Source organism: Styela clava, chromosome 1, assembly GCF_964204865.1.
Source record: "Styela clava chromosome 1, kaStyClav1.hap1.2, whole genome shotgun sequence".
NCBI lineage: Eukaryota > Metazoa > Chordata > Ascidiacea > Stolidobranchia > Styelidae > Styela > Styela clava.
The window spans coordinates 22,307,648-22,445,458 of NC_135250.1; the positions used below are offsets into that span (position 1 = coordinate 22,307,648).

At 34.3% G+C, this 137,811-nt stretch overlaps 18 protein-coding genes and 1 long non-coding RNA gene across 26 annotated transcripts; 11 read left to right on the top strand and 8 right to left on the bottom strand.

Moving 5' to 3' along the window:
• Positions 1 to 286: 286 nt before the first annotated feature.
• LOC120325525 (chymotrypsin B-like) lies at positions 287 to 4,328 on the top strand. The gene is made up of 10 exons (XM_078117645.1): positions 287 to 461; positions 908 to 1,108; positions 1,560 to 1,697; positions 1,926 to 2,078; positions 2,210 to 2,373; positions 2,456 to 2,553; positions 2,855 to 2,994; positions 3,268 to 3,396; positions 3,783 to 3,928; positions 4,134 to 4,328. The coding sequence occupies exons 3-10, from the start codon at positions 1,610 to 1,612 to the stop codon at positions 4,296 to 4,298; spliced, it is 1,083 nt and encodes a 360-aa protein (XP_077973771.1). The 5' UTR covers positions 287 to 461; positions 908 to 1,108; positions 1,560 to 1,609; the 3' UTR covers positions 4,299 to 4,328.
• A 1,874-nt stretch (positions 4,329 to 6,202) lies between these two features.
• On the top strand, positions 6,203 to 12,313 carry LOC120337992 (retinoschisin-like). Its single transcript, XM_078111911.1, has 5 exons — positions 6,203 to 6,518; positions 6,851 to 6,895; positions 9,482 to 9,640; positions 11,182 to 11,348; positions 11,425 to 12,313. Exons 1-5 carry the CDS (start codon positions 6,266 to 6,268, stop codon positions 11,578 to 11,580), a joined length of 780 nt encoding a protein of 259 aa, XP_077968037.1. The 5' UTR covers positions 6,203 to 6,265; the 3' UTR covers positions 11,581 to 12,313.
• A 37-nt stretch (positions 12,314 to 12,350) lies between these two features.
• On the bottom strand, positions 12,351 to 19,316 carry LOC120337924 (glucose dehydrogenase [FAD, quinone]-like). Its single transcript, XM_078111885.1, has 13 exons — positions 19,193 to 19,316; positions 18,911 to 18,971; positions 17,243 to 17,387; positions 16,645 to 16,918; positions 16,383 to 16,503; positions 15,826 to 16,051; positions 15,321 to 15,425; positions 15,085 to 15,209; positions 14,534 to 14,609; positions 13,962 to 14,109; positions 13,189 to 13,299; positions 12,707 to 12,823; positions 12,351 to 12,510 (listed from the first exon to the last, which is right to left on the bottom strand). Exons 1-12 carry the CDS (start codon positions 19,296 to 19,298, stop codon positions 12,795 to 12,797), a joined length of 1,527 nt encoding a protein of 508 aa, XP_077968011.1. The 5' UTR covers positions 19,299 to 19,316; the 3' UTR covers positions 12,351 to 12,510; positions 12,707 to 12,794.
• A 2,120-nt stretch (positions 19,317 to 21,436) lies between these two features.
• LOC144422110 (uncharacterized) lies at positions 21,437 to 27,442 on the top strand. 3 transcript variants are annotated; one of them, XR_013475152.1, is made up of 7 exons: positions 21,437 to 21,685; positions 22,472 to 22,660; positions 22,858 to 22,918; positions 23,854 to 24,065; positions 24,389 to 24,433; positions 24,882 to 25,040; positions 27,427 to 27,442. XR_013475152.1 is itself a non-coding variant. In XM_078111936.1 (3 exons), exons 1-3 carry the CDS (start codon positions 21,447 to 21,449, stop codon positions 22,859 to 22,861), a joined length of 432 nt encoding a protein of 143 aa, XP_077968062.1. In that variant the 5' UTR covers positions 21,437 to 21,446; the 3' UTR covers positions 22,862 to 23,194. The 3 variants fall into 3 exon arrangements, 1 of the variants encoding a protein (XP_077968062.1); XR_013475151.1 differs by lacking the exon at positions 27,427 to 27,442 and adding an exon at positions 25,398 to 25,519; XM_078111936.1 differs by lacking the exons at positions 23,854 to 24,065; positions 24,389 to 24,433; positions 24,882 to 25,040; positions 27,427 to 27,442 and having other exon boundaries at positions 22,858 to 23,194.
• A 7-nt stretch (positions 27,443 to 27,449) lies between these two features.
• On the bottom strand, positions 27,450 to 32,901 carry LOC144422090 (glucose dehydrogenase [FAD, quinone]-like). 2 transcript variants are annotated; one of them, XM_078111897.1, is made up of 8 exons: positions 32,680 to 32,901; positions 32,085 to 32,189; positions 31,849 to 31,973; positions 31,299 to 31,374; positions 30,727 to 30,874; positions 29,266 to 29,374; positions 28,788 to 28,904; positions 27,450 to 28,592 (listed from the first exon to the last, which is right to left on the bottom strand). In XM_078111897.1, the coding sequence occupies exons 1-8, from the start codon at positions 32,722 to 32,724 to the stop codon at positions 28,451 to 28,453; spliced, it is 867 nt and encodes a 288-aa protein (XP_077968023.1). In that variant the 5' UTR covers positions 32,725 to 32,901; the 3' UTR covers positions 27,450 to 28,450. The 2 variants fall into 2 exon arrangements, with proteins under 2 accessions (XP_077968023.1, XP_077968029.1); XM_078111903.1 differs by having other exon boundaries at positions 32,636 to 32,901.
• Positions 32,902 to 33,103: 202 nt separating this feature from the next.
• On the bottom strand, positions 33,104 to 35,939 carry LOC144422107 (oxygen-dependent choline dehydrogenase-like). The gene is made up of 5 exons (XM_078111918.1): positions 35,797 to 35,939; positions 35,515 to 35,575; positions 34,104 to 34,248; positions 33,506 to 33,779; positions 33,104 to 33,379 (listed from the first exon to the last, which is right to left on the bottom strand). The coding sequence occupies exons 1-5, from the start codon at positions 35,900 to 35,902 to the stop codon at positions 33,303 to 33,305; spliced, it is 663 nt and encodes a 220-aa protein (XP_077968044.1). The 5' UTR covers positions 35,903 to 35,939; the 3' UTR covers positions 33,104 to 33,302.
• Positions 35,940 to 36,972: 1,033 nt separating this feature from the next.
• On the top strand, positions 36,973 to 39,463 carry LOC120338017 (uncharacterized). Its single transcript, XR_005569049.2, has 4 exons — positions 36,973 to 37,111; positions 37,882 to 38,070; positions 38,268 to 38,328; positions 39,264 to 39,463. It is a non-coding gene; the product is annotated as an uncharacterized LOC120338017 (long non-coding RNA).
• Positions 39,464 to 41,937: 2,474 nt separating this feature from the next.
• LOC120337910 (L-sorbose 1-dehydrogenase-like) lies at positions 41,938 to 49,391 on the bottom strand. 2 transcript variants are annotated; one of them, XM_039405820.2, is made up of 13 exons: positions 49,183 to 49,390; positions 48,816 to 48,876; positions 48,402 to 48,546; positions 47,821 to 48,094; positions 47,560 to 47,680; positions 46,902 to 47,127; positions 46,314 to 46,418; positions 46,078 to 46,202; positions 45,548 to 45,623; positions 44,912 to 45,059; positions 43,474 to 43,582; positions 42,329 to 42,445; positions 41,938 to 42,133 (listed from the first exon to the last, which is right to left on the bottom strand). In XM_039405820.2, exons 1-13 carry the CDS (start codon positions 49,286 to 49,288, stop codon positions 41,992 to 41,994), a joined length of 1,755 nt encoding a protein of 584 aa, XP_039261754.2. In that variant the 5' UTR covers positions 49,289 to 49,390; the 3' UTR covers positions 41,938 to 41,991. The 2 variants fall into 2 exon arrangements, with proteins under 2 accessions (XP_039261754.2, XP_039261761.2); XM_039405827.2 differs by lacking the exon at positions 43,474 to 43,582 and having other exon boundaries at positions 41,997 to 42,133; positions 49,183 to 49,391.
• On the top strand, positions 42,015 to 54,590 carry LOC120338024 (uncharacterized). The gene is made up of 10 exons (XM_078111928.1): positions 42,015 to 42,153; positions 44,333 to 44,464; positions 44,949 to 45,045; positions 48,783 to 48,923; positions 50,824 to 51,077; positions 51,863 to 52,051; positions 52,249 to 52,309; positions 52,877 to 53,135; positions 53,468 to 53,512; positions 54,498 to 54,590. The coding sequence occupies exons 5-7, from the start codon at positions 50,839 to 50,841 to the stop codon at positions 52,250 to 52,252; spliced, it is 432 nt and encodes a 143-aa protein (XP_077968054.1). The 5' UTR covers positions 42,015 to 42,153; positions 44,333 to 44,464; positions 44,949 to 45,045; positions 48,783 to 48,923; positions 50,824 to 50,838; the 3' UTR covers positions 52,253 to 52,309; positions 52,877 to 53,135; positions 53,468 to 53,512; positions 54,498 to 54,590.
• Positions 54,591 to 58,366: 3,776 nt separating this feature from the next.
• On the bottom strand, positions 58,367 to 62,911 carry LOC144422098 (glucose dehydrogenase [FAD, quinone]-like). The gene is made up of 8 exons (XM_078111907.1): positions 62,572 to 62,911; positions 61,973 to 62,077; positions 61,737 to 61,861; positions 61,207 to 61,282; positions 60,577 to 60,724; positions 59,226 to 59,334; positions 58,760 to 58,876; positions 58,367 to 58,561 (listed from the first exon to the last, which is right to left on the bottom strand). The coding sequence occupies exons 1-8, from the start codon at positions 62,614 to 62,616 to the stop codon at positions 58,420 to 58,422; spliced, it is 867 nt and encodes a 288-aa protein (XP_077968033.1). The 5' UTR covers positions 62,617 to 62,911; the 3' UTR covers positions 58,367 to 58,419.
• Positions 62,912 to 63,314: 403 nt separating this feature from the next.
• LOC144422109 (oxygen-dependent choline dehydrogenase-like) lies at positions 63,315 to 65,672 on the bottom strand. The gene is made up of 4 exons (XM_078111923.1): positions 64,635 to 65,672; positions 64,268 to 64,328; positions 63,854 to 63,998; positions 63,315 to 63,734 (listed from the first exon to the last, which is right to left on the bottom strand). The coding sequence occupies exons 1-4, from the start codon at positions 64,738 to 64,740 to the stop codon at positions 63,411 to 63,413; spliced, it is 636 nt and encodes a 211-aa protein (XP_077968049.1). The 5' UTR covers positions 64,741 to 65,672; the 3' UTR covers positions 63,315 to 63,410.
• A 112-nt stretch (positions 65,673 to 65,784) lies between these two features.
• LOC120338003 (uncharacterized) lies at positions 65,785 to 69,440 on the top strand. Of its 2 annotated transcripts, none has more exons than XM_078111943.1 (3): positions 65,785 to 66,427; positions 66,515 to 66,772; positions 67,555 to 69,440. In XM_078111943.1, the coding sequence occupies exons 2-3, from the start codon at positions 66,534 to 66,536 to the stop codon at positions 67,742 to 67,744; spliced, it is 429 nt and encodes a 142-aa protein (XP_077968069.1). In that variant the 5' UTR covers positions 65,785 to 66,427; positions 66,515 to 66,533; the 3' UTR covers positions 67,745 to 69,440. The 2 variants fall into 2 exon arrangements, with proteins under 2 accessions (XP_077968069.1, XP_039261857.2); XM_039405923.2 differs by having other exon boundaries at positions 66,519 to 66,772.
• On the top strand, positions 69,412 to 73,734 carry LOC120337985 (amine sulfotransferase-like). Its single transcript, XM_039405899.2, has 7 exons — positions 69,412 to 69,667; positions 69,932 to 70,045; positions 70,650 to 70,759; positions 71,414 to 71,549; positions 72,315 to 72,430; positions 72,948 to 73,104; positions 73,465 to 73,734. Exons 1-7 carry the CDS (start codon positions 69,466 to 69,468, stop codon positions 73,575 to 73,577), a joined length of 948 nt encoding a protein of 315 aa, XP_039261833.2. The 5' UTR covers positions 69,412 to 69,465; the 3' UTR covers positions 73,578 to 73,734.
• Positions 73,735 to 74,803: 1,069 nt separating this feature from the next.
• On the top strand, positions 74,804 to 76,135 carry LOC144422908 (uncharacterized). The gene has a single exon (XM_078112920.1). The coding sequence runs from the start codon at positions 74,804 to 74,806 to the stop codon at positions 76,133 to 76,135; it is 1,332 nt and encodes a 443-aa protein (XP_077969046.1).
• Positions 76,136 to 78,135: 2,000 nt separating this feature from the next.
• LOC120337959 (4-hydroxyphenylpyruvate dioxygenase-like) lies at positions 78,136 to 89,683 on the bottom strand. Its single transcript, XM_039405870.2, has 11 exons — positions 89,513 to 89,683; positions 89,267 to 89,293; positions 84,186 to 84,248; positions 84,011 to 84,105; positions 83,752 to 83,887; positions 82,752 to 82,945; positions 82,399 to 82,476; positions 81,571 to 81,805; positions 80,897 to 81,019; positions 80,303 to 80,419; positions 78,136 to 79,290 (listed from the first exon to the last, which is right to left on the bottom strand). Exons 1-11 carry the CDS (start codon positions 89,513 to 89,515, stop codon positions 79,198 to 79,200), a joined length of 1,164 nt encoding a protein of 387 aa, XP_039261804.2. The 5' UTR covers positions 89,516 to 89,683; the 3' UTR covers positions 78,136 to 79,197.
• Positions 89,684 to 103,770: 14,087 nt separating this feature from the next.
• On the top strand, positions 103,771 to 110,311 carry LOC120348392 (glucose dehydrogenase [FAD, quinone]-like). Its single transcript, XM_039418503.2, has 13 exons — positions 103,771 to 103,893; positions 104,122 to 104,182; positions 104,631 to 104,775; positions 105,086 to 105,359; positions 105,499 to 105,619; positions 106,017 to 106,242; positions 106,727 to 106,831; positions 106,945 to 107,069; positions 107,353 to 107,428; positions 107,833 to 107,980; positions 108,880 to 108,988; positions 109,342 to 109,458; positions 109,654 to 110,311. Exons 1-13 carry the CDS (start codon positions 103,788 to 103,790, stop codon positions 109,793 to 109,795), a joined length of 1,755 nt encoding a protein of 584 aa, XP_039274437.2. The 5' UTR covers positions 103,771 to 103,787; the 3' UTR covers positions 109,796 to 110,311.
• Positions 110,312 to 111,081: 770 nt separating this feature from the next.
• Positions 111,082 to 118,554, bottom strand: LOC120325524 (EGF-like repeat and discoidin I-like domain-containing protein 3). The gene is made up of 11 exons (XM_078112967.1): positions 118,216 to 118,554; positions 117,884 to 117,928; positions 117,290 to 117,448; positions 116,285 to 116,454; positions 116,065 to 116,213; positions 114,380 to 114,489; positions 113,661 to 113,918; positions 113,268 to 113,312; positions 112,741 to 112,899; positions 111,663 to 111,832; positions 111,082 to 111,591 (listed from the first exon to the last, which is right to left on the bottom strand). Exons 1-11 carry the CDS (start codon positions 118,466 to 118,468, stop codon positions 111,436 to 111,438), a joined length of 1,674 nt encoding a protein of 557 aa, XP_077969093.1. The 5' UTR covers positions 118,469 to 118,554; the 3' UTR covers positions 111,082 to 111,435.
• A 3,873-nt stretch (positions 118,555 to 122,427) lies between these two features.
• On the top strand, positions 122,428 to 126,071 carry LOC120347387 (uncharacterized). Its single transcript, XM_039417317.2, has 4 exons — positions 122,428 to 122,683; positions 124,181 to 124,235; positions 124,624 to 124,746; positions 125,442 to 126,071. Exons 1-4 carry the CDS (start codon positions 122,551 to 122,553, stop codon positions 125,692 to 125,694), a joined length of 564 nt encoding a protein of 187 aa, XP_039273251.2. The 5' UTR covers positions 122,428 to 122,550; the 3' UTR covers positions 125,695 to 126,071.
• Positions 126,072 to 129,950: 3,879 nt separating this feature from the next.
• LOC120347377 (type I iodothyronine deiodinase-like) lies at positions 129,951 to 134,323 on the top strand. Of its 3 annotated transcripts, none has more exons than XM_078115020.1 (5): positions 129,951 to 130,645; positions 132,017 to 132,170; positions 132,448 to 132,570; positions 132,931 to 133,122; positions 133,280 to 134,323. In XM_078115020.1, exons 4-5 carry the CDS (start codon positions 133,031 to 133,033, stop codon positions 133,530 to 133,532), a joined length of 345 nt encoding a protein of 114 aa, XP_077971146.1. In that variant the 5' UTR covers positions 129,951 to 130,645; positions 132,017 to 132,170; positions 132,448 to 132,570; positions 132,931 to 133,030; the 3' UTR covers positions 133,533 to 134,323. The 3 variants fall into 3 exon arrangements, with proteins under 3 accessions (XP_077971146.1, XP_077971140.1, XP_077971142.1); XM_078115014.1 differs by having other exon boundaries at positions 132,017 to 132,071; XM_078115016.1 differs by lacking the exon at positions 129,951 to 130,645 and adding an exon at positions 130,686 to 130,869 and having other exon boundaries at positions 132,017 to 132,071.
• Positions 134,324 to 137,811: the final 3,488 nt, after the last annotated feature.

Genomic DNA, 137,811 nt, shown 5'->3' on the forward strand with positions numbered 1-137,811 from the left:
TGTTGGTTATTGCTTTTGCATAATCCTGGCAAAGCGTACTATTATTACAACATTAAATTTTCTGCAGCGTACGCTTCAATGTGTTGTCAAAAGATAAGAATGTATAGAAATAGATGTTTATATGTATTTAGGTTTCAAGCATGTGTGTATTCCCATAGCGTGCAGACTTTCCTAACCAATATACCAAGCATTGTGAATAAATAGCGTTTATCGAATTGTCACACTCTAAAACTTGCATAATTTACTCGAGTTGATTTATTTATGTCACTATATTAAGCTTGAAGAATAGTACGTTTTCTCTGTATATAAGTCGCCGTATTAGAGAATTGTTTCATACTTTCATCAAACGTAGATGTGTTCGGTTGTATCAAGCAATATAGCCATGTTCGCGCCTATCGTTATTCTCCTCATAAGCTAACTGGGCTGTGGACTGGGAGCTGCACCTAGAAGCACAAGAATCGGTAAGTCCTAACATTCATGTCTGTCGATTCTAAAGTAATACACCATGTGATTTATGTACCTACTTTTGAACTGCTGGTGCAGGTTAGTATATATACTCGTTTTCATAGTAAATTTTTAACCAAAATACTTGCCTTTGTGACTCACGCCTTACAACAGTCAGAGGCTGGTATCTCTGAGACACATGATGCTATAAACCCTGGAAATTATTCAATATTCTTAAATATATAAAATCCGGGGCAGTAATTATTTGAATAATAGCAACAAGATGGCTCAACCAAATTGGGATATTTGCTTCTGGTTACTCGTTATAGTCAGGTATGGTATTACACAACCAGTGCAATCGTTCAAACGCATGTAAGTGACATTAATACCCTGCATAAAATAGCTACATCAAAATATTTATATATATATTATCCTGTAGGTTCAAAATTTCTTTTATATTTAGTTACGTTAACTGCAGCCTCTGGAAGAATAACTAGTCCTGGATATCCGAATGGATATGGTGACAATAGCGACGAAAGCTGGCGATTGAGGGTGGAAGGAGCAGAATCGTACACGATCACTTTCGAAGTTGTTGATTTGGACAAGTCTGGTTGCTATGATTACCTGGTTTTGTACGACGACTCAAATTACCTTGCTCCGGGAGGTAATATGAACTAAACATGACCGTAAATGAACATTTTTGTTTGGACTACCAAAATTTTAGTTTTTAAACATAATTTTCAGAATATAATGAACGGCCTTCAAACTAAATACAGGGGGGCTTATTTCAACAACTCGTTTTAGTCTTCGCAATTGAAAACCATACCACGGCTTCGGGAGATTCACATGTTTCCCTTTTTAAACGAAAGCAACTGATAAGGCATTGATATGCTAGGAAACCTTAGATTGGTATTATTCTCAAATTAGTTAACGCAATATTACGTACAATGGGAAACATTGTTTTAATAGCGTAAGCCAGTCTAATCGTGCCGATTCGTTTTCCTGGGTAGAGCCTATAATTATGTACGTGTCTATATTCAAACGAAAATTTGCTTATATTTTTAATAAAATAACAAGAATCTCATGAATTAGACATTTTATAATTTTTCTTCCAGTTACCATATGCGAAAAACCACCTACGCCATACATAACGGATTCTGGCAAAATGACTATTACGTTCAACACAGCCGGTAGTTGGACTGCTGGAGAAAGAGGAAACGGATTTTCACTTGTTTATCAGGCGAATGGCCCAGGTATAACGGAAATATTTGTTGAAAACTTACACACGCGACAGTTAAAATATGCGTTTGTGTAATCGATTTTATTCTCAAATGGATTTTTATATAACCCGCCACTTTATCGCATACAATTTCTTCTTTCTTGAATATATATTTAAGAAATTTAAACAAAGTAGCTTCCTATACAGAATAGGTAGCCTAACATGAAATAGTACTGCAACTTTACATTATCACGCAATGCAGGTATTATTCCCGGGACAACAGCTGCACCAGGACCTTCAACAACAACAGGAAACATTATTGTCGTCACAACCGAAGGCTCGGCCTCAACTACTAAGGGCACAGAGACAACTGCTGGAGTGCAGACAACATATCCACCCAGTGGAAATTTTCCACGTAAAAATTTTATGTGGTTGTTCATATTATTAACTATTATTTTTAAAATAACCAGTTCGTAAAATTTCGACGAAGAATATGCAATCACCTTGTATTAATACAAAATTATTCATACTTTGACATTTTATCAGCTGGAACACAAGATGATAGCCAATGCGGTGTGCCGGCATTTTCACCACAAATCACAGGCTTCGATTACGTGGCACAGGGGGCTGCAGTTTCCGAGTCGAGATCTGTTCCATCACCTCGAGTTGTCAACGGAGAAGAAGCAATTCCACATAGTTGGCCGTGGCAGGTAATCTTGAAATTTTAAATAACTAAGAGAATTGTGAAGCAGTAGCAATTGATGGAACATAATATTCCCTATTGTTAAACAGGCTTCACTGCAGGGATCGCAAGGATCGGCTTATTGTGGCGGTACGTTAGTTCAATCACAGTGGGTAGTAACGGCAGCTCATTGCGCAGCATTGGTTTTGTAAGTTAATATTTCATTTGAAAATAAAGTTATGCATCCATCTCACTTGTTTTGTCGACTCGTAATCAAATGGCATAACTGTTGCCATAACATTAATTCAGAAAAAAATTGCTTGTTTCATATAGCTGAATTAATAAAAAGCACAATATACGTGGTCCGAATCAGGCGAATTCAAGCGAGCGTTAAATTGTATCTTCATAACTATGAGGCCATGAGCAAATATACCATTTAGCATTTAGGAATTCCCATAAGCTAGAAAGTAATTTTTATATCAGGGAAATTTGTTTTACTCCGTTGACAGCATCGGAACTTACGCTAGCGATCAAGTGTTGCTGGGAGCACACGACAAAAGATCTGCAGAAGCATCTGCTCAACTCATTGACATTGTTGCAAAATATGTTCATCCACAGTACGACAATCCTGATCGTAGCCATGACGTAGGTTGGTATTTGAAATATGTTGAATATATATATACGTAACAGCTATATGTAGTGCGTTAATTTCTAGTCACGCAATAGGTCAGTCAAGAAATGCAATTAACTTGTGACTGGATGCTTTATTTTTTCCACATTCTTAACATTTCGGGTTAGATTACTTACTTTAAAAGCGTAACTCCAACATATAGGTCCAACGCGCTATTCGCAATGCAGGCCAGCGCACACATACTTATTAATAATTATCATTGTCTATAAATCCAAGCGCATTATCATTCAGCTTTGGTAAAACTGAAGACACCTGCTGTATTGAATGAATACGTTTCTCTTGCTTGTGAAGCTCATGCAGGATGGTCGTTTCTTGCCGGTATGCAGTGTGTTGTTACTGGCTGGGGAGTTACGAAGGAAGGTAATATGGTAATATAATAATCAAATATAGAATAAAGTTTAGTGTGATTCTTATTTAAATTTGTGTCAAAAATGTTTTCATGTTATGCATTATGAATGTTTTCATAACTGTTGATTTTTTGGCATAACAAGAATTTTTGATTCGTTAGCAGACGCCTAATTTGGGAAAGTTGTATTATATATATATATATATATATATATTGAAAAGCTTATTTCAATGATGTCTATACGTTAAGATGTATTCAAAAACTTTGATACAGACTAATTTGGGTATTTTCAGATTTGAATTTTTACGTTATTATCAAGACATTCTTTAAACATTAATCAAAGACTAAGGTGTCATTCCTCAAAGCCATATTTAATCAAATTTGGATATGAACATTCCAGGTGGAAATATTGGTACCGGCATTTTGCAACAAGCTCCATTACCACTCATGAGTGACACAGATTGTTACACCCTTTATCAGGAAGCGAATCTTGACACAACATCTGACATGCAATGCGCTGGAGGACAAGGAAAGGGGGCCTGTAATGTAAGTTACTTCATCCAGCGAAAGGCTAAATAAATAAGGTAGTTAGTGACTAATACTAACTAGGAAATTGAAGCTGACCGCGGACCATTCGTATTTGCTTCATTGTGTACATATATTAGTTGGCTGTATGTATGTATATTTTTGTCAGTATTTGTCAGTTCGTGAAAACATGTTTGTTTGAAATCTTCGTTTGTCTATATTCCAGGGTGACAGTGGCGGACCACTGAATTGCTATGTAAACAACAGATGGTACCACATGGGCATCGTTAGCTTCGGTGAAGCAAACTGTGACACGGACATCGCTTCAGTTTTTGCCAAAGTGGCAGAGTTGCGAAGTTTCATCGACAGCACGATTGCGCAACATTCCTGAATGAAGTGTAAATCCTAACGTAATGTCGATCTCAACAAAAATATGATCTATTGCTGAAATATTTAGTGTTTTATTTCTTGGTTGGTTTGGCATAGAAAAGGTACTTGTTTCGAGTCATTGTATTGTACTTGTTTGTAATAACAAGACGGCAATACTCAAATAGAAGGGCACTAAGATCGGTATCAGTACGGCAACGCCAGAAAGTATCGAATTTGCCGAAAAGATCGGCTGGCAAGAAAACGACAGTTAAAAAATTTTCTTCACTTTAGGCGCAATCTCTAGGCAATTATACACTTGGTTATTATCGTTTTATGTTGTCTACTGCCTTCTTGTTGTCTCGTCTATAATCTCCTTTCCTGACTGGCAAGGTGTACTTCTACCATGGAGGAGGCGATCGAAAGTCAGTTTAATGCCAGAAGCCACGAAAAACAAAACAAATACCAACGTCGAAGACCCGCGAGTTGCAAAGAATTCTGCATCTGTTACAATAAAAGCAACAGCGTAGCGACATTTGTGTCCAATTGAATTCTGGAAGATTTGGGTGATAAAAGTGTATTAGAAATAAAATTAGAATTATTTGTTTGGGAAATTATATACCAATGTGAATAAATGTGGCCGGCATACAAAGAGACTGATTAGAGACAAGGTGTCACTATACAGTTGAGGTGGCCATTCTAGTGAAAACAGTCCTGGTCCAACGAGGATATTCATGCACGTTTATTATAGATTTTAACAATGGAAACAATCGCAATAAATACAAGATATATCGTTTCACATATTTTATTATCCAAGTAAAATGATTGAACATTAGAATGTGTCTCATTAAGAATAGCAGATGCATCGATAACATTTGAACACTCAACATTACGAACTCTTTTGAAGGTTTAAGGAAAATCGTCGTTATGCGAGATGAACAAAAATTCAGCCATATGACGTTTTTATAATTTGGTTTCGCTAGTGAGGAACAATTGAAATATATTTGTAAGAAAAACACAAAATAAATGTGAAGAAATTGATAAGAAAATATGTTGTTTGACTTTTTTTGTGAAAATGCGTGAGTCATTGGTAGGTGTCGTTACGAGATTGTTATTGCCCACCACGATTCTTCGCGTCCGTAATCTTTAATTTTGTTTATCTTTATTTAGACTAAAACAGTGTTTCCCAACCCCGAGGCACGGATTAGATTACATGAATAAACGATTCCTTTGGTTGACTTATGTTCGCTGAATGATTTAACCGCAAATTGCCGAGGTGAAACTATTATCGTAGATAACTGCACGATCTGAGAATATTCAGAGACATGACGAATAATTCCCCAAAATTTTGTTATTCCTGATCAAAAATACTACATTGAAATAATCGGCGATCTACAGGAGTTCAATACTGAAAGTGGTCATGCGATACTGAATCAACAGCTAGGCTTCAAAAAGATTAGCAATTCAGGTAATTTACGCTTAGTCATACTGTTGATGGCTGCAGCCTGCAGGTCATTGTGAATGTAAATTGGTAAGACGAATGTAAATGAGCTTCTAAAGCTGTTGAGAAAACTTTTCCCAACCGTGTAGAAGTACCATTGCATCTGGTGTATTTTTACAAATATTATTCAGTTTTTAGTATTATTATATTCAATACGTAATTATCGATAATTCAAACTGTGTGTGTGCGAGTTGAAGTGCGAAGGATCCTTAACGATTGAGACAAACAGAAACAATGGAAACAATGTTTTTATGCGTAGTGTGGGAGGAACAATGTAATCCTAATAGGCATACCGTGAAATTTATCGAAAAGGTTGGGAATCACTGTGTTATTACGGCATCGATGCGTAATAAGGTTTTACCGTGTACTCATGACATTTTTCTGACATTAATATTTTAAAATATATTTATTGTTCCAATGCTAGATTAAGCGATTTAGTTGATATCAATTTCGGTATTATTAGTTCAATTTGCTTCAGTAATTATTCCAATATGGCGAAGTTCATGGTTGTATTACTATCTCTCACTTCAGTGGGTATGCTCGCCTCCTGTGACATACCGAATGTTTTCGAGTTTTGCACTGCTCTCATGTCTGACAGTCAGAAATCTTGCAATACGGCGACATGTCAAGGAAGGCCAGGCAAGAGAGGCCCAGTTGGCCCTCGAGGAAACAAAGGTGTAAAAGGTAACACTGGCGCAACAGGGACATCGGAAGCACTTGAAGCAAGAGTAAGACAATTAGAAGGTAAAAGTCGTATTTATCTTGAAGTACTTTTGAATTAAGAAAATTTTGGTAACTTTGTTTCTATGTAGCTGTGTTTAGTAAAAGAATTTACCAAATTTTTAATAATTATTGAAATAATACCAAACTGCATTTGTTAGACACCTATTAAAATTGTATTATCTGAATTGCCATGTGTAGAAGTGAGATACAAAACAAAATTGAACCGGTTTCTACACAAAAAAACAGAACAACCCATTTTTGCTTATTTTTTCTGAATATTGTAAATAAACGTTATTAAAAATGATTTATTCGAATTAGTCTTTTTTATTGCAACTATATGCTCTGTTTAACAGATACAATTATCATAATGAAGAAAGTATTCACACCGAATCAGAAACGTAAGAATTTATATATTTATTCTAGCTAATTTAAGGGTATAATATATTACCCAGTGATTCCCAAAGTGGGCGATATCGCCCCCCAGTGGGCGAAAACGATACAGAGGGGGCGAAAAAGTCTTAGGGGGCGATAGGGGGGCGATTTTGCGAAACCTGTTTTATGTTCGGCGCACTTAATTCTGTACTCTGTGTGCATTCGCAGGCTTGAATCACGTGGGCGATTATCACACGCGAAAGGATTTCTGGTCTCGTCTTCGCAGTAAGGCAAGGTAGTTTGCGTATCTCAGTGGTCGGCAAAATACGGCCGGAATAAAATAATCTGGCCCGGGACGATTCACTGAATGAACCTTTCCCTGACCTTTGACCGCGGAAAATTCTTCCCATACTTTACCATTTTAAAATTTTCGGTGCTTATTTTAAGAGTGGTTTCGCGAGTTGTTGCCTGTGAAATGGGGTATTTGTTTCAAACTATCATTCTAATACACACCATTTAACAATCTGTTTTTTAAAAGTACCGATAAAGAATTTTAGCCTAGTCTATCACAGCTATTTCTACACTAATTTTTGATTGCTGTATTTAAACTGAAACTCATAGTAAGACAAAGTATTCATTGACTTATTTGATTTATATTCAATTTCCGAAAAACAACTAAAAACTAACGAATATAATTCAAAAACGCGAAAATGAGGTAATGTTCACGACCACGCCTGAAAATCTGTCTGAGTGAGAGTGTCTGAGCGGATGCGAAAGGGGGCATTGTTACGTATTTTGCATCTTGCTGATTGGCCAATGTCACGAAGTAAACAAGGAAGTCTATGCCCGGGGAAATATCCAAACGGCGGTTTTGACGATGAATTTTTTTTTATTCATAATCTACGCTCGAGGAGTAAATTACATTTTTTTACGTAACAGAATAAATCGCGAGACACGTTTATACCGAATTATACTATATCCTAACAATTTAGTGAACAGCCACTCGTTTAACGAGCCTACAATTTAATTATAATTAGACAAATGGAAACACGCAGAAAAGTTGATGCTGAGTGCAGGGGTTCAATAGCGCAGTAAATATTCGAATATATTGCAAAGCAATAAGGAAATAAAATTCATATTCTATTCGAGAGATTGATCACTGCATAATTTTTGTAAGAATGTATCTTCTTAAAGAAAATATTTATCAAAATTTCACAAATCATGCTGAAATATTCACTTCGATGTTTGGAAGTACGTATTTGTGCAAACCATTATTTTCGAAAATGAACATTACAAAGAACAAGCAAAGAAGTGGGTTTGGTGATGCCCATTTAGAAAATGTTTCAATCTTGGCGTCGTAAAGCTATCCAGCGTGATGCAGCAACAAGACAGTGTCACATTAAATGTCATTGTAATATTTTTTTAATAAGACGACTGAGTTGAGTTCACGAATTGTCGCAGTTTTTGCGCGCTGTTCCGTTTTTAACTTTCGAAAAATATATGCGATCCGCAAAATACTAGCAACCCTGAATTTGTCCTGCGAGCGACATAAAATTTGCCGACCCCTGGGCCGTAGCCGATAGTCAGTCACGTCTTCTTCCACATCCGAGTCTATGAATCAAAAACAAATGGCTGGTTAATTATGAACTGGTGATCGGACTGAAGGCCGTGATAGGATGAGGAATCGGGAATGAATTTTTCCGAAGTTTTTTGGTGCAGGTCATCAGGCTGTACGAATGAATGAGATGTACGAAAATCATTATTATAAGTTTGGGAAAATCAACTTTGGTTTTATTATTTTAATGTGAAATGGGGTGGATTTAGGAAGTGAAATGCTATAAGACAAGAGTACACGGCGATTTTTGAGGAAGTGGAACCTTGGATTTCCGACCTATTATATGGTAAAAAGGGGGGTTTTCAGCCCGGCTACTATTGCTATTAAAACAACGAAATCACCTTTCCATCAGTAAACGGGGTAATTTTAGATATAATAAAAAAAACTCGCTGAAGAACACCAAGCTCATTTATCTCATTAAAAAACACTATAAACTATAATTTGTCTTCTTATTTGGTCTGTAATATATTCGTTTCTGACTTTATATTTTTTTGTAGTACAGGGGGGCGATGAAGTTGTATAAACTACTTTAGGGGGGCGATGGTCAAAAAAGTTTGGGAAGCACTGTATTACACTACTTATAATATATTACACTATAACACTATATTATTAAAAACGACTATACTAAGTCGTGAGAAAAACGTGATAGACAAAGATGGCTGTCGGCATTCACAAATTGGTTTAATGATAGGCATAAAAATCGATGTCAATATTTTGAAAGAATATCTTCTATAAATATGTTTTTGTGACGACCACTTACAAGTTCCAAAAACAACTCTAATGTGATAATCTGAATTTTCTTTCAAATTTCTAAAAAAAAAATTTATCAAAGCATTTCTTTTAAAATCCAAATTTTCGAGATGCAAAATTTGTTGAGATGCAAAAATGTTTAAAATAAAAACTGAGATTGATCACATCAAATTACTGACAATCGGAGTATTAATACAAATTCCTAAATGGTCTAATAATCGAGTAATACATCAAATGTTTCTCACAGTCGAATTTTGCGCAATGGGCATGAAGTCCAGAGACATTGCGGATGCAGATATTTCAACCTCTTCCGATTGGGAAAGTTTTCATCATGGACAATATGGAAGATTAGATGAACAGCCTGCATCAAACCCAACTTCCTATGGAGCATGGATTTCTCGAAAACGTGAGTTTTAAAGTTTCTGAGTGAAATGCGATTATTATCGTGTCTTGATATTGCCAGATTATGCACTTCGTGGGTATCGATGCAGCATTTTTATGACAGAAGAGAGCAATGCTCAAATATATGGGACACGAAAACCAAAACGAAGTAGCCTAGTACTGGTATTAAATCTTTTTGATACGACTCCGTCTGACCACCAGATGGCTACGATTTCTAACGCGGAACCGCCACAAATGCAATTTTTAATTTTGATGAGGTCATCACACAAAATCCAAATTGACAAGCAAATCCGATAGAGCTCACAGAAATTTTGCAAATAAATAAAAGTAACTGCCTTCATGCGATAACAACAGTCTCTAACCACTGCAATGTCAGTGCAATTAGTCTAGCTAGTAGTTGAAGAGAAAAGCGATTTTTTTCACGAAACGAATACTAAAAACAACAACAACATAACGAGAATATCGGTCAGAGACCGAAAACTTATCGATCGAAAGTTAGGGGATCCCCCAAAACAGAAACTGCGGTTTCGATTCGAAAAATTCTGCAAACCCGAACTGGATTGTTTTGATTAGTTTTCAGCCAATATCAGAAATGTAGGAAACAATACTACTCGAGGAAATACTTTTATGAAGAATTCTGCAAATCCGAACTGGATTGTTTCGATTAGTTTCCAGCCAATAGCCTATTTCTGTATTTACTAATCCTATAGTTTGTGTCAAATACAACGGCGCTAACCCAGGTTGCGACGGCTATTCAAACACAGCCTAGCGATATTTTGGTGAGGAATTCTGCAACCCCGAACCTGATTTAGGGATATGGACATTGCTTAAACTTTAAGGAGTAATTATAAGTAACGAGATACGATCTCGCGGCGTGTATCCTTCGCTCTGACTCAATAGTGTGGAAAATTTCTCGAAGGAAACTTGCGCATCGCGACGACGTCAAAGTTACAAGAGAGATATGGACAAGGCTCAAAGATTAATCACGAGATACGATCTAGCGGTGTGTATCCTTCGCTCTGACTCACTAGCGTGAAAACTTGCGCATCTGATACGCACACACACATTCAGCGCGTCTCGAAAATCTCTCGATTTGTGAAAATCCAGATATCTTCATCACTAATTAATTAATAACTCGCTAATTATACGACATAATTCATCCAAAATCAATAGGCTTCTGGTCCGAGATATGATGAATGCACATGCAAAATTTGGAGCAGATTCAACCACGCCTTCGTGAGATATCGCGTGCATCTAACAGACACACAGACAGACATACATACAGACATACAGACAAATACCTATCAATATACTTACCGATCTTAAGATCGATAAGTAATAACAAAACGATATATAGGTCCATATTGTGTCCAATAATATAAAAATATTAAATAAAATATATACCAATATATTTTCGGGATGGTTTATAATACTTGAAATGTAAAAGAAAATCTCGCATCAATTTATACCAATTGTCAAATGATGTTTTTCTTTTTCGAACGCTAGATTGAAATTTTAGTTTTTCTTTGAACTCTTTTGTTTCAGCTCAAATCGGAGACTGGATTCAAATCGATTTAAAAATTCCTAAAGCAGTGTCTGGAGTTGTAACACAAGGTAGGCCTAGTTATGATCAATGGGTGACTTCGTATAAAATCAAGTGCGGAAATTCTACAAACAGTTTCCAAATCATCATGGAAAATAATCAAGAGAAGGTAGGCACATTTTGTTGTAGGTTCAATTTAAACATCTAATTCTGTATTTAAGATTGTATTTAATATACTTTACCAGGTATTTCCGGGAAATAATGACCGAAATACTAAAGTCACAAATATATTTCCCAATCCAGTGGTTTGCCGCTACGTGCGACTCTATCCACAGCGTTGGCACGGACATTTGAGCATGAGAATGGAAATACTTCGTGGAGAATGCTACGATTTCTACTGAGAAATCATTCAAGATTTTGAGTTGAATTTGATATTCAAATTAAAAAAAGTGTAAATTTTCGTTGTTAGAATTTTGTTGTTTCAATACTCTATGGCCAACTTTTGATCTTATTTTGACTTGTTGTGATGTCATGGGTACTGCTAGATAACCACTAAACTAGACTGAAATGTCATAAACTTTTAAACCGTGAAGGAAAAAACTTAAAAACACAGCACAATACGAGACAATCGCAGCGGACTTGGGAGAAATAGAGAACCATGCGGACAGGAAGAAGCCCAAGGCAATTATGACATCATAACACCAAATCTAGTTACGGTTGACAACCGACGAATCGATGAGATTCAATAAAAATGTCTCATAAAACGCTAATTCTTCTGATAATTCCTATTAGAAATAAGATGACACGCAAAGTTTCTTGATTATAGACGCTTGCCATGAATGTTAACCATTTAAACCAGGGGTCGACAATTACTTCTTAATCGCGAATAGGAAAGGGATTTCAAACTTTCGTGACCCAAACCTTCCGTTGGTTACTGGATGCAACAAAATTCACTGGTTTATGCTTCTTTAAACTTCATAGAATAAACTATGATATAATTTATCATACAACCGATCTATTTGAATAAAACAACTTCACTTAACCGATCATAATTGCTTCCATCTCTTCAAACGGCTTTTTACAACTATTGACATTTGGTGCGTTTTGTTATACTGCACTGAGCAACAGAACCAATTGTCGTTTGCATCATATTATTTATTATACGTTTCCATCCATGGAAAAATGCATTTTATTCATTTATGTTCCAATCTTGTTTTATCATTTCTGATGCCTTCCGTCCAATCATGTAACAAGGAGCTTGTGTGTTAGATGACGTCACATGGGGCATGACTGATGCATCGACGACTCTTAGGCCCTCAACATGCCGGACCCTTCAAAACGAAATAAAGAGGTAAATAATGCGGACCGCTCCAACAAAAATACTAAACCATGTAGTAAATAAGGATTCTTTGTTTATTGGATTGATATAAAATTGTATAGAGACATATACAAGTTCAGTTATGATAACTTTGTCATATAGTTTGATTGTAAATAACCAATATATATCAAAAGAAATGATTGACCTACCTAAGTCTTTCGTCAACAACTGCCATTTCATCATCTTCTTGTCCTATTTTAGCAGTACAACATGCGTGTGCTCCAAACCCAAAACTTTTCACGTAACATCGATAAAATTCATCGGGCCTTGAAAATAAATTTTTGTTAGGGTAGTGGTTTAGTGTCAGTAGATTTATTAATTGTTTGAAACATGGCACATGAATAACTAATTGTTAAATTCAGTTTTTCATTCATTCAGTAGTTATTTTATAAAGAAAGTATGATGAACTTGGATTCAATATTTAATTGCAGTTTGCTGTCACGCTAATGTTTAAATTGTTCATCCATCCAATGCAAAACCAAGACGGTTTTTGCTTTTTACTGAATCGTCTTCTATAAAATTTTGTCATGCTTTACTCGCTGTTGCATAGATGTAAGTGGATGGATACTTCACAAAACCCTAAAAATTTTCAACAGCAGCAGGCGCAGATATTACGTGGGAGAAATATTACCTGGGAGGGTTAGTGTAGAGCGATCCATTGCATACTTCAGGTGCAACATCATCCTAAATCCAATTTCTTTCATTGTTTTTGTCATTTCGAACTCTTCAAGCTTTCTAAATCCTAAAAAAGGATTTCTACGTTGGAACACCAGAAAGGCAAGATTTTATGCGTTTATTGCATGTATGCAAGAGATCCTAACTACTTCCTTTCTTGTTTCGCGCAATTTTGACTTGCAGGAAAATTTGCTCGTGATTGAGCGTGCCAAATTGTTGTTGCCAGACCCGAAAAATTCTTTTTATACTATACCATTGCAAAATTTTTGGTGCTTATTTTAAGAGCGGTTTCGCGGGTTGGGTTTCCTCCTTTCTTTTTTTTTTATCTGTGTTTAGCCTGCGATTAAATTGATTACTGCAATTAAATTAAAACTCCTACGAAAACGAAATGATCATTGAGTTCCTTATTCATACATAAATTTCCGAAACAAAACTAAAAAATAACCAATGGCATGCAAAAAACATAATATGATAAAATGTTTACAACCATGCCTGAAAATATCTGAATGAATGACAAAAGTTTTTCAGTATAGACTGGGGGATGCGATACGGCCTAATACATTTAGAGCCTCAACCTTAATTAATCCGACACAGCAAGTTGGGGAATAGTATTTCACGCCATTGCCATCTACTGGGTAGTACGTACAGTATGAATATTATATTTGAAGAATAGTTTCATTATTTCAAATGGATAGATATATGAATGTATTGGTCTCGGAATAGATTTACCTTCTATGTGCATCTTTATATCATCTTCTTCCGACAGATAATTTGGATCAATAATAGGCTGATCTGAAGGATTCGTCGACTTTAATCGAATTTCACCTTTTGATTTGGGATGCTGAACTCCTATTATCGAATAGGTATAAAACGTATGCTAAAAATAAAAGCAGTTGCAATATTAGATAAAATGTTATGGTTGAACGGTGGTACTTCATACTTCGTGGAAGCACATATATATTCCTGAAATGCCAGATTCCTCCCTTTCTTCATGTTCGTAGTACAATCTTGATATAAGTCCTTTACTGTACAAATTTCACATTTTGTCAATATCTCTCGTTTCATTGAATCAAATACAGTACATGAAGATCAATAATGAGTCATAAAACTGAAAGCAGGTTTGTACCATTTGCATCTAATATCGTCAACATTATAAATTTATAAACTTGATATTGGACTTTAAAATATTGTATTTGGCTGATTTCAATTCTTTTCAATAAAGACAAAAAGAGCAGTTCGAAGCATTGAAATTGAGAAATTGAAATCTGAAAAGCTCCCATATATAATAATGAATTTCTTACGTTTTCTTTAAACTTGAAAACCAAAGATAATTTTCCTGAGGCAAAAAGTACTTGAATACTAGGAAATGGCCGTTTTCTTAAAAAAAAAGGATGTTTATTTTACATATCAAAAGTTTTTATTTGTTTAATTTTGACAGATTGGCCCAAACGAAGCTCAACAAAAAACGCATCCATGTTTTAGCCTTTGCGCACAATAAACACATAAAAGCATTTTTTGTAAGTTATCGTATCCGCCATAGTTTATACATTGTGAATTGTTTTGTTCGTTAATTAATTTGAGTTTTTTGATCGGAAAACTTAGTAATGTATTAGGAAAGGGTTTCAAAATTTTGTATCTTGAATGCAAAATTATTCTGAGTTCTCTTATTAAAGAGTTATTCATGATCCAAATTATTATAGGCCTATTGACTAGTTTAAATTTTTTCAGCAACACAAATGCTGCGCAAAATATATAGAAATGGTAGCAATATTTGAATACATTTACAAAGCACATAGTTTTAAAAAATTCTTTTCAAGTTGCTTTGTAAAATATTTTGCTACAATTTGCTTACTTGCTGCTTAGAGTTACGTTAGTTCCAAAATATTTAGTCTTATGATGAAGAACTATACTGCCACCCACGACTGCTGAGTTGTGTCCGGTACCGTCCATGACGTAGTCCGTGATAGATTCCGGTGTCTAAACATTGGTCTCAATTTAATTTGCGATATGTGACATTGCTCCTCTCCCACAGATATCTAAACTGTAGTTATCAATTCCACAATATCTGCGAAATACTGCTTAACTTACCATATCTGTTGCAATCCGGCTGTCGTTTGTGGCGTGATAGACGAAGTGCCCAAAATGATCCTGAAAATTAGCTCCCACGCCTGGCATATCCCTCACAACTTCTATCTGGAAGGCAAAAACACTGCAGTCTGACATTGAAATGTGTGTCATGGTTTACGATTTTAAGGTATGTTTTACCAAAGTCTTGTGTTTACTTTTTAAAAAAATAGTCAAATATTCGTAGTGAAATATTTGTAGATATTTTAGAGCTTAAGAATCTTTCGATATATAATCTATTGACACAACACGAATCTCCCACATGATTCTTTTACTCAGATATAAAAGATCAAGGTATCAGCGCTATTCTAAAAACGGCTTGAAGCTTAGAAAACTAAGTCAATAAAAACAAGTAAAAGTTTTTCGCTTAATTTTTTGAACAATTTTTCACGAATATTGAAAACTATAGATAATACATGTATTACATTTTAATTCTTTTTCCGCAAATGTTATGAAAGTAAGAGTCTACCTCCATCTCTTCAAGGTGATTTTTCGGGCCGATCCCCGACAACATCAATATTTGTGGAGTTCTCAGTGCACCAGCTGATAAAATTATTTCTTTTCTGGCCCTAACGTTGCTTATTTTTCCATTTTTTATGAAACTTACGCCTGTAGCTTTTTGTTTACCGCTTTTTCCAGTAACAAAGTGAATCTTGCTTACAAGTGCCTTTGTTACAATGTGCAAACTTCTTTGTCTATAAGAAATATATTCGGATTTTATACTCTGTGGCAATAATTTGCAAAATAAACACAAGCTTCAAGTTTTTAGTCCAAATCAATTTGCATTCAAATATTTAAAGAAGTAAAATAATTAGATACCTGAAAAATACAAGTTTGTATCGAAATTGTGCGAGCAGATGCAGATTGAAAACTTGAAAGGGGTATTCACTCGTTACGGAATTTCGAATCGCGTTGGGTAAAATAAGCTAATCGAGTGAAATGAAATATTGGATACGTAAGGTATTTAAACGTAACTCAATGTGTCGTAACTCGATGTATATTTTTTATAGGATCTACACGTTTTACCGTTCTTTATATCCCGATCGCAAAAACGCGTCTGAGGACGATTGTCTTAGTCCCTTGTATCTGGTGCAAATAAGTGAAGATATACCATCAATTTCATCAACATAGTCAACTTCCTTTATACCTTTGTATATGAAAAAACGTAAATACATTTCCGAATTTTCCAACATCAAACTAGCTAACTTTATACATATTATTTAAAGATTAAATTCTAATTAGATACAGCTACTCATCTGTCTGTTTCATTTTTTCAATACGTCCTCACCGATTTCTTTTGCCGCCGTCTTCAATTTTGCAGTAAAGAGACTTTCGTAAGAAATTCTGATATTTAGTAAACCTCCTCTTCCGACTTTTTCTGATATTTTGTCATCGACGGCGTTTTCATTTTTCCTAAAAAAAGGCTCCACATCTTTCCAACTCCATCCCTTTGCTCCATGATCTTCCCAAGAATCATAATCATGTGAACTTCCTCTCAAGTAACACATGGCATTAATTGATGTTGATCCACCGAGAATTTTTCCTCCGCAATATTTTGAATTCTAACAAAAGACATACACTTCAGACATACATTTCAGTTATAAGCGCCTTTCAACTTACTACGTTTTGCATGCCGAACTGGAAATATTGATATTACGGTACTTTCAAAAACCTGCGGAATCCTATCCCGGTGCAAAGTGTAAAACACATAAAAAGAAGCATTTAAAGGGGGTAGTTGTTATTTTGTCTCTTTTTTGCATACGAACTTTCAGTGTGCCGGCAGGTGTGTGTACATCATATACTTCGGAATTACCCCGCAGTGGAAGCTTACACAGAGCCTTGTTATGATTGGAGGGTTAAAAACAAAATGTATCTAATTTGATTACCTTTCCTATTTCAAGCAACGAATATTTTTGTTTGGCCATGTCGTAGTTCCAATTATAAGGAGATTGTTGCAACATGCCATATGTCATCGCACTGGGAACTAAAGGATTGTTGTAATCTGAGTCACCCGCTTCCAATAACAACACTCTGAACACAATAAAGACCATTGATGAACAGAAAGTTATCTAGAACAACAATCATGGATTCCGTTTTACTCCGTATTCATATTAGATTCTATAGTAGAGCAGGTTAAAAAAATTGGAACAAGATATTATGGTACATATAGTATATACCAGGGTGGTCCAAACCCAGGCCCGCGGGCCACTTTTGGCCCGCAGCTTCATTTCTGTGCCGCGCGTCGCATTCGCAGAGTAATCATTTTTGTGTTGTTTCGTCATAAAATTAACCAGAAAAATCTTATGACATCTTGTTACAGCAATAATGTCACTGAAATTGACTAGTGTTATGGCTAGCTGAGGCAACTGACGAAGTTGAATGATGGGCTTGGCAGTCTAAATTGTTATCTGGCTTTATATCGTTTTGGTCAGGAATATATGCTAACAATTTTGGCATCATAGAAAACTTAAAATCGAATACGGATTCCATTAGCCTAGGTTGGCGCTATGCCTGATAACTAAATATTAATGTTATGGCCGAACAATATTAGGCCTTAACATTATGGTCTTACAATTCGTGCCTGGTGTTTTTATCAACCAGCCTAAATAGTATTACAAAAAATGTTGCCTATATATCAGAAAGTTTATTAATTACCATTCTGTACCTCACATTGTGTAATCAATCAATCTGTAGTTATATATAAGTCATTTCGTAAACATGAGTTTGAGAATGAAAACTGACGAATTCAAACAAATTTTTAACTGGATGTGGGAGGAAAAATATCACAATTCTTTCTTGATATGTCTGCAAGTTGTGTCGGTGAAAAAAACAATTGAATTTTAAACGGCATTTTAGAATCTTGTGAGCAATGAGAATTTTCCAAAGTTAGGATTTTGCATTGAAAATCTATCGATGTTCGAAAGCACTTACATATGCGAAAGCATTTTTTTCCGTAATGAAGAGTTTGAAGATCATGCAATATAAGTAGGAGACTTTTGCAGGTTTTAGTTAATTTTTGTGGTGGTTTTTGCATGGGTTAGCTCTATAAATTCAATGTGTTTGCGCAATAAAAGTGTTTGTATTGTATTGCACTGTTTAGCTATTCTTAGTACTATTGTGGCCCGCGAACAAAGCAAAAATAATTTTGTGGCCCGTGGAGCCGACAACCTTAGACCACCCTGGAATATATACATTGTAAACATATGTATTGTACAGAGACACATCATCTTTGTTAGTTTTTGGTCCATGGTACATTTTTTTGTACGTGTAACAGAAGGACAGAGAATATTAATTAACCGAACTCACATATTTAAAAAAATATATAAATGAGGCAAAATTTTGCGAGTATGCAGAACATACCGTTTTCATTTCACTCGTTTATTATTACATCTATATTCATAAATTGTTAGGAAATGTTGGATGCAAAAGCTCATTGAAAATATGCAATAAGTTGGGTAAAATATGGTAACTGATGGTTGTTTCTTGAAATATTTTTTCCACAGTAATAAAACATTTAAGTTTCTTCCAATTCTCAATCATAATACAATGCTCACGTCATCCCAGTTTTGTCTGAGAGTCCTCTCGCAACCACAGCTCCAGATGCACCTGCCCCAACTACAAAAAAAGAAGAAAATTCATTGGTTTCCAAGATGACTGAGTTATGCATGTAGTACTGTGTCTCTATAAAAATTTTTGCAACTGACAAAGAGTTATTGAAGTCGTATACACGAATACTTGAGTAATGATAATAATACTAATCCTCAAGTCGCACCATATATTACTTTCGTGCCTGAACAAACGCTTTTTGTGCTTCAGATAAATCAATGATCACTCACCAACAATAAAATCGTATTCTTCCGATACATCGTTCGTTATCATCGGGTCGTACGACTTCCGTGCTAGTAGAGTCAATAGCAGAGCGACTAATGTTGACTTGATCATTTTCAATAATTTGCCTAATTTTGCATAACTTTAGCGAAAAAAATTAAACAAAATATTTTTACACGTTTATGATACAACTGTCAGTATCACAAATAGAGAAACGAAATTGTGCATTTTGGTGATTATGCCAATAATGTTAATCATTCTATCATCTGTTTATCCCAATAAATTCGAAAATGAAATACATATCCAACATTTAATGATGCCAGACTTATAATGCGAGGATGATGTAGGAAGAATGTAGACAAGTATAGTGATTCTAGAGTCTTGCTGCACTTCTACCGTTCTAGCATTTAATTTATGCGCGCCTGGACTTCATCGCTATAGCATGTCTTTTTCTAACTTTTGTCGAGCATCGTCATGCACTCCTGATCAAATACACAAACATATTGCATTGCGCTACAACCTGTTATTTAGCGCTTAATTATATGCCTCGGGGTTTGATGCCTCTAAAACATCTCATCGGATAAGAATGGAATGAAAACACGCGACACTAAAGTTGCAAGTTACAAATTTCGTCATAGTCAAACCAATTATTTTTTGTAGATAAAAAATGATCTCCCAAGAATATATTTCGTTTAAGCCCACATTATATATATAGTTGTAATAATATTGATGTAATGGAGCAACTACTATATATGACAAATGTTTTTGAAGTTAACACAGGCTGTGGCTATTGTTCAAAGGATGGCATCCAATTAATTTTCTGCTTTGGATTCCCATAGTTCATGGATGATTTTCCATTCTACATAGTATTTCACGGTTCCCATTTATTTTCGAATACTATTTACCGTAAACAGCAATCTATTGAATTTTCTACTAACCCACATTATATTTTGCACACTAGCGCTATCCATTTTGGGTGAAGCAATAGAAAGTGAGTCACCATGTTTAAAGATTCTGATCGTGAATTGTCGAGTGCAAAGTGCGCGAAGTAGTATAATACCAAGCAGAAAAGTCGATAAAATGATGCGAAATATTCGCCATAAACAGCCACATATCCCGTTCATTGTAAGGATAATTAGTTGCTTCAAAACCAAATACATACACAAATTTATAGTCTTTGTAATCCCCCAGGCAAAACAGACATAAACATGGAATAAAGTAAACTAAATGCACGTGTGTAAACGATACTAACGATTAACTGTTGAAAAAAAGCATCGGAATTTATGGATTACTAGATTATTATATTGAAATTCACAAACTGATATAGGCTGACAATCTTGTATTCGGATACACTTCATGAACACAAAATAGTTTGAAATCATTATCCATCTCTATTTATTGGACACGTAATGGACCTAAGGATCGTTTTGATATTTTTTTTTAATTTTGTTTTTGTTGTTGATCTTTTCTTTGTACCGTTATGGGAAAATCGCTTTTGTTTTTGATCACTGGACCAATTGTTTTTAACCAATTTCACTGGGTAAAGATTGTGTTATTCGCTAGAAGGCTATTACTTTTATTCATTCGTATGAATTCTATGAGACCTGATATTTCATCCAAAATTTCGCTATATTATTTTTATTCATGGGAACACGGTTTTTAGTCAGCGTGATGACTGGCTTTCCGTTTGAATTCTGCAAATTCTTGCTACCCGAAATTCGGACATTTTTTTAACGGTACCGGTACCGTTGCAGTGACTCAGGTCAGTTAGTATTCCAATTCACGTTGAAACTGAATCACGAAGAATGGATCTTTGTCACAGGTCCTTGGAAAGCTACGGCAGTTTACCTCCTAGCATCGTTACCGATACCCTGTGTAGTCGAGTTGTCTATGAGATTTGTCCGTTTAATCGAGTTGTCCGTGTGGTGTAGCCGAGTTTTTCGGATTCCGATATGACTACTGGTAAGTTACGGCATATGATTTTAGGGGAATGGATGATAAAGTATTTAGTTTTGCATTCCGTGTCCACATATTTGAGCATAGCTCTCTTGTATTCATATACATTCATTATATGCACCCAATTTCCTGTACCTTCCCAGTCTTTAGCAGAGCCTGTGCAAATGATACAATAAGTTTTTGCCCTTGAAAATATACGAACAAATTTGAAATAACCGCGAAATAATAATCTTTGTTGCGTCACAATAATTCGTATTGTATGTTAATTTAATGATATTATTTTGAAGCAAGTAGAAACAAGCGATCATGGATGTCAGTTCGGTCCCGTCTCACGAAACTACAGTTGGTGAACTCCAAGAGTTCTTCGTTGTTCAAGAGTATGACAATGCTGGTGGCTGCAAGAGAGGTTTTTATCAGATATTAGATAGATATAACCGACATCACTATTCTGTTACGAGAGAGATTGATTCTGGCAAAACTCCAATCGTGATTCACCTGATAGATAACAAGAATAACAATGTATTGAGAATGGAACCGAGGCTTAGGTAATTGAAAAAAAGGATTTAGTAAATAAATTAAACAATTTTAAAGTGAATAGTTTTACTAGGCATGACATATGCAAAACATGTCTTTAATCATTTTCACCTAATTCAGTTTTTCACTTTTAATCCAGATTTACCGGTATTCCGGAGTACCATGTGATTCAGAAATCAAATCGATTTTTCTAGTCGATCTGAATTCTCGAATACTTATTAATTAGTCATATTATATTTGTTTATTATCACTGATCCTTATAGCAATATACATACGACATTGAACAATGGAATATTACTGCTGGACACGAAATGGGCAGACAGATCGTTTTGATATTATGGTGCTTCAAAATTGCGCACCTAGTGGTTCCGCGTTCGCTACTGTCTAATCATCTATGGTCACTCGAAGTGGAGACGCCTACGATTCCGTACCACAACTATATATATATATTTCCACTTCAGTGTTCCGTACCGGTACTGTAAAAGATCAGATATCCGTACTACTTCGTTTTGACCTTCGGGCCCAAATATTTGGGCATTGCACTCTTGTATTATATCGAATTAAACTTCAAAATGAGAAACGCCAAACCTCCATTTTTTTAATCATCAATGTTGACAAAGTAATTCTTACCTAACTGAAAACTCACTCTTTTGTGAGTTTGATATTTTCGTTGGCCTTTTTGTGACTGAAAATCCCCCTTTTTCCTATTTTTAATGAACTTTCTTATTTTTTTCCTATTTCAATGAACTTTATTTTTCCTTCTCGTAAACTTACGTATTAAATTATATGTGCAATAGGCCGTGCCATGCATTTTGTTGTTGCTTGAAAGACTGCAGTCACAGTATGGAAGTTTCTGCTAACGGTGAGCTACTTGGAGTGATTCGTCATGGGGTGAACTGCTTCCTGCCAAAGCTATCTGTTGAAAAGTTCGGACAAACACTCTTTGTTATCAAGGAACCTGGTTGTCCGTGCTGTTGGATATGCAAGTGCGATGAATTAGTGTTCAACGTCTTTCTTTCGGATAATCCTCAACCTGTAGCATGTATTGTAAAACTGTTTGACACATGCATGTCAGAGATACCTATGTTCAAAGTGATGTTTCATAAACAAGATCTAGATTTGATTTCTAAATTTCTCATCTTTTCTGCTACATTTCTAATAACTATTTTGTTTTTTGAAACAGTTGATACGGGAATATAACCTCTTTCATGATCATGCAGTATCACGTGCTGAAAGAGCAAAGGGTAAGGGTAGCAATGTATGCAAATTTGTATCGAGAGTTTTCTGAAAAGCTGGCTCAGTTGAATATATTGTACTTATGCGCAACTCATCTAATAGTTCGTTGACTGGCAATTAAAATTTTCAATTCATTTCTAACTCGAACTAGATAATTACTATTTTTTTCATATTTTAAAACGTTATGGAGGTGTTTTTCTCGAATTTCACATTTTTGCATCAGTGGCGACGACTTTCTACAAAACCTCCTTATATTAACATAAGTTAAACAAAAGCAAAGAAAACAGACCAGAAATTTGGTGGTGGAACAATAATTAGATTTTAGCAAAATGTTACATTCATTAAAAACGGTTTTCATTTCTTAGTTAAGATTCTAAAACAAAGAGTTCATATTTTAAAACGTTATGGAGGTGTTTTTCTCGAATTTCACATTTTTGCATCAGTGGCGACGACTTTCTACAAAACCTCCTTATATTAACATAAGTTAAACAAAAGCAAAGAAAACAGACCAGAAATTTGGTGGTAGAACAATAATTAGATTTTAGCAAAATGTTACATTCATTAAAAACGGTTTTCATTTCTTATGTAAGATTCTAAAACTCAAGAGTCGTTATTTTGTTTGATCCAATGAATAATAATTCCGTCAAAGAATGAGATCGTAATCCCGAATCAATAGTTGGGTAGTTATATAGAGGAAATTATCGAATTTATCGAAAAAAGTGGGGATCACTGTGTTAAGGCATCGATGCATTATATGGTTTTACCGTGTACCGTGTTTACCGTGACATTTTTTTGATATTGAGATTTATCAAATATATTTATTGTTCCAATGCTAGATTAAGCGATTTATTTGATATCAATTTCGGCAGTAATAGTTTAATATGCTTCATTAAGTATTCCAATATGGCAAAGTTCGTGATTGTGTTAGTATCCCTCACTTCAGTGGGAATGTTCGATTCTTGTGACAAACCCAATGTTTTCGAGTTTTCTACTGCTCTCGTCTCTGACAAACAAAATCTTGCAATACGGCAACATGTCAAGGAAGGCCAGGCAAGAGGGGCCCAGTTGGCTCTCAAGGAAACAAAGGTGTAAAAGTTGACACTGGCGCAACAGGGACATCGGTATCACTTGAAGCAAGAGTAAAACAATTAGAAGGTAAAAGTCATTTGTATCTTGAAGTACTTTTAAATTAAGAAATTTGTTATAACTTTATTTCTATGCAGCTGTGTTTAGTAAAAGAATTTACCAAATTTTTAATATTTATTGAAATAATACCAAACTGCATTTGTTAGACACCTATTAAAATTGTATTATATGAATTGCCATGTGTAGAAGTGAGATACAAAACAAAATTAAACCGGTTTATTCAGAAAAAACAGGAAAACCCATTTTTTTTCTGGTTGTTGTAAATAAACGTTATTAAAAATAATTAACTCGAATTAGTCTTTTTTATTGCACCTATATGCTCTGTTTTACAGATACAATTATCATGATGAAGAAAGTAATCACACCGAATCGGAAACGTAAGAATTTATATATTTATTCTAGCTATTTTAAGGGTACTTATACTATATTATTAAAAACGACTATACTAAGTCGTGAGCAAAATGTGATAGACAAAGATGGCTGCCGGCATTTACAAATTGGTTTAATGATAGGCATAAAAATTGATGTCAATATTTTGAATAGAATATCTTCTATAAATATGTTTTTGCGATGACCACTTACTTACAAGTTCCAAAAACATCTCTAATCAGAAAATCTGAATTTTCTTTAAAATTTCTAAAAAAGCAAATTCATCAAAGCATTTCTTTCAAAATCAAAATTTTCGAGATGCAAAATTTGTTGAAATGCAAAAATGTTTGAAAATGAAAACTGAAATAAATCACATCAAATTACTGACAATCGTAGTATTAATAAAAATTCCGAAATGGTCTGATGATCGCGTAATATATCAAATATTTCTCAAAGTCGAATTTTGCGCAATGGGCATGAAGTCAAGAGACATTGCGGATGCAGATATTTCAACCTCTTCCGATTGGGAAAGTTTTCATCATGGACAATATGGAAGATTAAATGAACAGCCTGCATCAAACCCAACTTCTTATGGAGCATGGATTTCTCGAAAACGTGAGTTTTAAATTTTTCAATAAGTGAGTAAAATGCGATTATTATCCTGTCTTGATATCGCCAGAATATGCAGTCCTAGGCTTACCATAAATCTGAAACAAAAAACCGGGACGGTGCGATTTGGCAAACATTCGGTCGATTGCCAGTCTTAATAATATTGGAACGTCTGCCATGCCATTGCGGGTATATACGGCTGTGAATCTCTACTGATCATTGAATTAGAAAAAACACAAAAAATTAGTTTTCATCATTCATTTAGACCAAAAGTATTAGTCCGCAGATCCGCCTTTCTCAAAAATTCTTGTTTTGATTTTGTCATAAAACTGATAACAAGAGACATCACCATTAAATTTGCAGGTTACGGAGTGGTTTTATACTTTCTTCTGGAATTCTGCACCTGCTTTCGGACCAAAATTTTTTAACAATGGAAAAAATCCTTTCAACAGATGCCGATGTTCCGAAAAACAAAATCAACTCATTTGCTGCAAATTCGAAATGCTAATATTTCTGTTAGAAAAACGTTAAACATCTCTGTCCACTTAATTTCAACCGGCAAAGTAAGTCAAATTGCATTTGAACCATGCTCATATAAATATCTCTTCATCAGTATTCGTCGAAAAGTGCATCGCTATTCAAAACCTGATCAGCTAACCAAACATATCATTTATCAATTTTGCAGACCAAACACTTCAGTCCAGTTTATTTCACTCTTCAAACTTGTCAATATGTGTGGCCTGGCAGCATTGTAGGCTTCATCGTGCAGCTCAATATACGATAGACATTTCTCGTAAAAATCGCAAACATTCTTTTTAAATACAAATTTTTTCCCTGCAAATTTAGCTTCACCTCCGACAGAATATTTGCAACATCTACGGCAGGGGTCGGCAACTTTTTGTCGCCCGCGGGCCAAAATTAAGGGTTGCGAGTCATTGGCTGGCCGCACATATTTTTAGAAAGTTGAAACTGAACGGATGATACTTTTTATATTAAAAACCAAGCAGTGATACATCCATCTCTCGAATAAAATATAGATTTATTTCCTGTCAAAAATGTCAAAACATTCCATTTGAATATTTTCAGCGCCATTGAACCCTTTGCACTTAGCATCAACTTTTCTGCGTTTTGTTGCCATTCGAGCTTGAAGTAAATCATCATTAAATTCAGAGGAGAACAGCGGAGCAATGCACCAACTCTCATTTATTTCTGGCTAAACGTGCAAAATCAGCGAATCCGCTTATCAGACAGCGGACATCAGAAATTCTAACTGTGTATATTTACAAGTTAATGCAAATTTAGCCTCAAAAAAATTTGAAATTAATTCAGAGGTGCAGTCAAAACTTTGGTCATGAAGAGCAGTGTGATAGGTAAATGTCGGCTGCCAACGACACAGAATCATCCGAATTTGTTATCGCAAATTGGACAGTCGAGTCGATGCTCAATGTTTTGTGCTTCCTGCTTTGGATATGATCGTTGACATCTGAACGTCCGCCTTGACTAATAGAAAAACAGATCTGCAATGCGTACAGTGTACATTTGAACCTTTCCTCCTTCAGTTTGCTTCAAATAAGGAAAATCTTTCTTCAACTCATCAGAAAACTTGTACTTTCTTTTTGGCATTTCGACAACTTAACGACATTGCAGTTAACGCCAGAAAACGCATTAAAACATATATATACCAATTGTGACAAAACAATAGAGCGATTTCTCTCTCTGAACTAGCAAAGTGTGTCGCAAAACAGTGGTAAATGGGCTGTCACCGTTAAAAAAAAAATTGTAATAAGGTTGAATTTGAATTTTTTACCCAAGAAAACCGTGCTGACAAACCGGGACATTTGAGTCAACCGGCCGGGACGCCGGGACAGCTTGTCAAAACCGGGACTGTCCCGGCTAAACCGGGACGTATGGTAAGCCTATGCAGTCCATGAGTATCGATGCAGTGTTTTTATGATAGAAGAGATCAATGCTTAAATATATGGGACACAAAAACCAAAATGAAGTAGCCTAGTACGGGTAATAAATCTTTTACAGTACCGGCACCGTGTTTCGCGACTTCGACTGACCACCAGATCGCTACGATTTCCAACGCGGAACCGCCACAAACGCAATTTTTAATTTTGATGGCGTCATCACCCACAGGAATTTTGCAAATAAATAAAAGTAACTGCCTTCATGCGACAACAACAGTCTCTAACCACTGCAATGTCAGTGCAATTGGTCTAGCTAGTAGTTGAAGGGAAAAGCGATTTTTTTCACGAAACGAATACTAAAAACAACAACAACATAATAACAAAACGATATATAATACTTGAAATGTAAAAGAAAATCTCGCATCAATTTATACTAATTGTCGAATCATGTTTTTGTTTTTCGAACGCTGGGTTGAAAGTTATGATCAATGGGTGACTTCGTATAAAATCAAGTGTGGAAATTCTACAGACAGTCCAAACCATCATGGAAAATAATCAAGAGAAGGTAGGCACATTTTGTTGTAGGTTTAAACATCTAATTCTGTATTTAACGTTGTATTTAATATACTTTACCAGGTATTTCCGGGAAATATTGACCGAAATACTAAAGTCACAAATATATTTCCCAATCCAGTGCTTTGCCGCTACGTGCGACTCTATCCACAGCGTTGGCATGTGCATTTGAGCAGTAAATTTTCGTTGTTAGAATTTTGTTATTCCAATACTCTATGGCCAACTTTTGATCTTATCTTGACTTGTTGTGATGTCATGGGTACTGCTAGATAACCACTAGACTGAAATGTCATAAACCCTTATACCGTAAAGAGAAAAACTTAAGTTTAACACAGCACAGTACGAGACAAGCGCAGCGGAATCGAGAGAAATAGAGAACCATGCGGACAGGAAGAAGCCCAAGGCAATTATGAGAAAACAATTATGACGTCATAAACCCAAATCTAGTTACGGTTGACAACCGACGAATCGATGAGAATCAATGAAAATGTTTCATGAAACGCTAATTCTCCTAATAATTCTTATTAAAAATAAGATGGCACGCAAAGACGCTTGATTATAGACGCTTGCCATGAATGTTAACCATTTAAACCAAGGGTCGACAATTACTTTTTAATCGCGACTCGGAAAGGAATTTCAAAATTTCGCGACCTAAACCTCCGTTGGTTACTGGATACAACAAAATTCACTGGTTTATGTTTATTGAACTTCATAGAATAAACTATGATATAATTTATCATACAGCCAATCCATTTGAAAAAACAACTTTACTTTTTAACCAATCTATATTGCTTCCATCCCTTCAAACGGCTTTTTACAACTATTACCATTTCGTGCGTTTTGTCATACTGAACCGCAAGAACAGAACCAACTGAATTATGCATCATATTATTTATTTATCATACGTTTCCATTCATGAAAAAATGCATTTCATTCATTTATGTTCCAATCTTGTTTTATCATGTCCGATGCCTTCCGTCCAATCATGTAACACGGAGCTTGGGTGTTAGATGACGTCACATGGGGCATGACTGATGCATCGGCGACTCTTAGACCCTCAACATGCCGGACCCTTCACAACAAAATAAAGAGGTAAATAATGCGGACCGCTCCAACAAAAATACTAAACCATGTAGTAAATAAGGACTCTGTGTTTATTGAATCGACATAAAATTGTATAGAGACATACACAAGTTCAGTTATGATAACTTTGTCATAGTTTGATTGTAAATAACCGATATATATCAAAAATAAATGATTGACCTACCTAAGTCTTTCGTCAACAACTGCCATTTCATCGTCTTCTTGTCCTATTTTAGCAGTACAACATGCGTGTGCTGCATATCCAAAACTTTCAACGTAACATCGATAAAATTCATCGGGCCTTGAAAATAAATTTTTGTTAGGGTAGTGGTTTAGTGTCAGTAGATTTATTAATTGTTTGAAACATGGCACATGAATAACTAATTGTTAAATTCAGTTTTTCATTCATTCAGTAGTTATTTTATAAAGAAAGCATGATGAACTTGGATTCAATATTTACTTGCAGTTTGCTGTCACGCTAATATATTGTTCATCCATCCAATGCAAAACCAAGACGGTTTTTACTTTTTACTGAATCGTCTTCTATAAAATTTTGCCATGCTTTACTCGCTGTTGCATAGATGTAAGTGGATGGATACTTCACAAAACCCTAAAAATTTTCAACAGCAGCAGGCGCAGATATTACGTGGGAGAAATATTACCTGGGAGGGTTAGTGTAGAGCGATCCATTGCATACTTCAGGTGTTATCATCCTAAATCCAATTTCTTTCATTGTTTTTGTCATTTCGAACTCTTCAAGCTTTCTAAATCCTAAAAAAAGGATTTGATAAAAACTACGTTGAAACACCAGAAAGGCAAGATTTTATGCGTTTATTGCATGTATGCAAGAGATCCTAACTACTTCATTTCTTGTTTCGCGCAATTTTGACTTGCAGGAAAATTTGCTCGTGATTGAGCGTGCCAAATTGTTGTTGCCAGACCCGAAAAATTCTTTTTATACTATACCATTGCAAAATTTTTGGTGCTTATTTTAAGAGCGGTTTCGCGGGTTGGGTTTCCTCCTTTTTTTTTTTTTATCTGTGTTGAGCCTGTGATTAAATTGATTACTGCAATTAAATTAAAACTCCTACGAAAACGAAATGATTGAGTTCTTAATTCATACATAAATTTCCGAAACAAAACTAAAAAATAACCAATGGCATGCAAAAAACATAATATGATGGAATGTTCACAACCATGCCTGAAAATATCTGAATGAATGACAAAAGTGTTTGAGCGGCTGCTAAAACATCTATTGTTATGTCACTTTTTGTATCTTTCTGATTAGCCAATGTTACGGCAGTCAATGATCAGGGTTAAATATTCATTGTTTTTCTTGTTAGTATTGTACTTCTCTTTGTCGTAGTGAAAACATCGATTTTCTCATTACCTACTAAACTAATTACTTTGAAATTTTCAGTGGTGAAAGAATTACTTTCATTTATTTCAAATATCTCTTTGGGCTCTATGTGATTTGTTATTCAACTCGAAATTTTATGTGGTGATTTCTTGAAAATTGATGAAATTATTTGTATCGGTTGTGAGACCTCTCTCGTGCTACTCTTAGCGGAAGTAGGAAGTTTTTCGACCGTAAAGTACAATGGACTAGGTAAGGTATTGCGTAGAGTAAGGCAGACTACTGCAGACTTTGGCTTCGTGGCCATTTAATTGAGCATCGTTCTCTTTGTCTTTTCTTTTTGGGAGATTTGGGAGATGTGACCACAAGGAACCAAGCTTGTCCAGTAATCCAAGTGTCAATTATGGTTTTTGCATTTGGAAATTAAAATACAGACATGCGAGTATTCATGCCATTTGTCAAATGGGCGTTTTATAATAGAGAGAGAGATTTACTTTTCGTCAATCAGAAATATGAGCATTGCAACAATTAAAAGATATACCACAACATACGCAAAGTTTTTCAGTATAGACTGGGGGATGCGATACGGCCTAATACATTTAGAGCCTCAACCTTAATTAATCCGACACAGCAAGTTGGGGAACAGTATTTCACGCCATTGCCATCTACTGGGTAGTACGTACAGTATAAATATTATATTTGAAGAATAGTTTCATTATTTCAAATAGATAGATATATGAATGTATTGGTCTCGGATTAGATTTACCTTCTATGTGCATCTTTATATCATCTTCTTCCGACAGATAATTTGGATCAATAATAGGCTGATCAAAAGGATTCGTCGACTTTAATCGAATTTCACCTTTTGATTTGGGATGCTGAACTCCTATTATCGAATAGGTATAAAACGTATGCTAAAAATAAAAGCAGTTGCAATATAAGATAAAATGTTATGGTTGAACGGTGGTACTTCATACTCCGTGGAAGCACATATATATTCCTGAAATGCCAGATTCCTCCCTTTCTTCATGTTCGTAGTACAATCTTGATATAAGTCCTTTACTGTACAAATTTCAGATTTTGTCAAGATCTCTCGTTTTATTGAATCAAATACAGTACATGAAGATCAATAATGAGTCATAAAACTAAAAGCAGGTTTGTACCATTTGCATCTAATAACGTCAACATTATGAATTTATAAACTTGATATTGGACTTTAAAATATTGTATTTGGCTGATTTCAATTTTTTTTAATAAAGACAGAAAGAGCAGTTCAAAGCATTGAAATTGAGAAATTGAAATCTGAAAAGCTCTCATATATAATAATGAATTTCTTACGTTTTCTTTAAACTTGAAAACCAAAGATAATTTTCCTGAGGCGAAAAGTACTTGAATACTAGGAAATGGCCGTTTTCTTAAAAAAAGGTATGTTTATTTTGCATATCAAAAGTTTTTATTTGTTTAATTTTGACAGATTGGCCCAAACGAAGCTCAACAAAAAACGCATCCATGTTTTAGCCCCTCGCACAATAAACACATAAAAGTATTTTTTGTAAGTTATCGTATCCGCCATAGTTTATACATTGTGAATTGTTATGTTCGTTAATTAATTTGAGTTTTTTGATCGGAAAACTTAGTAATGTATTAGGAAAGGGTTTCAAAATTTTGTATCTTGAATGCAAAATTATTCTGAGTTCTCTTATTAAAAAGTTATTCATGATCCAAATTATTATAGGCCTATTGGCTAGTTTAAATTTTTTCAGCAACACAAATGATGCGCAAAATATATAGAAATGGTAGCAATATTTGAATACATTTACAAAGCACATAGTTTCTAAAAAATTCTTTTCAAGTTGCTTTGTAAAATATTTTGCTACAATTTGCTTACTTGCTGCTTAGAGTTACGTTAGTTCCAAAATACTTAGTCTTATGATGAAGCACGATACTGCCACCCACGACTGCTGAGTTGTGTCCGGTACCGTTCATGACGTATTCCGTGATAGATTCCGGTGTCTAAACATTGGTCTCAATTTAATTTGCGATATGTGACATTGCTCCTCTCCCACAGATATCTAAACTGTAGTTATCAATTCCACAATATCTGCGAAATACTGCTTAACTTACCATATCTGTTGCAATCCGGCTGTCGTTTGTAGCGTGATAGACGAAGTGCCCAAAATGATCCTGAAAATTAGCTCCCACGCCTGGCAAATCCCTCACAACTTCTATCTGGAAGGCAAAAACACTGCAGTCTGACATTGAAATTTGTGTCATGGTTTACGATTTTAAGGTATGTTTTACCAAAGTCTTGTGTTTACTTTTTAAAAAAATAGTCAAATATTCGTAGTGAAATATTTGTAGATATTTCAGAGCTTAAGAATCTTTCGATAAATAAGCTATTGACACAACACGAATCTCCCACATGATTCTTTTACACAGATATAAAAGATCAAGGTATCAGCGCTATTCTAAAAACAGCTTGAAGCTTAGAAAAATAAGTCAATAAAAACAATTAATTTTATGATAAACGCAAGCTGTCTCGGAGCGACCAAAATCTTTTGTTTCCATCTCCCATCTGAGCAAGCATTTGTTTCATATATAAGTAAAAGTTTTTCGCTCAATTTTTTGAACAATTTTTCACGGATATTTAAAACTATAGATAAAACATATATTACATTTTAATTCTTTTTCCGCAAATGTTATGAAAGTAAGAGTCTACCTCCATCTCTTCAAGATGATTTTTCGGGCCGATCCCCGACAACATCAATATTTGTGGAGTTCTCAGTGCACCAGCTGATAAAATTATTTCCTTTCTGGCTCTAACGTTGCTTATTTTTTCATTTTTTATGAAACTTACGCCTGTAGCTTTTTGTTTACCGCTTTTTTCCAGTAACAAAGTGAATCTTGCTTACAAGTGCATTTGTTACAATGTGCAAACTTCTTTGTCTATAAGAAATATATTCGGATTTTATACTCTGTGCCAATAATTTGCAAAATAAACACAAGCTTCAAGTATTTAGTCCAAATCAATTTGCATTCGAATATTTAAGAATTAAAATAATTAGATACCTAAAAAATACAAGTTTGTATCGAAATTGTGCGAGCTTTTTACGATCTTACAATAAAGCTGCTTTCTGAAAACTTAAAAATTGTATTCAGTCGTTACGGAATTTCAAATTGCGTTGGGTAAAATAAACTACCTGAGTGAAATGAAATATTGGATACGTAAGGTTTTTGAAAGTAACTCAATGTGTTGTAACTCGATGTATATTTTTTATACGATCTACACGTTTTACCGTTCTTTATATCCCGATCGCAAAAACGCGTCTGAGGACGATTGTCTTAGTCCCTTGTATATCTGGTGCAAATAAGTGAAGATATACCATCAATTTCATCAACATAGTCAACTTCCTTTATACCTTTGTATATGAAAAAACGTAAATACATTTCCGAATTTTCCAACTTTATACATATTATTTAAAGATTAAATCCTAATTAGATACAGCTGCTCATCTGTCTGTTTCATTTTTTTAATACGTCCTCACCGATTTCTTTTGCCGCCGTCTTCAATTTTGCAGTAAAGAGATTTTCGTATGAAATGCTGATATTTAGTAAACCTCCTCTTCCGACTTTTTCTGATATTTTGTCATCGACGGCGTTTTCATTTTTTCTAAAAATAGGCTCGACATCTTTCCAACTCCATCCCTTTGCTCCATGATCTTCCCAAGAATCATAATCATGTGAACTTCCTCTCAAGTAACCCATGGCATTAATTGATGTTGATCCACCGAGAATTTTTCCTCCGCCATATTTTGCATTCTAACAAAAGACATACACTTCAGACATACATTTTAGTTATAAGCGCGTTTCAACTTACTACGTTTTGGATGCCGAACTGGAAATATTGATATTACGGTACTTTCAAAAACCTGCGGAATCCTATCCCGGTGCGAAGTGTAAAACACATAAAAAGAAGCAATTAAAGGAGGTAGTTGTTATTTTGCCTCTTTTTTGCATACGAACTTTCAGTGTGCCGGCAGGTGTGTGCACATCATATACCTCGGAATTACTCCGCAGTGGAAGCTTACACAGAGCCTTGTTATGATTGGAAGGTTAAAAACAAAATGTATCTATCTTGATTACCTTTCCTATTTCAAGCAACGAATATTTTTGTTTGGCCATGTCGTAGTTCCAATTATAAGGAGATTGTTGCAACATGCCATATGTCATCGCACTGGGAACTAAAGGATTGTTGTAATCTGAGTCACCCGCTTCCAATATCAACACTCTGAACACAATAAAAATTGTTGATGAATGGAAAGTTATCTAGAACAACACTCATGAATTCCGTTTTACTCCGTATTCATATTAGATTCTGTAGTAGAGCAAGTTAAAAAAATTGGAACAAGATATCATGGTACATATAGTATATACCAGGGTGGTCCAAACCCAGGCCCGCGGGCCACTTGTGGCCCGCAGCTTCATTTCTGTGGCCCGCGTCGCATTTGCAGAGTAATCATTATTGTGTTGTTTCGTCATAAAATTAACCAGAAAAATCTTATGACATCTTGTTACAGCAATAATGTCACTGAAATTGACTAGTGTTATGGCTAGCTGAGGCAACTGACGAAGTTGAATGATGGGCTTGGCAGTCTAAATTGTTATCTGGCTTCATATCGTTTTGGTCAGGAATATATGCTAACAATTTTGGCATCATAGAAAACTTAAAATCGAATGCGGATTCTATAGGCCTAGGTTGGCGCTATGCCTGATAACTAAATATTAATGTTATGGCCGAACAATATTAGGCCATAACATTATGGTCTTACAACTCATGCCTGGTGTTTTTTTCAACCAGCCTAAATAGTATTACAAAAAATGTTGTTTATATATCTGAAAGTTTATCAATTACCATTTTGTACCTCACATTGTGTAATCAATCAATCTGTAGTTATAAATATATAAGTTATTTTGTAAACATGAGTTTGAGAATGAAATCTGACGAATTCAAACAAATTTTTAACTGGATGTGGGAGGAAAAATACCACAATTCTTTCTTGATATGTCTGCAAGTTGTGTCGGTGAAAAAAACAATTTAATTTTAAACGGCATTCTGAAATCTTGTGAGCAATGAGGATTTTCCAAAGTTAAGATTTTGCATTGAAAATCTATCGATGTTCGAAAGCACGTACATATGCGAAAGCATTTTTTTCCGTAATGAAGAGTTTGAAATCATGCAATAAAAGTAGAAGACTTTTGCAGGTTTTAGTTAATTTTTGTGGTGGTTTTGCATGGGTTTTGCATAACCGAACTCACATATTTAAAAAAATATATAAATGAGGCAAAATTTTGCGAGTATGCAGAACATACCGTTTTCATTTCACTCGTTTATTATTACATCTATATTCATAAATTGTTAGGAAATGTTGGATGCAAAAGCTCATTGAAAATATGCAATAAGTTGAGTAAAAAATGGTTGTTTCTTGAAATATTTTCTCCACAGTAATGAAACATTTAAGTTTCTTTCAATTCTCAATCATAATACAATGCTTACGTCATCCCAGTTTTGTCTGAGAGTCCTCTCGCAACCACAGCTCCAGATGCACCTGCCCCAACTACAAAAAAGGAAGAAAATTTATTGGTTTCCAAGATGACTGAGTTATGCATATTGTACTGTGTCTCTATAAAAAATTTTGCAACTGACAAAGAGTTATTGAAGTCGTATACACGAATACTTGAGTAATGATAATAATAATAATCCTCAAGCCCCACCATATATTACTCTCGTACCTGAACAAACGCTTTTTGTGCTTCAGATAAATCAATGATCACTCACCAACAATAAAATCGTATTCTTCCGATACATCGTTCGTTATCATCGGGTCGTACGACTTCCGTGCTAGTAGAGTCAATAGCAGAGCGACTAATGTTGACTTGATCATTTTCAATAATTTGCCTAATTTTGCATAACTTTAGCGAAAAAAATTAAACAAAATATTTTTACACGTTTATGATACAACTGTCAGTATCACAAATAGAGAAACGAAATTGGGCATTTTGGTGATTATGCCAATAATGTTAATCATTCTATCATCTGTTTATCCCAATAAATTCGAAAATGAAATACATATCCAACATTTAATGATGCCAGACTTATAATGCGAGGATGATGTAGGAAGAATGTAGACAAGTATAGTGATTCTAGAGTCTTGCTGCACTTCTACCGTTCTAGCATTTAATTTATGCGCGCCTGGACTTCATCGCTAGCATGCCTTTTCTAACTTTTGTCGAGCATCGTCATGCACTCCTGATCAAATAATACACACACATATTGCATTGCGCTACAACCTGTTATTTAGCGCTTAATTATATGCCTCGGGGTTTGATGCCTCTAAAACATCTCATCGAATAAGAATGGAATGAAAACACGTGACACTAAAGTTGCAAGTTACAAATTTCGTCATAGTCAAACCAATTATTTTAAGCTACGGCAGTTCACCTCCTAGCATCGTTACCGGTACCCTGTGTAGTCGAGTTGTCTATGAGATTTGTCCGTTTAATCGAGTTGTCCGTGTGGTGTAGCCGAGTTTTTCGGATTCCGATATGACTACTGGTAAGTTACGGCGTATGATTTTCGAAGAATGGATGATAAAGTATTTAGTTTTGCATTCCGTGTCCACATATTTGAGCATAGCTCTCTTGTATTCATATACATTCATTATATGCACCCAATTTCCTGTACCTTCCCAGTCTTTAGCAGAGCCTGTGCAAATGATACAATAAGTTTTTGCCTTGAAAATATACGAACAAATTTGGAATCACCGCGAAATAATAATCTTTGTTGCGTCAAAATGATTTGTATTGTATGTTAATTTAATGATATTATTTTGAAGCAAGTAGAAACAAGCGATCATGGATGTCAGTTAGGTCTCGTCTCACGAAACTACAGTTGGTGAACTCCAAGAGTTCTTCGTTGTTCAAGAGTATGACAATGCTGGTGGCTGCAAGAGAGGTTTTTATCAGATATTGAATAGATATAACCGACATCACTATTCTGTTACGAGAGAGATTGATTCTGGCAAAACTCCAATCGTGATTCACCTGATAGATAACAAGAATAACAATGTATTGAGAATGGAACCGAGGCTTAGGTAATTGAAAAAAAGGATTTAGTAAATAAATTAAACAATTTTAAAGTGAATAGTTTTACTAGGCATGACATATGCAAAACATGTCTTTAATCATTTTCACCTAATTCAGTTTTTCACTTTTAATCCAGATTTACCGGTATTCCGGAGTACCATGTGATTCAGAAATCAAATCGATTTTTCTAGTCGATCTGAATTCTCGAATACTTATTAATTAGTCATATTATATTTGTTTATTATCACTGATCCTTATAGCAATATACATACGACATTGAACAATGGAATATTACTGCTGGACACGAAATGGGCAGACAGATCGTTTTGATATTATGGTGCTTCAAAATTGCGCACCTAGTGGTTCCGCGTTCGCTACTGTCTAATCATCTATGGTCACTCGAAGTGGAGACGCCTACGATTCCGTACCACAACTATATATATATATTTCCACTTCAGTGTTCCGTACCGGTACTGTAAAAGATCAGATATCCGTACTACTTCGTTTTGACTTTCGGGCCCAAATATTTGGGCATTGCACTCTTGTATTATATCGAATTAAACTTCAAAATGAGAAACGCCAAACCTCCATTTTTTTAATCATCAATGTTGACAAAGTAATTCTTACCTAACTGAAAACTCACTCTTTTGTGAGTTTGATATTTGACTGAAAATCCCCCTTTTTCCTATTTTTAATGAACTTTCTTATTTTTTTCCTATTTCAATGAACTTTATTTTTCCTTCTCGTAAACTTACGTATTAAATTATATGTGCAATAGGCCGTGCCATGCATTTTGTTGTTGCTTGAAAGACTGCAGTCACAGTATGGAAGTTTCTGCTAACGGTGAGCTACTTGGAGTGATTCGTCATGGGGTGAACTGCTTCCTGCCAAAGCTATCTGTTGAAAAGTTCGGACAAACACTCTTTGTTATCAAGGAACCTGGTTGTCCGTGCTGTTGGATATGCAAGTGCGATGAATTAGTGTTCAACGTCTTTCTTTCGGATAATCCTCAACCTGTAGCATGTATTGTAAAACTGTTTGACACATGCATGTCAGAGATACCTATGTTCAAAGTGATGTTTCATAAACAAGATCTAGATTTGATTTCTAAATTTCTCATCTTTTCTGCTACATTTCTAATAACTATTTTGTTTTTTGAAACAGTTGATACGGGAATATAACCTCTTTCATGACCATGCAGTATCACGTGCTGAAAGAGCAAAGGGTAAGGGTAGCAATGTATGCAAATTTGTATCGAGAGTTTTCTGAAAAGCTGGCTCAGTTGAATATAATGTACTTATGCGCAACTCATCTAATAGTTCGTTGACTGGCAATTAAAATTTTCAATTCATTTCTAACTCGAACTAGATAATTACTATTTTTTTCATATTTTAAAACGTTATGGAGGTGTTTTTCTCGAATTTCACATTTTTGCATCAGTGGCGACGACTTTCTACAAAACCTCCTTATATTAACATAAGTTAAACAAAAGCAAAGAAAACAGACCAGAAATTTGGTGGTAGAACAATAATTAGATTTTAGCAAAATGTTACATTCATTAAAAACGGTTTTCATTTTTTAGTTAAGATTCTAAAACAAAGAGTTCATATTTTAAAACGTTATGGAGGTGTTTTTCTCGAATTTCACATTTTTGCATCAGTGGCGACGACTTTCTACAAAACCTCCTTATATTAACATAAGTTAAACAAAAGCAAAGAAAACAGACCAGAAATTTGGTGGTAGAACAATAATTAGATTTTAGCAAAATGTTACATTCATTAAAAAAGGTTTTCATTTCTTAGTTAAGATTCTAAAACTCAAGAGTCGTTATTTTGTTTGATCCAATGAATAATAATTCCGTCAAAGAGTGAGATCGTAATCCCGAATCAATAGTTGGGTAGTTATATAGAGGAAATTATCGAATTTATCGAAAAAAGTGGGGATCACTGTGTTAAGGCATCGATGCATTATATGGTTTTACCGTGTACCGTGTTTACCGTGACATTTTTTTGATATTGAGATTTATCAAATATATTTATTGTTCCAATGCTAGATTAAGCGATTTATTTGATATCAATTTCGGCAGTAATAGTTTAATATGCTTCATTAAGTATTCCAATATGGCAAAGTTCGTGATTGTGTTAGTATCCCTCACTTCAGTGGGAATGTTCGATTCTTGTGACAAACCCAATGTTTTCGAGTTTTCTACTGTTCTCGTCTCTGACAAACAAAATCTTGCAATACGGCAACATGTCAAGGAAGGCCAGGCAAGAGGGGCCCAGTTGGCTCTCAAGGAAACAAAGGTGTAAAAGTTGACACTGGCGCAACAGGGACATCGGTATCACTTGAAGCAAGAGTAAAACAATTAGAAGGTAAAAGTCATATTTATCTTGAAGTACTTTTAAATTAAGAAATTTGTTATAACTTTATTTCTATGCAGCTGTGTTTAGTAAAAGAATTTACCAAATTTTTAATATTTATTGAAATATTACCAAACTGCATTTGTTAGACACCTATTAAAATTGTATTATCTGAATTGCCATGTGTAGAAGTGGTATATTCAGAAAAAACAGAACAACCCATTTTTTTTCTGATTGTTGTAAATAAACGTTATTAAAAATAATTAACTCGAATTAGTCTTTTTTATTGCACCTATATGCTCTGTTTTACAGATACAATTATCATGATGAAGAAAGTAATCACACCGAATCGGAAACGTAAGAATTTATATATTTATTCTAGCTATTTTAAGGGTACTTATACTATATTATTAAAAACGACTATACTAAGTCGTGAGCAAAATGTGATAGACAAAGATGGCTGCCGGCATTTACAAATTGGTTTAATGATAGGCATAAAAATTGATGTCAATATTTTGAATAGAATATCTTCTATAAATATGTTTTTGCGATGACCACTTACTTACAAGTTCCAAAAACATCTCTAATCAGAAAATCTGAATTTTCTTTAAAATTTCTAAAAAAGCAAATTCGTCAAAGCATTTCTTTCAAAATCAAAATTTTCGAGATGCAAAATTTGTTGAAATGCAAAAATGTTTGAAAATGAAAACTGAAATAAATCACATCAAATTACTGACAATCGTAGTATTAATAAAAATTCCGAAATGGTCTGATGATCGCGTAATATATCAAATATTTCTCAAAGTCGAATTTTGCGCAATGGGCATGAAGTCAAGAGACATTGCGGATGCAGATATTTCAACTTCTTCCGATTGGGAAAGTTTTCATCATGGACAATATGGAAGATTAAATGAACAGCCTGCATCAAACCCAACTTCTTATGGAGCATGGATTTCTCGAAAACGTGAGTTTTAAATTTTTCAATAAGTGAGTAAAATGCGATTATTATCCTGTCTTGATATCGCCAGAATATGCAGTCCATGGGTATCGATGCAGTGTTTTTATGATAGAAGAGATCAATGCTTAAATATATAGGACACAAAAACCAAAATGAAGTAGCCTAGTACGGGTATTAAATCTTTTACAGTACCGGCACCGTGTTTCGCGACTTCGACTGACCACCAGATCGCTACGATTTCCAACGCGGAACCGCCACAAACGCAATTTTTAATTTTGATGGCGTCATCACCCACAGGAATTTTGCAAATAAATAAAAGTAACTGCCTTCATGCGACAACAACAGTCTCTAACCACTGCAATGTCAGTGCAATTGGTCTAGCTAGTAGTTGAAGGGAAAAGCGATTTTTTTCACGAAACGAATACTAAAAACAACAACAACATAATAACAAAACGATATATAATACTTGAAATGTAAAAGAAAATCTCGCATCAATTTATACTAATTGTCGAATCATGTTTTTGTTTTTCGAACGCTGGGTTGAAAGTTATGATCAATGGGTGACTTCGTATAAAATCAAGTGTGGAAATTCTACAGACAGTCCAAACCATCATGGAAAATAATCAAGAGAAGGTAGGCACATTTTGTTGTAGGTTTGAACATCTAATTCTGTATTTAACGTTGTATTTAATATACTTTACCAGGTATTTCCGGGAAATATTGACCGAAATACTAAAGTCACAAATATATTTCCCAATCCAGTGCTTTGCCGCTACGTGCGACTCTATCCACAGCGTTGGCATGTGCATTTGAGCAGTAAATTTTCGTTGTTAGAATTTTGTTATTCCAATACTCTATGGCCAACTTTTGATCTTATCTTGACTTGTTGTGATGTCATGGGTACTGCTAGATAACCACTAGACTGAAATGTCATAAACCCTTATACCGTAAAGAGAAAAACTTAAGTTTAACACAGCACAGTACGAGACAATCGCAGCGGAATCGAGAGAAATAGAGAACCATGCGGACAGGAAGAAGCCCAAGGCAATTATGAGAAAACAATTATGACGTCATAAACCCAAATCTAGTTACGGTTGACAACCGACGAATCGATGAGAATCAATGAAAATGTTTCATGAAACGCTAATTCTCCTAATAATTCTTATTAAAAATAAGATGGCACGCAAAGACGCTTGATTATAGACGCTTGCCATGAATGTTAACCATTTAAACCAAGGGTCGACAATTACTTTTTAATCGCGACTCGGAAAGGAATTTCAAAATTTCGCGACCTAAACCTCCGTTGGTTACTGGATACAACAAAATTCACTGGTTTATGTTTATTGAACTTCATAGAATAAACTATGATATAATTTATCATACAGCCAATCCATTTGAAAAAACAACTTTACTTTTTAACCAATCTATATTGCTTCCATCCCTTCAAACGGCTTTTTACAACTATTACCATTTCGTGCGTTTTGTCATACTGAACTGAACAACAGAACCAACTGAATTATGCATCATATTATTTATTTATCATACGTTTCCATTCATGAAAAAATGCATTTCATTCATTTATGTTCCAATCTTGTTTTATCATGTCCGATGCCTTCCGTCCAATCATGTAACACGGAGCTTGGGTGTTAGATGACGTCACATGGGGCATGACTGATGCATCGGCGACTCTTAGACCCTCAACATGCCGGACCCTTCACAACAAAATAAAGAGGTAAATAATGCGGACCGCTCCAACAAAAATACTAAACCATGTAGTAAATAAGGACTCTGTGTTTATTGAATCGACATAAAATTGTATAGAGACATACACAAGTTCAGTTATGATAACTTTGTCATAGTTTGATTGTAAATAACCGATATATATCAAAAATAAATGATTGACCTACCTAAGTCTTTCGTCAACAACTGCCATTTCATCGTCTTCTTGTCCTATTTTAGCAGTACAACATGCGTGTGCTGCATATCCAAAACTTTCAACGTAACATCGATAAAATTCATCGGGCCTTGAAAATAAAATTCCGATTATGATAGGGGTTTAGTGTAAGTAGATTTATTAATTGTTTGAAACATGGCACATGGCTATCTAATTGTTAATTTCTATATTTCATTCAGTCAGTAGGCATTTTTTAAAGAGAGCATGATGAACTTGGATTCAATATTTACTTGCAGTTTACTGTCAAGCTAAAGTTTATATTCTTCATCCAATGCTTTTTACTAAATCGTCTTCTTTAGAATTTTAACATGCATTGCTTGCTGTTGCATGTCGTTAGATGTAAGTGGATGGATACTTCACGAAACCCTAAATATCTTTCGACAAAAGGCGGCAGATGTTGTACGAAATGTTTGCATGTCCATTTTATCGAACCTATTGTCCTTTAATTTAAGCACCGTCAAATTCGTCTCGCTTTATGATTTTATATTGCCACTTTTAGTGTGACGTAACAAGTCACTTCTTTTCCCGCGCTTTACAGCCTTTCTTACCACGATAGACGCTCGCTGTGTTTTGTAGATTAGGGAGAATGCTGTGCAAATATATATTTTAATAATGACGGGTTTTCCTATTTTGGGGGGTTAGACTTATTCCATGCGTTACATAATGATTAACAGATGGGATTTTTTTACTTAGAATATTATTAGGTTCATTCATATATTATCGGATTAGGTTTTTGATGTATTCTTATACTGATCATTGTCTTATTTTGTATCTTAGCACACTTGTGACTGTTCTTTGAGTCCTTGTCAAAAACAGTCAATTTATCATTAACACTATTACTGTACTACTAAGACTGTTAACACTGACGTCAACATTAGCTGTGTTTATGCCTGACAATAAAGTTTCTATCAACACAAGTGTACGGGATTGTTGGTGTACAGATTGCAGTGTCTGTTAAGTTGTTCGTTTTTGGTGCATATATTGGAGACATTAATTTGGGGACACAAGGGACAGGACGCGACTTCAGTTACCCTGAAACTCAAAGTCGTAGTGGGAGACATTAAATTACTTATTACCTACTTATCCCACATATATTACCTAGGAGGGTTAGTGTAGAGCGATCCATTGCATACTTCAGGTGTTATCAGCCTAAATCCAATTTCTTTCATCGCTTTTGTCATTTCGAACTCTTCAAGTTTTCTAAATCCTGGAAAATGAGTTCATAAAAACTACGTTGAAACACCAGAAAGGCAAGATTTTATGCGTTTATGAGCGCGTATGCAAGAGCTCCCAACTACTCCCTTCCTTGTTTCGCGGACTTTTGACTTGCAGGAAAATTTGCTTGTGATTGAGCGTACAAAATTGTTGTTGCCAGATGTATGATTTGATTTTGAAAATTACCAAAACCTTTTGATTTAAAAAAAATCTGTCTGTGACTTTTGAAAGCAAAATATAAATTTTGGATTTTTATCCGCAGAATATTTTGCTTTATGATGTATCCCCGACCTTTGACCCCCGAAAAATTCTTTTTATACATTACCAATGCAAAATTTTTGGTGCTCATTTTAGGAGTGGTTTCGCGGATCCCTCCTATAAATAGTTTTTTTTACCTGTTTTAAGCCATAATTCTAATTCAAAACATCCAACAACCTGTCATTTGAAAGTACCGGTAGAAAAGTTTAGCCTATTTTATTACAGTTTAGATTAGATAGATAGACTAGATTAATTTTTGATTAGTGCAATTGAATTATAAACTCCTACGAAGACGAAATGATCATCGAGTTAATAATTCATTCTTAAATTTTCGACACAAAACTAAAAAATAACCAATGGCCTTCCAAAACCAGAATATAATATAATGTTCACAACCATGCCTGAAAAAATTTAGAATGAGTGACAAAAGTGTCTGAGCGGCTGCTGAAACATCTATTGTTATGTCACTTTTTGCATCCTTCAGATTAGCCAATGTTACGGTCAATGATCAAGAGGAAACATTCATTGGTTCTGGACTGCGTACATGAGAATAACGATGGCGCTTGGAACGGTTAGTTGGACACGAAATACACATATGGACTGTTTCGTTATTACGGTATGTTGTTGTTCTTATTGGACACAAAATGTTCATATGAATCGTTTTTGTTATTATCATGTTGTTTTACTTGTTAGTATTTTTCTTCACTTTGTCGTAGTGAAAACATCGAATTTCTCGAGTGATTTATTCAAAATTGATGAAACTATTTGTAGCGGTTGTGAGACCTCTCTCGTGCTACTCTTAGCGGGAGTCGGACGTTTTTTGACCGTAACGTACAATGGACTGGGTAAAGTATTGTTATGGAGTAACGCAGACTACTGCAGACTTTGGTCTTCGTGGCCATATATTTGAGCATCGTGCTTTTTGTCTCAGCAAGTTAGGGAACGATATTTCACGCCATTGCCACTGGACAGTACGTTCAGTATAAATATGATTCTTGAAGAATAGTTTTAATATTTCAAATAGATAGATATATGAATGAATTGGTTCTCGGATTAAATTTACCTTCTATGTGCATCTTTATATCATCTTCCTCCGACAGATAATTTGGATCAATATTAGGCTGATCAGAAGGATTCGTCGACTTCAATCGAATTTCACCTCTTGATTTGGGATGCTGAACTGCTAGTATTGAATAGGTATAAAATGCATGCTAAAAATAAAGCAGTTTCAGTATTAGGTAAAATATTATAGTTGAAAGGTGGAACTTTATACTCCGTGGAAGCACAGATACACGGCGGGCGTTAAAATATTTATCTGAAAGAAAGTTCTGTACATTTTCCTGAAAAGTCAGACTGCTGTCTTTTCTTCATATTTGTAACAGCACAACTAGATAAAAGTCCTTCAATATACAAAATTGTCGTAGTCTAGGTTCTTTCAGATGTTGTCAAGATCTCTCGTTTTCTGGAATCGAATACAGCATATGATGATCCATCATGAATCATAAAATTAAAAACAAGTTCACAACATTTGCATCTAATAACTCCAACATTATAAATTTATAAACTTGATATTGGACTGTAAAAAAAAATGTATTTGGCTATTTTAATTCTTTTTAATAACGGCAAAAAGAGCAGTTCGAATCTTTAAAATTGAAAATCTGAAAAACTCTCAAATATATATTAATATTAAATTTCTTACGTTTTCTTCTGACTTGAAAACCAAAGGTAATTTTCCTGAGGCAAAAAATGCTTGGATACTAGGGAATGGCCGTTTTCTAAAAAAAAAGTTATGTTATTTTACATATCACAAGTTTTTATTTGTTCAATTTTGGCATATTGGCCCAAACGAAGCTTAACTAAAACGCATCAATGTTTAAGTCTCTGCACGCAATAAACACATAACAGAAATTTTTGTAAGTTATCGTATCCATCATAGCTTCTACATAGTAAATTGTTAAATTCTTTAATTAATTTCGGTTTTTTGAGGTAAAACTTAGTAATGTATTGGGAAATGGTTTCAAAAATTTGTATCTTGAATGCAAAATTATTCTGAGTGTTATTAAAACGTTATTCATGATTCAAATTATTATAGACCTATTAACTAGTTTAAATTTTATAAAAAAAAATAAATAGAAATGGTAGCAATATCTGAATACATTTACAAAGCACATAGTTTCCGAAAAATTCTTTTCAAGTTGCTTTGTAAAATATTTACTGATATTTGCTTACTTGCTGCTTAGAGTTACGTTAGTTCCAAAATATTTAGTCTTATGATGAAGAACGATACTGCCACCCGTGACTGCTGAGTTGTGTCCGGTACCGTTTATGATGTATTCCGTGATAGATTCCGGTGTCTAAACATTAGTCCCAATTCAATTGGCGATATGTGACATTGCTCCTCTCACACAAATATCTAAAGTGTAGTTATGATTTCAACAAGATCTGCGAAATACTGCTTAACTTACCATATCTGATGCAATCCGGCTGTCGTTTGTGGCGTGATAGACGAAGTGCCCAAAATGATCTTGAAAATTAGCTCCCACGCCTGGCAAATCCCTCACAACATCTATCTGGAAGGCAAAAACACTGCAGTCTGACATTGAAATGTGTGTCATGGTTTACGATTTTACGGTATGTTTTACCAAAGTCTTGTGTTTACTTTTTAAAGAAATAGTCAAATATTCGTAGTGAAATATATTGTTGTAGCTTAAGAATCTTTCGATATATAAGCTATTGACACAACACGAATCTCCCACATGATTCTTTTACTCAGCTATAAAACGTCAAGATATTAACCCTATTCTAAAAACAACGGCATTAAGCTTAGAAAGATAAGTCAATAAAACAATTTATTCATGATAAGCACAAGCTGTCTCGACCAAACTCTTTTGTTTCCATCTAACCTCTGGGCAAGGCTAACCATTTGTTCCATGTATATATAAAAGTTTTCCGCTTATTTTCTTGAACAATTTTTCACGGATATTGAAAAATATAGATGTTATATAATACATTTTAATTCTTTTCCCGCAAATGTTATGAAAGTAAGAGTCTACCTCCATCTCTTCAAGATGATTTTTCGTACCGATCCCCGACAACATCAATATTTGTGGAGTTCTCAGTGCACCAGCTGATAAAATGATTTCCTTTCTGGCTTTAACGTTGCTTATTTTCCCATCTTTGATGTAACTTACGCCTGTCGCTTTTTGTTTACCGCTTGTCACAGTAACAAAGTGAATCTTGCTCACAAGTGCATTTGTTACAATGTGCAAACTTCTTTGTCTATAAGAAATATATTTGGATTTTATACTCTGTGCCAATAATTTGCAAAATAAGCACAAAATAAGATTCAAGTTTCTAGTCCAAAGCAATTTGCATACAAATATTTTAACTCTGAAATACAAAACCAGTGTTCTCTTTCTAGAATTAAAATGATTAGATACCTAAAAAATTCAAGTTTGTATCATGTATGTATCAGCGAAATTGTGCATTGAGTATTGAGTTGTGTATTGAGTATTGAGTTTTTTACGATCTTACAATAAAGCTGTTTTCTGAAAACTTAAAAATTGTATTCACTCGTTACGGAATTTCGAATTGCGTTGGGTAAAATAAACTACTCGAGTGAAATGAAATATTGGATACGTAAGGTTTTTGAACGTAACTCAATGTGTCCGTAACTCGATGAATATTTTTTATAGGATTCACACGTTTTACCGTTCTTTATATCCCGATCGCAAAAACGCTTCTGAGGACGATTGTCTTAGTCCTTTGTATCTGGTGCAAATAAGTGGAGATATTCCTTCAATTTCATCAATATAGTCAACTTCCTTTATACCTTTGTATATAAAAAAACATAAATGCATTTCCGAATTTTCCAACATCAAACTAGCTAACTTTATACATATTATTTAAAGATGAAATCTTAATTAGATACAGCTGCTCATCTGTCTATTTCATTTTTTAATACGTCCTCACCGATTTCTTTTGCCGCCGTCTTCAATTTTGCAGTAAAGAGATTTTCGTATGAAATGCTGATATTTAGTACACCTCCTCTTCCGACTTTTTCTGATATTTTGTCATCGACAGCGTTTTCATTTTTTCTAAAAAATGGTTCGACATCTTTCCAACTCCATCCCTTTGCTCCATGATCTTCCCAAGAATCATAATCATGTGGACTTCCTCTCAAGTAAACCATTGCGTTTATTGATGTTGATCCACCAAGAATTTTTCCTCCAGGATATTTCGCGTTCTAACAAAAGCCATACACTTCAGAAATATAGTTGATAGAGCGTTGTAACTTTTTTGGTGCCGAATAGAAAGTATTTATATTTTGGTAATTTTAAAAGCCTACAGAACCCTAAACCGGTGCACAGTGTAAAACCCCATGCAAAAAGAAGCATTCTTATTTTGCACCATTTTTGCATACGAACTGCAGTGTACAGGCAGATGTTTGCACATCATATATTTTTCAATTAGACTACTCAGTAATAGATGCTTGTACAAAGCCTTGTTAGGACTGATTAAAATTTCGTACAAAAAATATCTATCTTGAGTACCTTTCCCATTTCCAGCAATGAATATTTTTGTTTTGCAATGTCGTAGTTCCAATTATAAAAAGATTGTTGCAACTTGCCATATTTGATCGCACTAGGAACTAAAGGATTGTTGTAATCTGAGTCACCCGCTTCCAATAACAACACCCTGAACACAATAAAGACCATTGATGAACAGAAAGTTATCTAGAACAACACTCATGGATTACGTTTTACTCCGTATTTATATTAGATTCTGTAATAGAGCAGGCTGGAATAAAATATTATGCTACATTTAGTATATACATTGTAATCATATGTATGGTACAGGGACACATTGTTTCTTGAAATATTTTTTCCACATTAATGAAACCAATTAAAGTTTCTTTCAATTCTCAATCCTAGAGCAACAATGCAATGCTCATAACATATGCTCACGTCATCCCAGTTTTGTCTGAGAGTCCTCTTGCAACCACAGCTCCAGATGCACCTGCCCCAACTACAAAAAAAGTGAAGAAAGTTCAGTGATTTCAAAGGGGGACTGAGGTATGCATATAGTACTGTGTCTCTTTAAAATTTTGTGCAACTGACAGGGAGTTATTGAAACGAGAAAGTATACATTTTTGAAAAGAGTTATAGCAACAAATTTGTTTTAAACAGATTCGTATTTTCAACACATTTGTTAGAAACAAAATCTCAGAAATCGTTTACACGAATACTTGAGTGATGATAATAGTACTAATCCTCAAGTCCTACCATATATTACTTTCGTATAAACGCTCAGATAAAATCAATGATCACTCACCAACAATAAAATCGTATTCTTCCGATACATCGTTCGTTATCATTGGGTCGTACGACTTCCGTGCTAGTAGAGTCAATAGCAGAGCGACTAGTGTTGACTTGACCATTTTTAATAATTTGCCTAGTAGCACAAATAGAGAAACGAAATTGGGGATTTTGATGATTATGCCAATAATGTTAATCACTCTATCATCTGTTTATCCTAATAAATTCGAAAATGAAATACATAATCAACATTTAATGATGTCAGACCTATATTGCGAGGATGATGTAGAAAGAATGTAGACAAGTATAGTAATTTTGGAGTCTTGCTGCACTACTACTGTCCTAGCATTTACTTTTGCGCGCCTGGACTTCATCGCTAGCATGTCCTTTTTTAACTTTTGTCGAGCATCGTCATGCACTCCTGATCAAATACACACACATATTGCATTGCGCTACAACCTGTTATATAGCGCTTAATTATATGCCTCGGGGTTTGAGGTAGGTTTAAGCCGATATTGACATGACTTCGATGGGTGTCAGTGTAGAAAATCGTGTTTCCATGAAAAAATCGAAAATTTTTTTTTTTTCAAAAAACATTGAAAATTTTTCATCCTTAAAAAAATATATAGAATTTCAAACAAAAATATCATAAATCAATTATCATTTGTTTGCAGTATAAAATGGCGTATAATATAGCAACGTCCGAGAGAACCCGAGAAAAAACGACATGCCTCTAACTAAAACATCTCATCCAATATGAATGGATTGAAAACACGCTACAACAAAGCTGCCAGTTACAAATTAAACCATAGTCAAACCAATAATTTTTTGTATGGGAAAAATGATCTCCCAGAAATATATAAGATATCGTTTAATTAAGCCCACATTATATAGTTATTTTAATATTGATGTAATGGAGCAACTACTATATATCAAATGTTTTTCAAGTTAACCCGGACTGTTGTAGCTATTGTTCAAGGGATGGCATCCAACTAATTTCAGATTTAATTTTCTGCTTTGGTAATTCTACATAGTATTTTACGGTTCCCATTCATTTTTGACTAACATTTACCACAAACAGTCATTTATTGAATTTAATTAATACTAACCCAAATCATATTTACAAACTAGCACTATCAATATTGGGTAAAGCAATCAAAAGTGGGGCATCATGTATCGAGATTATAATCTTGAATTGTAGGATGTCATAATGCGAGAAGTAGTATAATACCAAGAAAAAAATGGATAAAAATGATACGAAATATTCGTCATAAACGGCCACATATTCCTCATTGTAAGTATGATTAGTTGAAATTCAAGAGTCCCGCTGCACACTAACACAAATATATGTCTGTAACATTGTTGTAAACTGTTTGTCTGACGAAGTCTGATTTTGTTCAGATGAAACGTCATAGAAATATATTTGTGTTAGTGTGCAGCAGGACTCTTGCATTGCATATTACGGTATTTTTATTCCTGCTACAACATCCTTGCATTATACGCATACGGATCAACTAGCGCAAAGGCATTGATAAAGGACTGGGAGGTAATCACACGCAACTACTGATAGGTAAATTTGGAATACCCGTGAAATAATAATCTTTGTTGCGTCACAATGATTTGTATTGTATGTTAATTTAATAATGTTATTTTGAAGCACATAGAAACAGCGATGGTGGATGCCAGTTCGTTCTCGTCACACGAAACCACAGTTAGTGAATCCGAGTTTTTCGTTGTTCAAGAGTATGACAATGCTGGTGGCTGCAAGAGAGGTTTTTATCAGATATTAGATAGATATAACCGACATCACTATTCTGTTACGAGGGAGATTGATTCTGGCAAAACTCCAATCGTGATTCACCTCATAGATAACAAGAATAACGAAGTATTGAGAATGGAACCGAGGCTTAGGTAATTGAAAAATAATATTTAGTAAATAAATTAGAAAATTTCAATGTGAATACTTTTACTAGGCATGACATATGCAAAACATGTCTTCAATCATTTTCACCTAATTCAAATTTTCACTTTTAATCCAGATTTACCGGTATTCCGGAGCACCATGTACTTTAGAAATCAAATCGATTTTTCTAGTCGATCCGAATTCTCGAATACTTATTAATTGGTGATATTATATTTGTTTATTATCACTGATCCATATAACAGTGTACATACAACATTAAACAATGGAATATTACTGTTGGACATGAAATGGGCATACATATTATGGTGTTTCAAACTTGCGCACCTAGTGGTTCCACGTTCTCGTTCGTTACTGTCTAATGTCAGTCGAAGTTGGGACGCCTACGGTTCCGTGCCACAGATATATATATTTCCACTTCAGTGTTCCGTACCGGTAGATCAGATTCCCGTAATACTTCGTTTTGGCTTTCGGGACCAAATATTTGGGCATTGCACTCTTGTATTATATCGAATTGAACTTCAAAATGAGAAACGCCAAACCTCCATTTTTTTTTAATCATCAAGCTTGACAAAGTAATTCTTACCTAAATGAAAACTCACTCACTTGTAAGTTTGATATTTTTGTTGGCCTTCTTGTGATTGAAAATCCCCCTTTTTCCTATTTTTAATAAACTTTTTTGTCCTATTTAAACGAACTTTCTTATTTTTTTCCTATTTTAATGAACTTTATTTCTCCTTCTCGTGAACTTACGGTTAAATTATATTTGCAATAGGCCGTGCCATGGATTTTGTTGTTGCTTGAAAGACTGCAGTCACAGTATGGAAGTTTCTGCTAACGGTGAGCTACTTGGAGTGATTCGTCATGGGGTGAACTGCTTCCTGCCAAATCTATCTGTTGAAAAGTTCGGACAAACACTCTTTGTTATCAAGGAACCTGGTTGTCCGTGCTGTTGGACATGCAAGTGCGATGAATTAGTGTTCAACGTCTTTCTTTCGGATAATCCTCAACCTGTAGCATGTATTGTAAAACTGTTTGACACATGCATGTCAGAGATACCTATGTTTAAAGTGATGTTTCATAAACAAGATCTAGATTTAATTTCTAAATTTCTCATCTTTTCTGCTACATTTCTAATAACTATTTTGTTTTTTGAAACAGTTGATACGGGAATATAACCTCGTTCATGATCATGCAGTATCACGTGCTGAAAGAGCAAAGGGTAAGGGTAGCAATGTATGCAAATTTGTATCGAGAGTTTTCTGAAAAGCTGGCTCAGTTGAATATATTGTACTTATGCGCAAGAGGTGTTTCTCTCGAATTTCACATTTTTGCATCAGTGGCGACGACTTTCTACAAAACCTCCTTATATTAACATAAGTTGAACAAAAGCAAAGAAAACAGACCAGAAATTTGGTGGTAGAACAATAATAAGATTTTAGCAAAATGTTACATTCATTAAAAACGGTTTTCATTTCTTAGTTAAGATTCTAAAACTCAAGAGTCGTTATTTTGATTGATCCAATGAATTATAATTCCGTCAAAGAGTGAGATCGTAATCCCGAATCAATAGTTGGGTATTTATATAGATGAAATTATCGAATTTATCGAAAAAAGTGGGTTTCACTGTGTTAAGGCATCGATGCATTATAAGGTTTTACCGTGTACCGTGTTTACCGTGACATTTTTTTGATATTGAGATTTTTAAATATATTTATTGTTTCAATGCTAGATTAAGCGATTTAGTTGATATCAATTTCGGCAGTAATAGTTTAATATGCTTCATTAGGTATTCCAATATGGAAAAGTTCGTGATTGTGTTAGTATCCCTCACTTCAGTGGGAATGTTCGATTCTTGTGACAAACCCAATGTTTTCGAGTTTTCTACTGCTCTCGTCTCTGACAAACAAAACTTTTGCAATACGGCAACATGTAAAGGAAGGCCAGGCAAGAGAGGTCCAGTTGGCGAGGAAACAAAGATGTAAAAGGTAACACTGGCGCAACAGGGACATCGGAAGCACTTGAAGCAAGAGTAAGACGATTAGAAGGTAAAAGTCGTATTTATCTTGAAGTACTTTTAAATTAAGAAATTTGTTATAACTTTATTTTTATGTAGCTGTGTTTAGTAAAAGAATTTACCAAATTTTTATTATTTATTGAAATAATACCAAACTGCATTTGTTAGACACCTATTAAAATTGTATTATCTGAATTGCCATGTGTAGAAGTGAGATACAAAACAAAATTAAACCGGTTTATTCACAAAAAACAGAACAACCCATTTTTTTCATATTTTTTCTGATTGTTGTAAATAAACGTTATTAAAAATAATTAACTCGAATGAGTCTTTTTTATTGCACCTGTATGCTCTGTTTTACAGATACAATTATCATGATGAAGAAAGTATTCACACCGAATCAGAAACGTAAGAATTTATATATTTATTCTAGCTAATTTAAGGGTACTTATACTATATTATTAAAAACGACTATACTAAGTCGTGAGCAAAATATGATAGACAAAGATGGCTGCCGGCATTTACAAATTGGTTTAATGATAGGCATAAAAATTGATGTCAATATTTTGAATAGAATATCTTCTATAAATATGTTTTTGCGATGACCACTTACTTACAAGTTCCAAAAACAACTCTAATGAAAAAATCTGAATTTTCTTTAAAATTTCTAAAAAAGCAAATTCATCAAAGAATTTTTTTCAAAATCAAAATTTTCGAGATGCAAAATTTGTTAAATGCAAAAATGTTTAAAAATGAGCAAAATGTGATAGACAAAGATGGCTGCCGGCATTTACAAATTGGTTTAATGATAGGCATAAAAATTGATGTCAATATTTTGAATAGAATATCTTCTATAAATATGTTTTTGCGATGACCACTTACTTACGAGTTCCAAAAACAACTCTAATGAAAAAATCTGAATTTTCTTTAAAATTTCTAAAAAAGCAAATTCATCAAAGCATTTTTTTCAAAATCAAAATTTTCGAGATGCAAAATTTGTTAAATGCAAAAATGTTTAAAAATGAGCAAAATGTGATAGACAAAGATGGCTGCCGGCATTTACAAATTGGTTTAATGATAGGCATAAAAATTGATGTCAATATTTTGAATAGAATATCTTCTATAAATATGTTTTTGCGATGACCACATACTTACAAGTTCCAAAAACAACTCTAATGAAAAAATCTGAATTTTCTTTAAAATTTCTAAAAAAGCAAATTCATCGAAGCATTTTTTTCAAAATCAAAATTTTCGAGATGCAAAATTTGTTAAATGCAAAAATGTTTAAAAATGAAAACTGAAATTAATCACATCAAATTACTGACAATCGTAGTATTAATAAAAATTCCTAAATGGTCTGATGATCGCGTAATATATCAAATATTTCTCAAAGTCGAATTTTGCGCAATGGGCATGAAGTCAAGAGACATTGCGGATGCAGATATTTCAACCTCTTCCGATTGGGAAAGTTTTCATCATGGACAATATGGAAGATTAGATGAACAGCCTGCATCAAACCCAACTTCTTATGGAGCATGGATTTCACGAAAACGTGAGTTTTAAATTTTTCAATCAAGTGAGTAAAATGCGATTATTATCCTGTCTTGATATCGCGATGATATGCAGTCAATGGGTATTGATGCAGTGTTTTTATGATGGAAGAGATCAATGCTTAAATATATGGGACACAAAAACCAAAATGAAGTAGCCTAGTACATAATAACAAAACGATATATAATACTTGAAATGTAAAAGGAAATCTCGCATCAATTTATACTAATTGTCGAATCATGTTTTTGTTTTTCGAACGCTGGGTTGAAAGTTATGATCAATGGGTGTCTTCGTATAAAATCAAGTGTGGAAATTCTACAGACAGTCCAAACCATCATGGAAAATAATCAAGAGAAGGTAGGCACATTTTGTTTTAGGTTTAAACATCTAATTCTGTATTTAACGTTATATTTAATATACTTTACCAGGTATTTCCGGGAAATAATGACCGAAATACTAAAGTCACAAATATATTTCCCAATCCAGTGCTTTGCCGCTACGTGCGACTCTATCCACAGCGTTGGCATGTGCATTTGAGCAGTAAATTTTCGTTGTTAGAATTTTGTTATTCCAATACTCTATGGCCAACTTTTGATCTTATATTGACTTGTTGTGATGTCATGGGTACTGCTAGATAACCACTAGACTGATATGTCATAAACCCTTGTACCGTAAAGAGAAAAACTTAAGTTTAACACAGCACAACACGAGACAATCGCAGCGGAATCGAGAGAAATAGAGAACCATGCGGACAGGAAGAAGCCCAAGGCAATAGACCTTATTCATTGAAAACCCATCCTACGCGCAAAAAGAAAGGTGATGTAAAAAAAACAATTTTAACATTAGCTCTTATGGGGAATGTGATCACCAGAGCAGAAATTTGCATTTTTTGTAATTTTCTAGGTATCTTTCATTGTGTACGTGAGCAGTTTTGAAGATAGAATATTTTTTACATCTTTTTTGATATTTTTATCATGATAAACATGGTCAAGATTTTTGATAATCGTTCATTGAAATTTTAATGAGCGCGGTGTTTCCGATGACGTCATTCTCACCAGACCACGAGATTCTGCCAACGCGTCGTGCTCTGTGGGATATGCGTTCCAACTGCTTGTGATAACAGAATACTGAATACCGGTACCGGGACCACAACTGGCGTTCAACGAAAGACCTATTTTGGTTTTCATTGGATGTTATATATTTCATGAATTCCATGTAACTATGTACATTTCTGGTACACCTTTCAAAATCCAATGGCCTAACTCAGTTCATATGTTGACACCATGTACCTATCCTAAAATTGGTGATGTTCAGGGCTGGATTTTAGACCATGAGAAACCCCTTCATATTTTGGATCTCGGAATTTTTCTCTAAACAACACCACATTTAATTTCTTAAAATTTAAAAATATGAGTGCATTAAACTTTTCATTCTCCCCATTCATGGGTGTGAATTTTTAATTAAAAGAATAAAAATTTACTTGAGGCAGTTTGCTTTCAATTTCTTTGATCAAACAACCGCTACAGTCATACTTTAACCAATGACAATGTCATTGCTTTAACATAGAAACTTCCAGCAGAATGCGCATAATAATAATTTCCCTTATTATGATGCAAACGACGCAATAATGGCTGTTTACAATGTGGTTGAAACCAGTTGTGTACAGAATTTTCTATTCTGAAATGCTTGATATATATATATACTAAGTATTCAAAAGAATTAAAAACTTCGAAACCGAATTTCGAGGCTCTAGGTTTCAGCCTGCCTGGCCTATTGGTAAATCCAGCCATGGTGATGGTCCCTACAGCAAATTTCTGGCCCTAATCACTCAGCAGATTGAAATAAATGGTTTTCAGCATTTATTAGCAAAGATAGATATTTTAATTAAACATATATTTCAACTTAAAGCCTGTATAATGATATTATAAATATATGTCCCATTATTACTGCAATGTGAGAAGGCTTTCCACACTATCAAGTCTATGAGGTTTTAGCGTCTTCCAATGTCTCAGATGGAAACTTCAGTCTTCATTTCGCATATTCTTTTCATTAATGCCGTTAGCATTTGAAGCTTGACTGATTCCAATGTACCTTTTCCATTGTTGTTTAATGTAATATCCTAAACGCGACTTTAAATTTTTTTCTCACTTCAATCATCACATGTTTGAATACGCGAGCTGTCTTCTACTGATTTGTTATTAATTTACAATTTTTTTATTATAAATTAACTGTCGTACTTGCTAAGTGTCCACTATGTGAAAATCTACAAAAAAAAGCAGTGGTTTAATAATGGACTACATTTTTAACCGAATCCAAAAATGTTCCGTAACTTAGTCAACCCTTCCTCCAAGGAGTTTTTGTTAAATTGTTCAAACATCTTAAGTAACTGTTAATCTTGATAGCGAACATGGGGGGCAGGGGGAGCTGACTGTGATGGTCGTATCGCTCCCCAGTCTATACCGAATAACTGTGTGTTTTGTATACAATTTTTATTGATACAATGCTTGTATTCTGGTTGACAAAATAAATCTCTCACTCGTATTCAGTCATGTTTTTTAACCTAGTTAGGAGACCGGTATTGTACCATAATAGGTTGGAGATATTCATCTTTTTTGTATACCGGTACCGTACAACTTATCCTGCCTATTGGCAGGATGGCCAACATTTTTGTTCGTAGGCCTATTTCAGTATTTACTAAATAATTTAGTTTTCACCTCTTGCAGCCTTGGTACGGTACCAGTAGTTTAAATAACACGTCAGCATGCCTTCAGTAAATGATTGCTAGCTGTACAGGTATAAATGCGTAAAACCAGTAAAAAACGTGATAGAAATGGTATGGGTTATAGATTGTCAATGTTAAACGCTTCCAGTACCGGTACCGTACCCAAAGCGACATTAGCGCTGCATTTGGAGCGCATATCCCACAGAGTACGGCGCGTTGGCAGAATCTCATGGTCTAGTGAGAATGACGTCATCGGAAACACCGCGCTCATTAAAATTTCAATGAACGATTATCAAAAATCTTGACCATGTTTATCATGATAAAAATATCAAAAAAGATGTAAAAAATATTCTATCTTCAAAACTGCTCACGTACACAATGAAAGATACCTAGAAAATTACAAAAAATGCAAATTTCTGCTCTGGTGATCACATTCCCCATAAGAGCTAATGTTAAAAAAAAAATTTTTACATCACTTTTCTTTTTGCGCGTAGAATGGGTTTTTAATGAATAAGGTCTATTATGAGAAAACAATTATGACGTCATAACCTCAAATCTAGTTACGGTTGACAACCGACGAATCGATGAGAATCAATGAAAATGTTTCATGAAACGCTAATTCTCCTAATAATTCTTATTAGAAATAAGATGGCACGCAAAGACGCTTGATTATAGACGCTTGCCATGAATGTTAAACATTTACACCAAGGGTCGACAATTACTTCTCAATCGCGAATCGGAAAGGGATTTCAAACTTTCGTGGCCCAAACCTTCCGTTGGTTACTGGATGCAACAAAATTTACTGGTTTATGCTTCTTTAAACTTCATAGAATAAACTATGATATAATTTATCATACAACCGATCTATTTGAATAAAACAACTTTACTTAACCGATCAATATTGCTTCCATCTCTTCAAACGGCTTTTTACAACTATTGACATTTGGTGCGTTTTGTTATACTGCACTGAGCAACAGAACCAATTGTCGTATGCATCATATTATTTATTTATTATACGTTTCCATCCATGGAAAAATGCATTTCATTCATTTATGTTCCAATCTTGTTTTATCATTTCTGATGCCTTCCGTCCAATCATGTAACAAGGAGCTTGTGTGTTAGATGACGTCACATGGGGCATGACTGATGCATCGGCGACTCTTAGGCCCTCAATATGCCGGACCCTTCAAAACGAAATAAAGAGGTAAATAATGCGGACCGCTGCAATAAAAATACTAACCCATGTAGTAAATAAGGATTCTGTGTTTATTAGAAAATTGTCATAAAATTGTATAGAGACATATACAAGTTCAGTTATGATAACTTTGCCATAGTTTGATTGTAAATAACCAATATATATCGAAAAGAAATGATTGACCTACCTAAGTCTTTCGTCAACAACTGCCATTTCATCGTCTTCTTGTCCTATTTTAGCAGTACAGCATGCGTGTGCTGCATACCCAAAATTTTTCACGTAACATCGATAAAAATCATCGGGCCTTAAAAATAAAATTCCGGTTAGGTTAGTGGTTTAGTGTAATTAGATTTATTAATTGTTTGAAACATGGCACATGGATATCTAATTGTTAAGTCCAGTTTTTCATTCAGTCAGTAGGTATTTGATAAAGAAAGCATGATGAACTTGGATTCAATATTTACTTGCAGTTTGCTGTCACGCTAATGTTTATATTGTTCATCCATCCAATGCAAACCAAGACGGTTTTTGCTTTTTACTGAATCGTCTCCTATAAAATTTTGCCATGCTTTATTTGCTGTTGCATAGATGTAAGTGGATGGATACTTTACAAAACCCTAAAAATCTTCAACAACAGCAGGCGCAGATATTACCTGGGAGGGTTAGTGTAGAGCGATCCATTGCATACTTCAGGTGTTATCAGCCTAAATCCAATTTCTTTCATGACTTTTGTCATTTCGAACTCTTCAAGCTTTCTAAATCCTAGAAAATGAGTTGATAAAAATTGCTTTTATACCTTACCTTTGCAAAATTTTAGATGCTTATTTTAATAGTGGTTTCGCGGGCCGGGTTTATCTGTTTCAAGCCATAATTCTAATTCAAAACGTCCAACAACCTGTCATTCAAAAGTACCGATAGAAAAGTTGGCGCTCCCGAAGTATGTACACCATGATGGCGCACAACCTGAATCCTAACCTGCTACAACTACTATGTTCAGGTTGTGCGCCATCTTGGTGCACATACTTCTGGACGTCGAAAATGTTTAGCCTATTTTATCATAGTTCTAGATTAATTTCTGATTACTGCACTTAAACTATAAACTCCTACGAAGACGAAATGATCATTGAGTTATTAATTCATTCTTAAATTTACGAAACAAAACTAAAAAATAACCAATGGCATGCAAAAACCAGAATATAATATAATGTCCACAACCATGCCTGAAAAAAATCTGAATGAGTGACGATAGTGTCTGGGCGGCTGCTAAAACATCTATTGTTATGTCACTTTTTGCATCTTTTTGATTAGCCACTGTTACAGAAGTCAATGATCAGGAGGAAACATTCATTGGTTCTGGACTGCGTACATGAGAATATCGATGTCGCTTGGAACGGTTAGTTGCACACGAAATACACAAATTGATTGTTTCGTTATTATGTTGTTGTTCTTGTTGGACACGAAATGTACATATGAATCGTTTTTGTTATTATTATGTTGTTTTTCTTGTTAGTATTTTTATTCTCTTTGTCGTAGTAAAGACATCGATTTCCTCATTACCTACCAAACTACGTGCTTTGAAATTTTCAGTGGTGAAAATTCGTATTTTTCGCTAAGAGGCTATTAGTTTTATTATTTCAAATATCTCTTTGAGCTCTATGTGATTCGTTTTTCAACTCAAAGTTTTATGTGGTGACCTCTTCAAAATTGATGAAATTATTTGTAGCGGTTATGAGACCTCTCTCGTGCTACTCCTAGCAGAAGTCGGAAGTTTTTTGACCGTAACTGGGTAAAGTATTGTTATGGAGTAACGCACAATACTGCAGACTTTGGTTTTCGTGGCCATATATTTGAGCATCGTTCTCTTTGTCTCAGCAAGTAGGGGAACGATATTTCACGCCATTGCCACCGGGCAGTACGAACAGTATAAATATTATTCTCGAAGAATAGTTTTATTATTTCAAATAGATAGATATATGAATGTATTGGTTCTCGAATTAAATTTACCTTCTATGTGCATCTTTATATCATCTTCTTCCGACAGATAATTTGGATCAATGATAGGTAGGTCAGTCGGATTCGTCGACTCTAACCGAATTTCACCTTTTGATTTAGGATGCTGAACTGATAGTATCGAATAGGTATAAAACGCATGCTAAAAATAAAAGCAGTTTCAGTATTATTTAAAATATTATAGTTGAAAAGTGGAACTTCATACTCCGTGGAAGCACATATTCACGACGGGCGTTAGAATATTTATCCGAAAGAAAGTTCTGTACATTTTCCTGAAATGTCAGATTCCTGTCTTTTCTTCATATTTATAACAACACAACTAGATATAAGTCTTTCATTGTACAAAATTGTCGTAGTCTAGTTCTTTCAGATGTTGTCAAGATCTCTCGTTTTCTTGAATCGAATACAGCATATGATGATCAATCATGGATCATAAAAATTAAAAACGAGTTTTCAACATCTGCATCTAATAACGCCAACATTATAAATTTATAAACTTGATATTGAACTATATAAAATATTGTATTTGGCTATGTTAATTCTTTTTAATAACGACAAAAAGAGCAGTTTCAATCATCGAAAATCTGAAAACTCTTACATATATATCAATACTAAATTTCTTACGTTTTCTTCTGACTTGAAAACCAAAGGTAATTTTCCTGAGGCAAAAAATGCTTGGATACTAGGGAATGGCCGTTTTCTAAAAAAAAAGTTATGTTATTTTACATATCACAAGTTTTTATTTGTTTAATTTTGGCATATTGGCCCAAACGAAACTTAACTAAAACGCATACAAGTTTAAGTCTCTGCACACAATAAACACATAACAGTAATTTTTGCAAGTTATCGTATCCATCATAGTTTATACATTGTGAATTGTTGAGTTCTTTAATTAATTTGGGTTTTTTGAGATAAAACTTAGTAATGTACTAGGAAATGGTTTCAAAACCTTGTATCTTGAATGCAAAATTATTCTGAGTGTTCTTATTAAAAAGTTATTCATGATCCAAATTATTATGGACCTATTGACTAGTTTAAATTTTATAAAAAATATATAGAAATTGTAGCAATATTTGAATACATTTACAAAGCACATAGTTTCTAAGAAATTCTTTTCAAGTTGCTTTGTAAAATATTTACTGATATTTGCTTACTTGCTGCTTAGAGTTACGTTAGTTCCAAAATATTTAGTCTTATGATGAAGAACGATACTGCCACCCGTGACTGCTGAGTTGTGTCCGGTACCGTTTATGATGTATTCCGTGATAGATTCCGGTGTCTAAACATTAGTCCCAATTCAATTTGTGATATGTGACATTGCTCCTCTCACACAAATATCTAAACTGTAGTTATCATTTCCACAATATCTGCGAAATACTGCTTAACTTACCATATCTGATGTAATCCGGCTGTCGTTTGTGGCGTGATAGACGAAGTGCCCAAAATGATCTTGAAAATTAGCTCCCACGCCTGGCAAATCCCTCACAACGTCTATCTGGAAGTTGAAAACACTGCAGTCTGACATTGAAATGTGTGGCATGGTTTACGATTTTACGGTATGTTTTACCAAAGTCTTGTGTTTACTTTTTGAAGAAATAGTCAAATATTCGTAGTGAAATATTTGTAGATATTTTAGAGCTTAAGAATCTTTCGATATATAAGCTATTGACACAACACGAATCTCGCACATGATTCTATTACTCAGCTATAAAATGTCAAGGTATCAGCCCTATTCTAAAAAAAACAACGGCATTAAGCTTAGAAAAATAAGTCAATAAAAACAATTTATTCAAGCACAAGCTGTCTCGGAGCGACCAAAATCTTTTGTTTCCATGTAACCACTGGGCAAGACTAAGCTTTTGTTCCATGTATATATAAAAGTGGTCCGCTTATTTGCTTGAACAATCTTTCATGAATATTGAAAAATATAGATGTTATATAATACATTTTAATTCTTTTCCCGCAAATGTTATGAAAGTAAGAGTCTACCTCCATCTCTTGAAGATGATTTTTCGGACCGATCCCCGACAACATCAATATTTGTGGAGTTCTCAGTGCACCAGCTGATAAAATGATTTCCTTTCTGGCTTTAACGTTGCATATTTTCCCATCTTTGATGAAACTTACGCCTGTCGCTTTTTGTTTACCGCTTGTCCCAGTAACAAAGTGAATCTTACTCACAAGTGCCTTTGTTACAATGTGCAAACTTTTTTGTCTATAAGCAATATATTTGGATTTTATACTCTGTGACAATAATTTGCAAAATAAGCACAAAATAAGATTCAAGTTTTTAGTCCAAAGCAATTTGCATTCAAATAATTTTACTCTGAAATACAAAACCAGTGTTCTCTTTCAAGAATTAAAATGATTAGATACCTAAAAAATTCAGGTTTGTATCATGTATGTATCAGTGAAATTGTGCGAGTTTTTCACGATCTTACAATTAAGCTGCATTCTGAAAACTTGAAAATTGTGTTCACTCGTTACGAAATTTCGAATTGCGTTGGGTAAAATAAACTACTCCAGTGAAATAAAATCGTGGATACGTAAGTTTTTTGAACGTAACTCAATGTGTCGTAACTCGATGTATATTTTTTATAGGTTCTACACGTTTTACCGTTTTTTATATCCCGATCGCAAAAACGCGTCTGAGGACGATTGTCTTAGTCCCTTGTATCTGGTGCAAATAAGTGGAGATATTCCTTCAATTTCATCAATATAGTCAACTTCCTTTATACCTTTGTATATAAAAAACATAAATACATTTCCGAACTTTCCAACATCAAACTAGCTAACTTTATACATATTATTTGAAGATGAAATCTTAATTAGATACAGCTGCTCATCTGTCTGTTTAATTTTTTTAATACGTCCTCACCGATTTCTCCTGCCGCCGTCTTCAATTTTGCAGTAAAAAGATTTTCGTATGAAATGCTAATATTTAGTAAACCTCCTCTTCCGACTTTTTCTGATATTTTGTCATCGACAGCGTTTTCATTTTTTCTAAAAAATGGTTCGACATCTTTCCAACTCCATCCCTTTGCTCCATGATCTTCCCAAGAATCATAATCATGTGGACTTCCTCTCAAGTAAACCATTGCGTTTATTGATGTTGATCCACCAAGAATTTTTCCTCCAGGATATTTCGCGTTCTAACAAAAGGCAAAAGGCACATCATATTTTTCAATTAGACTACTCAGTAATAGATGCTTGTACAAAGCCTTGTTAGGACTGATTAAAATTTTGTACAAAAAATATCTATCTTGAGTACCTTTCCCATTTCCAGCAATGAATATTTTTGTTTTGCCATGTCGTAGTTCCAATTATAAGAAGATTGTTGCAACTTGCCATATTTGATCGCACTAGGAACTAAAGGATTGTTATAATCTGATTCACCCGCTTCCAATAACAACACCCTGAACACAATAAAGACCATTGATGAACAGAAAGTTATCTAGAACAACAGTCATGGATTCCGTTTTACTCCGTATTTATATTAGATTCTGTAATAGAGCAGGCTGGAATAAAATATTATGCTACATTTAGTATATACATTGTAATCATATGTATGGTACAGGGACACATTGTTTCTTGAAATATTTTTTCCACATTAATGAAACCAATTAAAGTTTCTTTCAATTCCCAATCATAGAGCAACAATGCAATGCTCATAACATATGCTCACGTCATCCCAGTTATGTCTGAGAGTCCTCTTGCAACCACAGCTCCAGATGCACCTGCCCCAACTACAAAAAAAGAGAAGAAAATCTAGTGATTTCAAAGGGGGACTGAGGTATGCATATAGTACTGTGTCTCTTTAAAATTTTGTGCAACTGACAGGGAGTTATTGAAACGAGAAAGTATACATTTTTGAAAAGAGTTATAGCAACAAGTTTGTTTTAAACAGATTCGTATTTTCAACACATTTGTTAGATACAAAATCTCAGAAATCGTTTACACGAATAGTTGAGTGATGATAATAATACAAATCCTCAAGTCCCACCATATATTACTTTCGTACAACCGCTCAGATAAAACCAATGATCACTCACCAACAATAAAATCGTATTCTTCCAATACATCGTTCGTTATCATCGGGTCGTACGACTTCCGTGCTAGTAGAGTCAATAGCAGAGCGACTAGTGTTGACTTGACCATTTTTAATAATTTGCCTAGTATCACAAATAGAGAAACGAAATTGGGGATTTTGATGATTATACCAATAATGTTAATCAATCTATCATCTGTTTATCCTAATAAATTCGAAAATGGAATATATACCCAACATTTAATGATGCCAGACTTATAATGCGAGAATGATGTAGAAAGAATGTAGACAAGTATAGGAATTCTAGAGTCTTGCTGCACTTCTACTGTTCTAGCATTTAATTTGTGCGCGCCTGGACATCATCGCTAGTTTGTCCTTTTCTAACTTTCGTTCAGTATCGTCATGCACTCCTGATCAAATACACACACATATTGCATTGCGCTACAACCTGTTATATAGCGCTTAATTATATGCCTCGGGGTTTGAGGTAGGTTTAAGCCGATATTGAAATGACTTCGATGGGTGTCAGTGTAGAAAATCGTGTTTCCATAAAAAAATCGTAAAGATACGAGACATAAGGTAAATTGATAGGCATTCTGATTTTTCTTAAAATTCTAAAATTTTAGAAACAGCTTGTGCTGTCGCGCCATTTACAAAATTCATTTGTTTGTCTATGTAACTTCGTGGAGTACCAAGAATTCGTGTCAACAAAAGAACATCACAAAAATATAGTATAGTTGAAAACATTCAATTCAAACGTAAAATTCACGGGTAAATAAAGTGTGAGTTACTCTATAGTTGACAAAGAATCAAAATTTTTTTTTCAAAAAACATTGGAAATTTTTCATCCTATATATAGAATTTCAAACAAAAATATCATAAATCAATTATCATTTGTTTGCAGTATAAAATGGCGTATAATATAGCAACGTCCGAGAGAACCCGAGAAAAAGCGACATGCCTCTAACTAAAACATCTCATTCAATATGAATGGATTGAAAACACGCGACAACAAAGCTGCCAGTTACAAATTTAATCATAGTCAAACCAATAATTTTTTGTATGGGAAAAATGATCTCCCAGAAATATATAAGATATCGTTTAATTTGGCCCACATTATATAGTTATTTAAATATTGATGTAATGGAGCAACAACTATACATCAAATGTTTTTCAAGTTAACCCGGACTGTTGTAGCTATTGTTCAAGGGATGGCATCCAACTAATTTCAGATTTAATTTTCTGCTTTGGTAATTCTACATAGTATTTTACGGTTCCCATTCATTTTTGACTAACATTTACCACAAACAGTCATTTATTGAATTTAATTAATACTAACCCAAATCATATTTACAAACTAGCACTATCAATATTGGGTAAAGCAATCAAAAGTGGGGCATCATGTATCGAGATTATAATCTTGAATTGTAGGATGTCATAATGCGAGAAGTAGTATAATACCAAGAAAAAAATGGATAAAAATGATACGAAATATTCGTCATAAACGGCCACATATTCCTCATTGTAAGTATGATTAGTTGCAATTCAAGAGTCCCGCTGCACACTAACACAAATATATGTCTTTAACATAGTTGTAAACTGCTTGTCTGACGAAATCTGATTTAGGTCAGATGAAACGTCACAGAAATATATTTGTGTTAGTGTGCAGCAGGTATCTTGAATTGCATACGGTATTTTATTCCTGCTACAGCATTTTTGCATTATACCCAGGGATCCACTAGCGCAAAAGCATTGAGAAAGGACTGGGAGTTAATTTCGCGCAACATCTACTGATAGGTATATTTGAATTACCCGCTAGATAATAATCTTTGTTGCGTCACAATGATTTGTATTGTACGCTAATTTATTATTATTATTTTGGAGCAAGTAGAAACAAGCTATCATGGATGCCAGTTCGTTATCATCTCACGAAACCACAGTTGGTGAACTCCAAGAGTTTTTTGTTGTTCAAGAGTATGACAGTGCTGGTGGCTGCAAGAGAGGTTTTTATCAGATATTAGATAGATATAACCGACATCACTATTCTGTTACGAGGGAGATTGATTCTGGCAAAACTCCAATCGTGATTCACCTGATAGATAACAAGAATAACGAAGTATTGAGAATGGAACCGAGGCTTAGGTAATTGAAAAATAATATTTAGTAAATAAATTAGAAAATTTCAAAGTGAATACTTTTACTAGACATGACACATGCAAAACATGTCTTTAATCTTAATCACCAATTCAGTTTTTTACTTTAAATCCAGATTTACTGGTATTCTGGAGTACCCTGTGAATTAGAAATCAAATCGATTTTCGATCCGAATTCTCGAATACTTAAATTGATGATATTATGTTTGTTTATTATCACTGATCCTTATATCAGTATACATACGACATTGAACAAGGGAATATTAATGTTGGGCACGAAATGGGCAGACAGATCGTTTTGATATTATGGTGCTACAAAATAGCGCACCTAGTGGTTCCGCGTTCGCGTTCGTTACTATCTAATGGTCAGTCGAAGTTGAGACGCCTACGATTCCGTGCAACAGATATATATTTCCACTTCAGTGTTCTGTACCGGTACTGTGAAAGATCAGATATCCGTACTACTTCGTTTTGACTTTCGGGCCCAAATATTTAGGCATTGCACTCTTGAATTATAACGAATTGAACTCAAAAGGAGAAACGCCCAGCCCCCATTTTTTTCTCATCAAAGTTGACAAAGTATTTCTTACCTAAATGAAGACTTACTCATTTGTGAGTTTGATATTTTCGTTGGCTTTCTTGTGATCAAAATTCCCCCCTTTTCTAGTTTCGATGAACTTTTTTGATAATGAATTTCTTATTTGTTTCCTATTTTTAATGAACTTTATTTCCCTTTCTCGTGAACTTACGTATTGATTTTTTTCTCAATAGGCCTTGCCATGGATTTTGTTGTTGCTTCAAAGACTGCAGTCACAGTATGGAAGTTTCTGCTAACGGTGAGCTACTTGGAGTGATTCGTCAGGGGGTGAACTGCTTTCTGCCAAAGCTATCTGTTGAAAAGTCCGGACAAACATTCTTTATTATTAAGGAACCTGGTTGTCCGTGCTGTTGGGTGCGATGAATTAGTGTTCAACATCTTTCTTTTGGATAATCCTCAACCTGTAGCATGTATTGTAAAACTGTTTGACACATGCATGTCAGAGATACCTATGTTTAAAGTGATATTTCATGGAAAAGATATAGATTTGATTTCAAAATTTCTCATCTTTTCTGCTACATTTCTAATAAGTATTTTGTTTTTCGAAACAGTTGATACGGGAATATAACCTCTTTTATTATTCAGCGGTATCACGTGACGGAAGAGCAAAGGTTAGGGTAGCGATGTATGCAAACTTGTATCGAGAGTTTTCTGTAAAGCTGGCTTAGTTGAATATATTGTACTCGTGCGCAACTCATCTAATAGTTCGTTGACTGGCATCTAAAATTTTCAATTCATTTCTAACTCAAACTGGATAATTACTATTTTTTTTTTATATTTTAAAACGTTGGGGAGGTATTTTTTTTTCGAATCTCACATTTTTGCATCAGGAGCGACGACATTCTACAAAACCTCCTTATATTAACATAAGTTGGACAAGAGCGAATAAAACAGACCGGAAATTGGTGGTAGGACAATAACAAGATTTTACCAAAATGTTACATTCATTAAAAAAGGGTTTCATTTCTTAGCTATAATTCTAAAACTCGAGGTCGATGTTATTATTGATCAAATGAATAATGATTTCGTCAAAAAGTGGGATCGTAATTTCGAATTAATAGTTGGGTACTTAAATGTGTCGATTAGTTCTGTGCCAATTTTATAATCAATTCATATTCAATGAGCTGTTTTAGAGGCATGGCAAATTGCGATTATTACTTTTCTCAGTAATTAGTGTAAAATACAGGATACGCCATAAAAGATCATGACCGATCGATGAAACTTGATCTTGGAAATACAACGTAATCGTTACATTATCAAATGTTTGTTTGGCAAATGCGAGTCAGTCTACTAGAACTTGATGTGTTTTAGAAACTAGGAATCTGGGAGTAATTGCTAGTTGAATAACACAACAGCAAATATAATATTATAATTCAAAATGATAATTTACGTTTTAGAATGCTGAATATTATTATATATAATTTGATTTTTTCTAAGCTGGCTGAAAATAATTGCATAGAATATTTCTCGTGTGTAATTTTATCAAAAAACGATATAATGCGCTTTGCATATATATAATACATATAAATATTTTAGCTCATTTGTAGTTAAATTTATATGTTTTATGTAGCAGTGAGAATTGATCTTGAGGTCAAACACCAACTTTAAAGCTCACCAACATTGAAAACATTACCGGTATAGGCGTGAAGTAAACATTATGAGCATCTTATATTTTGCAGTTCTCGATATGCTTAGATGAATGTCATCTATTGTTCAACAAAAATAGATAAGTTAAGAATAGATTTCAATATTATGTTTTTGTAATGAGCTTCTGACTATCATATATAAAGAAAATGCTAATTCAGCGATAATTGTGGACAAACCCATACAACACCTAAAGCTTATCTAAGAATAGATTTCACTCAGCATGTGTTTCAGTAATCTTGTGAATAAGTTGGTACAAAAGCTCTTGCGGAGAGAGGTATAAACTTCATAGTAAATGTAACATGCGCCTTGCGTGTCAATTTCAGAATGTTTGAGAATCCGTAAAGTAAAATAGCGAGAATCCAATTTCAAAACGTTTGTCGTCATTTTGTGTTTAGTTGCTCACTGTAATATATATAGAACAAAAAAAACATTATAGCATGGAAAATAACGTTGACCTTAACTCAATGCAGCTGATTTTAACGGAACATATGAAGAAGACGTGGATGGGGGCTAAAGGCTTAGAAGATTACAAAGGATATCAATTCATGCCTGGATTTGGTCTTGAAGCCACTAAGTATGCTTACGATGAATGGAAGATTCCTGAAAATTCAGTTTTTATCTCAAGCTTTCCAAAAACAGGTAAAAATTTATTTTTGTTCATTTATTCATTTGAAAAAAAAAAAAAAAAATAAATAAACGGGTTTCGGTTTTACGCATGAAAGAAAGTCCGGTTTGTAATGTATATAACAAAGTGGCAAAAGTATACAGAAATTTAAATGAAATTTTACAATATTATCCTAAATTATCTATTTTTTTACTGAATGCATGGATTTATCACTTTGCGCTCAATTTTTAAAATTGTTTTTAAAGCAATACTTTATCAATTTCGTTCAAATTATTTAGGTACGGCATGGTGTTTGGAAACTGTGAAACAAATATTGTACGGCAGAGATAAACATCTTCTAGATATGTATCGTACTGTTCCGATGCCAATGTTTCTGGTGGAAATGAGTGTTCGTAAGTAAATTTAATTCCATAAATTGAATGCAAGTATCTAAACCACGAATAGCGAGTCAGATCGAGTCATTCTTTGCCAGAGTCTTCAGTCAAGTCCGAATAACTGCAAAGTTCTAAAGCTTTCCATCACTATAATTGTATTGATTTTAAATAAAAGTCAATTTCAATAAAACCACTCATATTTTGAAGAAAAAGAGCTAGCCATACCATATATCATTTTTTGATGGGAAGTGTTCTTTAACTACTGGAATTGCTTTGAAATATTCAGTAGTCTAGGATTGTTGTTGTCGCTAGAAGGCTATTATTATCACTTATTAAAAAAAATTCTGCGGGCTCAATGGGACAATGTTTTTTTTATGCGTGATGTTGTCTTGCGCACCTTGTGGCGATTCCGCGTTCGTGACCTGGTGGTTAGTCGAAGTCGGCAATACTGCGGTACCGGTTCTGTAAAAGATCAGATACCGGTACCGGTACTTATTCATTTTGACTTTTGTGTCCAAATAAATCAACTGTTTTACTAAATGCGGAAAGCAATATCTGCACGTGTGTATACTGTTGCTAAAAAATAAACTTCCAAAAAATTCTTTAAATTATTAACTTTTAGCGGGAAAATTTGATGTGTTCGACAAACTACCTCATTCAACGCAAGTGTTTGCAACTCATTTAACAGAGGAACTTTTCAACTATGAGAAAATGAAGAGATCAAACAGCAAGGTGTGTTGACAGTATGGATATATTTAGTTTTGATCGAAGTTTGAGAAATTGACATGATGTATAACGTAAATATGTATCAATAACGATAACGTTGCCAGTACCGTTCAAATGTCCCTACTTTTATTATATACCGTAAATGTACTGTGTCAACTTAGCTTTACTTAATTTACTGTATCTGGTTTTCTTTATCACTGCACATCAAAACCACTTCACATTATACGCACGTGGGCGGCCACAACCCTATAATTCCCCAAACCTATTTTCGCCAGAAACGCGTATCCAGTATCCAGTATCCAATTGAGGAGGGGATTCACCTGCCCATCGTTGGTCTGATGATTTTTAATTAAAGAATGTTTGTTAAATAATTCAACAGTACCATAGGGTATTCACAATCCGTAAATCAATTCTTTTCGATCAGATATTCGTACCTTGTGTCGCTGTTCGATAACCAGCTTCGGTTCCCAGTGGCTTTCCTTACAATAATTACTGTCTCTCGAGTTTTCAAGAAGTTCAGTACAAGTTCTGGTGAATTTAGAATTAATTGTTGGTTGTGGCAGTATGACGGGTCATATAGGCAAAATATGTAGTGGAATCCAGACTGAAAAATTATTTCAATGTTATATTATGGAATTGCTATACTTTTTACTTTCGCAGATGATATACGTCATACGTAATCCCAAAGACCAAGCCGTTTCCTGGTTGCATTTTTCCAGGAAATTACCACTGCCTGAGGAAACAAAGAAGCAAATGGGAGAAGAGTGGAATGAATTTTTCCATAACTACGTACTTGGTATAAATAAGTTGATTATGAAATTAATGAAATCATTTTCATGCATGGAAAAATGTGAAATTAATGGCACTCTCAACGCAGATTTTACGATGTGGTGCACCAGAGATAGAGTCAACGAACGTACGTTTCACGTTCATGTTCACGTACTATACTTACATTTTACGTACTGTCGCCTGTTGATTTCCGTCTTAATTAAAAGACATGTTGTCAAAAATATCGCGGTTCGGAGTGGTGAGATACTATTTTGGTAACTTAGCTCAACCCACTTCTAGAGCAACCCACGCTTGAATCATATGTGTAGCGAGCTACCCTGGTAGGTCTGAGCATTTCGAATCGAATCGTAAATTTTCGAATCAGTCCAGGCGAAAATTTTAAATCTCCACCAGCTTGTTATTTGTTGTCCGCTAAAGGTCGAGATCATTCTTCCATTTTTTTAAGCAATCTCCCGTCGAAATGTTTTTAAAAGGCATTTCTTTTCTTCCTAGTAAGTTATTGTTGAAACATGTTTCTTATTGTATGTAACTCAGCAAACAGACTGAATGATGACCATTTAAATAAAAACCTTGTGTTTATTCAAATATCTTCCAATTATTCGAGATTCGATTCGCTTCGGAAAAATATTCGAATCGATTGTGAAATCATCAGGTATTAAATGTCCCTAGTATGTCTATGGACAAGAATAACATTGCTGTACGAATGCACTAGTCTAGTGTAGTTATTTAAAATAAAATATTGATAGATTTACATTCAAGATATTCTTTCCAGGAAAACATCCACAATGCAATAAAGAAGGTCAATGGTATCCAGACCACATTAAGGAATGGATGAAATATAAAAAGGATGAAAATTTTCTTGTGGTTGTTTACGAAGATATGAAAATGGTGAATATTTGTGGTAATGTTAAATTTTTTTACGGCTCAAATTTTTTAATTCCTTGGGCAGAATGAACGCCACCATTTCAACTACAATAATGAATTTAACAACAACAATAAAAATTTATCGAAACGTTTATCTACACTTGATTTCTGATAACATAAAAACGCGCGGGTTAATCATATATAATTAAAACTATCATTGAGTTTGAACAAGCCTGAGTGGGTTAAAATAGAGCCAAATGCTGTTTTCAATCATACTATAGAAATTGTCCTTGCGACTTGTGGGCCAAAAGCGGCCCGCGAATAAAGTTTTTCGGCCCTCAAACGACCTGACCTCACTTTTAATGCATAAAAACAAAAAGTTGGTTAGTTATTCTTGTATTATTGATGAGTTTTTTTATGGTATGTTGTGTGTGAGAGTGGTGATCTTCCACCTGTGAAAATATGATTTACAATATTATGTGATGATAATTTAATGTGTTTATGTGTTTTTAGTTGAATTAATATCTGAAACTAATTCCAGAATTTTCAAAATGAGATTCGTCGAATCGCGAATTTCTTAGCTGTAGATCTCAGCGACAATAACGTCGCTAATGTTGCTGAAGTATGTTCTATCAAATCGATGAAGGAACATGCAGATGTTGAAAAATCTGGATTTTTGAAGATGAATGTCCGAAAAGGTATGATTATGCCGGTTCGGTAATGCAGAGGAGAATTTTTGATCCAATGCGCATGACGTTCTAGCAATAATACCTACTTATAGTTGATTGATTCCTGAATATTTTGGTCGAACAAATCAAACCAACAAGTCGTATTGACTGATGCATTCAAATTCTGACTCTTGCAAGAGACAAATATGAGACTATTCGAATACAAACAAATTTTAATTTTTCCATCTCTTTGTAGTAAGTATACGAAGGAAAGAATTATTCTTAAACACTGGCAAGCTGCTACATTTATGGGGTCATAGGCTGGTAGTTGGACGCAAACCTGATTTATTAGTTTGTCACCATGGACCGACATCTTATATCTTTTTTTAGGAGAGATCGGTGGGTGGAAAAATCAGTTCACGGTGGCGCAATCTGAACTAATGGATAAGCTGATAAAAGAACAACTAGGCGACACTGGCATCGAATTCACATATGAAATGTAATCGTTTGGGAATACAGTGATGACGACTAGAGCAAATGGACTGAGAACATATTTATTGTTGTTTTATTAACTTTCAAGACATCGGAGTGTTTTTACTAAGTCTCGTTTTTTACATTCCAAAAATAAATTATTCGGTGAGCAAGCATATTCAAAAAGACTCAAGTTTTAATGGAAAGGGGATAGGAACGTCATAAAAGTCAACACAGAAAAAATATCTTACGATTTACTGACCACAGAATAAAAATTTGTGAATCCAGTCACCTGTGTTACTTTGGATTAATGAAAAAATCTGGAAGTCAAAGAAAGTAATTTTGGTTAATAGCACAAATTCCATCTACAAGAAACGAAAATCGATCGATCTCTTTGCGATCTAGATACCGTCAATTGCTATGTCATAATCACAGTTTAAGCACGTGTTTATCGTAACAATCCAATTATATCGGTATTTAGAAAGGCAGAAATTTAGTTAAAAGTCATATAAGAAAGCTTAGAGAAGTTGTAAGAAATGTTTCCTCATTTTAATTATGGGCACTAGGCTGTGTTCCAGAAAAGTGTTTCGTAATATCTATTTTCGCAATCATGCCAGTTCCGCGATAATCATTCAATCTTATAAGCGTAGTACATTCGTTTTCAGCTAAATGGAGTGATTATTATCCAAAATTTGATTCTGATTTGATTTGATTCTAATGATTCTGATTGTTATTCATTTACATATGCTTTCCTTGATTATGGCTCGTCACGTTCATTTTGCACCACTGATCTTGCTAAGAGATTAGGCCTTCAAGGTGAAACTGAGGAGTGTACTATTCACACTGCCAGTGGTTCAAAGCCTCACTCAGGAAAGAGAGTATCTCTCACTATTACTGGTATTAATGAGCCTAACGAAATATGTGTAAATAATATTTTAACTTTTGATGGTATTCCTGATTTACGTGACTCTATCCCACATCAGGAAGTAGTGGAACAGTATCCACACTTACATGGTTTATACTTCCCTGAAGTAAATGGCACTATTGAGGTGCTGATAGGTTCTGATGTATTGGGACAATTTCCCATCTCAGACACATGTGTTGGTGAACAAGGCTCACCAACTGCTTACCATACAATTTTAGGTTGGGCTCTAGCAGGTCCTGACAAAAATGCTCAAATTTCAAATTGTGTCGAGTCAATTTTTTGAAAGCAGGTTATAGTTCTGCAAATTCTATTGAAGAAAGTACTAATTTATCTATGTGTCATGTTTGTGGTCATGATTTTGTTGATTTATATGCTGATCCATGTACTACAGAGTTTTCTGTCGATGACAAGAAAGCATTGAGCATTATGGCAGATACAATGAAAATGATAAACGGTAGGTATCAAATTGCCTTACCCTGGGTATCTGATAATGTAACCCTCCCTAATAATCGTTTTTTAGCAGAAAAAAGGCTAATGTATCTCAAGCGAAAATTCCAGAAAGACCCAGATCTTTTCCAAAAATACAAAGATAAAATACATGAATACATCCAGAATGGTTATGCAGAATACATACCCATACATGAATTGCCACACAGTAACAGAACATCATATTTACCACATCACTATACTGGCCAAAAAGTTCGGGTAGTATTTGATTGTTCAGCCGAGTTTCAAGGCACTCGTTTGAATAACAACTTGTTATCAGGTCCTTTCAATACTAATACGTTGGTTGGTGTTCTTTTGTGTTTCCGACAGGAACCCGTTGCGGTAATTTGTGACATCCGTCAAATGTTTCATAGAATTCGGGTAAATCCACCTGATTGTGATTCCATGCGATTTCTTTGGTGGCCCAATGATGATTTATCTCGAGACCCTGTTGAGCTAAAAATGTTGAGTCATATATTTGGTTGTAAGAGTTCTCCATCTGTTGCTACATTTGCGCTACGGAAGGTAGCTGATGATAATTTATCCAATGCTGACTCTGTCACTATTGAAACTGTTAATCGTAATTTTTTCGTGGATGATTGTTTGAAAAGTTTGCCTACTGCTGACCAAATCGTCAGTTTGATATCTCAACTACGTAAGCTATTAGATACATGTGGTTTTCATCATGCCAAGTTCATAAGCAATGACCAAGCTGTGTTAGATTCGATACCTGATGAAGATAAAGCCCCATCTATGGTAGATTTTGACATTCAAGGTGATTCCTCAAATAAGACACTCGTTGTGCATTGGCGCATCGATGCTGACAAATTTGTAATTCGTATAAATGTTGAGCCTCTTCCTCTAACACGGAGAGGTATTTTGTCAATGGTAAGTCAAGTATTTGACCCATTAGGATTTGTCCAACCATTTATTTTGCCCGCAAAACTTATTCTTCGCGAGTTGTGCGATGAAGGTTATTCCTGGGATGATACCATTTCTGGCCCACCTAGAGAAAGTTGGGAAAATTGGATCGCTTCATTATCCAACTTAAATAATTTGTCTATTCCTCGTTGTTCCAAGCCAGCTGACTTCACACCCACTGAGGTACAGTTGCATTTGTTCTGTGACGCTAGCAGAGTTGGTTATGGTTGTTCGAGTTATTTGCGTATGATTGATTGATGCAGCAAATGACTTCATGTCGTTTTTGTTAGAGGCCATATAGTGACACGCACATATACACACATTGTACATAACATGCACCTATTCACAACATACATACCACAACAGGAATTATGCTTGTACCACATTCCTACCCTTTCCTCAGAGATTCTCGTTTACCATTTTTATGTATCTCTAATGGTGCTCATTCTTTCAGATTAATTATTTCTGATTAATTTTTGTGTGTTTCACACATTGTGTTGTTTGAACATTTCTTTTATTGCTTTAAAAAATTACATAAAATGCTTTTCATTTTCTCTAATTTGGGCCCGGTATGTAAGAAATGTTTCCTCATTTTAATTATGGGCACTAGGCTGTGTTCCAGAAAAGTGTTTCGTAATATCTATTTTCGCAATCATGCCAGTTCCGCGATAATCATTCAATCTTATAAGCGTAGTACATTCGTATTCAGCTAAATGGAGTGATTATTATCCAAAATTTGATACTAATGATTAATTCCATGTATTATTCCCATGTTTAATACATGAGGAGTCCCAAATAGATATCTTATTGAGCCAACTTGGCTTTATATTCTGACCAATAATCTGGCATCTGTAAATTCTCCCGCACGCCGCTCTCTTCTTTCTGAGTTTTTAGTGAGCGCACCTCTGTTTCTTAATAAGCTCCGGAATTTGTCAATTTGTAAGCCGTATTTTTCATGTTTGTTTTATTTATTTAGCTAATATTTGGAGTGATGATCATAAATTAGATTAAATTGTGTGTAATTACTGAAATAAACTGACTCATCGATGTTCATTACTACTGCGATAATGCAATAAAGTCAAAGCAACAAATGTTGGATGAACTATTTGGGATCGGGCTCTTCAAGTATTTCTGGTGTTACTCGCACATTGGATCACACGATATCACTCCACATCATAGTTAGGTGATAGCACCGTTTATTACCTACAGAAGTGAAACAGCAAACGACGCTGAAAACAGACGTTTCTTGGGTTAAATGCGAGTATTTCGTATTTATGCATTGAAAAGAATCAAACTCCAGCGATTTGTCTTCTTTGCCAACGAACTATTCCAATTTTGAGGGAATTAGTCATTAAGCGCCATTAAGTGTCAAACAATCATGTTTCAAAAAAAAATGTCAAATGAAAGCGAATCCACAGAACCCCTGCGAAACCGTTGCGAACTTTCGGGCGCTGCACTCTTCGGGCACGCAAACTTCCTTCCGATTCTAACTTTGGCCCGCGGCCAATATAGTTTGGGAACTCCTGATCTGGAACTTAATTCAAAATATAAAAAGGCGTACTTACAACTCTTCCTTATTCTACCGTTAGTCCTACCAGGTCAAACATGGATTTATGTAATTTGCACAAAAATGACATGACAGAAACCTGTTCTCAATGACAAGTCGGGGCCGACAAAACTGCATTCTTCCTCAATTGCGTTCGCGCAAACCAACATTCTTGCAACCATTAATGATGTAGGAAAATAATAGTTGACTGCTTCTATTACACGTCATGGTTACCTAAGCGTAATTTATATGTTTAAATCGTTACTATCAGTTATCTTTTAAAATATAATTAGTGCCGATTTCTGGCTGAACCTATAGGTTCGGAATAAAAATCATAAATTTTGTAATAAGTATGAAATTTAATTGATACGTCACCATGAATTGAAACATCGATGAATTAAAGCGTTAGTTTTAAAAATCAAGCCACCCTGGTGTAACATATTTCAAAATTGAAGATGATTGAGTGTAGAAATACTATTGATATATCCAGCGATGAATGGATGTCCCAACACATTGAGAAAGAAAAATTCAATCACATCGATGACGACAAAGATGAAAAGCCGTTTATGACATCATAATGAAGTACTAAAGACCAGTAAAAAGACTAAATTGTAACCTTAATTAAATATATTGTTTGCGGCGGTGTGTGAATGTATATGCAATCAACTACCGGTATTTGAAACCAAATGTTGTGTAAGGATCACACGGCGTACAGTTTGCATAATAGTTTAATGCATAAACGTAACAACAGAAATAATAGAACTCTAAACTCCAACGGTAAATCTCAGATCCATGGAAATGTAACGATAATAAAATAGATCGACATACGTTTTTCTTTATTATGACCGTCTATATAAGATTTCAGCTCTTGCTCAGAAGTCAGAAAGTATATCATTAATAAGAATTTAAAAATATTAAAATTCAGAGCCAAGGTGAAACGAACAACTAAGATTTTGAATACATATAAACCATATTTGTTTATACAAGTCTTTAACTTGGCCTGCGCTTGGTCACGAGCAATGTAAAGTATAGGTGTTCAGCATGAACGCAACCAGTGAAAAGTTAAAATTGGAAATGACACTGAGTAAGATTGACATAGTTTATTGCAAAAAGCTACTATGCAAAATGCTAATATTAAATTTACAAAAACCTCATTTCACAATGCTACAGATAAAACAGTATTTTACAAGTTGCAAAGTTTTAAAACTTCCCAAAATCGGTATGTGAAGTAAAAATGAATTCCCCACAAAACAGATGATGACACAATCTATACATGGTAACCATTAAAAATAATGTCCCGTTGTAGGAAATTAAAAAAAAAATCATGCTCTAAATATTTTTAGGTTATAGCATTTTGATGAATACCTAATTATAAGGGACTTAACAGACTAACAAAACTAAGTCAAGTCCGTTGTTACATACAAGATAATCAAACATGATACGTCTCACGTCACGTCATGACTGTGTATGCGGTACAATGGCGAACAGAGTAATGAGTTATATTATTATAAAAACGAGTAAGTATGCTCTTTCGAACCACGTCTAATAAGACATAATTATGACTTATAATAGTAACTATTTTACGGAACCAGATATAAAACGAATGTTGCGTAGTCTATTGTCAATTAAATACTGTTTTGCAATATTTTCAGAATATTAGAGAAGTAAATTCTGCATATAATATATATAATTCTGCATAAAATCTACATTATTTTTAGAGAAGTTGTTTATCCATAACCTACTTAATTTTTGTGAGGCACTATATCGGGCCGGATTATGCATTTTCCACCTCTGTTAAATTCCCTCTTGCTTCTTGGTCCTGTTCCATGGCTTCAAAAAGGGTTTTGAAATTTCCAGCGCCAAATCCCTGAAGAGGAATATAATATGTTTATATAAAAAAGTACAAGAGAGTTAGTTATACACCAAAGTACCGGTACGCATTCAGTGCTTTTGGATGAGTAGTGCTCGGAGGAATCGATAAAGGTAATACCCGTGTTTGGTGAATTAATTGTTAGGATATGATAGGGTTTGAATATTTATCCCGGAGGAGAGGAAAGCCGACTAGGCAGCTTAATCCTATGGCGAACCACGGCCTCTCGTCCGGTTACCAGTCCATGTCGGGTATGGGAATAGGAATTTGTTTTTAGAAGCATGGACTCGTTCCCGAATCCTGCAAAGTGTGGGACCTAACAAAGAAGCCTAAGAGATTACAGCTGAAATGTGAAAGACTACATGTTATTATCTTTCATAAAACATTCGCATCGATGACTACTGATTAATTGAAGATATTCGTCCGGTCTATTTTTTCTAATAAAAATGGCAGCCCAATATCACGCATTGTGCTAAGCGTTAGGAATACGTTCGCCACCGCACCTATGATTACCCTGCGGGGTCTCGCAGGTTCGAATCCCATGCGGGGATAGTTATGTGCGAGAGGATTGCTGGACTCCTCGCCGCCGTAGGGTGGTTCACGTAACCGCTGGTCGATTATGGATTCCTGCACCATCAAGTGCATGCTCCCGAAAACGAATAACTGGCCAACTTATCCCATAGCCGACATTGAGTGGTAACCAGACGACAGGCCTTGGATCTCTAGATGATTAAGCCGCCTTATCGGCTTTCCACTACCCCGGGATAAATATGTAAATCCTATCCTATATACGGACAAGGAAATATCCCAACAACAACAATGACAAGAACCCCACTATCATTAACAACACAAACATAAAGATCTCCAGTACATTTACGTATATCCATTGATTCAATCTACTTTATTGAAGTATTTTCTTAGTTCTCTCTCTCTCTCTCTCTCTCTCTCTCTCTCTTTGGTCGAGACCCTGCTTTAAGCAATGCTACATAAGTTATTAGTGAATGCTTACCGAGTGGTTGTGGCGTTGAATAACTTCCATAAAGAGAGTTGGGCGATCCTGAACTGGTTTGCTGAATAGTTGCAGTAAATAGCCGTTTTCGTCAAAGTCAACAAGAATACGTAATTCCTGTGATACAATGTGGTAATAATAAAATAAATAGAGAAGAAAATGAATGCTCCATCACAGCGTTTCACATCACATTTTCTTGAAATCAGGACATAAGTCAAAATAAAACAGGAATATAGTGTACCTAGGGCTGTGAAATCGGAGTTTGGCATGTTTTCTGTTGAGTCAGAGACGGAGTCGAATTCCTCGGAGTTGATGATACTTCCAATGATGATATTAAAAGTCAAAATTTTGTTCCGAAACTCGCAAGGTAATACGCCAATGCTGCTTTTATCAAAATTTTTTCCAAGTGTGAAGCTGGAGATTTTTTGCGATCAGAGTCAGAAATCCGAATCAAATTAATTTTTTTCAACCCGGAGTCGACAGTCGGAGTCGATACCCTCCATATCTTTCATACATTAAAACACAATATGATATTTAAAACACCTGATCAGCGGTATTGGTGCATTTTTGTATAAATATGAAAAACAAACATACCTGGATAATATCAAGATCTTCTTCCACAGTGATCTTCGCGTTTATCAAACTTTGTCTTAATTTCTTATAGTAAGTATCCGGTACTGATAAAAATTCTACTCCACGAGCTTTCATATTTCGAACCTGGAATTCAATTAATAGAATTATTATTTTTTTTTTCGTTGGATTTTTCAATTACATACGAATAAAAACTGACACGAAGGCATTTTGATTGTTACAAAACAAGGTCTAATTTTTATTATAGAATGACTTTTACCAAGCGATCAATAACCTTCAATTTCAGCAGCGACTGTTTTTGTGTTATGTTTTCAGTCATATATTTATACACCCAAAAACGAATCCCATACATTTCTTGATCACTTTTGAGAAAATGAGAAAAAATAATTTAATACCTGAACTTCCGTCTGTGTGTGATTGTATCAAAAAGTTTCGGAATTCAGATAGCTTTGCACAAAAGTTATATTGTCTCTGGAATATGTTCAGAATAACCTGTTTTTTGGGTGGTCACCCAAACTTTGACTTTTTTTTTCCAATGGAAAAGACCTTGCTTTACTTACCTATTTGGACATCTATATATCGTTAACTTATTCTACAGTATTTTTTTTTTGCTATTTTACTAATCTTAATAGCACATCAAATTTGCCATTTATTAATACTTAATCGTATATTCTTACCGCAGTAATGACATCTGGTGTGTTCATTGCTATATGTTGGACTCCTGCTCCCTCATTGTATTCGCAATACTCTTTGATTTGACTTTTTTTTTTTCCAATCGATGGTTCGTTCAACGCCATTTTGATGGTTTCTTCGTGATTGGTAACGACAGTAGAGTTCATGGAACTGTATTGCGTGTGAAGCATAGAATCGTCTATCGACCAGAATCGACGAAATAGAAGATTTTGAACGTACCTGTTGAAAGAATAGGAGTAGCTCCAGGTTGGCACAGACTTTGCTGATCATTATAGCGGGTTTTCGCCCAAAAAATTTGCAATTATAACTGCAACTTTATTATCAGCTATTTGCTATTATTATTTTACGACCTGTTTAGCTTAAGTGTGGAGTTGGAGTTTGGCATACTTCCTACTGGAGTCGGAATGCCGGTTTCGAAATGCCGGAGTCGGAGTTTCGAATTCCGCGGCGCCCGGAGTCGAAATTCCATGTTTTCAGTGGTTATAGTAAGTTGACAATATTAGTCGAAATTTTCTACAGAAATTCAAAAAGCAAAGTTTATTTAAGTTCTTAACAGTCTCTCAAAGTAATCTTGTACGCGCCAAAATTTTATTATCAAAAGATAATTTTGTTAGAGTTCGGTGGAATCAGAGTCCAATTTTTCTTTAACCAGGAATCGATTCCACAGTCTGGTTTCGAGCAAGAGTGAAAATTACATTACAGTTTTTGGGGTCCTTATTACCGTAAAACAGGACATCAACGGCTACTAACATGCCCCTGTAATGTCTGTTGTGACGTAACAAAATCTGTCTGCACAAACAAAATAAACTTACCAATCTGCCGTTGGAGTCATTTCATTCTCTGATTGACTGCTACCCACGTGATCAATAAATCTAAGATTCGGTGCTGGCCTAAATACATTTGAATATATATATATATAAGACGTAAATAATGTAATAGCAAGAGTAATTTTATTATATTGCAATCGTCCCATACTTTTTGTGACTATTCAAAACAAATTTGCATATTTCTAGATAATATTCAGAGAAAAAAATGGAAATAGTGCTATGGTTATTGTCTGGCAAATGGCAAATAAAATGAATCAAAAATTTTGCCAACACCGTCACTACTACTATAGCCTAATTTGGAACAATGATGTGCTACAAAATATCTCAGAATCACTCACAGGGTGTCGTAGATGTCCGGTTCGAATAGAGGTGCTTTGAATCCGGGTAAAAATAGTCCGTTAAAGTTACTTCGTTCTATAAAAGTGTGTGTTGTATCGCCGTACGTTTGAACAGTTGCCATTTTAACTGTGCCGTTTTCATCCGACTCTTCCCACAAATCTTTGACGATTATTGCTCCTCTCTCTTTTGCTTTCTAGAAAGAGTAAATAGGTAGTCAAACGGGGTTTTGTCTTCCGACTACGGGTTGAAAATTTTTTGACTCCGACTCCATCAACTAACCCAAATTTTAATAACTGAAACTATTGCGTATGCAAGCCTCCTTTAATAGACTGTAAATGGCGATTAGTAAACTTAATGCATCTGAAATTCTGAAAAAAGATTTGGTATTTATCACAAACACCAAATGTGAGAACTTCCGACTTCTGATTCGAGGGAATTCAAAATGTCGACTCCGACTCCGGTCAATTTGAAATTTCGATTTCACTCCGATGAAAACGTGCCTAACTACGGACTTCATAGCCCTGAGAGATTTCGAGGTTTCATATTTCAATGCTATTTCGCAATCTTAATTTGAACACAATTAACTCCCGAAACACGACCTCATTATTGGGATTTGAAACCAACTTAAATAATGATTTTTTGGAATTTTTAAACATTGCGTAAGTGAATATTTGCTACGCTCTTTGCAGCGATTTCAAACCGCTGCATTGTATGTTAGTTACACTGGATAATGATTTTTGACCATTTTATAAAAGGTTAAAGTGCGCATTTTTTTTTCTTTTTCAAACAAAATAATAATTCTCTCATAAAAAAGAAAATTTATTTGAACGTTAATACGAATTCCAGAAAACGTATTTTCATCTCATTATAAACTTTCTTATAATCTGCCAGTATCAATGAACATACTAATATATTATTTCTCTAATATTGTTCAGTTCTCCAAACATTTCATTTCTGTTCAAAAAAGACAAGTGATCAACATGTAAGAACAGTACAAACCTGAACTAATATTTCACAATTTTCTACGGTGAAAGCAACATCCTTAACTCCGTCGCCGTGTTTTGAAAGATATGACCCCATGACCTTGTTTCCGGGATTGAGCGAAGAAACAAATACAAAAATAATGTCATTTTGTCTGAATTAAAATAATAATATCATAAATAGAAAAAATTTTCAAATTGTGCAGATTGAAAGAAGCACATGTCTTCCTGCACAATAATATTGAGTAAACTATTAATTCTCTGTAGTCTATACTCACTTTACCACGTGTGAAACAACATCTCTAGTTCCTGTTTCCAATCCTTTGTAGGCAAACGGTTTGAAACCCATGTGCATACAATAGAAATCAGCAGCCTGTAACATAACATTATAAGAGTTATAAACAGACAGACATTGGAATTAATTATTCAAAAATATACTTTGGATGAACGCACCTGTTTTGCATTTCCAACCCAAAATCGAAGATGCTCGAAGCATTTGAATTTTGCATTTTCATGCTGTAATCAAAATGATGAATTGTTATATTACATACAAAAAAAAACGTTATCGATATATTGACAAAGCAATGCGGTATATGCTCTAGATCAGTGGTTCCCAACCGCCGGTCCGCGGACCGATGCCGGTCCGCGAAGCTTTTTTGCCGGTCCGCTAGAAATTTCGTTTTTTTTTTTTTTATGCCGTCTCAACCGCTTTACCGTAGACAAAGTTGCGTTGGCTCATTACGCAATTCTCTTCTGCCGTCATATTGCGACGTCTTTCGCGACATGTTGGCGCCGTCTTACGCGACATGTTGGCGCCGATCACTCACATTCTTCGCTTTTCCAGCTCCGATTCATCGCGAATGCGCTTCATCAAATCTCGCAAATTTAGGAAGCCTAAAAATCGGCACGCGTGCTTTTTCTGTTCTGCGTGCTTTTCCTAATTAATATGACCATCCATATAAAACGTAATGGATATATCCTTGTTTAAACTAGAAAACAGTCAAGAACAGTATAACAATCCGGTAAGATATGAACTTGTTGCGACCCCACAGGTGGTCACGAAACACGCAAAAAAAGGATGGGCCGCAAAGATCTTTTCCAGACACAGTAGGATTTTGAGCTTGTCGCCAAGTTATCGACGACTTTGTCATTGTAATGCAAATTCATTTCGTTTGACGCGTCGATTAACTGCAGAGGGATTATGATGAACCCAATGAAAAAGAAAAGGATTAAAAAAGAATTACTTATCACAATTTTAGATATCTCTTGATAACGAATACCCATCGCCAAGTAATCGAGCAATCAAACTGTTGTCAGGATTTTCAGCCAGTTACTGCGTTATGCGAAAAAACATTTTCATCACTAGATTCAATTAAAAAGAAGCAAAGAAATCGGCTGCAGAGCTATACGTATTGCAAAAACTTCTTTGAGGCCTCGTTTGCAATCTTATATCGGAAACGAAACAGCAGCAAAATTCTCACAGGAGTTAATTGTGCATGTTTTAATGTGCGTGCGTGCCTTTCTTACGCATAATGGATGCCCAGCACTGCATTTCATTACGCAAATATATGGTATTATTTTATGTTTCACCCATTTTTAATATTTTGTCGGCACATTATTTGATAGTTATTCTCCGTGTGAAAGGTTTTAAAGTGTGCTTTTTTGTCTAGAAGCATATTGAGTGCCCGACATTGCATTATTTTACGCAAATATATGTTATTCTTTCCAGCGTTACGGCCATTTCAATTTTTTCCGGTCCGCGAGTACATTTAATCTACTTTTACCGGTCCGCCTGGGTAGAAAGGTTGGGAACCGCTGCTCTAGATGCCACTTCGGTATACGATCTCACTTGCTAAACATGATCTCAATCGCATACTGACATTCTCATAGAATTTAAATTACACCACCGCTGAGATCGCATACCAAAGTAGCATCTATGCTGTCTGTATGGCTGCAGATTCAGATATTTATTTTCACCTTGTAATGTCAAGCAATAAACGCACACAAAAATAAAAAATAAAATAAAAAAACGGCAACACATTGATCCATAGCAATTGATTAGGGGTCGCGAAAGACTCGTTGAGTCATCTAGTCAGCGACACCTGAATTAGGCAGAAAATTAATCATGAAAAGAACAACAAATTCGTAATAAGAACTAAAAATATTAGGAGAACCATTCTGATTCATTTCGTATAGATGGCGTATTACCGAAATCTAGTGATTGGAAAAATGTCTCGCTGAGTGCTAACACAGCAAAATTTTGCTGACTAATATCATAGCACAGAATATAAAAATTGACGCTGCTGCCTAGCAACGAGGGTCGTTATGGAAGCAGTCAACAGTCAGTAAAATTACTGACACGATGAAAAACCGGTATGCATTTTGTTAATGTCACAGAATAAGTAGTCAGAATATGACTTTACCAAGCAAGTAACAAGTGAAAGCTGAATAAATATTGCATAACTTTTATGACAGAGGTTGCAGTCATGAAATAGAAGAGCATAAATGGCAGATTGGGGAAGCCTATACGAAAACGTACATAAGTGAAAAATGAAAGTTCAGACACAATATGAGGAAGTCTTCTACTTCTTACTGGTAAGCATCGGGATATATATTTTTCAAGGCCTGTTTGTACAAATTAAAATTCATTGTACTGGCACTATCAGGAAACGAATTCCATAGTTTGACACCAACAAATTTGATTGAATTTTGAATGAGTTTGGTGGAAAAGCGATTTACATAATAAGAATATTTGGTCGAGGATCGTGTTCCATATGAGTACACATCACTCTGCTTTGAAAAATCGTTGGTGAATGCTGGCGGGAGTTTTTCGTTGTGGTGTTGGCGCATTCACTTCAACAATTCAATTTTGTGAATATCAACCATTTTAATTATACGGAGGCTACGATAAATAGGACTAAGACGAGTGCTATCCTACATCTGAAATAGCACGAATCACTCAATTTCGTTGCGATGCAATAAAGTTTTACCTGCTGAGACCCATGCCACCATGCCATATTGAAATAAAGAATAATAGATTATACGTAAAGAGGCTAGCGATGTAAAATGTCGAAGCTTGTATAGTATTCCCACTGACTTGGCTAATTTAACAGCCAAGTTGTATATTTGAACATCCCACTTCATTTTGTTATCTATATATAAACCAAGTTATTTATATGAACTGACATTTTCAAGTTCTGTACCATCAATTTGGATTGCCAGACTATTTAGAGCTTTACTTTTATTAGGTGATATTAACATAGTTTTTGTCGATTTATCGATTTTATTGGCTTTCATCCAATTTGCTACTTTGCAATTTTAGTGTTCACTCCCAATTGATAGGCCACACATGATTTTTCACTGTCGAGAAGATTGGTATCATCGGCAAACAATTTGGAAAATAATGAAGAACAATGAGATATGTCATTAGTAAATACTAAAAATAGAAGAGGTCCCAAACAACTACCTTGTGGGACCCCGTGAGTCACCGGTAAGGGAAGGGAACGATTTGTACCTAATTGAACATACTGTGATCTGCCCCCTAAATAAATAGTAATGACTTTATTTGCTACCCCTAATACCGTAACGACTCAGCTTGTAAAGCATGATGTCATGATTTACGGTATCGAAGGCCTTCCATAAATCTAAGAATGTTGCACTAACAAACTCCTATTTTTCTAGTTTGTCGTATATAAAAGATAATAAGACTGTTTTTGAAACCGTATTGAGATTTATTTATGACATCGTTGACAATTCATTTGCGGTAGCCAAACTCATAAAAATGGACTTGCTCACGCGATTATGAAGAAGATGTTTGAAATTACCCGAATAATTAGAAGACTTCTTAGAGAGGCTGTACCCAATGGTTGAGAAGTACTCGGTAAATTTGGTTGAAATCAAAAAGCCATCACTTGTGATATTGCCATTTTTCAGACAGATTTCCTCAACTTATTGCTTTGATTTATTATGTGTGTACGTGATTTGGTTAACGATTTTCCATGTTGATCTAGGGCAGGGGTGGGCAACCTTTCGGCTCGTGTGCCAAAATCGGCTAAATTTAAGGACAAAATTCTTCCGCGTGCCGACCAAAATTAAAAACAATTCTTTGCTACTTTCAAAGCAAAAATACACAATAATAATCCCTCTTAAACATATACAGACAGATTCCTTATTCAGAAAATATTAGGCCGACAAATAGACTTGATTACTTTTCATATTCTATATCAGTGAGACTTCTGCTGCTGCATTACCGCTGATAGAGATTTTACATTGGGTTTATATTTTGTAACTTTCAGAGAAATAACCGAACTACTGGTTTCATATTTCGGGCTACTCCTAATACGAGACTTAATAGTGTTCATAACTGAGAACAGATTAACAAGCGTATGTAGATAAAAACAAGGAGAGTAATGCAGTTGCAAAGTTTTTAAGACACGAAGAATTTTCTGGAATGGCATCTCAATCAAGCAATAGTTAGTTTTCTGCACGTTTCTCTTGTATTCCCTTCCCTAATCGCTTATATTTCTTTCGAAATCAATTTATAACAGTAAGATAGCAATTAACACTAACCAACATGAGCTGTAGCCTACATAAGTGTACACCTTCATAAATCAAGCAGAATTGAAGAAAAAGGGTGGCACAGACGAACTATATTACGTAAGAATGTACCCAAATGAATGCTGTGCTCTTCTCGACAAAATTTATTACGTTTGTTACGTTATAATATATTTGTTTGTAGCCACGTGTGATGAAAGTACAAAAAGAGTTTGAATAACGGATTGTTAAAAAACGAAAATGAATTAATGAACACCGAGTTTCATCAGATAATTCAGAGTCTTGAAACTTTTTATCTGAAGGAGAGTGATCTCGTTTCCGAGGCCTCGCTCGCGTGCCGAATAAATAGGCTCGCGTGCCAAATTTGGCACACGTGCCAGGGGTTGCCCACCCCTGATCTAGGGTCAGCCTACCTCTGTTTTGGGAAATAAGGTTTTGGTAATAAATTTGTTTTGATTTATCGACTGCTCTTGTCAAAACATTTTGAAAGTTTTCGAATTGGAGCATTGAGCACTGTTTCCCTTCAAAAAGTGGGATGTGAATAATTTATTTTCGTATCGAATGCAAGAAATCAATCCTTTGGTTGGCCAAGGCGTTAATCATATTCTTTTCTGACGACGTGAAAGTGGTCGTAACGGGACATGTCGATAAATCAGAGGAACGAACGATTGTATAAAACTGTCAAATGCACTATCAAAGTTTTGTATATGCCAAATCGGTTACTGAGAATGTCAAATACATCTGTACGAAACCAGTCAAGTGAGAATGAGGATATGTCCCTTGACAATACACAATCATTTGTGAATGTTGGTTTTACCTGGAATATTTTTTGACCACCGAGACTTGCAGCGCAACATATACGTGTACATCGTTTATTTTCACATGGCACAATGGGATGATAAAATACAAATATAAACTATTTTATATTCTCTTAGGACGCAAAACAATCACCAAAAATCGTAACGAATTTTGTGGCTTACTTTTTCGCCTTTATCTGAGTAGTAGCTCTGAAAATAGAATGTTAGAATATGTCAAATATGAAGCCAATTAAGATAAAATTAACCATCAATCAAACTCGTGCAAAAGCCAGGCCAAATGTGACACATTGGAACACCTAAGAGAGATGGCATTAATTTGTCAAATGAAATGTATAAGCTCATTAACGTTTGAATTGATTACTTTGCATGAAGACTTTAATAAATGTAATAAATTTAAATATAACTCACCATGATTGTCAAATTTCGTATTTCAATTTACAAAATAAAATAGGTTAAAATCTAAAACAGAAGTAAATATAAGACAATCAGAACCATTATATGTCGGAAATGATTCATACATCGAGTTATATTTGTTTGTTATGTACTTTTAGCAGAAAATAATCTGGTACACGACAGGTAGGACTTTTGTACCATCGTCTATAGTAATTTATACATCTTCATCGCCCCCTGGCACTACAAAAAAATGTAAAGTCAGCAACGAATATATTACAGATCAAATAAACAAAAAGACAAATCACAGTTCATAGTGTTTTTTAATGAGATGGATGAGCTTGGTGGTTTTCAGCAAGTTTTTAATATTTGGTGATATTTTCGTCAGGCACAATCTCTTTGGTGTTTTGATAGCAACAGTGTCACGAATGAAACCCTTTTTCCGCCAAATAAGACAGTGGTTCTTAACCTGGGTTCGATCGAACTTCTGGGGTTCGGTGGAGCTGTTTCAGGGGTTCGACGAAGGTCATCTGAAACAGTTGTATATTATGGGACGTATCTATCACCTAGCATACTTATGCAATTATGCCAAAATAACTGTAGTTCATCGCAGGTATTCAAAAAAAAAAGGTTAGTGGACTTGTCGGTGTTCTACACCTCAGATTCTAGTATATTTTATTGAAAGCTCATATCTTCACAGATATCGTACGCTTGGTAATTATCTATGATAGCGCTTTTAGTTGCTTTATGCCTGTGATTTTGGAATAACTTAGGTTGTTATGACAAACCAAGATTTTGCGTGACCCGTATTCATAATCTACCGTACTAATGAAATTTAACTCGGTTTTACGGATAAATTGAAGATTGGCATTGAGTGTACATAAATGAATGCAAAATCAGAGCGCGTTTGAATTTTACTAGGTGATAAATTTGCAACAAAGAATACTATATCGGCGAACACTTTTATCCGCATTTCAATCCAGTTTGAGAAACGAATGACATGAACTTCCAACGTTTTTGAGGCATATTATCATCTTTTGGATTTACAAGTTGCTATTTTTTTTTATCAGTTTTTCGCCTTTTCACCCGCATAACTTGCAAATAAAAAAAACGCTCCCCCCGCCGCCGACACTATAGTGACAAAACATTGAAATATTAGAGCGGGCTAATAGTCCGTTCCTAAGGTTACACCACCCACAATGTACATTTTCTATAACCTTGTACGAAGTTAGCTTCCCCTTCATGAAGTTAGCATTGGGCTAATTTCAACCGTTACAATACGATGGGGTTCGACGAAAGCTTGAAGAAAAGCGCATGCGTTCGGCATGCTCGAAAATATTAAGAACCACTGATATAAGAGGTCGGAAATGAGAGAATTCAGAATTCTACCTCCTCAAAAATCGCAGGATACTTGCCAAAATACATCATAACGATCATCGGTAAAATTCATCTTCGATTCCTCATTATGTACCACGGCCTCCAGTCCGGTTACTAGTTCATTGAATTAATCAGCCATTTATTCGTTTCAGATTCATGGACAATATATTGGGGGTAGCCGTAACTGACCAATGGTCACGCCAGGGTTCGGTAACCTTCTGTCTCCCGCGGGCCAAAATTAAGCGTTGCAAGTCTTGGGGGGCCCGCACATATTTTTTGAAAGTTAAAAACGGAACAGAGGGCGTATACTGTGACCATTAGTCGTCTTATTGAAATAAAAAAATTACAAATAACAATTAATGTGACACTTTCTTGTAGCTGCATCACGCTTGATAGCTTTTCAACATCGGCTGCACATCGCTATAGTTCACTGAAGCGTCGCGGGCCGAATTATACTCGCCCACTTTGGGGGTCACTGGTCTAAACTCATCTCAGCTTGAATAATTGAGGTTTTGTTCTGAGGTGAAATCAATTACCGAACCTTGAAATTATATGTAAATGACACGCTTCCAAAGTCACAGCCACACTGACTTGAACATAACGGTTATACAAGTAGTCAGCCTTTTTTTTTCATTGATCAGCATAGGTAGCGTAATGTTTTCACAAGCTTACAAATGCCTGCATTTAACTCTGATCTGCCTACCGTTACGATGATGAACTCGTTTAACCTCTTCCATTTTCAGGTGCATTTTATTACAGAAATTGGATAAAATTATCTGGAATTCGTCGTTTTAGATAGAAATCCGTGAGAATTACAAGATTCAGTTTGATTTCAGGCCCCAAAGCGAGAATTTTATTACGCAATATTTGACTTGTATATAGATTTGTTCGTTGATAAAATCAATATCTCACACTGCGGGATTTCGTCATATTGTGTTACACAGTACGGCCGATCTCCGACCTGACTTTTCTAATTTTACAGAAGCAATGGACTCGCTACTTTACAAATTAGAAAACATAAGAAAATCCCATTCATAATTCTAAGGGATTTGAATATCAACCTAATAGCTGAAGATAATTTGACAACTCGGTACACTTCGGTACATGGTACATGCTTCTGTTTCACCTGGCCATTCTCACCATAAAGCGTCCAACAAGAGTAACTTCCACTTCGCATACTTTAATTGAACACATTTACACGAATGAATGCAACTGATCGTTGGTCACGATCTTATATTATATTACATGACATATCATATCACTTTAAACTTTCACTTCGCATACTTTAATTGATCACATTTACACAAATGCAACTGATCGTTGTTCACGATCTTATAATATATTACATGACATATCATATCACTTTAAACTTGCACTTCGCATACTTTAATTGATCACATATACACAAATGCAACTGATCGTTGTTCACGATCTTATAATATATTACATGACATATCATATCACTTTAAACTTTCACTTCGCATACTTTAATTGATCACATTTACACAAATGCAACTGATCGTTGTTCACGATCTTATAATATATTACATGACATATCATATCACTTTAAACTTCCACTTCGCATACTGTAATTGATCACATTTACACAAATGCAACTGATCGTTGTTCACGATCTTATAATATATTACATGACATATCATATCACTTTAAACTTTCACTTCGCATACTTCAATTGATCACATTTACACAAATGCAACTGATCGTTGTTCACGATCTTATAATATATTACAAGACATATCATATCACTTTAAACTTTCACTTCGCATACTTCAATTGATCACATTTACACAAATGCACGATCTTATATTATATTACATGACATATCATATCACTTTAAACTTCCACTTCGCATACTTTAATTGATCACATTTACACAAATGCACGATCTTATATTATATTACATGACATATCATATCACTTTAAACTTTCACTTCGCATACTTTAATTGATCACATTTACACAAATGCACGATCTTATATTATATTACATGACATATCATATCACTTTAAACTTTCACTTCGCATACTTTAATTGATCACATTTACACAAATGCACGATCTTATATTATATTACATGACATATCATATCACTTTAAACTTCCACTTCGCATACTTTAATTGATCACATTTACACAAATGCAACTTATCGTTGTTCACGATCTTATAATATATTACATGACATATCAGATCACTTTAAACTTTCACTTCGCATACTTTAATTGATCACATTTACACAAATGCAACTGATCGTTGTTCACGATCTTATAATATATTACATGACATAGCATATCACTTTAAACTTGCACTTCGCATACTTTAATTGATCACATTTACACAAATGCAACTTATCGTTGTTCACGATCTTATAATATATTACATGACATAGCATATCACTTTAAACTTGCACTTCGCATACTTTAATTGATCACATTTACACAAATGCAACTGATCGTTGTTCACGATCTTATAATATATTACATGACATAGCATATCACTTTAAACTTTCACTTCGCATACTTTAATTGATCACATTTACACAAATGCAACTGATCGTTGTTCACGATCTTATAATATATTACATGACATATCATATCACTTTAAACTTTCACTTCGCATACTTTAATTGATCACATTTACACAAATGCAACTGATCGTTGTTCACGATCTTATAATATATTACATGACATATCATATCACTTTAAACTTTCACTTCGCATACTTTAATTGATCACATTTACACAAATGCAACTGATCGTTGTTCACGATCGTATAATATATTACATGACATATCATATCACTTTGAACTTTCACTTCGCATACTTTCTTGATCACATTTACACAAATGCAACTGATCGTTGTTCACGATCTTATATTATATTACATGACATATCATATCACTTTGAACTTTCACTTCGCATACTTTAATTGATCACATTTACACAAATGCAACTTATCGTTGTTCACGATCTTATAATATATTACATGACATATCATATCACTTTGAACTTTCACTTCGCATACTTTAATTGATCACATTTACACAAATGCAACTGATCGTTGTTCATGATCTTATATTATATTACATGACATATCATATCAATTTGAACTTTCACTTCGCATACTTTGATTGATCATATTTACACAAATGCAACTGATCGTTGTTCACGATCTTATATTATATTACATGACATATCATATCACTTTAAACTTTCCCTTCGCATACTTCAATTGATCACATTTACACAAATGCAATTGATCGTTGTTCACAATCTTATATTATATTACATGACATATCATATCACTTTAAACTTCCACTTCGCATACTTTAATTGATCACATTTACACAAATGCAACTTATCGTTGTTCACGATCTTATAATATATAATAAATGACATATCATATCACTTTGAACTTTCACTTCGCATACTTGAATTGATCACATTTACACAAATGCAACTGATCGTTGTTCACGATCTTATAATATATTACATGACATATCATATCACTTTAAACTTTCACTTCGCATACTTTAATTGATCACATTTACACAAATGCAACTGATCGTTGTTCACGATCTTATATTATATTACATGACATATCATATCACTTTAAACTTTCACTTCGCATACTTTAATTGATCACATTTACACAAATGCAACTGATCGTTGTTCACGATCTTATATTATATTACATGACATATCATATCACTTTATCTTTCACTTCGCATACTTTAATTGATCACATTTACACAAATGCAACTGATCGTTGTTCACGATCTTATATTATATTACATGACATATCATATCACTTTAAACTTCCACTTCGCATACTTTAATTGATCACATTTACACAAATGTAACTGATCGTTGTTCACGATCTTATAATATATTACATGACATATCATATCACTTTAAACTTTCACTTCGCATACTTTAGTTGATCACATTTACACAAATGCAACTGATCGTTGTTCACGATCTTATATTATATTACATGACATATCATATCACTTTAAACTTTCACTTCGCATACTTTAATTGATCACATTTACACAAATGCAACTGATCGTTGTTCACGATCTTATATTATATTACATGACATATCATATCACTTTAGACTTTCACTTCGCATACTTTAATTGATCACATTTACACAAATGCAACTGATCGTTGTTCACGATCTTATATTATATTACATGACATATCATATCACTTTAAACTCCCACTTCGCATACTTTAATTGATCACATTTACACAAATGCAACTGATCGTTGTTCACGATCTTATAATATATTACATGACATATCATATCACTTTAAACTTTCACTTCGCATACTTTAGTTGATCACATTTACACAAATGCAACTGATCGTTGTTCACGATCTTATATTATATTACATGACATATCATATCACTTTAAACTTTCACTTCGCATACTTTAACTGATCACATTTACACAAATGCAACTGATCGTTGTTCACGATCTTATATTATATTACATGACATATCATATCACTTTGAACTTTCACTTCGCATACTTTAATTGATCACATTTACACAAATGCAACTGATCGTTGTTCACGATCTTATATTATATTACATGACATATCATATCACTTTAAACTTTCACTTCGCATACTTTAATTGATCACATTTACACAAATGCAACTGATCGTTGTTCACGATCTTATATTATATTACATATCATATCACTTTAAACTTTCACTTCGCATACTTTAATTGATCACATTTACACAAATGCAACTGATCGTTGTTCACGATCTTATATTATATTACATGACATATCATATCACTTTAAACTTTCACTTCGCATACTTTAATTGATCACATTTACACAAATGCAACTGATCGTTGTTCACGATCTTATATTATATTACATGACATATCATATCACTTTAGACTTTCACTTCGCATACTTTAATTGATCACATTTACACAAATGCAACTGATCGTTGTTCACGATCTTATATTATAGTACATGACATATCATATCACTTTAAACTTTCACTTCGCATACTTTAATTGATCACATTTACACAAATGCAACTGATCGTTGTTCACGATCTTATATTATATTACATGACATATCATATCACTTTAAACTTTCACTTCGCATACTTTAATTGATCACATTTACACAAATGCAACTGATCGTTGTTCACGATCTTATATTATATTACATGACATATCATATCACTTTAAACTTTCACTTCGCATACTTTAATTCATCACATTTACACAAATGCAACTGATCGTTGTTCACGATCTTATATTATATTACATGACATATCATATCACTTTAAACTTTCACTTCGCATACTTTAATTGATCACATTTACACAAATGCAACTGATCGTTGTTCACGATCTTATATTATATTACATGACATATCATATCACTTTAAACTTTCACTTCGCATACTTTAATTGATCACATTTACACAAATGCAACTGATCGTTGTTCACGATCTTATATTATATTACATGACATATCATATCACTTTAAACTTTCACTTCGCATACTTTAATTGATCACATTTACACAAATGCAACTGATCGTTGTTCACGATCTTATATTATATTACATGACATATCAGATCACTTTAAACTTTCACTTCGCATACTTTAATTGATCACATTTACACAAATGCAACTGATCGTTGTTCACGATCTTATATTATATTACATGACATATCATATCACTTTAAACTTTCACTTCGCATACTTTAATTGATCACATTTACACAAATGCAACTGATCGTTGTTCACGATCTTATATTATATTACATGACATATCATATCACTTTAGACTTTCACTTCGCATACTTTAATTGATCACATTTACACAAATGCAACTGATCGTTGTTCACGATCTTATATTTATATTACATGACATATCATATAACTTTAAACTTTCACTTCGCATACTTTAATTGATCACATTTACACAAATGCAACTGACCGTTGTTCACGATCTTATATTATATTACATGATATATCATATCACTTTAAACTTTCACTTCGCATACTTTAATTGATCACATTTACACAAATGCAACTGATCGTTGTTCACGATCTTATATTATATTACATGACATATCATATCACTTTAGACTTTCACTTCGCATACTTTAATTCATCACATTTACACAAATGCAACTGATCGTTGTTCACGATCTTATATTATATTACATGACATATCATATCACTTTAAACTTCCACTTCGCATACTTTAATTGATCACATTTACAAAAATGCAACAGATCGTTGTTCACGATCTTATAATATATTACATGACATATCATATCACTTTAAACTTTCACTTCGCATACTTTAATTGATCACATTTACACAAATGCAACTGATCGTTGTTCACGATCTTATATTATATTACATGACATATCATATCACTTTAAACTTTCACTTCGCATACTTTAATTGATCACATTTACACAAATGCAACTGATCGTTGTTCACGATCTTATATTATATTACATGACATATCATATCACTTTAAACTTTCACTTCGCATACTTTAATTGATCACATTTACACAAATGCAACTGATCGTTGTTCACGATCTTATATTATATTACATGACATATCAGATCACTTTAAACTTTCACTTCGCATACTTTAATTGATCACATTTACACAAATGCAACTGATCGTTGTTCACGATCTTATATTATATTACATGACATATCATATCACTTTAAACTTTCACTTCGCATACTTTAAGTTTAATTGATCACCTTTACACAAATGCAACTGATCGTTGTTCACGATCTTATAATATATTACATGACATATCATATCACTTTAAACTTTCGCTTCGCATACTTTAATTGATCACATTTACACAAATGCAACTGATCGTTGTTCCCGATCTTATAATATATTACATGACATATCATATCACTTTAAACTTTCACTTCGCATACTTTAATTGATCACATTTACACAAATGCAACTGATCGTTGTTCACTATCTTATATTATATTACATGACATATCATATCACTTTAAACTTTCACTTCGCATACTTTAATTGATCACATTTACACAAATGCAACTGATCGTTGTTCACGATCTAATATTATATTACATGACATATCATATCACTTTAAACTTTCACTTCGCATACTTTAATTGATCACATTTACACAAATGCAACTGATCGTTGTTCACGATCTTATATTATATTACATGACATATCATATCACTTTAAACTTTCACTTCGCATACTTTAATTGATCATATTTACACAAATGCAACTGATCGTTATTCACGATCTTATATTATATTACATGACATATCATATCACTTTAAACTTCCACTTCGCATACTTTAATTGATCACATTTACACAAATGCAACTGATCGTTGTTCACGATCTTATAATATATTACATGACATATCATATCACTTTAGACTTTCACTTCGCATACTTTAATTGATCACATTTACACAAATGCAACTGATCGTTGTTCACGATCTTATATTATATTACATGACATATCATATCACTTTAAACTTTCACTTCGCATACTTTAATTGATCACATTTACACAAATGCAACTGATCGTTGTTCACGATCTTATATTATATTACATGACATATCATATCACTTTAAACTTTCACTTCGCATACTTTAATTGATCACATTTACACAAATGCAACTGATCGTTGTTCACGATCTTATATTATATTACATGACATATCATATCACTTTAGACTTTCACTTCGCATACTTTAATTCATCACATTTACACGAATGCAACTGATCGTTGTTCACGATCTTATATTATATTACATGACATATCATATCACTTTAAACTTCCACTTCGCATACTTTAATTGATCACATTTACAAAAATGCAACAGATCGTTGTTCACGATCTTATAATATATTACATGACATATCATATCACTTTAAACTTTCACTTCGCATACTTTAATTGATCACATTTACACAAATGCAACTGATCGTTGTTCACGATCTTATATTATATTACATGACATATCATATCACTTTAAACTTTCACTTCGCATACTTTAATTGATCACATTTACACAAATGCAACTGATCTTTGTTCACGATCTTATATTATATTACATGACATATCATATCACTTTAAACTTTCACTTCGCATACTTTAATTGATCACATTTACACAAATGCAACTGATCGTTGTTCACGATCTTATATTATATTACATGACATATCAGATCACTTTAAACTTTCACTTCGCATACTTTAATTGATCACATTTACACAAATGCAACTGATCGTTGTTCACGATCTTATATTATATTACATGACATATCATATCACTTTAAACTTTCCCTTCGCTTACTTTAAGTTTAATTGATCACCTTTACACAAATGCAACTGATCGTTGTTCACGATCTTATAATATATTACATGACATATCATATCACTTTAAACTTTCGCTTCGCATACTTTAATTGATCACATTTACACAAATGCAACTGATCGTTGTTCCCGATCTTATAATATATTACATGACATATCATATCACTTTAAACTTTCACTTCGCATACTTTAATTGATCACATTTACACAAATGCAACTGATCGTTGTTCACTATCTTATATTATATTACATGACATATCATATCACTTTAAACTTTCACTTCGCATACTTTAATTGATCACATTTACACAAATGCAACTGATCGTTGTTCACGATCTAATATTATATTACATGACATATCATATCACTTTAAACTTTCACTTCGCATACTTTAATTGATCACATTTACACAAATGCAACTGATCGTTGTTCACGATCTTATATTATATTACATGACATATCATATCACTTTAAACTTTCACTTCGCATACTTTAATTGATCACATTTACACAAATGCAACTGATCGTTGTTCACGATCTTATATTATATTACATGACATATCATATCACTTTAAACTTCCACTTCGCATACTTTAATTGATCACATTTACACAAATGCAACTGATCGTTGTTCACGATCTTATATTATATTACATGACATATCATATCACTTTAAACTTTCACTTCGCATACTTTAATTGATCACATTTACACAAATGCAACTGATCGTTGTTCACGATCTTATATTATATTACATGACATATCATATCACTTTGAACTTCCACTTCGCATACTTTAATTGATCACATTTACACAAATGCAACTGATCGTTGTTCATTTTCTCATATTAAATTATATGACATATCAGATCACTTTCCTGTTATGTAATCTAGATTCTAGTGCACCTAAATGCAAATTCAAAACTCGCATGAGACGCAAAATGTCCACTTTGAACACAGAAATATTTAGATACGATGCCTAATTAAAATATATTCAATGCATTTGTATTGACACAACAGTAAACTGAAAACTTCAATGAAGTATTTGGTATTTTCTTATCTACCATAAAGGACCTAATTTATACCCATGCTCCTATGGTCTCATGATCGCGTAAGAAAACTAAACTGCTATCAAAGCCTTGGACAACAGAGGGTCTTCATAAATCCATCAACATGGTTCATGGTTCTCCAAGTCAACGTGCATTCTACAAAAAATATCATACCACTTTAGTTAACTTCTTAAAAATAGGAAAAATGGGAATTTTAATCACCAGAAGGCCAACAAAAATATTTAAGTTATCAAACTTACAAACGAGAATATCTGTCGGAGACCGAAGACTTATCGATCGAAACTGCGGTTTCGATTTATGACTCTATGGTGACACCGCGTGTCTCATCACTAATTAATTAATAACTCGCTAATCTCGCTAATTATACGACATAATTCATCCAAAATCAATAGGCTTCTGGTCCGAGATATGATGAATGCACATGCAAAATTTGGAGTAGATTCAACCTCGCCTTCAGCTAACAAACAGACATACAGATAGACAAATACCTATCAACATACTTACCGATCTTAAGATCGATAAGTAATAGTGACTTTTTCATTTAGGTAAGAAATACTTTGTCAAGCTTGATGATTAAAAAATGGGGGTCGTGCGTTTCTCATTTTGAAGTTCAATTCGATATAATACAAGAGTGCAATGCCCAAATATTTGGTCGCGAAAGTCAAAACGAAATAGTACGGGTATCTGATCTTTCACAGTACCGGTGGTACGGAACACTGAAGTAAAAATATATATCTGTGGCACGGAAAGGCGTCTGACCTTCGACTGACATTAGATTAGACAGTAACGAACGCGAATGTGGAACCACTAGGTGCGCAATTTTGGAGCATCATAATATCCAAACGATATGTATGCCCATTTCATGTCCAACAGTAACATTCCATTGTTCAATGTCGTATGTATACTGATATATTGATCAGTGATAATAAACAAATATAATATCACCAATTAATGAGTATTTGAGAATTCGGATCGACTAGAAAAATTGATTTGATTTCTAAATCACGTGGTACTCCGGAATACCGGTAAGTCTGTATAAAAAGGGAAAAATGAATTAGGTGATTAAGATTAAAGACATGTTTCACGTCTAGTAATAGTATTAACTCCAAATTTTTCATTTATTTTCGGAATTATATTTTTCGAATACTTAAGCCTCGGTCCCATTCTCAATACTGCATTATTTTTGTTATCTATCAGGTGAACGACAATTGGAATTTTGCCAGAATCAATCTGTCTCGTAACAGAATAGTGATGTCTATCTAATTTTTGATAAAAAAACTCTTGCAACCACCAGCACTGTCATACTCTTGAACAACGAAAAACTCTTGGAGTTCACCAACTGTGGTTTCGTAAGATGAGAACGAACAGGCATCCATAATCGCTTGCAGTCCCAGTTTATACTTTAGAATAAGATTATTAAAATAGCACATAATACAAGTCATTGTGACGCACCAAAAATTAATATTTTTTATTATAAATTTGTTTGTATATTTTGAAGCGTAAAAACTTATTTTATCATTTGTACGGGCTCTGTTAAAGACTAAGAAGGCACAGGAGTACAATTTAGTGCAGATAATGAATGTATTTGAATATGAATAGAGATGGATAATAATTTCTGACTATTTCTTGTGTATGAAGTATATCACGATACATGGTCAAACCCCTGAAACCAACAACTAACATTTTGTCAGCCTATATCAGTTTGTACATTTCATTTTAATAATCTAGTCATCCATAAATTCCGATGTTACCAACAGTTAATCGCTAAGATTGTTTACGTACGTACATTTAGTTTACTTTATTCCTTGTTCATGTCTGTTCTGCCTGAGAGATTAAAAGGCTATAAATTCATCTAAGTATTTGGTCATGAAGCAACTTATTATCCCAACAATGAGGGAGCTATATGGCCGGCCGTTTATGACGGATATTTTGGATCATTTCCATCAATTTTTCGGCTTTGTATTATACTCCTCGCATTTGACACCCTACAATTTACGATATTGCTAGTGTGTAAATAAATATATGATTTGGATTAGTACAAAACTCAGTATACTATTTAGAATGGTCAAAGAGCTATGTAGATACCAATACGTGATGTTCTTTTATTGCCACGACTTGTTGATACTCAAGAATTCCTTTGAAGTTCATCAATATATTCCACGACGTTACATAGACTGACAACTGAATTTTGTAAATGACGAGACTGGACAAATGGTTTCTTAAAATTCTTACGATTTTGAAGGGAAAATTAGAATGCCTAATAATTTACACTATGGCTCGTATTGTTACCAATTTTATAATTGTGGAAACACGATCTTCTATACTAACACCCTTCCAAGTCTTGTCAATATCAGCTTAGGCCTACTTCAAACCCCGAGGCATATAATCAAGCGCTTTATCAGGTAATATTTGATTGCTGAAATAAACTACCGTATACACAAAACAAACATAAAATTAATAAACAATAGATACAGTATTTAAATAGCATCACGATTGTATCAGATTTGGGATATTTATACATTATGGTCTGTTACGTGTACTTCATGTATTATGTGCGTGAATTTGTTCAGGAAAACATAACGTATTGCACGCTAAAGTTGGAAATTGGACGCATGCGATGATGTCCAGGTGCGCACGAATTAAACGCCACAACAGTAAAAATATTTTTCGTTCGAATGACTGGTTATATTTTCGAATATCAGTCAACACTTTAGGTGCTACGTTCTGTAAAATGAAGTATTGTAACTAGACTAGTGAATCAGCATAAAACTTTTTGAATATTTGGATTATTTTGGTTTAAACTGGGTGTCGAGTTTATATAGTTTCGATACAACACTTTTCCAGATCAAATTCATTTTTGAGACGCTTAGTCTGACCAAAGTGAGACTTCCTAAAATAAACACTTCATGCAACTATGTCAACAGAGTAGAATTATATTTATCTGAAGAAATACAGAAATATATTTGTGTCGGACCTCCAGAAGTATGCGCACCAAGATGGCGCACAACCTGAACATAGTCAGGTTGTGCGACATCTTGGTGCGCATATTTTTGAAGCACCTTTGTGTCAGTGTTAAGCAATATTATACAGTACTTGTCTCCATTCTTTCTACATCATCTTCGCATTATACGTCTACGGATTCACCATCACAAAAGCATGAAAGCATAGATAAACCGCATTAACGGTAGAAAATTCAGAATCAGTTATAGACATCGTTATATGACATCGTTAAATATTAGATAGGTATTTCATACTTGAATTCATTATGATGAACAGATAGTAGAATGATTTGCAGAGTATAATCACCAAAATCCAATATTTCGTTTCTTTATTTATGATACTGAAAAGTATTTAAAAAACGTGAAAAATTGTTTTGTTTTAGTTGTCCCGCTTTAATTTAATATCTATTAAATTTGGCCTATACCAGAAAATGCTCAAGTCAACACTAGTCGCTCTGCTATTGACTCTACTAGCGCGGAAGTCGTACGACCCGATGATAACGAACGATGTATCGGAAGAATACGATTTTATTGTTGGTGAGTGATCATTGATTTTATCTGAAGCCCAATAAGCGTTTGTTCAGGTACGAAAGTAATATATATATATTAGGACTTGAGAATTAGTATTATTATCATTACACACTGAATCAGGTATTAGTATATACGATTTCTGTGATACTGCGTCGAACAATTCTGTTGAAAACCAGACGTGATGCTTTCTTCAAAACTCACTCCCAGCTAAATTTCCTTCTCTTTTTTTTGTAGTTGGGGCAGGTGCATCTGGAGCTGTGGTTGCGAGAGGACTCTCAGACAAAACTGGGATGACGTAAGAATTGTATTATGATTGAAAATTGGAAGAAACTTTAATTGGTTTTATTATTGCGGAGTAAATATTTCGAGAAACAAACATCACTTACCAATTTTTACCCAACTAATTACATATTTTCAATAGGCGTTTGCTTCCAGCATTTTTTTTTTGGATATTTTCTAACAATATATAAATATAGATGTAATATTAAACGAGTAAGAGGAAAACGGTATGTTCTGCATATTCGCAAAATTTTGACTCATTCATAAATTTCGCTACATTTGAAAATTTCTTCAAATATATGGGAGTTTAATTAACTATTATTCTTAACTATCCATGACATTTTATTTCATTTTATGTTTAACTTGCTCTACCGTAGAACCTAATATGAATACCAAGCAAAACGGAATCTATGAGCAATATTCTAGATTACTTTTCGTTTAACAACGGTCTTTATTGTGTTCAGGGTGTTGCTATTGGAAGCGGGTGAATCAGATTATAACAATCCTTTAGTTCCTAGTGCGATCAAATATGGCGAGTTGCAACAATCTCCTTATAATTGGAACTACGACGTAGCAAAACAAAAATATTCGTTGCTTGAAATAGGAAAGGTAATCAAGATAGATACATTTTGTTTTTAACCCTCCAATCATAAAAAGGTTCTGTGTAAGCTTCCATTGCTGGGTAATTCCGAAATATATGATGTGCGCAACACCTGCCGGCACACTGAAAGTTCGTATGCGACAAAATGACGCAAAAAAACAACTACCACATTTGAATGCTTCTTTCTATGTGGGGTTTTGAAAACTTCGCGCCAAAATGGGACTCTGTAGGTTTTTGAACGTACAGAAATATGTTTATTTCCAGTTTGTCATTAAAAGCGCTTATAACTAAAATTTTTAAATGTATGCCTTCTGTTAGAATGCAAAATATCCTGGAGGAAAAATTCTTGGTGGATCAACAGCAATAAACGGAATGAATTATGTGAGAGGAAGTCCACATGATTATGATTCTTGGGAAGATCATGGAGCAAAAGGATGGAATTGGAAAGATGTCGAACCATTTTTCAGAAAAAATGAAAACTCTGTCGATGATAAAATGTCAGAAAAAGCAGGAAGAGGAGGTTTACTAAATATCAGTATTTCATACGAAAATCCCTTTACTGCAAAATTGAAGACGGCGGCAAAAGAAATCGGTAAGGACGTATAAGAATGAAACAGACAGTTGAGCAGCTGTATCCAACTAAGATTTTACCTTTAAATCATATGTATATAATTAGTTAGTTTGTTGATGAAAATTTACGGGAGTGTATTTACCTTATTCTTTATATGAAGGTATAAGGGAAGTTGACTATTTTGATGAAATTGAAGGAATATCGCGATTTGTTTGTACCAGATACAAGGGATTAAGACAATCGTCTTCAGAGGCGTTCTTGCGATCGGGATATAAAGAACGGTAAAACGTGTTGATCTTTGATCTTATAAGAAATATACATCTGACCATAGAGTTTAAGTTGCGTTCAAAAACACTACGTATCCAACATTTAATTTCACTCGACCAGTTTATTTTATCCAATGCAATTCGAAATTCCGTTTGAATTTTTAGAAATCAACTTTATTGTAAGATCGTAGTAAGCTCTCACAATTTCCCTGATAACCCGGACGCATTTATGGTACAAACCTTCATTTTTTAGGTATCTAATCATTTTAGTTCTTAATTATTGAAAGAGAATACTGATTTTGCATTCAAAGTAAAAAAAATTAAATGCAAGTTGTTTTGGACTAAAAACTTCAATCTCATGTTTCTTTCGCAAATTAGTGGACACAGTATCATATCAGAATATATTTTATAGACAAAAAAGTTTGCACATCGTAACAAATGCACTTGTAAGCAAGATTCACTTTGTTACTGGAACAAGCGGTAAACAAAAAGCTACAGGCGTAAGTTTCATTGAAGATGGGAAAATAGGCAACGTTAAAGCCAGAAAGGAAATAATTTTATCAGCTGGTGCACTGAGAACTCCACAAATATTGATGTTGTCGGGGATCGGTCCGAAAAATCATCTTGAAGAGATGGAGGTAGACTCTTACTTTCATAACGTTTGCGAGAAAAGAATTAAAATGTAATATAGTTATTTAATATCTAATTTTCAATATCCATTAAAGATTGTTCAAAAAAGTAGGCGGAAAACTTTTATATATATATACACGGAACAAATGCTTAGTCTTGCAATATAAAGAAAGATAGAAGTGACTCATTGCTCAGATGGGAGATGGAAACAAAAAAATTGGTTCTTCCGAGACAGCTTGTGCCAATCACAAGCAAAAAATTGTCTTTATTGAATTATTCATTCCAAACTTTATGGCGTTGTTTTCAAGAATAGTGATAGGATGAAAGTTTTCAACTTTTGAAATATAGCTGATCATCTTTCATTATAGATATCTTCGTTATGGAAATGCATTTTTTTCGCAAATAACAGCTATTACTAGAGTTTGGTAAAAAAAATATCATAAACCACGGCACAACTTTTCAATGTCAAACTGCAGTGTTTTTGCCTTCCAGATAGAAGTTGTGAGCGATTTGCCAGGCGTGGGAGCTAATTTTCAGGATCATTTCGGGCACTTCGTCCATCACGCCATAGAAGACAGTCAGTTTGCATCACATACGGTAAGCTGAAGTAGTATTTCGCAGATATTGTGGATATGAATACGACAGTCTGAATATTTATGCGATAGTGGATGAATGCCGCATTCGCAAATTAAATTGAGACTACTGTTTAGACACCGGAATCTATCACGGAATACATCATGAACGGTACCGGACACAACTCAGCGGCCTTGGGTGGCAGTGTCGTTCTTCATCATAGGACTAAGTATTTTGGAACTAATGTTTCACTTAGCAACAAGTAAGTGAATATATATTTTACAAAGCAACTTGAACTATGTATGTATTAAAAAGTTGCTACCATTTCGATATATTTTGCGTAGCATTGGTGTTGTTGAAATTTTTCAAACTAGTTGGACCATAAATAATTTTCTAATAAAAGCAGTCAGAATCATTTCATCTGAGATACAAATTATTAAAACCATGCGATTTTTGTTAATTTTTTTTTGGACAAATTTGTCAAAATCAAACAAATAAATCCTTGTGATACGTAAAATAAATACAATTTCTCTTTTTCTTTTCAGAAAACGGCCATTCCCTAGTATTCAAGCACTTTTCACCTCAGCAAATATACCTGTCGTTTTCGAGCCGACGAAAAACGTAAGAAATTCATTAATAATATATGAGAGTTTTCTTGATTTCAAATTTTCACCTCTAATGACTCGAACTGATTTTTTTAGTCATATAAAATATCAACTTGCTTTTAATTTTATGATTCATGATTGGTCATCATGTAGGCCCTACTGTGTTTCATTCAAGAAAACGAGAGATATTGATAACATCTGAAAGAGCTAGACTACGACAATTTTATAAAGCAAATTATATAGAATTTTATCAGGATTGTGGTGCAAACATAAAGAAATTAAGGAATCTGGCATTTCAGGAAAATATAATATCCTCCAAAAACATATTTTAACGCCGGATGTGTGTGTGCTTCCACGGAGTATATAGTCTCACGGTTTAACTATATAATATGTTAATATTTCAACTGATTTTATATTTAGCATACGTTTCATACCTTATTACTACTAGCAGTTTTGCATCCCAAATCAAAAGGTGAAATTCGGTTAAAGTCGACGAATCCGACTGACCAACCTATCATTGATCCAAATTATCTGTCGGAAGAAGATGATATAAAGATGTACATTGAAGGTAAAATTGTTTTGTGAAAAATAAATGTTATTATTGATCTATCTTAAAACAGGAGAGCTACGCTCAAATATATGAATACGTAGCGACACCTAGTGGCGAATTCGGATGACGTCATAGCACTAAAAACGAATCTCATGTAGCACACAGATATATTTGAAATAAATAGAAGCAATAGCTTTTTAGGGAAAAATTCCATCCTCAACAACTGAAAATTTCAAAGCAAATGGTCCAGTAATCAATGAGAAAAGCGTTTTTTTCATAACGATACCAAGAGGAATTCAAATAAAAAGAAGAAGAATACCAGCATAAAATAACGATTGTTATGTCCACTTACGAGTCCAATAATGAGACTATTCTACAAATATGATATTTATACTGTTTGTATACTGTCCAGTAGATGGCAGTGGCGTGAAATACTGTTCCCCAACTTGCTGTGTCGGTCTAATTAAGTTTGATCACTCCAAATGTATTATTAAACGCTATTTTGACAAATGGCACAAATACCCGCGTAACTATATTTTATTTTCTTGATACAAAAAACATAATTCACATTTGGATTATTGGACAAGCTTGGTCCATCGTGATCAGATCTCACAAGGAGAAAAATACCGACAAAACAAAGAGAACGATTCTCAAATATAAGGGCACGAAAGCCAAAGAGAAGCAGCAGTCTACCTTACTCTATACAGTACTTTACCTATGTTCAGTATGGTACAGTTTTAATCTAAAATCAAATCAAAAGTCTGGCAACAACAATTTTGCAAAGAAATTTTTCCGGCAAGTCGAAATCGCGCCAAGCAAGAAAGAAATAATTGACATATCGTGCATACGCGCACATAAACGCATAAAATCTTGCCTTTCTGGTGTTTCAACGTAGTTTTTATAAACTCCTTTTTAAGGATTTAGAAAGCTTGAAGAATTTGAAATGACAAAAGCTATGAAAGAAATTGGATTTAGGCTGGTAACACCTCAAGTATGCAATGGATCGCTCTACACTAACCCTCCCAGGTAATATCTGCCTCCTTTTGTTGAAAAATTTTCAGGGTTTCGTGAAGTATTCATTCACTTACGTCTATCCACATGCAACAGCAGGTAAAGCATATCAAAGTTTATTGAAGGTGATTTATTAAAAAGCAAAAACCGTCTGAGTTTTGCAGTGGATGGATGATATAAACTTCAGCGTGATAGTAAACTGCAAGTCAATATTGAATCCAAGTTCATTATGCTTTCTTTATAAAAAAAAAAAACTGACTGAATATATAAACTGAATTTAACAATTAGATATTCATGTGCCAGATTTCAAGCAATTACTAAATCTACTGACACTAAACCACTACCCTAACAAAAATTTTATTTTCAAGGCCCGACGAATTTTATCGATGTTACGTTAAAAGTTTTGGGTATGCAGCACATGCATGTTGTACTGCTAAAATAGGACAAGAAGGTGATGAAATGGCAGTTGTTGACGAAAGACTTAGGTAGGTCAATCATTTCTTTTCGATATATATTGGTTATTTACAATCAAACTATGGCAAAGTTATCATAACTGAACTTGTATATGTTTCTATACAATTTTATGTCGATCCAATAAACACAGAGTCCTTATTTACTACAGGGGTTAGTATTTTTGTTGGAGCGGTCCGCATTATTTACCTCTTTTTTTTGTTGTGAAGGGTCCGGCATGTTGAGGGCCTAAGAGTCGCCGATGCATCAGTCATGCCCCATGTGACGTCATCTAATACACAAGCTCCTTGTTACATGATTGGACGGAAGGCGTCAAAAATGATGAAACAAGATTGGAACATGAATGAATGAAATGCATTTTTTCATGGATGAAAATGATAAATAAAGAATATGATATATAATGCAGTTGGTTCTGTTGTTACAAAACGCACGAAATTAGAATAGTTGTAAAAAGCGGTTTAAAAGGAGTGAAAGCAAAATAGATAGGTTGAATAATTTTTTTTAATTTCAATCAGATCGGCAGTATAATATATTATATCTTATTCTATGAACTTTGATGAAGCATAAATCAGCAAATTTTGTTGTATTCAGTAACCAACGGAAGGTTTGGGTTGCAAAATTTTAGGAATCCCTTACCGAGTCGCGACCAAAGAGTAATATTCGACCCTTTGTTTAAAACCTATTTCAGACGCCCAATCGAGCCTAATTTTGAATACCCATTTTTATTAATGTCATACGACCCCCAAAATTTACCCAATATACAATAATTATATACCATTGGAAAGGTATTTTAGAGTACTATACGCTAGATGTCACTGGAGGACCGTAAACTAAAACACCTCTTTCAAGAGGTCTCTCGTAACGTTAAAAAATAACAAAAATATTTACACTCTCTCATTCTATCAGCTGTTGGACATCTATAGCTATTGTAAAGCTGAAATGTGACTATACAGTTGACTGCACATTGAATTTCTCTTTCATATGATACTAAACGCTTTTCCATAGCGCGCGTTGTTCAAGCGTTTTGTAAATTTTCCGTTTGAGAAGTCACCACATCGAATCAGGCCAGGCTAAGCTTGATAGATCGATCGGTTGTTTGTTTGTGCTTTATCGCGTTGAAAGCTTTTGTGAGTCCTAATAAAACATTTATTATGAATCATAAAAGCTTATAATCGTCAGACAAGGAGAATTTGCGAGATAAAACGCCTAACTTTTTTTCGGTGAGGCAGCTGCGATCAAACGACTCGATATTTTTATAACTTCCTGGCGTTGTGAGATGTCCACTCTCCTATGTTATATAGCATATACAATGACCTTCAAAATAAGACCTTATCATACTAACTTTTGTTATTGGTTAGCGCGCAACGCCAAGGTTTATGGAATCATTTTCTTGTTGTGCGACGTTTTTATATCGCAGCGGGAAGTACACGCGTGATATGTAAGCGAAATTTTATCACTTCTAAATGTCATATAAGGTTCATTCTCATATCGTTGTGTGGGGAATAAGATTTCCTTTCAAGCAAGACCATAACAAACATTCCAGACCTCATGATATACACACAGCATTGCAAAACGTCTGAAACGTCGCGCATGCGTCAGACCGGGAGGATTAGGTTTGGTTAACAAAACGTATAGCCTATTATCAAAGTCTGTTTCATAAGACAATTTCATCGAATCATCGCTTTTTCACACTAACTAGGTTTGGAACCATGATGCCTTTTTTGGTTTCTCGTAATTCTTTCTCTCTTGAGTCCAATGCGATTGTCTTGTATTGAGCTGTGTTTCACTGTGGTTTTTCTTTTACGATATAAAAGTTTGTGACATTTCAGTCTAGTGGTTATCTAGAAGTACCCATGACATCACAACAAGTCAGAAAAAGATCAGAAGTTGGCCATAGAGTAATGAAACAACAAATTTCTAATAAGAGAAACTCACATTTTTGTTTCATTTCAATTCAATATCAAATTCAACTCAAAATTTTGATTGATTCCTCAGTAGAAATCATAGCATTCTCCACGAAGTATTTCCATTCTCATGCTCAAATGTCCGTACCAACGCTGTGGATAGAGTCGCACGTAGCGGCAAACCAGTGGATTGGGAAATATATTGGTGACTTTAGTATTTCGGTCATTATTTCCTTGAAATACCTGGTAAAGTACATTAAATACCACGTTAAATAAAGAATTGAATGTTCAAACCTACAACAAAGTGTGCCTACCTTCTCTTGATCATTTTCCATGATAGTTTGGAAACAGTTTGTAGAATTTCCGCACTTGATTTTATACGCAGTCACCCATTGATCATAACTTGCTGGTCTACCTTGTGTTACAACTCCGGAAACCGCATTAGGCATTCTTAAATCGATTTGAATCCAGTCTCCGATTTGAGCTAAAACAAAAAAGATCAATCAAAAAATAAAATTTTGGTACTCCCGTAGTATGTGTACCAGGTTAGGGTTAGGCCATAATTATATTTCGATTTACCGTATTTAAGTTCTATTACGAGTTCGGGGACCGTTTGTATCAGCCAAGTAAATACACCCCCTGCCCATAATAATCAGTCCCTTTACACAACTTGATGTAAAGTAGGCAAACAAAATTGGTTACCTCCATACTGGTACACACAGTTCTGGAGCGCCGAAATTTAAACCCAGCGTTTGAAAGAAAAAAACATGATTCAACAATTAGTATAAACTGGTGCGAGACTTTCTTCTACATCTCAAGTAATACTTTTATAAATGATCCGGAAAAAATATTGGTATATATTTTACCTAATATTTTTTATTATTTGACACGACGAGGACCTATATATCGTTTCGTTACTATGTTGTTGATGATTTTAGTATTCATTTTGTTGTTGTGAAAAAAATCACTTTCATCTTTAACTACTGGACCACTTGGTATGAAAGTTCAGTGGTTAGTGATTGTTGTTGTCGCACAAAAGCAGTTACTTTTATTTAGTTCCAAAATTCCTGTGGGCTCTATCGGATTCGAGTTCTAATTTGGATTTTTTGTATGATGACGCCATCAAAATTAAAAATTGCGTTTGTGGCGGTTCCGCGTTAGAAATCGTAGCAATCTGGTGGTCAGTCGGAGTCGCGAAACACGGTGCCGGTACTGTAAAAGATTCTATACTCGTACTAAGGGCTACTTCGTTTTGGCCTCCGTGTTCCCTATATTTGGAGATCACTCGCTTCTATTATTAAAATGCTGCATTGACACCCACGGAGTGCATAACCTGGCGATATCAAGACATGGTAATAGCATCATTTTACTCAATAGATTGAAAAAACTCACGTTTCCGAGAAATCCATGCTCCATATGATTTTGGGTTTGATGCAGGCTGTTCATCTAATCTTCCATATTGTCCATGATGAAAACTTTCCCAATCGGAAGAGGTTGAGATATCCGCATCCGCAATGTCTCTGGACTTCATGCCCATTGCGCAAAATTCGACTGTGGGAAACATTTGATGTATTACTCGATTATTAGACCATTTAGGAATTTGTGTGATTTGGCCAGTAATTTGACTTCAATTATTTTGACTTCAAATGCTTTGATGATTTTTTTTTTTCAATTTGTGAAAAAATGGATTATTTCATTAGTGTTGTTTTTGGAATTTGTAAGTGGTCATCTCAAAATCATATTTATAGAGGATAGTCTATTCAAAATATTGAACTCAATTTTTATGGCTATTGTTCAACTCAGTTTGCGAATTCCGGCAGCTATCTTCGTCTATAATGTTTTGCTCACGACTTGGCTTAGTCAATTTTATAAATATAATCCGCCGAAAATAGCCAGAATTTATATAATACAATTCTTACGTTTCTTATTCGGTGTGAAGACTTTCTTCATCATGATAATTGTATCTGTAAAACAGGTTACATAGTTGCAATAGAAAAGACTAATTCAAGTTTATCATTTTTAAAAACGTTTTTTTACAATAATCAGAAAAAATATGCGAAAATGGGTTTAATTATTTTTCGTTGCTCTGTTTTATTGTGCATATACTGTTCTATCTGTATCTCACTTCAACAAATGGCAATTCAGATAATGCAATTTTAGCAGATGTCTAATAAATACAGTTTATTATTATTTTAATACTTAGAAAAACTCATTCCTATTTGGCAAATGCTTTTACTAACGTCAGATACATAGAAACAAAGTTACCAATTTTTCTTAATTTAAAAGTACGCCGAGGTGAATTCAATTTTTACCTTCTAATTGTTTTACTCTTGCTTCAAGTGCTTCCGATGTCCCTGTTGCGCCAGTGTCACCTTTCGCACCTTTGTTTCCTTGAGAGCCAACTGGGCCTCTCTTGCCTGGCCTTCCTTGACATGTTGCCGTATTGCAAGAGTTTTGTTTGTCAGACATGAGAGCAGTGCAAAACTCAAAAACATTGGGTATGTCACAGGAGGCGAGCATACCCACTGAAGTGAGGGATAGTAACACAACCACGAACTTACCCATATTGGATTAATGAAGCGAATTAAACTATTACTATCGAAATCGATATCAACTAAACCCCCTAATATAGCATTGGAACAATAAATATATTTTGAAATTTCAATATCAGAAAAATTTCATGGTAAACACGGTACACGATAAATTCTTATAATGCATCGCTGCCTTAACACAGTGTTTCCCAAACTTTTTCGTTACATACCTCCATATACATATTTGGGATTACACTATTCATCCCTCACTACGCATAAAAACATTGTTTTCGTTTGTCTAAATTTTCCTTTGCACTTCGACTCGCCCACACACAATAGCTTATTATATATCGATAATTACGTATTGAATATAATAATACTAAGTAACTGAACAATATTTGTAAAATACACCAGATACAAAGAAACTCCTCCACGGCTGGGAAACGTTGCCTCAACAGCTTTAGGAGCGACTCTCATTTACATTCGTCTTTCGAATTTACATTCACATGTCTTGCAGCCATCAACAGTATGACCAGGCGTAGATTGTCCGCATTCCTCACCTCTCTGCTTTAGTATTGCATGACCATTTTTGGTATTGAGCTCATTTAACCTGACAATGTGATTTTGAATTCCATTACACTTGGGAATTATTCGTCATGTCTCGAAATACTCTCGACATGCGCGTGTACGGTGATAGCATCACTGTGGCAATTTGTGGTTAAATTACTAAGGGCACAAAGGTCTCGTTTATTCAGATAATCTAATCCTAGGCCTCGGATCCAACACTTGACCTACCAATTAATCACGCAATCATTTTCTTTGAAAAAAGTCTAACAATATATTTTCTGATCATTTTCTTCACATTTATTTTGTTGTTTTTTTTACAAATATTTTTCAGCTGTTTCTCACTGGCGAAACCAAATTATAAACCTCTTATGCCTGAACTTTCGTTCATCTCGCCTAACAACAATTTTTCTTTAGCCTTCAAAAGAGTTCGTGATGTTGAGTGTTCAAATATTATCGATAAATCTGCTATTTCCAATAAGACGCATTCTAATGTTCAATCATTTTACTTGGATAAAAAAAAATATGTTTCGGACCAATCTGTCAAAATCCAACAAATAAAAAGATTTGTGATTTGTAAAAAAAAAAAATTTTTTTTTTTCTCGAAAACGGCCATTCCCTAGTATTCAAGCACTTTTCACCTCAGCAAATTTACCTTTTGTTATCAAGCCAATGAAAAACATAAGAATTTCATTCTTAATATATGAAAGCTTCACCGGTTTCAAATCCCACTTCCGAACTTTGAACTTCTTTTTTATCCATATAAAATATTTTATACAGTCCAATAACAAGTTTATAAATTGATAATGTTGGCATTATTAGATGCAAATGTTGAAAACTTGCTTTCTATTTTATGATTCATGATCAATCATCATATACTGTACTTGATTCGAGAAACATCGAGAAAGCTCGATGAGAGACACAATCTGAAAGAGCTCCCAAAGAGTAATTTTCGACCCTTGGTTTAAATGGTTAACATAGCTGGGGTTACCATATTTTTGTGACTTCAAAGCGGGACGCCTCCAAAGACAACGTCCCCTTAGCTGTGATTTTGTAACTTTACATTTTCCGATTTTACTACATAGTCCTACATTTAAAGCTATCCCGGCTGTCTTTATTGACCATATTGTCATCGAGAGTTCATGCGCATATTCTCTGTCCAAATATCGGACGTATGGTAAGCCTAAACATAGCGTATAGCCTATAATCAAGCGTCTTTGTGTCTAACCTTGTTTCTAATAAGTATTATTAGGGGAATTAGTGTTTCATAAGACAATTTCGTCGATTCGTCGCTTTTCCACACTAACAAGATTTGGAATTATGGTGTCATAATTGTTTTCTCGTAATTACTCCTCGCTTCTACAAATCCGCATGGTTGTCCTTCTCTCTTGAGTCCGCTGCGATTATCTCGTATTAAGCTGTGTTTCGCTGACGTCATCCACTTACGCTATAAAAGTGTGTGACTTTTCAGTGTAGTGTTCATCTAGCAGTGCCCATGACATCACAACAAGTCAAGATAAAAAAAGTTGTCCATAGAGTATTGGAATAACAAAATTCACACTTTGGTTTTGTTTCTCTTTAATTCAAATTCAAATCAAAATCTTGACTGATTTCTCAATAGAAATCGTAGCATTCTCCACGAAGTATTTCCATTCTCATGCTTAAATGTACATGCCAACGCTGTGGATAGAGTCGCACGTAGCGGCAAACCACTGGATTGGGAAATATATTTGTGACTTTAGTATTTCGGTCATTATTTCCTTGAAATACCTGGTAAAGTATATTAAATACAACGTTAAATACAAAATTAAATATTTAAACTTACAACAAAGTGTGCCTACCTTCTCTTGATTATTTTCCATGATGGTTTGGAAACTATTTGTAAAATTTCCGCACTTGATTTTATACGAAGTCACCCATTGATCATAACTTGTTGGTCTACCTTGTGTTACAACTCCAGACACCGCTTTAGGCATTCCTAAATCGATTTGAATCCAATCTCCGATTCGGGCTGGAACAAAAGAGTTCAATCAAAAACTAATATTTTAGTACTCCCGTAGTATGTCTAACAGGTTAGGGTTGGGCCATAGTTTTATTCCTATTTTCCATATTTTAGTTCTATTACGAGTTCGGGGACTGTTTGTGTTAGCCGAGTGAATATACCCCCTGTCCATAGATTTCAGTCCCTGTACACAACTTGATGTAAAGTAGGCAAACAAAATTAGTTACCTCCATACTGGTACACACACGCCTGGTGCGCCAAAATTTTAACCCAGCGTTTAAAAAACAAAAACATGATTTAACAATTAGTATAAATTGGTGTGAGATTTTTTATTTTTTATTTTCGAATATAAGGACTGCTTCGCTTTGGTCCACGTGTCCATATATTTGAGCGTTGCTCTCTTGTGTTATTGTTTTTAGTAATCGTTTTCTTGTTGTAAAAATCGCTTTTTTCTTCAACTACTGAACCATTTGCTCTGAAATATCAGTGGTCAGTGAATGTTGTTGTTACTTTTATTCATTACCAAAATTCCTGTGGGCTCTATCGCTTTTCAATATGAATTTTTGTGTGATGACGCCATCGAAAAAAAACATTGCGTGTGTGTGCGGTTCCGCGTTCGCTATCGTGGCGATCTCGTGGTCAGTCGAAGTTGCGAAATTCAGTGCCGGTAGTGTAAAAAATTTGATACCCGTACTAGGCTACTTCATTTTGGTTTTCGTGTCCCATATATTTGAGCATTGATCTCTTCTATTAAAAAAAACACTGCATCGATACCCATTTTGACGATATTAAGACAGGATAATAACAGCATTTCACTCAGAAGATTGGAAACTTTAAAACTCACGTTTTCGAGAAATCCATGATCCATATGAAGTTGGGTTTGATGCAGGCTGTTCATCTAATCTTCCATATTGTCCATGATGAAAACTTTCCCAATCGGAAGAGGTTGAAATATCTGCATCCGCAATGTCTCTGGACTTCATGCCCATTGCGCAAAATTCAACTGTGGGGAACATTTGATGTATTACTCGATTATCAGATCATTTAGGAATTTGTATTAATACTCCGATTGTCAGTAATTTGATGTAATGAATTTTAGTTTTTAATTTCAAACATTTTTGCATCTCAACAAATTTTGCATCTCGAAAAAAAAATAAATGCTTTGATGAACTTGAGCTTTAAAAAAATCCGGAACATTTTATTATAGGGTTGTTTACGGAACTTGTAAGTGGTTATCTCGAAAACATATTTATAGATGAAAATTTTTTCAAAATATTGACCTCGATTTTTATGGTTATCTTAAACCTATTTTCTAAATTCCGGCAGATATATTTGTCTATCACGTTTTGCTCACGATTTAGTATAGTCGTTTTTATAACATAGTTCACTGAAAATAGCTAGAATTTATATATATATATATATATATATGAATTGTTACGTTTCTGATTCGGTGTGAAGACTTTCTTCATCATGGCAATTGTATCTGTAAAACAGATTACATAGTTGCAATAGAAAAGACTAATTCAAAAAATATGCAATAATGTGTTTAACTGTTTTTCGTTTTTTTTCATAAACCGGTTCAATTTGTGTTTTGTATCTCACTTCTACAAATGGCAGTTCCGATAATGCAATTTTAACATGTGTCTAATAAATACAGTTTCTTATTATTTCAATAAATATTAAAAATTAGGTAAATTCTTTTACTAAACACAGATTTATAGAAACGAAATTTATTTTCCTAATTCAAAAGTACACCAAGATAAATGCGACCTTCTAGTTGTTTTACTCTTGCTTCAAGTGCTACCGATGTCCCTGTTGCGCCTGTGTCACCCTTCACACCTTTGTTTCCTTTGGGGCCAACTGGTCCTCTCTTGCCTGGCCTTCCTTGACATGTTGCCTTACTGCAAGAGTTTTGTTTGTCGGACATGAGAGCAGTACAAAACTCGAAAACATTGGGTATGTCACAAGAAGCGAGCATACCCAATGAAGTGAGGGAAAGTAATACAACCATGAACTTCGCCATATTGGACTACTTAATGACTCAGATTAAACTAATACTACTGAAATTGATTTAATTCAATCAAATCGCTTAATCTAGCATTGGAACAATAAATATATTTTGAAATTTCAATATCAGAAAAATGTCATGAGTAGACAGTAAATCCTTATATTGCACAGATGCCTTAACACAGTGTTTTCCAATTTTTTTCGTTTCACACCTCCATATGCTTATGTAGGATTACTTTATTCCTCCCTCGCTACGCATAAAAACATTGTTTCCGTTTGTCTAGATTTTTGAGGATCTTTCGCACTTTGACTCGCACACACACAGTTATAATATATATAGTTTATAATACATCGATAATTACGTATTAAAATAACACTAAATAACTGAACAATATTTGGGAAAATACATCAGATACAAAGGAACTCCTACTACACGGTCCTTAACAGTTTTAGAAGCGACTCTCATTTACATTCTTTTTTTTCTAATTTAAATTCACATGACCTGCAGCCATCAACAGTATGACCAAGCGTAGATTGTCTACAATCCTAACCTTTTTTGAAGCTTAGCTGCTGCTTCCGTATCGCATGAACATTTTTGGTATTCAGCTCACTCAACCTGACAATGTCATTTTGAATTTCATTAAACGCGGGAATTATTCGGCATGTCTCGAAAGACCCTTAAGGTCATCTGCGACATGCGCGTGTACGGTGATAGCATTACTTTGACAATTTGTGGTTAAATTACTCAGGGCACGAAAGTCACGTTTATTCATGTAATCTAATCCAATGCCTCGGGGTTGGGAAACACTGTTTTAGTCTAAATCAAGATAAACAAGAGTAAAGATTACGGCTGCGAAGAGTGATGGTGGACAATAACAATGTAATACCAACACGAATATTTTTCATTTGTTTCTCGCTGGCGAAACCAAATTAAAAACCTCATATATATGCCTGAACTTTCGTTCATTTCACATAACGACGATTTTTCTTTAGCCTCCAAAAGAGTTCGTAATGTTGAGTGTTTAAATATTATCGTTAAATCTGCTATTCCCACTGAGACGCTTTCTAATGCTCAATCATTTTACTTGGATAATGAAATATGTGAAACGATATATATATCTTGTTTATATTTATTGCGATTGTTTCCATTGTTAAAATCTATGACAATAAACTTACATAATCAGACTCGTTAGACCAGGACTGTTTTGGCTTGAATGACTGACTACCTCAGCAGGCTCGACGTATCGCGCTCAGCGTTATACGCTCGATGCCGCATGTGTGATTACCCTGCGTGGGTTCGAATCCAATGCGAGTTAAGTTATGTTCCAGAGGATTGCTGGACTCCTGGTCTGTTACGGCTTCCTCCACTATCTTGATCGGCGGCCATTTACTGCCAATTCCATGCATCTAAATACAACTAACAGCCTAACTGTTCCCACACCCGACGAGAGGATGTGGTTATCCATATGATTAGGCCGTATTATATAGGCTTTCCTCTACCCCGATATAAATATGTAAATCTTATTCTAACTGTTTGATGACACCTTTTCTTCAATCAGTTTTTTGTACGGCAGTCACATTTATTCACATTCTTTATATAATTTCCTAAACAAGTGATCATCATTTCATTTCTAATCCAATTTTATCACCCGAATTCAATAGAACACAATTGTACGCTATTGCTCGTGTTGTAACAGTTGAGGAATTCCTTGAAATTCGCGGGTATTCGACGCTGGCATTTGTTTTGGTGTTTGTGACTTCTGTCATTATGGTATGACACAAATGGTATGAGAAATAAGGTAACCAATGTAACTTGGATGACAACAGCGCAAATCACGGCAACAAGTGCAATGATTGTTGTATCGGCAGTCGTTTCGACGATGAGGCATCCTGTATTGGGAACATCAAATTTTCTCGTATAAATTTGAAACGAAGTAAATGGTACAGCAAAGTTAATCTCAAGTAATACAGCGGATGTTGAACTTAAGAACTGTGAGGCTCGTTACGTCATTTTTTCCATATGTTTATCGCAGTATAGAAGTCGATGTCTTAACCAGATAGGAGAAAAGATAAACAAGATCATGAAACTGTAAATATGAAGATTGAACTTCACAAAAAATTGGAAAAGTTTATCGTTGGAAGTGATGTACTAATGTAGCACAAATTCCATCTACAAAAAACGAAAATTCTTTTACAGGTTAATCGGATCAAATATGTGTGCGCATTCGTTACATCTTTGCGGCTTGACTATTTTAGATGGGCCCATGGCTACGTGTACCTGTGTATGGTCTGAAGTAGTTCCACAATTTTGTTGGAGAAAGCAATCAAGCTCTCAGACTCAGTCTATTGAAACTCAATGTTTGTATGTTAGTTTCAAAGTACAACAAGGATTCGAATTAGGAAATGAGGATGTCAAGTTATGAACCATCACGGTAATAGGAATAAGTGTTTCAAATGTAGTTTTATTCGATCGGGATATCTAAGTATTTCTGAGTTACAATATTTTGGATTTTGTAATCAGTAAAAAATGCTTTTCTTCCTTCATGACCGATGATTCAATTAAGTTGAAACTTTTCAGTATCTGAATATGGAAATAGTTCTAGAATGCAATTACTCATTATCAAATTACCTCTGTGTCATATGATATCCAGAATTTCGCTGCCTTATTTTAATTTATTTGGAAAAACCAGTTCACGGTGGCTCTCCTATGAAATCCGATATCCAGAATTTCGCCGTTTTATTTCAATTTTTAGTCCACAAAGCTTGACTTGCTGTTTCACTGTCATCATTCTCGCTGGTTTTGCAATATCAGTGACAGTACTGTGGTTAGGTATTTGACCTTCGAGACAAATATGTTTCAGCGTTGATTTATTGTTTAAGCGTGCATCGTGAGAGTGACGTCACGGCTGTCTTTGGCCTTGATTTTCGCATGTTCATGGTATGTTTAAAATTCTTGTCATTGATTACATTTGCCATTTGTATTCTGACGCCCTATCGCCTATAGTCGTAAAACCACAAAATTTGGACAATGATCGCGTTTCTAATGCAAAGCGTTATAAAAGAATTTTTGGACATCGGAACGTAACATGGGTAACAGGTTGTTAGGGTTAGGCGATAATTTTTTTCCAATTTTCCTTATTTTAGTCCTATTATCAGTTCGACGACTAGCCAAGAGCCTCTCGTAGTATTTATACCTAAAATTATGGCCTAACCCTAACCTAGTACACATATTACATTCCGATGTCCGCCATCTTGGTTCGCATACTTCGGGAGCCCCGAATATGTTAGTCAGCAGATTTCCAAATTTTTTGTTAGCAGGCTTAAAATCTTACTTGGCGAATATATATCAGTTTAACAAGTACAATTTTAGTTTTAAAATGTTCATATTTATTGTCTTTGGGCAGTTGTCGTATGAGTAATTCGAATAGAGATTTTTTCATGCCATGGTTGCCACAAACATTGCAACACCAAAAATATTCATCTCAACTTTTACCTACGAAGGCAAGTTTACAACCTTCTCAGTGAGTGGGTAACAGCTACAGCAACATTAAAATTCTATATAGTATTTAATATTTGCACAATAGCATTTCGTCTTTATAGGTAAAGGATCATCTGGCATGGCGAAATTTAATAGCGATCTTGTTTCGAAAGACTCTATGATAAATTACTTTCTTCTCGTTCTATTGACGGATGTTGAAACTCCCTCATATATATTATAAAAAGTTTTTTATCCTTCTTTCAAAGAAGATATACGATCTATTCAAATACACCGAGTTAAGGACTCAGAGTAAAAATAGAATAGCAATATTATAGCATGTAGCAATGTTAAAACGATTTAAAATTTTTAGCGTAATAGGCTACTTGCTTTTTTGCGTTGAAACTGATGCACACCTATAGGCTATACTTTATGCTAAACTAGCTTGGTAATGTACATTTCAGGCTAAAATTAATTTCCCGACATTTATTTAACAAGAAGAAGTGATAATACAACCAATTCTCTAATGGTATAATACTCTGTTTTAGTCTCTAGAATAACGATTATTTGCTATTCGCAGATTACAATTAGAAGGTCCGGAAATATTCTTAGACATTTTGGCAATGAGAAGTGTGCGCAGTCTGCTTGATTCATTCCCGTTACGAGTTTTCAAAAATGTCGCCGAGTATTGTCTTGTAGTTGTTATATTGGTAGCAATTGGAGATATTCTTCGTTTATTCGGCATAAGTATCTTAAGTAGGTATGAATTATGTTGTTCTGTAAATCATCTAGCATTTGGCTAACTATATGATGACATTACATGAGAAAGGCCTTTCAACCCCAACTCATTGCCTATTAGCACTACTTCTTACAGAGTGTACACGAGTTAGTTCAACAAACAATTCAAGTACCTAAAGAGAATTATGCCGTATCCAACTACTCGCCTGCAGCTAAACAAATTGTATTCAGAAATCAATCGTATCAAATATACCAAATACGATGTAAACTTGGTCAATAGTTTTGATTTTAAACATGGTTTGGCACAGATACAATTCATTAATCATTAAAAATTGACTTACATCGAAATAATGGTGGTAGCGCAAATCTCTCATAATAACCTATGTCAGGGTGGTCCGAGGTTGTCTTTTATTGTCCAAACCAGTGGTTCCCAAACTTGGGTCCGCGAAAAAATCTGTAATATGGCTAAGAGCTTGATAATACAAAAATCAAGTGCCTGAATTTGCAAAGACACATTTGTAGTCCTTTGCTGCTTTGCAATCACCGCTGGAGACACTGATTCTTAACTTTCTGTTTCGATCACGCTGACCCATTGTGATGTCACAGAGCTATGAGCATGTGTTATCACAGAGAGAGTTCAATTCATGCCACCACAAGTGTACTAACTAAAGAGCTATATAGGTGACGCTGCCCTTCTGCACGTTTTCCAAATATCGAAACAGACTAGATGTCACACCTGTCATTGGAGTTGCGCTTCATATTCTTTTGATAGTTTCACTATACAACGCATTGTTTTTTTGCTGTGATATTTTAATGTTCTGTTTTAGTGCACAAGGCCAGGAATCATTAAATACATTGCAAAGGTTGCGTCATGGATTTTTTTCGAAAAGTTTGGGAACAACTGGTTCGAACACATTAATAATTATTTGTCATTTATCAAGATAAAACATGCAAAAACTCAAACTCACGAAAACGTGCAAAAATTGTACTATATCTACATTTAGTGTAAGATTTCAAACTCATTACGGAGAAAGTGCCATCAGGAAAATTAGACGTTTTAGAATTTAGATTGTCACCGACACAACTTGCAGACATATTAAGCGAGCATTGTGATATTTTCCCTCCCACATCCAGTCAAAAATCTGTTTGAATTGGTCAGCTTTCCTTTCAAACTTATGTTTACAAAATAACTTACAAATAACTGCAGATTGGACACCCGGCAGGAATAATATCGTTCGGCCATTGCATTATTATTTAGTTATCTAGCAAAGCCAACTTAGGCTGATAGATTCGATTTTTAGTTGTCTATGAAACCTATTTCGTTAGCATATATTCCCGACCAAAATAATAGAAAGCCAGTTAACAATTTAGACTAGTCAATCACATTATTCAAATTATTTTTACTTCCTTCAATCCACATGTAGGGAAAACAGTCTATGAATGGTATCGATAAATTCCCTTTGTAATTTTAAACTTTTAAAATTTCATGAACACCCTGTACTTCATATTCTACAGAGTTAATGTCTAGCAAGCATGGAATGGAACCAACGCTTGAAAATGTTCCTAAATTGTGAGTTATTGTTACGATAAGGGCTACCGGCATTTTTGACTTGTGCTCAGAAATTACTTCAACTAACATCATTGTCAATACGCAAGCTTTCTAATGTTGTAATTAATCTACTTCGATTTTAAATAGTTGCAACTAATTAATTATACAGCATTACATAAAACAAAAATTTGACAGTTTCTAATTAGAAGTCTTACGTCCCTACTCGCGTTGTTGGAATCATTGGCTCCTATTTATTCTAGACATATGCATTACTCTTGTCTCATACTTTGCCAAATATGAGTGAAATTGTTGATTTCTAATTTTAACTCATTTTCATGATTGAGAAAAGTAATAAATCCATGCAACGCGTTGTGTGACCAACTTTGTTTTATGTTGTTCTATATTTCAGTACATTGGGATCACTTCGACATATCGGAAAAAAATATTATCAAGATATTTTCAGAAGTGCGGTAATCGGACTTAAGGCACCAAATTCCACAGTTTATTATCAAAAAACCTTGAAAAAACGCAGGTCAGATATATTTAAGAATTTTTTTTAAAAATTAATTGCATATTCGGTATGGCTGCTATTTATACATAAATGAACGACTGTAAAACTAATAGACATCTCATGTTAAAATCGTATGGCCATCACATCACCCAATTGGGAGAATTCCGTACCGGAAAGATTTCGTTTCTTCAAAAAAAGTTTTTTTTTATATATATTTGGTTATATATCAACGGTTGGATTTAAACACTCATTTTGTTTAGTAGCGTAATTTCGTTTTTTTTTTATAGTTTCGAAGGTTTATCTCGTTGATGTAAGCTTATTCTGTAAAAACAAATTTTCTTTGATGTAGCCTATATTTGTTTTAGAATTCTAGATTTCAGTAACCCAGGACGCCCTCTTGTTCTCGTATTTGGATCATGTACCTGACCCCCATTTCTGAAAGGGGTTGAGCGTCTCCCTACTCTTATGGAGGAATATTGTTCAAAAGTTGATTTTGTTGTGATATACACTCAAGAAGCACATGCGACGGACAGTCATTGGCATTTAAAAGACATGAAGTAAGGGAAGTAAGAAACAGCGTTAGGTCCAAGTCATTAAACTCCAAGTGGAGCCACATACCATATAGGTCTTCAAAAAATTCCGATATCCATGAATTGATAATTTCGACTCCGAATCCGATGGTTCCAAAAAGCATTACGTTTTGTAATTTTTCTCAGGCACCACATTTTCCTTCATAAAAGTCTTCATGATCGTCAGTCTGCCGCAGAAATTCTTAAAGACTACTTTTCGTGCCCTTTGGTGTTGGATGGAATAGAAAATGAAGCAACGAAGCATTATGGTACGGATCCGGATCGAATGGCAATCATCTACAACGGTTGCTTAGAATATATCAGTGCAAAAGGACCTTTTGGGTTTAAAGTAGAAGAAATGCTAATTGCTTTAAATCACATATTACAACGAAGTGAATAAGAATTTTTATACCACTCAAGTTATCAGTATGGCCTTCAATGTTGCAGTACCAATGGGGCATTCGCTATTATAATGCTCAATACCATGTTTGTATATATAGCAAGTAAGCTACCCCCTTATTTTCGAACTGCCAGTAAAAGATATTTCAATAGGTATATCATCTAGAAATCTTTGAAAGCCAGCAACGTTAAACAAGGCTGTCCTATTGTCAAAATCATCATTTTTTTTGTTTTGTTCCAAAGTTATTTGTATTTTTGATTTTTTTGCTATATTATAAAAAATGTTATTTAAAATATCAAACATGTAAAGAATTCATGAAGGTACATAAGAAACATGCGGAAAGCAACCTTTGGTACCAGATGGTTCATTTCTATGCATGCTAACTGTTTTTATAACATTTCCAAGTACATATACACAACTCTCCTAATGTGCATATTAATAAAACCATGTTTTTTTTCGTTCCAAAGTTATTTGTATTTTTGATTTCTTTGCTACATTATGAAAAATGTTATTTAAAATATCAAACATGTAAAGAATTTATGAAGGTACATAAGAAAATTGCGGTAAGCAACCTTTAGTACCAGATGGTTTATTTCTATGCATGCTAACTGTTTTTATAACATTTTCAAGTACAAATATATACGCAATTCTCCTAATGTGCATATTAATAAAATTACCAAACAAGAGAGCAATACTCAACTATATGCTGCCGGTGCTTATGATATTTGTTCACATTTCTTGAAGAAAATTGCTGACATAATCTCGCCAGTTATTGCGCATTTTTTTAATACGTCTATAAGGATAGGTATATTTCCATCTGCACTGAAACTTGCCAGAGTTATTCCATTGTACAAATCCGGCGATAAAACTAACCCATCTAATTACCGACCTATATCTGTCTTATCATGTTTGGCAATTGTCTTCGAAAAACTTTTGTACTGTAGATTAACTGAATTTTTCGAAAAAAAACAAACTAATTAATAAATTCCAATTCGGATTTCAGACAAATCATTCGACAAGTCATGCAATTATTGATCTAATTAAATATATTTATGACAAATATGAAAAGGGAGATCATGTTTGCTGTGCTTTCTTAGATTTGAAAAAAGCTTTCGATACCGTAAGTCATAACATACTCTTACACAAACTTCATCATTACGGTGTGCGAGGTTGTGCTAATTCTCTTTTAAAAGATTACCTACATGGCCGATTCCAATATGTGGAAGTCGAAAATAATCGTTCGGAGGTTCTTCCTATTGACTCCGGTGTGATCCAAGGCTCTTCACTTGGCCCTTTATTATTCCTCGTATTTATAAACGACATCTCACGATGTTCGAATTTGTTGACAAAATTGTTGGCGGATGATACTGGTCTCCTAGGTAGTTCCAAATCATCGACTAATCTTCAAAATTGCTTCAACCTAGAATTAAAAAAAGGTCTATGATTGGATGCTCTGTAATAAGCTAACTATCAATATAGAAAAATCTAAAGTAGTCCACATACGTCCTAGTCCTAGCAACGATCAGAAAACACCTCTGATAATCAAAATGAATGAAACTGAACTTGAATCTGTTCCCTCGTATAAATATCTTGGATTGAACATTGATCACCGTTTACGGTGGGATCTGCATGTCAAAGAGTTACATAAAAAACTTTCACGCTCAGTAGGTATACTAAGCAAACTTCAACACTATACAGACCGGAGTACACTCAAAGTGGTATATTATTCACTTTTCCAGACTTACATTCAATATGCAATTGCTGCCTGGGGATCTGCCACTGAAGCGACCTTAAGAGCTATAAACGTTTTACAGAATAGAGCCATTAAAATCCTATATGGACCGTCCACTCGTGTTAACATGAATACCATGTACCATAAAACTGGCGTACTCAAACTTGATGATATCTACAAACTAGAAATATTTAAATTAATGCATCAATACCATATTTGTTGCCTTCCACAGGCATTTTCTAAATACTTTGTAAAGCAGAGTAGTGTTCACGATCACAATACTAGATCATCTGCAATGTCATTCTACTTTGTACCACGCCAAACCTACTCAAAGACACAAAAATCACTCAAATACACAGGTGCGATTATGTGGAATGCTGTACCTGGTGAAATGCGAAGCATGTCTTATCCTCTGTTTAAAATGAAGATGAAAAAATTTTTTTGGTCCAAGTATCTCGAATGATGACAATAGTTAATTTATATTCCTTGAGGTCTTTCCAAACCCTGAAATCAATTCAACATAATATGAGCTAATAACTCGGTCCATAATATTAGTATGTACTTCTGATGGTTCATTTTCCAACAAATTTTTACCAATATTTGTGTTTATTCATTTTATTTTACAACATGCCAATCTTATTGCCAGATTTACCGAAATATACTCGTTTCATTTGATTCCCACTCCCCTTAACATGAACTAGATATGGGTCAACTCATTGTTGTAGTTCAGTAGCTATGAACTTTGTATTATATATATACAGATATATTGCAAATCTCAGCATTTGTCATGTTAAAAGTAACTTTTTTTATTACACACTTGAAATGACACTTCAACACCTAGTCACATTGTTTCTTTTTTGTTATATTGTGCAGTCCAGTGCGTCTGTACAGACGATAGAATATTATTCATCACGTTACCGGTACCGTACGGTATTTCATATTCGAGTACCGGTACCGGTACGGTACTGTGCGCATGTTAAACATCTGCTTCAATAGATTTATGTCATTTATACCTGTTCTTTCTTCATTGTCTCCCGTTGTCCAGTCCACTACAACTAGATGATTATCATAATTTGGTTGTGATAACTGAGCCACTACAAATTCCCGTATATTTCCCCATAACACGCTTTTATTCAATGCCTGTAAGCTACGAAACGGAGAATACCCCTAATTACTATCTGATGTATTGCGTGGCTCTCAGATACACCCTAGTGTCATGACGATTTCTCGTTAAACCGTATTAGTATATATTTACGGCTAAACTATACTATGCTATATTGATCTACTAAAATTATATGTTAATTAGATAGTTGAATCTTGGGTGCCGCTGCTAGATAACCAACTTTGGTTCCCCACGGTTTCCCTTCCCCAGTAAAATTATGTTTTTGAATTTTTGCTTATTTTTTGTATCATTCATTATTTTACTGGTTGGAAAAAATAAACTTGACTATTGACTATGCGTATGAAGGTCGAATAACAGTACCGGTAGCCTACGCATCAAAGTGTTTTTACTAAGTCTCGTATTTCACATACAAAAAATGAATTATTCTGTGAGCAAGCATATTGAAAAACTCAAGTTTAACGGAAAGGGGCTATAAAAGTCATAAAAAAATTTTACGTTATACTGGCTACAGACATAAAATAACCAATAATACTCTCGATTATTGAACAAAATTGGAAGCAATGAAAATTATTTTGGTCAATAACCCAAAAGCTCAAATTCCATCTACAAAAAACGAAAGTTCTTCTTCAATCCATCAGATCAAATATGTGTGCGCATTCGTGGCAACTTCGTGACTATTTTAGTTAGATGTGTCCGTGGCTAAGGAAGGATTACACGTCTACCTTTATAGTATAAAATGGTTTCAAAAATTTTGGTGTGAAATACAATCAAGCATTCAAACTCAGTCAATAAAACCTCAATGTTTGTACGTTAGTTGCAAAGGACCACAAGGATTTGAATTAGGAAGTGAGGATGTCAAGTTATGAACCATCACAGTAATAGGAATGAGTGTTTCAAACGGGATTCTATTCGATCGGGATATCTAGGTTAAAGCATTTCCGAATCACAATATTTTGAACCTTGTAATCAGTAAAAAAAGCTTTTTTACTACATGACTGATGATTTAATCAATCTGAATATTGGAATAGTTCGTGAAGGCAATTAGTACTTATTTTCAAATTACCTCTGGGATTAGATATCCAGAGTTTCGCTGTTTTATTTCAAATTTTAATCCACAGAGCTTGACTTGCTGTGTCACTGTCGTTCTTTGTGTTGGTTTCGCAAAATCAGTGCCAGTACTGTGATTAGGTATCTGACCTTCGAGATAAATATGTTTGAGCATTGATTTATTTATTTAGTGTGCATTGCGGGAGTTACGTCAGAGCTGTCTTTGACCTCGATTTTCGCATGTTCATAGCATGTTTTAAATTCTTGTTATTGATTATATTTGCCCATTTGTATTTTGACGCCCTATCGCATATAGTTGAGTTTGAAAACACAAAATTTGGAACAATAATTGCGTTACTAATGCAGATCAGTATGGAAGAATTTTAATATTTGAGTCAGCAGATTTCCAAATTTGAATATTTTTATTAGCAGGCTTAAAATCATACTTACCCTATATCATTTTAACAAATACAATTTTAGTTTTGAAATGTTCATATAAATTGTCTTTGTGCAGTTATCGTATAGGTAATTCGAATAGAGATTTTTTGTTCTCCGAGCAGTAACCCTAAAAGTGAGGTTATAGAAATATGGTGAACTAAAATTTAGAAGTCAATTTTCACTTAAGATTCGAAACTTGTTTTGCTATAAACACCATGTTTGCGCCGCTCAACGCAATAAAACTTGCTTTTTTGCTTTGAAACTGATGCACATCCTTCCTGTCTTTATGCTTTTGGTAATATATATTTCAGGCTAGAGATTCATTTCCCGACATTAATTCACCAAGGAAAAGTGTTATTCAAACCAATTCTCCAACGGTAAATGGTCAAATACACTGTTTTGGTCGCTAGCATAACGATTATTTGCTGTTCGCAGATCACAATTAGAACGTCCGAAAATATTCTTAGTGATTTTAGCAATGAGAAGTGTGCGCAGTCTGCTTGATTCATTCCCCTTACGAGTTTTCAAAAATGTCGTCGAGTATTGTCTTGTAGTTATTTTAACGGTAGCGATTGGAGATGTTCTTCGTTTATTCGGCATAAGTATCTTAAGTAAGTATGAACTATGTTGTTCTGTAAATCAATCAGCATTTGGCTAACTATATGATGGTATTACATGAGAAAGGTCTTCTAACCCCAACTCAAAGCCTATTAGCATCACTCCTTACAGAGTGTACACGGGCTAGTTTAACAAAGAATTTAAGTGCCTAAAGAAGATTAAGCCGTACCGTGGGAATACTAGTCTTTGATAACTAACTGCTCTCCTGCAGCTATAGGTAATTTGTATTCAGAAATCAATCGTATCAAATATACCAAATACGATGTAAACTTGATCGATAGTTTTGATTTTAAACCTGGTTTGGCACAGATAGAATTCATTAATCATTAAAAATTGACTTACATCGAAATAATGGTGGTAGCGCAAATCTCTCATAATAACCTATGTCAGGGTGGTCCAAGGTTGTCCTTTATTGTCTGAACACGTTGATCATTATTTGTCATTTATGAAGCTAAAGCATGCAAAAACCACAAAAAAAACTCACTGAAACATACAGAAATCTTACTATATCTACATTTAGTGCAAGATTTCAAACACTTCATTACGGAGAAAGTGCCATCAGGAAAAAATGAGGTTTTAAATTGTCACCGCAAAACTTGCAGACATATTAGTACTGTGGTATTTTCCCTCCCACATCTAGTCAAAAGTCTGTTTGAATTGGTCAGCTTTCCTTTCGAACTCATGCTTACAAAATAACTTACAATTAGCTGCAGATTGATTGATTACCGAATTTTGCCAAATTTGAAATACAGAATGGTAAATATATACTAAATTTTCTGACATATAGGCAAAAAAAATTGTGTTTCTGTTTGGGCTGGTTGCAAAAAAAGACGCGGCGGGAATTATATATATCGTTCGGTCATTACATTATTATTTAGTTATCAGGCATAGCCAACCTAGGCTAATAGATTTGATTTTTAGTTTTTTATAAAGCCCATTTTGTTAGCATATATTCACGGCCAAAATAATAGAAAGCCAGTTAACAATTTAGACTAGCGAAACACATTATTCAACTTCGTTCGTTGCCTCAACTAGCCATAACACTAGTTAATTCAGTAACATTTGTGTTGTAACAATAGGTCAAAAGATTTTCATGACGAAACAACACCAAATGCGATTTTTTGTTTACCCTCGCGCAAATGCGACGCGGGCCATAGATACTGAATTTGCGGGCCGTATGGGGCCCGCGGGCCTGGGTTTGGACCACCCTGTCCTATGTAATAGAAGTGTTCGTTCAATTCAAATTATTTTTACTACCTTCAATCCACATGTAAGGAAACAGACTATGTATGGTATCGATAAACTTCCTATGTAATTTTAAACTTTTGAAACTTCATGAACACCCTGTACTTCATATTTTACAGAGTTCATGTCTAGCAGGCATGGAATGGAACCAACGCTCGAAAATGTTCCTAAATTGTGAGTTACGCTATCGCATTTTCGACCTGTGCTCAGAAATTCCTTCAATAAACAGCATTCAAAAAACTTTTCGTCAATACGCCAGCTCAATGATTAAGTGTAATTAATCTACTTCTATTTTAAATAGTTGCAACTAATTAATTATATATACAGCATTCCATAAAACAAACATTTGTCAATTTCTATTTCGAAGTCCTTTGTCCTTACTTCCGTTGTTGGCATCATGAACTCTTAGTTTTTCTTGACATATGCATTACTCAAATATGAGTAAAATTGATATTTTTTTAATTTTAGATCATTTCCATGAATGAGAAAGTATTGAATCCGTTCAACGCGTTGTATGACCAATTTTGTTTTACGATATTTTACATTTCAGTACATTGGGATCACTTCGACATATCGGGAGAAAATATTATCAAGATATTTTTAGAAGTGCGGTAATTGGGCTGAGGGCACCAAATTCCACAGTTTATGATCAAAAAACTTTGAAAAAACGCAGGTCAGATGGAATGAATTTTTTTTATCAAATAGTTGCATATTTGAGATAGCTTCTATTGAATGAACGATTGTAAAAGTGTTAGGCATTCTCATGTTGAAATCTTATGGCCCTTTCAAAAATAGTATTAAATTTGTACGTCGTTAATATATATCAACAATTGCTTGTACCAAACCTTGTTCAGAACGAAATGGGCGTTACTTCAAAATTGAGAGAAGTTGTATAACCTTCAATACTAAATTGATATTTTTTATTGAGTACAAGAAGTGTAATTTCACAAACTATAATACATGATTTCATTGTTGTAAGCTTATTCTATAAAAATAAATTTTCCTTGATGGTATGATTTATGTTTGTGTTTAGAATTCTTGATTTCAGTAACCCAGGACGACCTCTCGTTCTCATATTTGGATCATGCACCTGACCCCCATTTCTGAAAGGGATTGAGCGTCTCCCTACTCTTATGGAGGAATATCGTTCAAAAGTTGATTTTGTTGTGATATATATTCAAGAAGCTCATGCCACGGACAGTAATTGGCATTTCAAGGACATGAAGTAAGTGAAGTAAGAAACAGCGTTAGGTTCAAGTCATTAAACTCCAAGTGGAGCCACAAACCATATAGGTCTTCAGAAATTCGACTTCCATGAATTGATAATTTCGACTCCAAATAAGATCGTACTAAAAAGTATTACGTTTTGTATATTTTCTCAGGCACCACATTTTTCTTCATAAAAGTCTTCATGATCGGCAGTCTGCCGCAGAAATTCTTAAAGACTACCTTTCGTGCCCTTTGGTGTTGGATGGAATAGAAAATGAAGCAACGAAGCAATATGGTACGATTCCGGATCGTATGGCAATCATCTACAACGGTTGCTTAGAATATATCAGTGCGAAAGGACCTTTTGGGTTTAAAGTAGAGGAAATGATAATTGCTTTAAATCATCTATTACAACGAAACGAATAGGAATTTTTATACCATTCAAGTTATCAGTATGGCCTTCAATGTTACAGTACCAATGGGGCATTCGCTGTTATAATGCTCAATACTATGTTTGTATATATAGCAAGTAAGCTATCCCCTTAATTTCGAACTGCCAGTAAAAGATATTTCGATAGGTATATCACCTAGAAATCTTTGAAGGCCAGCAACGTTAAACAAGGCTGTCACTTTTATTTTTCTGTTCCAAAGTAATTTGTATTTTTGATTTCTTTGCTACATTATGAGAAATGTTATTTAAAATATCAAACATGTAAAGAATTTATGAAGGTACATAAGAAAATTGCGGAAAGCAACCTTTAGTTCCAGATGGTTTATTTCTAAGCATGCTAACTGTTTTTATAACGTTTCCAAGTAAATCATGTTTTTTTGTTTTGTTCCAAAATTATTGTATTTTTTATTTCTTTGCTACATTATGAGAAATGTTATTTAAAATATCAAACATGTAAAGAATTCATGAAGGTACATAAGAAAATTGCAAGAAGCAACCTTTAGTACCAGATGGTTTATTTCTATGCATGCTAACTGTTTCAATAACATTTCCAAATACATATACACAACTCTCCTAATATATATGCATATGAATAAAATCATGTTGATTTTTTGTTTCAAAGTTATTGTATTTTTCATTTCTTTGCTACATTATGAGAAATGTTATTTAAAATATCAAACATGTAGAGAATTCATGAAGGTACATAAGAAAATTGCGAGAAGCAACCTTTAGTACCAGATGTTTTTTTTTTTCTATGCATGCTAACTGTTTTTATAACATTTCCAAGTACATATACACAACTTTTCTAGTATGCATATTAATAAAATCATGTTTTGTTTTTTTGTTCCAAAGTTATTTGTATTTTAATTCCTTTGCTACATTATGAAAAATGTTATTTAAAATATCAAACATGTAAAGAATTCATGAAGGTACATGAGAAAATTGCGGAAAGCAACCTTAAGTACCAGATGGTTTATTTCTATGCATGCTAACTGTCTTTATAACATTTCCAAGTAAATCATGTTTTGTTTTATCGTTCCAAAGTTATTTGTATTTTTTATTTCTTTGCTACATTATGGGAAATGCTATTTAAAATATCAAACCTGTAAAGAATTCATGAAGGTACATAAGAAAATTGCGAGAAGCAACCTTTAGTACCATTCTATGCATGCTAACTGTTTTTATAACATTTCCAAGTACATATCCACAACTCTCCTAATGTGCATATTAATAAAATTACCAAACAAGAGAGCAATACCCAAATATATGAGCATTAAGATTCAATAATAGCACCGGTAGACTAAGCGACTTACACTGAAATGTGGATGAGAACCAGGTTCGCAAAATTAGGAACAAGTAGCCAGTCACGCTTGACGGAATGAAAACAGTGCTGCCAAATATAAAATAAACAGAAAACTTTACGGTGAATAATCGAATCACATAATTTCATTTCGCAACAAAAAAAAACATTACCAAGTCTAAAAACAACAAAAATTTAGAAAAACAATCTATATGGTCAGTTAGTGTTCAACAATACAGTTCTTGTTAATATAAGGACCAAGTTGAGATTGATTGGGGATGTTTTGCAAAATATGCCTCGCCACTAATATTAAAGAAGGAAATTAAATAGTTTCTTGAAAGAAAAGAATAAATTTTACAGCAGTATGGGGAGGAACATTCCCAAATTATACCAATGCTTCAGTTTTATAACAAGAGAGCTATGCTCAAATATATGGACACGTAGCGCCACATAATTTTGAAGACGTCATAGCAAAAAATAAAAGTAATAGGAGGAAAATTCTGGAGAAAATTCCATTTTTAACCACTGAAAATTTCAAAGCAGTTGGTCCAGTAATCAAAGAGAAAAGCGATTTCCTCAAAACGTGTCAATGAACAAGAACAACGAAACGATCGTTACGTCCACTAAACGTGTCCAATAAAAATGTCCTCGAATACTCACATAAGAGCTATGCTCTACTGAAATGGCACACGCTTTTGGAGCCATACCAAATTGCATACCGTACTGGTAGCGCGGAGTTAGGTGTCAATATCACCGTCAAGAGATTATACCGGATTAGAGTTTTTGAAAATATAATTGTGACGTAATTCCATTCTATATGTTTGTGATTCGCATTTCAAGCTCTGCGACTAATTTTTTTTTTTTTTGTAGAATATTTCTGTATTGGGGATAAAGTAATGATTAAAGTGCAGTTCGGACGATGACTTGACATGTGGGTCCGTATGTTTGTTCTCGTAATATTCAGTTAAGAAAACTGGTATTTAAGCTCTACACTTTTTTCTATCTCATTTAATTCAACGAAACTGCTCAAATTGGTAGCCAAGGTTGAATCACCAATCCTTATTTACCATCAATAACTTATGTTACATTGTAAATATTCGTGTATGACAAACAACGACCAAGTTATATACAGAGCAATTCAATTAACTTTTGTAGCCGTTTTTTTAGCTTTATATGCGTGTGGCAAATAAGAAGAGCAATTTGTTTGCGCGTCTTCGAACGCCGTGCCGTGTCATGCTTGCTTAGTAATATTTTTATTATAAAGGTTTTGAGACTTTTGACAATAGTCATGAACGCCATAGACCTAAATGACGCAATTCAATTAATCTAGATGAAGACGAATAGGGAGAAAGACCGCCTGTTAAACAGAGCCCAATCACGGAAGTCAAAGTAATATTGAAAGGGTAACTGATAGAAGAGGATCTAGCAAGTACTCTCTCTTGTCTAAGATGTATAAATATATAATTTTTAGAACAAAGATGACAGACTTTGGCAGGTGACTGAAGGCAACATTTTTAAAGAAACAGTCGAGGGTAAAGGAGTTTTTATGACTTAATTCCGAAACAACTGTATACTCTTTAGATAACAACATTTTTTAACGTTTCAAAAATTGTTTTTACATCATGTCTCGAATATTGGTAGTGTCTTCATCTGGCTATGAATTGAGGTTTCAGCAGTATGATAAATAGCCAATCCAATATATCGTTTATGTATGATTCTTTCTTGGTTATTAGTTCGAAAAAAAACTGCAATTTTTTCAAATGCATACTTGAAACTCCGAGTCAGGTAAAATATAAATATCTTACACTCGCATAGAGTTTGCTTTAACTTGGGTCAATTTTTCATCCAACATAAAATCAATGTTTATACCATAAGAAATAGTTTAAAAAGTGTTCAGTTAGATTAATTTTACTTCAGATCCACCAGTATGAAATAATCATGTAATATTTTTTAACGATTGCTAACCAGAATATGCATTGCGCTCGGGGCATTGATCTGCCTTTACCGAACGGCAAATATGTCTTGTTCATATTTATGTACCTTCAGGCGCTCATACTCGACAAATGCTTTGGATTTGGCCAACATTTAAAACCTTGCCTCTCTCACTGAACGCCTAGCTCAGGGCTACTCAACTGGTGGACCGCGGTCCGAATCCAGACCTTTGGAGTATTCAATTTGGACCACAGCTGTCTATTGACTTTGAATATCACCGTTTCTTTTTATTTCACAAATGTGATGTAATGCATTTTGCATTTTTCGCTAAATCACTGAGAAAAAAATTGCCATAGCAATATAAGTTTCTCAGAGCAACAATTCACTTGTTTACTCCCTTAGCATTAGCTAATCAACAAGATGTATTATAGTGGCGTATTATAGTGGCGTAAAACAAAAGTTTTAGCGGCTGTTTGGATACATTACTCCCAGTTTTTTATATAAGGTGGTAAACATTAAATTGTTTTGGGGCTTTGCATGCTATTTGTCAAGTTTTACTTGTATTTTTGAAATTTAAAATAGAACAATTATTGATAACTTATAAATAAAATAACTTTGCTATTGGACACGTAGTCGACTAATGAATCGTTTTGCTAAAATCATTGTGCTCTTGTATTTGGTGAAACGATACTCTTGTTTGCATAGGTAAAATATATTTTTTGAAATGCCCGGACCGCGATAACTTTTGAATTTTGTGTTCGGACCTTTGGTGAGAGTAGTTGAGTAGCCATGCTAGCCGATAAACATGTGGTTTTTCGTTCTTTTAAGTAAATCAAAATCAATACAGATTTGCAGTATAGAAACATATCGCTTCGTAGTATCGTAGTCAGGACATCTAGAGAACCACAGCTTGTATTGTTAGGTACACAGTATTTAAATAGAGAACAGCACATATCATAAATTTTGAAACTCTAATCATCATGCCTCGCGTTACACGTTACAGTCCATTACCTATGACGTCA

Coding starts and splice junctions, on each gene's coding strand:
- LOC120325525 (XM_078117645.1), top strand. CDS start 1,610: ATGACTATTACGTTCAACACAGCCGGTAGTTGGACTGCTGGAGAAAGA. Junction 2,079..2,209: donor ACCCAGTGGAAATTTTCCAC/GTAAAAATTTTA, acceptor ACATTTTATCAG/CTGGAACACAAGATGATAGC. Junction 3,397..3,782: donor CTGGGGAGTTACGAAGGAAG/GTAATATGGTAA, acceptor TGAACATTCCAG/GTGGAAATATTGGTACCGGC.
- LOC120337992 (XM_078111911.1), top strand. CDS start 6,266: ATGGCGAAGTTCATGGTTGTATTACTATCTCTCACTTCAGTGGGTATG. Junction 6,896..9,481: donor ATTCACACCGAATCAGAAAC/GTAAGAATTTAT, acceptor TGTTTCTCACAG/TCGAATTTTGCGCAATGGGC. Junction 9,641..11,181: donor AGCATGGATTTCTCGAAAAC/GTGAGTTTTAAA, acceptor CTTTTGTTTCAG/CTCAAATCGGAGACTGGATT.
- LOC120337924 (XM_078111885.1), bottom strand. CDS start 19,298: ATGATCAAGTCAACATTAGTCGCTCTGCTATTGACTCTACTAGCACGG. Junction 17,388..18,910: donor TCAGACAAAACTGGGATGAC/GTGAGCATTGTA, acceptor TATTGTGTTCAG/AGTGTTGTTATTGGAAGCGG. Junction 15,210..15,320: donor GCCGGATTGCAACAGATATG/GTAAGTTAAGCA, acceptor ACCAATGTTTAG/ACACCGGAATCTATCACGGA.
- LOC144422110 (XM_078111936.1), top strand. CDS start 21,447: ATGGATGTCAGTTCGGTCCCGTCTCACGAAACTACAGTTGGTGAACTC. Junction 21,686..22,471: donor AGAATGGAACCGAGGCTTAG/GTAATTGAAAAA, acceptor TATGTGCAATAG/GCCGTGCCATGCATTTTGTT.
- LOC144422090 (XM_078111897.1), bottom strand. CDS start 32,724: ATGTTGTCGGGGATCGGCCCGAAAAATCATCTTGAAGAGATGGAG. Junction 31,974..32,084: donor GCCGGATTGCAACAGATATG/GTAAGTTAAGCA, acceptor ACCAATGTTTAG/ACACCGGAATCTATCACGGA. Junction 31,375..31,848: donor AACGTAACTCTAAGCAGCAA/GTAAGCAAATTG, acceptor CCTTTTTTTAAG/AAAACGGCCATTTCCTAGTA.
- LOC144422107 (XM_078111918.1), bottom strand. CDS start 35,902: ATGATCAAGTCAACATTAGTCGCTCTGCTATTGACTCTACTAGCACGG. Junction 35,576..35,796: donor AGAATACGATTTTATTGTTG/GTGAGTGATCAT, acceptor CCTTTTTTGTAG/TTGGGGCAGGTGCATCTGGA. Junction 33,780..34,103: donor CGTTGCTTGAAATAGGAAAG/GTAATCAAGATA, acceptor GTCTTTTGTTAG/AATGCAAAATATGGCGGAGG.
- LOC120337910 (XM_039405820.2), bottom strand. CDS start 49,288: ATGGTCAAGTCAACACTAGTCGCTCTGCTATTGACTCTACTAGCACGG. Junction 46,203..46,313: donor GCCGGATTGCATCAGATATG/GTAAGTTAAGCA, acceptor ACTAATGTTTAG/ACACCGGAATCTATCACGGA. Junction 42,446..43,473: donor CTCTACACTAACCCTCCTAG/GTAATATATGTG, acceptor TTTATTTTCAAG/GCCCGATGAATTTTATCGAT.
- LOC120338024 (XM_078111928.1), top strand. CDS start 50,839: ATGGTGGATGCCAGTTCGTTCTCGTCACACGAAACCACAGTTAGTGAA. Junction 51,078..51,862: donor AGAATGGAACCGAGGCTTAG/GTAATTGAAAAA, acceptor TATTTGCAATAG/GCCGTGCCATGGATTTTGTT.
- LOC144422098 (XM_078111907.1), bottom strand. CDS start 62,616: ATGTTGTCGGGGATCGGTCCGAAAAATCATCTTCAAGAGATGGAG. Junction 61,283..61,736: donor AACGTAACTCTAAGCAGCAA/GTAAGCAAATAT, acceptor CTTTTTTTTTAG/AAAACGGCCATTCCCTAGTA. Junction 59,335..60,576: donor TATAAAGATGCACATAGAAG/GTAAATTTAATT, acceptor CTCATTTTCTAG/GATTTAGAAAGCTTGAAGAG.
- LOC144422109 (XM_078111923.1), bottom strand. CDS start 64,740: ATGGTCAAGTCAACACTAGTCGCTCTGCTATTGACTCTACTAGCACGG. Junction 64,329..64,634: donor AGAATACGATTTTATTGTTG/GTGAGTGATCAT, acceptor CTTTTTTTGTAG/TTGGGGCAGGTGCATCTGGA. Junction 63,735..63,853: donor CATTGCTGGAAATGGGAAAG/GTACTCAAGATA, acceptor GCCTTTTGTTAG/AACGCGAAATATCCTGGAGG.
- LOC120338003 (XM_078111943.1), top strand. CDS start 66,534: ATGGATGCCAGTTCGTTATCATCTCACGAAACCACAGTTGGTGAACTC. Junction 66,773..67,554: donor AGAATGGAACCGAGGCTTAG/GTAATTGAAAAA, acceptor TTTTCTCAATAG/GCCTTGCCATGGATTTTGTT.
- LOC120337985 (XM_039405899.2), top strand. CDS start 69,466: ATGGAAAATAACGTTGACCTTAACTCAATGCAGCTGATTTTAACGGAA. Junction 70,046..70,649: donor TCTGGTGGAAATGAGTGTTC/GTAAGTAAATTT, acceptor ATTAACTTTTAG/CGGGAAAATTTGATGTGTTC. Junction 70,760..71,413: donor TGAAGAGATCAAACAGCAAG/GTGTGTTGACAG, acceptor TTACTTTCGCAG/ATGATATACGTCATACGTAA.
- LOC144422908 (XM_078112920.1), top strand. CDS start 74,804: ATGTGTCATGTTTGTGGTCATGATTTTGTTGATTTATATGCTGATCCA.
- LOC120337959 (XM_039405870.2), bottom strand. Junction 83,888..84,010: donor GTTGTTTCACACGTGGTAAA/GTGAGTATAGAC, acceptor ATTTTAATTCAG/ACAAAATGACATTATTTTTG. Junction 82,477..82,751: donor CCGGACATCTACGACACCCT/GTGAGTGATTCT, acceptor AAATGTATTTAG/GCCAGCACCGAATCTTAGAT.
- LOC120348392 (XM_039418503.2), top strand. CDS start 103,788: ATGCTCAAGTCAACACTAGTCGCTCTGCTATTGACTCTACTAGCGCGG. Junction 106,832..106,944: donor GTCAGTTTGCATCACATACG/GTAAGCTGAAGT, acceptor ACTACTGTTTAG/ACACCGGAATCTATCACGGA. Junction 107,070..107,352: donor AATGTTTCACTTAGCAACAA/GTAAGTGAATAT, acceptor TTTTCTTTTCAG/AAAACGGCCATTCCCTAGTA.
- LOC120325524 (XM_078112967.1), bottom strand. CDS start 118,468: ATGGCGAAGTTCATGGTTGTATTACTTTCCCTCACTTCATTGGGTATG. Junction 117,929..118,215: donor AAGAGTAAAACAACTAGAAG/GTCGCATTTATC, acceptor TCTGTTTTACAG/ATACAATTGCCATGATGAAG. Junction 113,313..113,660: donor AAGAGTAAAACAATTAGAAG/GTAAAAATTGAA, acceptor CCTGTTTTACAG/ATACAATTATCATGATGAAG.
- LOC120347387 (XM_039417317.2), top strand. CDS start 122,551: ATGAGAAGTGTGCGCAGTCTGCTTGATTCATTCCCGTTACGAGTTTTC. Junction 122,684..124,180: donor ATTCGGCATAAGTATCTTAA/GTAGGTATGAAT, acceptor CATATTCTACAG/AGTTAATGTCTAGCAAGCAT. Junction 124,236..124,623: donor CTTGAAAATGTTCCTAAATT/GTGAGTTATTGT, acceptor TCTATATTTCAG/TACATTGGGATCACTTCGAC.
- LOC120347377 (XM_078115020.1), top strand. CDS start 133,031: ATGGAGGAATATCGTTCAAAAGTTGATTTTGTTGTGATATATATTCAA. Junction 133,123..133,279: donor TGGCATTTCAAGGACATGAA/GTAAGTGAAGTA, acceptor ATATTTTCTCAG/GCACCACATTTTTCTTCATA.